At 40.3% G+C, this 144,179-nt stretch overlaps 2 protein-coding genes across 7 annotated transcripts; one reads left to right on the top strand and one right to left on the bottom strand.

Annotated features, from left to right (window-relative positions):
* Positions 1-37,468: 37,468 nt before the first annotated feature.
* FBXO25 (F-box protein 25) lies at positions 37,469-68,724 on the top strand. Of its 5 annotated transcripts, none has more exons than XM_059468944.1 (11): positions 37,469-37,567; positions 40,401-40,544; positions 47,137-47,246; positions 48,566-48,615; positions 52,130-52,222; positions 55,639-55,732; positions 56,463-56,647; positions 58,533-58,715; positions 60,872-61,015; positions 64,984-65,010; positions 67,538-68,724. In XM_059468944.1, exons 2-11 carry the CDS (start codon positions 40,408-40,410, stop codon positions 67,625-67,627), a joined length of 1,113 nt encoding a protein of 370 aa, XP_059324927.1. In that variant the 5' UTR covers positions 37,469-37,567; positions 40,401-40,407; the 3' UTR covers positions 67,628-68,724. The 5 variants fall into 5 exon arrangements, with proteins under 5 accessions (XP_059324927.1, XP_059324930.1, XP_059324929.1 ...); XM_059468947.1 differs by having other exon boundaries at positions 47,137-47,186; XM_059468945.1 differs by lacking the exon at positions 37,469-37,567 and adding an exon at positions 37,730-37,750.
* A 9,905-nt stretch (positions 68,725-78,629) lies between these two features.
* Positions 78,630-104,303, bottom strand: TDRP (testis development related protein). Of its 2 annotated transcripts, XM_059468787.1 has the most exons (4): positions 104,085-104,303; positions 91,840-91,899; positions 82,251-82,354; positions 78,630-79,972 (listed from the first exon to the last, which is right to left on the bottom strand). In XM_059468787.1, the coding sequence occupies exons 1-4, from the start codon at positions 104,190-104,192 to the stop codon at positions 79,627-79,629; spliced, it is 618 nt and encodes a 205-aa protein (XP_059324770.1). In that variant the 5' UTR covers positions 104,193-104,303; the 3' UTR covers positions 78,630-79,626. The 2 variants fall into 2 exon arrangements, with proteins under 2 accessions (XP_059324770.1, XP_059324771.1); XM_059468788.1 differs by lacking the exon at positions 91,840-91,899.
* Positions 104,304-144,179: the final 39,876 nt, after the last annotated feature.

Below are 144,179 nucleotides of genomic sequence, written 5' to 3' on the forward strand. Positions count from 1 at the left end.
TCCACAGGCTGATAGTGTTTGTACAGACTCACAGTTCAAGTTCAGGCTTTGCTGTTCAAGTGTTTTTGTGCTGAGAAGCATGTGTCCAAGAGTACTCTATCCATCAGTACCACCAGCCCACGACACCAAATGCTCTTACCCAGCAAAATCCAACACTCCAGTATCAATTTCTCATCAGAATGACCTGGGCCAACTCAGAACAGTGCCCAGGGGCTGCCAAGTGCTACTTGACATGGGTCAAGCCTCGCCAAAAAAATTCTAAGAATTTAACAACAGAGAGGATTATTACCTAGAGGTATACTCTAATATGGCTTAATTTATGAATATAGATGTAACAGGAGAGACTGCATTTATCCAAATATATCTGCCGGTCCAAGCTACAGGCAAACACTACACAAGGCAGGCCTTCCTTCATTCCTTCCATTGTCCCTATCTTCAATTTCCACAGAATAGCTCAAATCAAGAACAAATTACATTAAAACAAAAAAAACCTGAGAACATCTCTTTTTTCTGTACATGGAGAATTATCTACCCAGGACTTGGTATTTTCAACAGCAAAATTACATCATTTCTATTTAAAGCTAAATATTTGCTTGTACATTACAAAAATAGAGTACATGACAGCTTTCACAATAAAATATTTTTAATACACTGAGATATAAAAAGAACATCTTTAAGACTTGGAGGTTGCAAATCAAACTCTGATGGAATCTGTGGGAGGATTGCTACATATTTCAGTAAATGCAGGCACTGGCTCACAGTTACAGCAATGTTACATTTCCAGTAACTATTAGCTAAGTGGGAATTCCTCCAGAATTGCAGAAATGTGTCTAAGAGCCAAATTCAGTCCAAAATATTTTTTAAAATACTTTCATAATCATGATAAAATACTGGCATGACAAGGATCAAGATACAGGAATTCCTACTGTGATTATTGACATTTGTTTAAAATATTATATACTTTAAGATCAGTATACATTGTTCCTTGTTTGGACATATCCAATTTAGTCTTGATTTTCTGGATTATTTTATTATTAAAAATACACATTTTTTTGATTCAGTCCTTTGTATACATCATACTGTATAAACCAAGGGGAAAAATAAACATATAAAACACAGATTCTTCTTGATGCATTTAGAAATTGTGTGTAAAAAACATTGTAAGCTGAGAATGGATCCTGAAAGAGTAATTGGATCATCTGACACAGAGAGTAAAACGGTGAGAATTCACAAAATTAAGAGATAAAGTTGTATTGCTTAATGGCAGTATTGCAAAGGTCACTCCTCTAATTTACTGTAAAGCAGATTATAATATAATACAGACTGTTCTTTCAAACACTGTGTAATAACTAAGGGAGTGGCAATCAGTATTTCTCTTTCAAAATAAGAGGATCTATTGAGTAAAACTTTGAAGCAGATTTTCTCAGCTCTACCTCTCTTCAAGGGACAGAATATACTTCCTACATATGCAAACTACATAAAGTTGAAGAATTTTGTTACAGAACAGAGCAATAATCCAAAACCAATTTGACAAATGAGAGCAGTAGTCTCAAGATGTAAGTGCAAGTGCAGAATATTATTTTTCAGAGGTAATAATAATCTACCAGAATACAAGTATGGGGATAACTGAGTACATATTCTTTCAAAAAAATGTTTAGTATGGAAGCTAATACTCAGATGAAAAATCAGAAGTGCCATGCTAGTGGAGGAAAGCCATAGTGGCACTTGTGAAAAGAAATATGCCTCTAAAGACATGAGGAAGTAATACTTCCATTCTGCTCTGCTTTGGTAAGACTTCAGTTGAACAACTGTACCTAACTGGGATGGCAGCATTTCAGTAAAAACAAAATCATACAGCATAACAGCTACCCACTACAGTTTCTCCACTGGATGTATTTTTGTATATGATATTTAACTACTTTCATGAACTTAATTTCAGTGATGTTTGCATGGAAGATAATGAGGATGTGATGAACACACACTACACCAGTAATTTCTTCTGGCCCATGCATTTCATGAGCGAGATAAATTGCATGAACATATAAACATGTCTTAAACATGACTCCTCCCTGTCTTAAATACCCCTCCAGACTTCACTGAGTAGCCAATGTACTGCCTTCAATAGGATAAGGCTGGAGCTAAAAAGGAAGCAAACCTGAAAATTGCCTTTATTAGCCCAGACTACCCAAATCCTAAAAACACTCGTTAGAAAAGCCTGTATTGATAGGTTGTAAGCTGTTTTCCTCAGGTGAATTCCCAGCTCACCTTACTTTTTTCTCATTATTATTTATTTTTAAAAATAGTAATAAATTAATAGTAATAGTTCCTTCAAATCATGTTTCTGACATAAGACAGATTTATCATTCTGTTTGCCAAATTAACAGCTTTCTAATGTTGTTTTTTTTTTTTTTTTTTCTTGTTCAGGACTCTGAAGCACTCTAAATCCCTGGGGCAATGATAAGAAACTCCACATTTTTCCCTTTTGTGGAGCAGAGCTTTGGCAGCCTGCAGAGAGAGGCAGCTATAATAAGGAGCATGTGTCAGACCCTGAGCATCTCCTCTTTGCCCTGACTCAAACCAGGTGTCTCTGTTCTCCCTGCTGCAGTGAACCCACCTGCACCAGGGACAGAGCCACACTGTGCCCTTGTACAGGCACAATAGCTGTGCCTTCAAACCTCCAGAAATGTCATGAAGTTCACTCAACAGCAGCCAAGTACTTCAATAAAGGCCCGCTGAAGCACTGCAAAGGAACACACATCCACTTTCTGTTTGAGATGTAAATAGAGAAGTGTTAAGTTCTCTTCAGGTGAAGAGGAAGATTATTTCCCTTGGCTGCTGTCTGCCTCTTGGGAGTTTATGGATGCTTAGCATTTTTCAAGTTTTTGTCCAGTAATATCATGAAAACTGTAAATACAGTTCAGGCACACATTTTCACTGCTTTGCAGCTGAATATTGCATAGAGGGGAATTGCTGACCTCTGTAATGGCACACTCTAGCAGGATGAAATATATTTTTATGTGTGTTCATTTTCTCTTTATTTCTTAGTATTTAAATCAGCATACTAAAGAAACAGTTTTTTCCCTGCTCTGTAGTGCTTCTGCAAGTAGAGTCAGAATCACAAAATCAGTTGAGTTGGAAAAGATCTTTAAGATTATCGACTCCCACCTATGACCTAACAGCACCTTGTCAACCAGATCATTGCACTGAGTGCCCCATCTGCTCTTATCTAAACACCTCCAGGGCCAGTGGCTCCACCACCTCCCTGGGCAGCCCATTCCATGCCAAATCACTCCTTCTGTGAAGATCCTCTTGCTGATGCCCAGACTAAACCTCTCCTGCACTCGTTAGCAATCTGATTTTGTCTAGGCTTGTGATAATTTTATTCACAGTGGCTGGTATGGAGCTGTGGTTTGGACTGGTGCTGAAAACAGCACTGACAACAGTGGGATGTTCTCACTGTTGCTGAGCAGTGCTTTCACTGTGTCAAGGTATTTCTGCTCCTGATCCCAGAGGAGGGGGATGGAATTGCACAAGGAACTGGGAGGGGACCCGGCCAGGACAGCTGATCCCAACTGAGCCCAGCGATACCCCGCACCATATGACGTCTTGCTCAGTATATAAAGCTGGAAGAGGTGGATCACTTGGAAGGATGAGGTTTGTCTTCCCCAGTCACTGTTTGGTGTGATAGAGCCCTTCTTCCCTGGGGCTGAACACCTGCCAGCCCATGGGAAGTGGTGAATTAATTCCTTGTTTTCCTTTGCTTGTGGGTGCAGTTTATGCTTTACCTATAGGAGTGTCTTTATCTCAACCCAGGGTTTACCTCAGTTCTTTCTGACTCTCTCCCATCCCCCTGACAGGGGACTGAGCAAGCAGCTGTGTGGGGCTTGGTTGCCAGCTGGGGTTAGAACATGACACAGACACATTACAGTGATTATTTCATCTCCATACTTTTTTACAGGTAATCGTCTGCAGACAAATATATCCATAACAAAAACAAATTCTGCCTTAAAACTCTACAAACCATTCTAAACCATATGCCAAGTAGGAAGGCTAAAACTCTGGGATATTTTGGACCAAGTAGCTTTTCTGTTCATAAGATGCTAACATATTTGGCAGTGCAAGGACCTGAATATTTCTGTTTATATTGGCCAGCCCCTCACCACTGCCATATGTTGTATGAAACAGCAGCATCCATATGCAACAATATGTAAACTGCTCTCACTAGAGTCACAGGAAACTGTAAGTAAACCCTCGTTATAAAAAGCCCCAGCCAAGGGTAGGACTGTTCACAGCAAGATGATAATCCATGGAGCTTGCAAAGTCCATGGAATGGCCATCATTTGCACATTCTTCACAATGGCCAACATGAAGGCCAGAGTTTCAAAGTAATAAGCAGAAAGGATCACTTCTGTGCTCCCCATTTTCTGCATAAAAAGAAAAAAATAAGAAAAAATATAATTCAAACACAGCCATACATTGGACTGTACAAGCAAAAGCACAGTCAGCAGATCAAGGGAATTCTTGGTTATCCTCCTGTCCTCAGCACTTCTGTGGCTGCATCCTGAACACTGTGGTTTCACTTTTCACCCCCAGCACAACAGCTAAAAGAACAAACCAGAGCAAGCCCAGCAGCTGAGTACTGCAATGCTTAAAGATCTGGAGCAGGTGATGTGGAAAGAGATGCTGAAGAACTGCATTTGTTTAGCTATAAGAATAAAAGGCTTCAGGGGCACCTAGGATCAGTCTATCATTTCTGAAAGGGAGTTAATAGAGAAGATAGAGCAAGACTCTTCTCAAAGTGGAACAGTAAAAGGACAAGAGAGGATACAAGCTGCAAAAAGGGAAATTCCTGTCAAACATGAGGAGAAAATCCACAGTTAGGGTTAATAAAACAGACTGCCAGATAGATTGTCTGTTCTCCATCCTTGGAGACTCAGAATTCAGCTAAACATGGTCTTGAACAATCCACACCTGCCTTCAGAGACAGCTCTGCTTTGAGCAGACATCTGAACTAAACAACCTTCAAACATCCCTTCTAAACTGTTTTTCCATGATTCTCTGATTTAAAGTATTTGCCAGGAAAATAGGCACAGGTCTAACTGTTCTTTGATTATTTGCATCCAGTGGTACAGGATGAATGTCAATGCACACACAGATAAGACCCTTCCTGTGACTCAAGAAAAAAGAGTTAGGTCTTGATAGATACTAAAACTTGGTCATAATTGTAACCTAATGTTAACTGATCTACTACAAAAATTTTCTGATGTAAAAGCAGAAGCCCTTAAAGTTAATTAGTACAAGACTGAAGAAAAGAAAAACAAAACCAAACCAACAAGCTTTGCAGAGCACTCAGGTTTTACAGGCAGACAGCAGCAAGAGATGGGGCCATTCCCTAAGGGAAGGAGAGCTGGGGGCTGAGGGTGGCTGCTAAGGCAGCAGGGCCCTCACCACCCCGGGCACAGCCCCACAGCCCCTGTGCTGCAGACCTGGTACCACACAAGGGCAGCCCCTGGCACAGCGAGGACATCAATCAGGTCCTTGGTCCACCCAGGGACCATTAGGAAATTAAGGACAGAGACAGTGGAGAAATTCCTCAAATAGGCAATTAAAGACAGGACTGGAGAAAAAGCTGAATGAAAGGTCCAGGATCCATCCTGGAGGGAGGACCAGAACTGAGGCCCAGCCCTGAGCTGAAATGAAGCCCCCAACACAACAGTGGGGGGTGGGTGCTCCAGGAAATTCTGGTTAGGGCTATTAAAGCCTATTAGTGCTCTCAGGGCCCTGCCAAATTCAGGATTTAAAGGGATATCTTTTCTAAGGATGTAATTATCAAACTATGTGAAGAAAAAAAGCTTGGTGACTCTCAAGACCATTTTCCACAATGCAGCAAAAGGTGGGATACATTTTAGCAACAGAAAAATAAAAACAAAGTGTGATCCCATAAAATAAACTTTTATATTGCTTATTAATAAATCAAGCCATTATATCCAATTTTGACAAGATTTCTAAATTCCATACTATCATGCCTACTACTTTTAGAGTGGTATCTCACAGCTTAGACCTATTCACTATATTAGAAACTGATTGGAATCTTGACTTTTTTTCTCCATTCCAGCTTGCGCCTTGTGGTCTCACTTCAAGAGAAATTGAAAATGCTATCTGGGCCAGATTCATTTCAGTGAAGTACACAGAAAATAAATTTGACCAGCTGTCACAGATTTCTCAACTTATTTTAGAATAACTTCAACAATGTTAAATAAGCTTCCCCAGAGACTGGAAATGCTCCATCAGTCTCCACATTCAATACCAATAGATTAAATGCTGAGCACCAGCTCTGGCAATGATTAGAATGTGATTCTTATTGTATCTCCTACACTTATCTTAGCAGCACTATTCTTAGAGGAAGGAAGTTCCTCCTGCCCTTCATACTGTTTATAGATTTTCATGATAATCTGGTATGATATAATAATAAAAATAATTATATCTATTATATAATAATAACCTGAACATGATCTCACAACATGCAAAGCACCTTCACATTTTATTGACACCCCTGCAAATTTGTACATAATATGAATTTTCAAGAAACAACTCCAAACCCCTATTTTTAGAGATAGTTCCTATATATTATGAAATCAGTGAAAGTTGTGATCTCCCCAGATGCCCTGAAAAATGAATACTTGTTAGTTAGAGTCTAGGCACAACTCTTGCTGCGAAAATAAAGCAATGCTTCTCACAGTGAGTTAAAGTTATCACTGGGAAGGGTGAGCATATGGGCAATGAGCTAAGAACTGCTTTAAGTCTCTGTTGATAATTTAGGAATAGATTTTGTATCATTTTCTTTTAGCAAAGCTCAAAAACTGAACCCAGTCCTTTTTTTTTTTTTGGTGATAGGAAATTTATTGTGTCATTTCCCAGCTATTTAGAGCTCCACTTTCCCGATTACTGTTGTTGCTGCTGTTAGTGCCCCACAGAGCTGTATGGCATACAGCCACTCTTCATCTTAAGGGCAGATAAAGTATTGATCAGGGCAGCAGAGAGGTTTGCATTCACAGCACATGTCAGGGATCCCGATGAGCTCCTTCAGGTCCCACTGGGTCAAGCCCCCACCTGTCACAGCTGCCCAAGGCCATTCATCATCTGCCTGAGGTATTTTGCTTTCACATCAAGCAGGAGTCTGTTGACAACTTTCCAACTCCGCTGTGGATCGCAGCAGTCAGCTAAAACTGTGCCAGAAGTCCTCTCTCCACCAGGAACACTGCTGCTGCTGCTTTTCCTCCTGGGCTTTCAATCCATAAACATGAAAGTCATTCACTAAAAGAAAGTTTGCAGCAAGGCAATTAAAAGTTAGCTTTTCATTTTTAAGTTTCTTATCAACTTAAATCAAGATCTCTTGTACAAAGTAATTTCTCACTCATGCTTCCTCCAGGCCACTGTTTTTTCTCAGTGCAGCTTGTTACCATTCTGTGGTACTGGTGGGCTTGAATCTACATTTATTTGGAAGAGTGCTTGGAAGATTTTGGAAGATTTGAAAGATTTGCTTCTTAAGCAAATGGCCAGCAGCCAGTGTAAGGCTCATCCTGCACTCTAGCATCCTTGGATTCAACAAGTACCCCTCAAAGGGACACTTGCCCCTCTTCATGGGGATAGCTGCCACTTACTCCTGCAGCCAAAGGGTGGAACTGTTCTTCACTTCTTTCCCTACAAAAGAAATTATGTTACCTCAATGTCTGCCTCACCCAGCCTTCTGAGTTTCTCTCCTGGCTCCTTAGCAATGACTACATCAGATTTAAGGGTTTGCCAGCACTATGAAAAGCTCTGCTTAGCCCATTGGAGAATCTTGTGCTTTCAGCACCAAGAAGTGTCTGGAAAGTACAAGTTTCCAAAAATGAAGCAAGTCTCAGAGTCACAGCAACTACAGAAGACCTCTATTTCCTGTGTTTCAGCACTGTACAACAAAGCAGGAACATCTATACCTGGATTATTCGTGGTAGACATATCTGTAATCTGTTTTCAAAGTTCTTCAAAGACAGAGATGCCATGACCTTCCCTAGGCAGCTTTTCCATCCCTTTACTACTTGAACTGTTAAAAACCTTCTTTGGTGTCTAACCTGAATTTTCTGATGTAATGTAAGCCCTAGCATCCCATGGCATACATATGTTATAGACAAAGAGAACAAATTAATTCCTTGATCTTCACTGAAGAGCTTTACTTAACTGAAGTTTGACACTTCTTTCTCTCTCTTTTTCTCCTGATAATCCTTTCTTATTTCATCTAAATAACCCTTGTTTGTTCAGTCTTTACTTGTAGGTCATGTTATCCAGTCCTCCGGTCTTTTTTGCGGGTCTCTTCCTGAATTTCTCATTTTCTTCTCCCATGAACTGGAAGCCTCTGCTTCTGTAGAACTTTCATCAATGATTCTCTTCATCTGGACATTTTCATCTAAATGAGGGTGGGTAGCACGTGGGTATCATCTGTGTGTAAAAGAAGTAGAAGAATAATCAGTTGCTTCTGTTGGCTTTCTTTTATTAGATCTTCCTTAGCCTCAGGTTTTTCTAGCATTCCATCATTTGAATTATGAAAGAAAAGCACAAAGTAAAGCCCTGGACAAATTCCAGTAAAGGTGAGACAAATTGTAACACTAAGAGGGATGTGACTGTCAGAGGCTCTTTTAAAGCCAATACTGAAGTAATACAGAGAGATCTCTGTTAAAAAAACGCGTCTGTAACTGAATTTTTGGTTAAAAAATGTATGGAACTGGAGCTTAAAATGTGGCTGTTCTCTTTTGGCTATGTGAGAACTACCTGTAGGCAATTTTGCTCGGGGAGTACTAATCATAGAATCACAGACTGGGTTGGGTTGGAAGGGACCTTAAAGATCTTTTAGTTTCAATGCCTCTGCCATGAGCAGCAACCTTCCACTTAACCATGTGGCTCAAAGGCCCATCCAGCCTGGCCTTGAGCATCCCTGACCTTCCAGGGATGGGGCATCCACAGCTTCTCTGGGCAGCCTGTTCCAGTGCCTCACCACCCTCACAGTGAACAATTTCTTACTGAAATCAAATCTAAACCTAGGATCTCAGTTGGAAGCCATTCCCGCTTGTCCTGTCCCTACAGACCTGTGTAAAATGTCACTCTCCAGCTTTCTTTGTAGCCTGCCCTTAAAGCATTGGAAGACTGCTCTAAAGGTCTCCCTGGAGCCTTTCTTTCTCCAGGCTGAACAGCCCTAACTCATTCAGACTCTCTCTATAGGAGAGATGTTCCAGCCCTCTGATCTTCTTTGTGGTGCTCTATTGGATTTGCCCCAGCAGGTCCATGTCCTTCTGTGTCCTTGGCTGCTCCAGAGCTGGATGGAGCACTCCAGGTATGGTCTCAGGAAAGCAGAGTAGAGGGGTAGAATCATCTTCCTCAACAATCACTAAAAATCCAAATGAAATCTGATGGAATACAAACCTGGTTTAGGCCTTTTATTCCAGTTCATAACAAAGGGAGTTACCTGAACACATCATTCCCATGTCACTAGAAGCATAAACCCTTACTGTCTGGTAGACTGAAAGAAATATTGCCAAAGGGACTAAATAACTGACAGTAATGACAGAAATTTTGGCAGCAATCAAATACAATTTGCAAAATGAATGCTACAGAAAGGCATGCCTTCTATTATTTTTTGTCAATTTTTTTAATTAAAAGAGTGAGTCATACTTCATGTAAACGTGCTTCCCGATTTTACTAACTCCCTAGATTTAGGGAGCAGAAAAAGAAACATGATTCATGAAAAGGTCACAGACTTTCACATTCTAGTTTAAGGTCCATGGGCTAGACCTGTTAATAGAGGAATCTAAACTTTGGAATCTAAACTTTTGGTAGCAAGTTCTGAAAATGGGAATCCACATTTTTAGTCTGTAATTTCTGTGAAGAGAGGTAAATGTTTATAGAGAGTATTTAAAATTAAATACAGTTTCCTATAGCTCTTCAGTAGGACTCCATCAGGATAGATCTTTACAGAAGCATCCCTTTTTCTGGAGCTGGATCCTTGATTGGGGGCCACAAGGATGTAGTAGCAGAGATCAAAAGCACTTTCTCCTAAACACAAGCATAATTATTTTCCAAATACTGTGTAGGAGTCACTCTTTTCATTCCAAGTCAAAGTAGGAATGGTACAGAAAGCAGAAAACCTGAATTAATTTCTTCTCTGAGAGAGTGCTGAAGGAAGGAGACTGCACTACCTACTATTTGCTGTTGAAGTTGATCCATTTTTTAGCAAAGAGGATACTGTGGAAATTGCAGAATTTAAAACCAAAAACACTGGAAGTACAGCTCACTCATATTTATACACATGACTAGGCAGAGACATTAGCAGAAGATATAAAATCTTCTAAAATCTTCATAAAATGCATGCCATACATAAGGTAATATTCCTTGCAATGTATACAGCCTACTTACTGGCTGAAGTACTAAGGTCTAAAAAGCACCTCAGAATCCAATTTTTAAGAGAGCAGGCAGATTTCACTCAGTAATGTTCCTACATGCAGTAGAAAACCAGTGCTGGCATGAAGGACTGAAAAACAGGACTCACACTAACTCATTCCCAGTGCCTTAGCCACTGGATAAAGAATGTGGCCATGATTATATGGCTCAGAAAGCAATTTCCAACTCTAGGGACAAAGATACTCTGGTGGTATGGTAAAAAAATTTAAAAATACATATTTTTCATTAGTTTCACTCAGATGCATTAATTTAATGTGCGTTGAGTCTATGTTTCTCAAGACAAACCACCCTAAAAGTTAATTCAAGACATTTCCAGGTCATATTGAAACCTCATCAAAGGTGGAGGACATCTTTTTCCTGGGCTGGAGTAATGATGTATATAGCTACATTGTAGCTTTCTTCTCTTCCATGGTCCTTGCAGCTAATTGTCACCTGCATGTGTTATTAATTAAAGCATTCAGCACAGCAAACCTTAAAGAGAATTTTAGAACTTCCATCTGGGCCTAAAGCTGAGCATTGAGGAAAGTCCTATATTCTGCAATGCAGGAAAGAGGAACTGCTCTGTGAATGTCAGGAGTGAAAGGTGTCTTTGAAAAAATCCTCAGAATGCCCTTTGCAGATGGCATCTCTTTCATTGATCCACTGAAGCTTGATGACCATTTGATTATATTGTATCTGTCACTCAGTGTTAAATATCGATACTGAATATACCTTTTTGTAGAAGGATAAGAAGATATTTAGTTTCTCTTAAATTATTTAAACAGGAAAGCATAATATGATATACATCTGTTTGCCTCAGCATGCTTTAAAGGAAAATCTTATGTCAGCAAAATATAACGTCTCCATCACAGTATTGTTTTCCACTTTAATTTTAATTTTTTGTTATAAATTATTATAATTTTCAAGATTTTATGATTGAGAACTAAACTATAAGCTAAAGAGTAACAACCAGAAATATCAGTTACAACTTCAGTAACTGTCTAAAACACAGAAACTGTGAGAGAAAGGTACAGGTTAGAGGAATAAAAATTGTTTACAGGAAAGAATATTCATTGTGAAGGAACTGGCTTGAGACTCAAGAATTAAGAATTTTGAACATGCTTCAGTTACTATTTTGATGTGTCTTTAGACGAATCACTTTATATTTTCTAGTTATATTTTATTGGTGAAACAGAAATAATAGTATTTCCTTACTTTATAGGTGTATTAATAAGGATAAAAGACTACTATGGCATTGATTGATGACAAAAATTCTTCAATTAATTAAAAGAGAATTTGCATTTTTTTTCTTCTTTCAACTAATATTTAATAGCTCACTTGTCAGCAACAGAATACTCGTCAAGTGAGATAATGACCTAGAAACCAGAGACATAGAAGAACAGCCCAAAGTCCAGGTTCTGTCTCTGCATTCACACATTCAATATTTCACAGCAGCTTGGCCAAGAAGAAGTGACTGATACCATCAAAGGGAGAACTGGTTTAGTGAAGTTCTTTCCTGCCTCTGAGGAAAGCATTAGCTCTTCTCAACAATGAATTTGCAGAAAGCACTGACCTGACATGGAATTTACTTGCTTGAGTTAACCTGACAACGGGCAGGCAGCTGAGGGATGTTTCGCTTCCCCAGTGCCTGAGCTGCTGCTTGTGAGGCAAGTGTAACCCAGCTCTACCTGTCAAATGCCGTAAGAGAACAAGTTGCAGGCCAGGAAGGTGACATATACAGCCACCAACAAGAATCTGAAAAAGGTAACTCCACTGCTGCATCACTGAGGGACACTTAGCATCTAGAACTCAGTGACAACCTTTGGAAACAGAAAATACAGAGAGCATAAAGGCAAAGATGAGAGATGTCACAAAGATGCCTTTATCCTTTGCTAGGTCTGAACTCCTGTAACGAATGCAGTTCTTAACAGTCATCAGAGCATCCAAAGCATGGTGAAACTCATGATTTCCTACTTTCACAGCCTTCAATAAACATGGTAACAAGTAGCTGTGTACATTGTAAGAATGAGCTTTTTATTCCAGAAATAGCCTCTTCCCCTCTCCTCTAACCTGGCTGCCACCAGGTATAAAGTCCTGCATTGTGTATAACAATACATTGTGCATTGTTAGGGTTGCACAGGACCTCTGGAGATCATACAGTCCAACACCCCTGCCAAGCAGGGTCACCTAGGGCAGGTTACACAGGAACATTTCCAGGTGGGTTTGGAACATCTCCAGAGAGGAAGACTCCATGACCACCCTGGGCAGCCAGTTCCAGTGCTCTGCCACCCTCATGTTGAGGTGAAACTTCTTGTTTCTTATTTCATGGCCATTGCTCTTTGTTCTGTCTTTGGGCACCACTGAAAAGAGCCTGGCACCATCCTCTTGACACCCAGCTTAGAGGTATTTATATGGATCCCCTTTCTCTTCTCCCCTCTTTCTATAAAATCGTTTGGAAAAAAAGTTAGGAGGTATTTACCAGAACCAGTTTTTCAGTTCCTGAATTTTTGTACAGGCACATTCAGAAGGAATTAGTCTCTTGGATTTATTATTTTAGATTTCAAATTTCAGCAATTAAATGAGTGAAGCTTATTGGTTTGATGGGTAGTGGTGTAAAGTTCGGCTGATAACCTGCTTCACAACTAGATAAAATCGTTATATGGTATGAATTCAATTCTCATTTTCATCTACTACTTTCATACAAAAAACCCCTAAACAAACAAGGAAAATATGTAAATTGTCACTAATAACTCAACACTTGCGCTATGCTGTGTTCAGACATCTCAGATGATGGTGTAAAAATGCAGATCTTAACCCTCTCACTGATATACTAAGAAAATAAAAAGTTTATGTTAATTTGAAATTTAATTTATAAATCAAGAAAAGTCATCTGAGTTTATACAAGAAAATGGAATGAAGACTGTGGGACATTAAAAATTTAAGACTACTGATTGATATATACCAGAGTCAATGTTATTTAGTGTTGTCATTATAGTGCAAGAGTTCTATTATCAGTACATTGCAAGGGTTCCATGTTGCTAGAGTTTCACACCTCTTTGATGTTTCTTGCAGGCACCTCCTCCAGGCACTGATTCTTCCTTGTCCTCACAGGAGCAGCCAACTGACTCCAGTGCCCCTCAAGCAACCAATCCACTCTTTTATAACACTTCATATCGGCTACAGGTATGGCCTGCTAACATCAGGCCTGCTCTTAGTCCTCAATAATTGGCTCAGCCCCAATTCTTTAGGGGGCAAGATTACATTCTATACCACCTTCATTTACCCATACTGTATCCCTCTACAATTTAGGTTATCCTATTTTTTTCTACATTTGTTTTTAGGTTACAAACTGATGGATTTTCACTGTGATTTCTGTAAATCAAACTCACCAGAAACTTGGCTCCTGAATCATCACTTCTTCTAAGAAATACTGGATGATTTTTTTCTTTCCTTGTATTTATTTACAGTGATAAGAACCTTTTAGCAAACAGGTGGGTTTTGCAACCTGCTCCAAGGGAAATCTCACCATGTTGTGTGTAATCTCTTTTGGCTTCTCTGTTTGAACAAATCACAGGCAGATATAGAAAAATGCACTGAAAATACTCTCCTACATGCTGACAGTTACAGTAAGCAATAGTTCAGCACTACCAATAGCACCAAGTAAACAACATAGTCCCCTGTAAACACCAAAGTCCCTGTGTTTTTTGACATATCTGAGGCAATGAAAGGAGTACAGGTTCTTATAAAGGACATCCAAGATTTTTCTCAAATGGGAGAGAGTTTGGATGCATGAAGATCAAACCGTAGACTGAACACTGGAGGAATCCTGTTTATCAGAGTTGGACAATAAAATTCCTGCAATAATCGTATTATTTTATTTCTTGGACTCTCATGGAAAAGAGTGCAAGTCATAGCAAATATTGCCTAGAATAAGAAAAATGGCACCAACATCATGTGGAAAAGATTAAGCTCTCTTGTATGTCTGCTTTAGTACAATGTTTAATTACACACCACATACAGCTCTTTCCAACATGTCTAAGGATTAAAAAAATTAAGAAATTAAGGCAGAATACTGAAGAAGACTCTTATCTGTTGCAGTCTCTTTTCCTGAGGGAATGAGAAAGTCTCTAGTGAATAAGTGGAACAAAAAAAAGCTGATTTCAAGGTTCACAGCCTTCAATAGACATGATAACGTGTAGCTGTGTACATTGTAAGAATGAGCCTTTTATTCAAGAAATAGCTTCTTCCCCTCTCCTCTGCTCTAACCTGGCTGCCACCAGGTATAAAGTCCTGGCAATTGAATCTTTTGCTTATTCTTTTTGCTTCTAGCCTCCCAACAGTAGTTTCCTGGTTTTGGGAGGCTTTTTTCTGTGTGATACCAGCATGCCTCTTAGCTAAGTATTTTGCAGATTATCAGTATGTTATTGTTTTCTCTCTTAAGTGCTGGAGTCTTCACAAAAATGCTGCACCCCTTTGTCCCATCCCAAGCCAACCAGTTTGGTAGATCTGTCTCAAAGGCATGAGAACTTTATACCATTTAAGAAAAAACTATGGCTGTGTGTTCTGCCCTGAGAACTGTATTTTTCTTTCACTTCATTCTTAGTAAAAAATCAGGAGACTGCCATTCCACACTTGGGCTGTGACTGTGTTAGCAAATCAGACACTACAGACACAGTTCCGCAGCATGAGAGGCCAAGTGGCACAACACAATTTGCATCCATACCCCTAAATTATTTTCCCTCTCAAAACAGAAGGGCCAGAGCCTGGCTGTCTCCCTGGTCTGTGCTTACCAAACGATGCCAGTACCCAGGCTAACAATTAGCACAGCCAGTCACAGACTCTGAGTCTGTTTAGATTTATGGTGTAAGCCTAGCCCCCCAGGTTTCAGCTTGGATGGGTACAAGTGGTAACACTATGAACAACTGAGATGAGCAGGTACTGATGGTCCTTCCCTAAGCTACTTCTTCTCTGAGGCCTTTTTCAAATGGCATTTCCAAGCTCTTTTCATGAAGTCGCCATAGGAGTTTTATAACTTTTAATTGAAAGCACCCTATGATAAGGTCATTCATTATTTCTGTTCCATTATGTGTTTATTTGTTTTTTTATAAAGAAAACACATACATTAATTCATTTAAGTAAACTAGGTTGAAGTCTGCCTTCCTATGACAATGTTACCTGAACTTCTGTGCATCATTTACATTGATTGTGCATTTATAGTTCAATGCTACTATAATAAGAATGATTTATTCCATGAAATGACAGTAAAGCTGTATTTGTATAAATACTTGATTAAATCTCTTTCAGAAAATTTTGCTGTTTAGACACAATAACATCAAAGCAGATTCACCACTGTTTAAGCATTGTAATTTCTGTTTTGTTGTTATTGTTGCTGTTAACACACAAACTGTAGAGACCTGCCAAGATACAAACACCACACACCTAAACAGTGCTTTTCTCTGTGAAGGATGCCTAAACATTTTACAAACTATTCATCATTCTTCACTACTGATAAAAAGGTGTTCTAGAATTGCCTCTGGCATTTGATTAGTGGTAACAGTTCAAGTCACCCTGAGTCAGGAAATAATATCACACTACTCGAAAAGGGCAACAGTTTACATATCCAGGATAAAATTATCTGAATTAGACTTGTAATGGTTTTGTCTGGGGTAATTTTCTTCACAATGGTATGGGTCTACCTTCTAGATCTGTGCTGAAAACAATGTTGATAATAAGGGATGTTTTTGTTGTTACTGAGCAGCCCTTGCACAGCCCTTGCACCTTCTCTGCTTCCCATGGCGCCACCCTGGTGAGGGGCTGTCGGTGTGTGGGGAGTTGGGAGGAGACGCTGCAGGGACAGGTGACCCAAAGTGGCCAAAGGGGCACCCCAGACCATATGGGGACATGCTCAGTACATAACGAGCTGGGGGAGGAAGGAGGAAGAGAGGAACTTTAGGAGTGATCACATTTGTCTTCCAAGTCATGACTACATGCAGCTTTCCCAAGGCATGGCTGAGCACCTGCTCTGCCCATGGGAAGTGGTGAACTCATTTCTTGTTTTGCTTTGTAGGTATGTGTGACCTTTTTTTTTTTTTTTTAACCTGTTAATCTGCCTTTTTCTCAACCCATGAATTCTCTCTAGCTTTTACTCTTCCAATTCTCTCCCCCATCCCACTGGTGGGCAGTCAGTGAGTGGCTGAGTGTTGCTCAGTCGCTGATTGAGGTTACACCACAGCAAGGCTCCAAGCCACTGCCATGAAACAATATTTCTGCTCTTTCAGAAAAGGGTATGGATTATTTCACACATTTTTATCTGACATTCCGCTTTACTGGTACAATAACCTTCCACTCATTTTGGGGTTCTCATTCATTGTGAATTTCTAGGCTACAAAATCCCTTCTGCATTGGACAGTAGTCACACCTGAAAACTGCACAAATGGCTGCTGGAGCTGCGCTCTTGTCTGATCCTTCTGCATGCAGCAGGAACAGACTTGCACAATCACCAGCACTATCTGTAGTACTCTGGTTTCTTTACAGTCTACTGGTTAGATATAAAAAACTTGATTGCTGGAGCTTTTAACAAGTTTTAAGTGACTTGTAGCAGTCACAAAGCAAAGTTACTGAAAAAAGAAGTAATATTACTTTTGAGAAACCTTTTTTAATTAAAATTAATTTTTAATTAAAATTTTTAAATGACAATTCCTAAAGAGTATAAAATTCTTGATGCTTAAATGCTCTTATGCTAACCCATTTAGGGACAAATTTTATAATTCATATAGGATTCATTACTGAGAAGGGACAGATGAAAGTTATTCCAGAGAAAAAGCAGCTTTAAAGCAGATTACGTATACTAAATCAAGCTATGCAATGGTGGCCCACTGAAGTTTAAGCAACTTAGCCAAGGAAAATCAGTGAAATAACAGCTAAATTAAGAAGGAAATATGATGTTTTATACATAATAAATGTAAATAGTGATAGTTTCAAAGGGGCTAGTTATGCAGCTGGCTAAATACTACTAATTGATTAAGGTAAAACAGTTTTACATACCTCTGTCGTGAAAATAGACCTTGAATGCAGCATTTAACTTTAGTTATAAATCGGGCACTGTGTTTATGAACTAAAAAAAAAAAATCACAATTAATTAAAAGCTATTTTCTGAGGACATCAAGTTAACGAGTTATGCTATTTTAATGTAAACAAGTATGTACAGATTTTCTTGCTAAGTATCTGCATGAGCTCATGTCTGCAAGTCAAGTGAAAACCCACTAAAGCTCATTTTTGTTTCCAGATGAGAGAACATGGTGGGATGTTTGAGACATCAGACACCACAACAATTAATGGCATCATTTCAGAGCTCACTGATGATCTCTTTTAGATCCATTTTATGCTTAATGCCTGCTTCTGAGTGAGGCTGCGTGCAAGGTCATATTGTTTCTCTCCTCAATTTTAGTGCATTTATTTCACACTCAAGTGTGCAAATCTCACCCATAAAGCTTCAGGCCTTGCACCTTTTTAGCAATAATTCTCTTCATGACCCAGAGAGAATATCAAATCTCAGAGCCTTTTCTTTGCTAGGCCAGAGACTTGGATTTCTCCATGCCCTCTGATCTGTCTACTTTGACAGCTATGGAGATATGGATTACTTGGGGTTTGCCATCATGTCCCACACACATTGGAAAATTGCCTCCTAACCTGGAATTGCCAAGAAGCTTATTGTGCTCAGAGGGAGATAGACAACCAAGTAATTCAGTAATCAGGTAAGTAACTTTGACTGCCTAGGGAACCTCCCTCATGACATTTCACCCTTCATAGTGGCACCATTAAGTGGAGTTACTCCTGGTTTACTCCAATAAGCAACCAAAGGAAATGTGGCTTTTGGATCAAAATTCACCTGGTTTAGGGACTGTCCACCAAGGTGATCCAGCTGTTCTTAGCTCATGAGAAAGCAAGTGAAGCAAAAGGAATTTCACAGGTTGAGGGAGGGGATCCTCAGCCTCTACCTGACCCTAGTGAAGTCACATCTGGAGTGTTCAGTTCTGGTCTACACAGCTCAAGAAGGACAAGAAGGAGACCACAAAGATGATCAACAATCTGGACCATCTATCTCATGAGGAGAGACTGCAGGAGCTGCCCCTGTTTCTCAGTCTGGAGAAGACTGAGAGGAGATGTCATCAACACATACAAGTATCTCAAAGGCAGGTGCCAGACTCTTTCCAGTGGTTCCCAGTGACAAGGAGCAATGTCCATAAATTAAAACACAAAAGGTTCACCTCAACATGAGGAAGAACTTCTTTACACTGAGGATGTCAGGTCAGAGCACTGGAACTGCTGCCCAGGGAGGTTGTGGAACCTCCCTCTCTGGCGATATTCAAAACTCACCTGGACATGTTCCTGTGTATCCTGGTCTAGGTGACCCTGCCTTGGCAGTGGGCTTGGACTGAATGATATCCAAAGGTCTCTTCTAACTCTAACTATTCTGTGATTCTGTGATTCCAAATCCTTAGATCCCAAAATATATTCTGTAAGATATAAGCCTGTTATATCCTGCAAGGTTTGGCAACTGGAATATTCTCTGCAAGCTGTAGCACAACAACACTGTATTCAACACTTTATTCATAAGATAGGGACAATAAAATTGCTCGTATCTCAAACAGGACAGAAATAATAATAATCAGGTACCATCATTCAGAATCAAATGAAGATATGTCCTGAAATACAAAGGCTCACATTTGGATTTTTTTTCTCTGTGTGCACTGCTGCCACCAAGGAGCTTACAATATTTTATAAATACCTCTTAAGGAAGGAAAATAAAGGCATTATCAGGAAATGGATATGATTGCAGAGTCATTTTTACAGGCTTTGGGAGCTACATTTTGAAAAACAATAGTAATAATAATAGTAATAATAATAATATGATTTTTTAGTCCTGGGAAGGTAAGGTTGTTGGATTTAGACTGTGAATGGTTTGCATATTTATAAATGCTTGTAAGAGTGAGGAATGGTTATTGCTGCAACTTGATAAAGAATTGCCTTCTTCCTCAACAGAACTAATAGCATCTGCAGTGCTGAAACTCATAAAGCATTACTGTTGGCTTTTAAGATGATTCATAGGCCAATTTTAACACAGAGAGGTATCTTAGCATAGCATTGGGAGTCAGCAGTTCCTCCCTTCTGATCTGGGCTCTGATGCAAAATTTTCTTTATAGCCTTGAGCTGTTCACTTAATCTTTCTGCCTCATACTCCACATCTGTGAATGATGTAGTTACCATATTCACCTAGCAGTAAAGAAAGGTCATTGTTTCTCTTCTCCAAAAATATTTTCCTTAGGCCATGCCTCACCTCAAAGTCATGTGAGGACTGAAAGATATCCTGTGGATCCTGAACTTTTGAGACTGGGTTAAAAGTTTGTGCTTGATGCCACATAATTTCTCTCCACAGAAATATCTGCTGGCAAACTCAGGACCTGAATCCAGGATACATGGGCTATCTGACCATAGCACAGGCCTGAGTACAGACAGTGTGGATGCTTAGGCAGCTTCTGCTTGAAGGTGGAAGGAAGAGTCCACTTAAAATCCAGTATAGATGGAGCTCTTGAGGTTGGGAAGATAACTTGGTTGCCTGTGTTCCAAATATCTACTGCATGATTTTATACAAAAAGAAAAAAAAAAAGAAAAGGTACACAATTCTCTCTTCGAACCACAAAGGGATCTCTTTAAATTCTTTTATTGTGAAGCCATGAGTACTACTGTGGTTTCAGTCCTGCAGAAAACTCTGCAGCATGCTAATTCAGACAATGTCCAGTTTGCTTTACATCCCTAGCCTAGAAATATATTGTACAAAAGAAATAAGATTTTCTTTTTTTTCAAAACAGTAGCAATATTAAAATGATAGCTCCAGAGACCAGAAGAGTATTCTACCAAAAGGATGGATTTTTTCTTTCAAAATAGTAGCAATATTAAAAGTGTCTATTCATTAATAGTCTAGGAACTTTTCTCAGTGGTTTTTTAACCCTTAAATAGTCCATTCCATTCTTTGAAAGTCTAGTGTTCTCATTTACTGTAGAAGTTGTATTATGGTACCACAGAATATTAGCTCTAGGCTCTTCTTGTGGGATGTTAAACAACACCATTGGGAATCTGGCAATGAGAAAGATATATTAAGAAAAATTATCTAAACCAACAAACAGTTAGGACTGGGGATGTTTCCCTGAGCAGCTGGGAAGTCCTATTCAGGACTATCCATGCTGTCTCCCAAACATGGTAGGTGTCCAGTACATGAGGAAAAAAAATAATTGCCAGAAAGTCACATCCTTCTCTTCCTCTGCACTGACTAATGATACCAACCAAACCAAAAGATTTAGACCACTGTAAAAGGAGAAGTGTGGCTGTGATCTCTCCTCTAAAATTAACACCACAATTTAATCTTGCTGTAGTGTTTCAGTAATTTTTTTCTAATTAAATGAGTTATATAGCATGATGTCACTACTACTACTCAGTAGAAGAGCTGCAAATGAGAACTTGATTCTTATATTCTACAAATGTGTTTCATGTTAAAAGAAAGCTGCTCTCAAACTCTGTGCATACAACAATCTGTTGAGGAAGTTGAGGAGCAAAGGACAGGGCCTGTGACCATCAGACTTTCTGTAACCATCCAGTCAGTAAAAGCAACATAAAACCCTTGTTTAGATTGATGAACATCTAATAATGAAACATCTAATAATAAAACCCTTGTTTAGATTGATGAACATCTACCCTTCTTTCATAGAAGGGTAGATTCTAACTCAGAGTAAATACAAGCTTTTGTAATAGATTTAAATTAGGTTCTCCAGAGTTTATATCTTGATAGAAGAAACATGTGGTACTTTAAACATGCTTTATTTTGTTCTAATTTCATTCAAAATCTATTCTAAAAATAATTTCTGGGATTCTCCTTCGTTCAATTCCTTGAGTAAAGTTTACTTTTACTGGTTGACTATCCAGTATTTCTAATGTATACTGTTGCCATCTAGTGTCAAAAACCCAACGGTGTATCTAACATTCTATTTCCCATTTTTTAGGAGAATAAGCACATATTCATATGTCTCTACTAATCTTTAAAATTTGTTTTATTTTCTTTTCTCCTTATCAACCATTTTTGATAAACTCCTACAATGTCTTTTCTTAGGTCAACTTGCAAGGATCTGTGCTTTAACTTCAATTCTGTTGGGCCACCTAGGCATGAGACAGTACTCAGGAACAATGGTGGGAAAGGAAATTCTTCCCCAGAAGCTGCAAGGAATATGGGATGTCCTGCAGGAGGATGGAAGGTGGTGCCAGAGGAAATGAATCTCATCTAACCAGACATATTTACAATATATACATTTACCTTTAAAGTTCCCTCTGCAGTCATTGGAAAGACACTGGTACTTTCAGGGAGGAATTCATCTCATACTAGAGCAGAAGATGAAAACAGGTCAAATACTGATGTGCTTTAAAATTGCCTACTTCTCTCTGCTCCCCAGCTATATAGTCAGCATCAGGTAGCAAACTCAGGTGAACACATCTAAACTAGAGATGGCTAAAGGTGGATGAGACCAATCTTACTTCATCTCACTCTCATAAGGTCTGGAAGGAATTTACTAACTGTCCAAATCTAGACTCGAGCCTGTCTTTTAAATAGCCCTGTTTGAATATTCCTCACAAGTTGTAATGAGATTTTCAAGTTATGTGCTTGCTGTCACTGATGGCAGCTGGTATCCTTTAAATCTCTCCTAATCATTTTAAGAGAGGTCGACAGAACACTGGAGAAAGCAGGACAATTTGATTACACAATTGATTAAAGTGAAGATACAGCAAAGCTGCCAAGACAATCTCTTTAGACCTGGAAATCCAAAGCACAATTCAACCCAGTAATTCATCATAATGGCAAGTAACTAAAGAATGGGGATCCAGTTGTGCTATTTTCTTGTAATATTTAGAAAGACAGCAGGATGTTTTTTGGTTTTTGTTTTAAGGCAACAGTTTTAATAGAATTGAACCTACATTAAAAGAGAAATTTTGGCTTGTCCTAGTCTGCTGGAGTCTTGCCACTGATTTCATTGAGATCAGGACTGTATTCTCAGTATTGCTGCTGCCTACTCTATCAAGTAGCTAAGAGCTATGGAGCACAGCAACTCGTGAAGGAGCATATGAGGTGAAAGCTTAAGTCAAAAGAGAGTCTTGGAAAGAGTAAGATTCAAAAAATGTGCAACTTTTTCCTCTCTTTTCTGTCAAGTGTTCCTGTCTGACTACTAAATGTACGCTCCCAGAACTCATAACTCCTGTGACTCTCCCCACATGTGTTTAAATCTCTGTTAATGCAGTTAGCTCTGCTTCCATATGGCACAGCAGTGGCACTTGGTTGCTGTGATTAACTCTAAGCCTTGGCTGGGAAGGTAAATGAAAAGGCAGGCTTGCTGCTGAAGCAATTTGCCAGTGAAGTACTGCAAGCCATATGTTTCTCTATCTTCTTCCAAGTATTTGTGCTGATGTTGCTAGAAGGCGATGTCATCCAAGGAAAAGGAGATACATGATAGATCCTGCTGTGATAGATTACTGAAAGCATATAGCACTTGCCTAATGCATTTTTAGCCTCTAAATTCAGTGTTTTACAACCACTAATGCTGCTGGCACTAGAATTCATCAGATTATTCCTCCCACCAGCAGGACTGCTGCTTTGTGGGGTTCATTACTTTCTTGGTAGTGTTGGAAGCTGTGAAGGTTTTGCTCTTTATCTCCTGATGGACATAATGCTCAGAGCACGTACATGTTACATAAAATTGAAAAAACAATAATAAATCAGATCAGTGGTCAACACTGCATTAAATTAAATGCATATCCTCAAGCAAGGTTAAATAATTGCAAATTGGTTTTAATTTGGTAATTTTTCCGACATTAAAACAAAATTAATTCCCCAGACTGGCACAAACTTATCTGAGAAACAACAGCATCTTGGGGCCGGTCTTCACTCTGACAAATTCTGGCTGAAGTTACTGAGCCCAGTTCACCTCCCAGATACAATCTCTGCAGAACCACTTTATTACTACCATGGGATTAATAATCCCTAAACCAGGCAGCTTCCACAACAAGCATGGAAGAGACTACCAAAGGAAAAAGCATTCAAAGCAGTATTTACATACACATGAAACTTCATCTGTCACTATAATAACTTAACCTAGTCCAGCTTTAAGGGCTAAAAAATCACTTTTCCCTGATCCTCTTACCTCTACTATGCCAAAAACATTTTGTACAGATCCCAGTTCTGCAGCTGAAAGATCTAGCATCGAAGTTATAAATTACTCTCATTTTTTATTTAATTAAATGAATAAAAAGTAACCATGCTATAAAATAGAGACACAAAAATAGTACATGCTATGAATTTGTGTTTTGGAACTGTCAGCAAATTCAATCAGGAAATGATCTCCTCAAATAAATGAACACAGGAAAGCGATTAATTGTTTTTAATTTAGCAACAACAAATTGTAAGATCTTTCTGACAGGTAAATCAGAATTATGTCCTAACTTTAATAATCTATAGGCAGCTGCTCTGTCCTCCCAAAGTTGAAGAATTAATGTAAGGGTATAGGTTAACAGCAGCAACCATTAGTGCAATCATAAATATGTTCTTATATGCAGCGTGGACAGCGGCCTGAGAGTCGTTGACTCGGCTAGTGGAAGGGGCGGCCAACAGCCCCACGGCAGCGGGGGGTGTCAGCCCCGGTGGCAGGGCCCCAGGACTGACTGGCAGCTTCCGGCACCCCTCGGCGGTAGAAGCCTTGGGCTGTGCCTGCAGGACGAGGTCTCGGTATAAAGCTGCTGAATAGGGCGGAGCGAAATGAGAGCAGGACACTTCCTGGGGTCCAAACTGGTTTAATCTCCACGAAGGCGACCAGCAGGCAAGGTCAGAAAAAAGAGGTAGGGCATGAGATTATAAAGGGAGGTGGTAACTGGGGGAGGGAGTTACAGAAAACAAATCAGGGAGAGACAGGGGACGAGCTTAACATAATAGACTGTAAGGGAGAACCAATCGATACATTGCAAAGGAGGGGCCCCGGGACCTCAGCCAATCACTACTCCTACCGGGAGGAACATTCTGGAAGACTGGGAGTGGTGGGGAGTGATTGACTGGGCCCAGGGAGGAGAGAAAAACTGTACATATTTGGAGATATAGGGCGGGGAAATTACATAACGTGGGGGCAACCATGGCAACTAAATAATAGACAGAAACTAGGGCGGGGGAAACTGGGAGGACAGAACCATCGTAACAAAAGGGGGGAGAAACAGAACATACCAACACACCACAACACTTATAAGCATATTTATTCTAATGAAATAGATGCTATAGAACAGAACTCTACAGGGTGCAATCCTGCTGCCATTACCTAGACAAAACTCCCTTCAGCATCAGCACTTTTCACAACTGGTGACATCACAGAACTGGACATTTATAAAAATCATAGAATAGTTTTGAAGTGACTGAACTATCCTTAAACAAATTAGCTTCATCTTTAAACACACTGGCTACACTTTACCTGTGCTTTACAGGGTGGTCTAAATTCCAGTTTATCCCAAAGACCTACTGTTAGTCATTACTAGGAGTGACTGCTAACCTCCATTTCATGGCAGTGTGGATGCACTCATCAGGTTCCATTTTGTTTTCTCACAGGGCCTGCAGGATGATCCAGATGTTAAACACCATCGGAAAAGCTGAGAATGGCCACAGTGTGAGGAGACAGCACCAGTCCCTGGCACCCTTTCTGTCCAGTCAGAACTGTGAAGAACAGGAGCCTCCCCAGAAGCCATAGATAAAGTAACTGGAGGAGATGGGACCCCAGCTCCCTGAGGGAGCACAAGTCCTCTGGTTTTTGCCAAGGAGCAGTGTGGGATTCTACTCTCTGAGACCTACAGAGTCAAAGTAGAAAGAAGGAAGCAGAAGAAATAGAAGGGGGAAAGAGAGACACAATGAAATACGATTCCTGTTCTGTTCTCAGGGTTTTAAAGACATTTAGTCATCCTTTTGGTATGGACAGGCAATCATTGCTGCAGTAAATGTTATATTCATTTGACCAGGGTGCTTGCAGGAGAAAAACATCTAAGTGATTCTTGAATCTAGCTCATGGGATAACTGTATGCCTAGTTATGTAATATCAGCCTAAATAGCATTTTCAATGCTATCAGCGAGACAATTCCCATTGCTTATTGGTATTTGATAGCATAAATTTCCAACTTGAAGGGCATATTGATCCCTTTCTGCTGTTCCTCTAGTCTAACACATGTGTTAAGGAGGCAGTTTTATCTTAATAGGTTGCAAAAATGATTTAATTCTTTGCATATTGCTTGTGTTCAAATAATATATTAATTGAATCTATGTGTCTTCCAGGCCTATGAGCTTCTGAAAATGCCTGTTTAGTTTAATGGCAATCCTATTTGTTTCTATAAAATGCACTAGGAAAAATTTTTTTCCTATCTGCAAGGCCTTTGACTGTTTTGTAAAAGTTCCTATCTACATCCATAGATTTTATGGTTAAGATATCTATAAAATCATAATAAAAATTTCAAAACAGCATATGAAGAAATGTACACTCAGAATTAACAATTCTAACCTCTGAGAACTGTTTAGATGGACTGCCACTTTGTCATGCTGTGTGTAATAGAATGGTCCCAAGAACTATGCAAACATCTATATGTGAGTGAATAAAATGCTGCTTTTGTTTCTTCCTTATCAGGGAATAAACAAAACACCAAGAAAACAAGTCTGAAATTTGCTCAGCTTCTTTCATGACTGTTTTTTTTTTTTTTTTTTACGGGACTGGAACTGAATTTAACAATAAAGTTTAGAATTGTAGTTGTTTATTATGTAGTTGCTTTTCTTCCATATCAAAAAGCACGATTCATTTCCTGTGAAATAAAGGTCAAAATCCTCCCTGACTCCTTTGGGAATTGGGTGGCACTTCAGAGGGTCATATGAAGTGGTGCTCATAATGAGACAGTAAACAGAGATCAAATGCAGGAATTTCAACCCATAAAGCTCACTGGACAAACTCACCACCTCCCCCAGCCACCCCTCCCAAATGGATTCTTTAGTAGGAAATGTGAATTTAGGAGTTATAATTACATGGTGAGCAAGGCTATGAATAATAATCATTAAAGTATATTGTGCTCCTATTTCACAAAATATATGACTTTCTAAGGCTTCCTCTGTTTAGTGCATCCAAAGAGAACTCTTTACTATTGGAGATCACAGTGGATTACAAATCATGAGGACTACTAATGAGGAGGCATAAAATTACTGACCATGCACTAATCTCTGATAGACTTTTGAGTAGTTAAATTATTGTAAATATACAATATATGGAACATATATTATACAGTAACCTCTATGACAGTCAACCATCAGGTTTTTGTTTTGTTCATTAGAATCACCTGTAGTTGCATGTTTCCAAGAAAAGATAAATTTTTTCTGAACCCATCACTCCAATGCCCTACCAACTGAAGGTTTTGACAGCTTGCTTGCTGTTTCATCTCTGGGTCAGATTGACAGTCCATTGATGCCACTCTCATTCAGCAGTGCTGTAAATTACTCTATTGAAAACAAAGACAATTATGTTATTTATAACCAAAATTTATTTCTCAAAAGAAGTCTAATATGCAAGCTTACTGTCGCAGACATTTTTTCACAGAAATCCTTTCTTTCTGATTTCTGTGTCTTCTGGAAGGCAGAGGCCTCAGAAGAGAACATAAACAATTATTATCAGCTGCTGTGAAATGCAACAGGGGCACCTATTTTGATTGGTGATTGGTTCATGTTCCCATGTTTATAATTAAGGGCCAATCACAAGGAACAAGCTAGGGACAGAGTCCTTGGACACAACTTTGTTATAGATTTCTTTCTTTCTATTCTTAGCCTAGCTCAGCAGCAGCCTCTGCAAATCTCTCTCTTTATTCCTATTTAGTATAGTCACAATGTATTATATATGATATATCAATAAATCCAGCCTTCTGATCAAGAAACAAGATTCACCGTCCATCTCTCACCAGCAGCGACCCACTCGGGTCGCTGTAATAGCTTACATGTACACAAAGAGTAGATTAAAAGCACTAATTTCCAGTTGCTGGAGATGGTACATTTTAAATATGACAGTAGCTCCCTTTGGCCAAAGCCATGGACAGCCTGAGCTCAAGCTGAATGTCCAGGGGCTTTGAAAAGAAAACCATCCTAATTCAGAACCTCCTGGGAAGGGGGAGTGGAAATGTGAGGTTTCAAAGCCCCTGCAGGACACCTGCAAGGGATGACACCTTACAGTGCAAGCAGCCATCTGACTGCCACTATTGATGGCAGACATAACACCCCTCAAAGAAAGCAGCCATTAAAGCTCAGTCTAATATGCAAATGTCTACAAGGGCTCAAGGTCCCAAAGCTGCTAAAACATCACTTCTGGCCACAAAGCTGCACCATGAGGTGATAAACATAATGCATTGCACTTACATTTGTCATAAAAGATGAGCATGAGAGTAAAACCTGCATCCCACAGAAGTGAATACACCTGCCAGCAGAATTTACAATGCTCCAGAGCTCATCGTGTGATTATCCCAATCCCCTTATTCTACCACCTACCTCTACAGAAGTAATTGTTTATATTTCAGCATGTCTTCTTCCTCCTTGTGCCACTATCTCATTCTAGCCTTGTCCCCTCCTTTGGACTGTTGAAAATTGCTCAGATGAAAGACACAGGAACTGAAACTTACTAAAACCTCAATAAACTAAATGTTCAGTTCAACATGCACAAATCCAGAGAAAGGTTTCCAGTAAGAGTGGAAGAATGACCAGTTCTAAAAAAAACATAGGTATAGGTATAGTATAAAAACAGTTGAAATAAGAAATTGGTTAGTTTTATTTAGAAATTTCTGTGGAGTCTGCATTGCCAGTGGAAGGACACTTCGACTTTAGGGACTATAATCACAATTTTTATTGTACAAGACTTTTCTTTTTCCTTACTATGCATTTGCAGTTTGCTTCAAGAAACAAACCCGAAACAGGACATTTTGTTAGCCAGAACCACAGTTCTTTGATACCACTGAGCTAAAGCGCGGTAGCTGAGTGTAACTTGAATTACTAAAGTTAAGAACTTATGTCTGCTAGCTTCCATTAAAATGTTCATAAATCAGAAAGTGTGATTCTGTTCTACCATTTCCATAAACCACAACATAAATTGACTAACACAATTGTTATTTATAGGTGTTTCATTTGGTATAAGCAAAACCTAAGTAAGCTTCAGGGTTGGGATTTCTTTTGATTTCAGCATGCTTTCCTTTTTATTTCTTCACTGGTCAGCTTTATCAAAATAACATTGCTGTTATATCAGACACAGCTTCTGCTGCTGAGATAAAGACAGTTACTGATAGCATTAGTAATTATGTTTGGGTTTATGCTATTCCATTAAACCATGTATGCCATAGGCATAGCTAAATGGGAGTAAAGCACCCTATGGACAGAGGTTTAATTATGAGTAGATATACAAATGAAGGTCTGTAGGGAATTTCATTCTGTTTCAGACCATTTCTCCAAGGTAATTTTTAATTCCTAGCATGTCTTTCCACATTCTTAGAGATCTTGCCAATTTCCCACCATCTACCAATTTAACATGTATACGCTTAATTCGGTATTCCAGCTCACTATAGAAGTCATATTAGTATTGGATTTTTCCACTTGAAGTTAAAGTTAAATTTACAAATTTTAATTGATGTGATTTATTTTCATTTTTTTAGAACAGACACAGTATATGCTCTTTTGCAGATCTGTCACACTTTCTAATCCTCTATATGTTTTCTATATAAAGTCTAGCATCTTTGATTGCTTACTAGCTCTATAACTCGATTTTTCAGGTCCACTCAAACTAATAAACATATAATTTCTTTAAACATTCTAGCTGTCTTTCTCTTTCAAACCATATTTTTCTCTTTGTCTTTGAAAATTTACCCTTTTCAACTAGCAGTTCTGCTAGCCATCTCCTTCAGCTGAGCATTTTAGCAAACACCAGTGCATATCATTTTATAGAATAGCAGACTAATAGTTTACTTCTTTTCTTATCCTTCTAGGTACATTTACTAGTTTGCATTCAGTTCCCTTCAGTCAGATTCTATACCATATCTATATCATAACTATATCATATGACTGACTAAGCTTCTCTTCCTGTACTGATGAAACTTCTCTGTAAAATTAGATTTCTTTTTTTCAAATCTTCTTCTGAAAAAAGCCAACAGAAACAGGAGAGAGAAAAACCCTCTCTCCTTCAACAGATATCTTCTCATTTACACATTAATTGCATATCTATCTTAATTTTTACAACATTGTCCTCAGTTTTGATCCATTTTTTCCTTCAGTTCTATGTTCCCAGCTTTTGCTGCAGAAGTCACTTTCTCTTAGGAACATATTTGAAATCACTAATCCAAACCAATTTAAAGATTCTATGGATGCATACAAATATAATGAAAACACATGGTAACTTACCAATACAGAAAGTCTGCTTCTAAAAATTGATGGTTTTTTCTGATTAAAGGTTTCAAGGAGGTTAGAAACCTCTTGCCATCCTTCATTACCATAAAAGCAATAAACCTTATTTTGATGGGTAATTTCTTATCAATTTCTATAGCTTGGACTGCCATGAAATTCCACCTCCCACTGCAAATTCCTAAACGAATTAATTTTCTTTCTTTGTTATCTTTCTCTAAAATAGGCAAAGCACATATTTCTTGGAAAATGAACATTTCTTTTTCAAACCTTAGTTCTGACCTCACATTCTCCCCACCACAAATGAGTTAGTTGCAGTATCCAACCTGCCATTGATCAAATGGTGTAATTTCTGTTCATGTCCCAGGGCTTTCAATTAAAGATTTGTATCAAGATATGGTACATGCTCTTTTTCAGATTGCTTCTCTGGAGTTATCTAAAATCATGGTTTTTACTGCCACACTGAAAGTTCTTCAGTTTCTCCCTTAATGTTATTTCCCAGCAAAGTGTTACTAATTTTTTCTACAGAGTAATTATTAGCTTTCAAAATTCTTTTCCCTCTGCTATATAGTGTTTGTTCCAACCAAAGTAAATCTGATTTTTACATTCAACAGTGAATTATTATAAAATACATCTTCCATGTTAAATTTCTGCAACGAACATTGATTTGCAAATCTGCCGAAGACAGTTACTTTTCTGAGTGTAATCATTAACAACCTACTGTACATCTGTGAATCCTTTTTTCCCCACAAAGCTCTTACAAGATGTTTCTGTTCATCAATTCTCCCCATTCCCCATGCTCTTTGGGGAGCAGTTTGTCTGATGGTACCACATCCCTGTGGACCGGGGAGCTGAGAGGGGCACTGGGTGACAAGGCAGGAGCTTTGCAGCCACAGCCTCTCTGCACAAGGCAAGGGATGGTGGCCAGGTTCAAGCAGGAGCCCAGATCAAGGGGTAAGGCAGCTCCAGGCAGCCCCAAGGTCGAGCTGGGAAGCCAATGTGCAGGTCTAGGTAGGAACCCAGCCCAGCAGGCTACATGGCCAGGCCAGTCTGGTTCCCCTGGCACTGGCAGCAGCCTCTCTCCAGCATTCCCAGGAGGAAAGGACTGCCCTGGGATGCACCAGTGCTGATCTGCACCTGCTCCTCAGCAGCCAAGCCTTTGGGAAGGGAAGTGTTGTCTTGTGCATCTGCAGTTTCCCTAGTACACTAAAATTACCATAGAACTTTATAAGGAATATGTGAAATGGAATAGTGTCAATCAACATTAAATTAGTCAAGAACTGCTCAAGCTACTCCATGTTGATCAGAATAGTCTTAAAAGCTTACACATTCTATTAAGTTATTTATCCTCTCACACTGAGGGGAGTAATAAACCTAATGAAGGAAGAGAGGCAGCATTACCTCTTGTTTTGGCAGTGTCCATGATAAGTATTAAAGAAAAAAATGCAAGCCACAAAAGAAATTTCTCAAAAACTGTGTAATACACTGAAAAACACACATTAAGAAATATCTGGGATGATGAAGCTTTTCTCCAAGTTTTGGTATTTGTTTTTATAGGTTGGGAGATTTTTTCCTGAGAAATGAAACTATTAAGCAACTGACTCCTTGGAAAAAGACCAAGTGCTTGGATTATGTGTTCTTTTCAATTTTTGTTTTACTTATGAGTTTTGTCTTCATCATTGTCATGTGTTTCCTTCTGCTTTCTAATGATTTTATTGCTCCTGCATCACTTTCCTGTTTCTTTTTGTTGACATTAAATGTTGCTAAGTAACTCAATCGGGCTGTGGTATTATTGGTCAGAACTATTCTATTTTTTAAAATATGTATAGACATTACTCAGCAAAATGAAAACCACTCTCCCAAAGGAAAGAAGGCCATTTGCATCTACCACAACCCTCATTTTCAGGTGATTTCTAAGAAAAAATTGGAAGTGATTCCTATTAATATACTGTATGCAAACATAAACACATTTAAACATACCTGCAATGCATCATTTGAGACCAAACAGCTAAGAAAATATGAATCTTAATAACAAGATGCTTTATGTGAGGTTATCCTAAGGCACAACAAATAACATTCCTTTGGCTTTTAATAATGCGTCTCAGTTCTTACAAGCAATTGTAATTTTAAAGTAAAATAGCTTGGATTTCCTTCAGTGCAAGCTCATTTAAAGAATTCACCTTTGCTGTGGGTTATTAAAAAGAAATCATAATTTCAGTAATTTAATAGCAAAAAATGGGAAAGATGGAATTCACCATTTTATTCTCCTAATTTCATGCTAATGTAGCAATGATCTAGTGTCTCATCTACATGGACTTGCAATCAGCAGTAAGGGTAACTATCCCAATCACAAAACTCATCTGGGTTTAATGAAATTTTCACTTAAAAATCTCTCTGAAACAATCAAAAGCACTAACAGCCACACTGCAGATCAGTTTGTTCAATTTCCACTGGGAAGGTTTAAAATGCTTTAGTATTAAATAAAACATAATAGAAGGCTGTGACACCAGAATAAGAAAATTACCATAGAACCTTACAAGGAATATGTGAAATGGAATAGTGTCAATCAATATTAAATTATTCAAGAACTACTCAAGCTACTCCATGTTGATCAGAATAGTCTTAAAAGCTTCCACAGTCTATTAAGTTATTTTATATCTTGAAAACCCCCTTTCTTTTGCTTTCTTGATTTCTTTTGTATACTTTTAACACAGACATGCACTACACATAAAAAATATTTTTAAATAAATTTCTCAGTCTTCAATTAACTTTTACAGGTCAGAGCATGGGACTCTCAAGATAACAACCATTCTTATCATGGGAAGTATCTCTAAATTTTGTCATTTGAAAATTTATCATATTTTGTTACAAAAAAAGGCAGATGGAAAGGTATCAAAAGCATTAAATACTAGAATTACTTCACAAACACTATACAGCAAAATGGTTTTGAAGTATGGAGTTAGAAAATTTCACTAGCAAGAGAGGATGGTTAAGTAGTAACTCTGGGCAATAACCACTTTGCATCTGCTTGTTGAATAATCACAAGACTTTTAGACACTTGGAATGAAATCACATATACATAAAGTCTTGTAATAAGTGGCTCTCTACTCAAAATAAATTAAAAATAACATTCTTCCAGCTCCCTCTATTGTATAATTAATATAAATATGCTGAAGCCAGCAGGTGAAATATTATAATAGCTGGGCATGAGTAGCAGCAAATATGCAGGAAAGAGAGTTGTCACAGAAAACCCAATTACTTATGTACCTCAGCTATTAATAACTTTATTAAATTTGAAGCACAAGTCAAAGAGTGTGACCGCCTAAGCTGGAAGACACACTTGTCCTTGTCCTTCTAGGACCTATACGAGAAAAAAAAAAGAAAAAAACTAGAAACATATAGGAAGGAACAGTTTCTTCCCTCCCTATTGTATCCTCCCTAAAGTGTGAGGCATTCACCCAATGTAACATCCTCCAGCTGGGCTTGATGGCAGCAGGTATGGGCAGCAGGAGTGAGCAGCAGGTGTGAACAGCAGGTGAGAGCAGCAGGACTGAGCAGCAGGTGTGAGCAGCAGGGGTGACCAGCAGGAGCAGCAGGAGTGAGCAGGAGATGTGAGCATCAGGTGAGAGCAGCAGGTGAGAGCAGCAGGTGACAGCAGGAGATGTGAGCATCAGGTGAGAGCAGCAGGTGAGAGCAGCAGGTGACAGCAGGAGATGTGAGCATCAGGTGAGAGAGCAGGTGTGAGCAGCAGGTGACAGCAGGAGATGTGAGCATCAGGTGAGAGCAGCAGGGGTGAGCAGCAGGTGACAGCAGGAGATGTGAGCATCAGGTGAGAGCAGCAGGTGTGAGCAGCAGGTGAGAGCAGGAGATGTGAGCATCAGGTGAGAGCAGCAGGGGTGAGCAGCAGGTGAGAGCAGCAGGGGTGAGCAGCAGGACCAGCAGCAGGAGTGACCAGCTGGCTGAGGAGGGGACTCTGCCCCTCCTGGGGTGCTGCATCCAGCACTGGGGACAGAGAAGGGCCATGAAGATGCTCAGAGGGCTGGAGCACCTCGGCCACAAAGGCTGTCTGAGAGAGCTGGGGCTATTCAGAGGAGGCTCCAGGCAGACCTTCTACAGCTTCCAATAAATGAAAAAGGCCTACAAAAAACCCACAGAGAGGCTTTTTACAAGGGCATGTACTTATAAGAAAATGTTAAAAATGCATGTATTTTATGATTGGCTTTTCGCAAATATTAAAATGAATATTGTATGTGTTGTGTTAGAAGGTAATGCTGTATTGATTCTCTTAAGTACTGTGTTAAATATAGTTTTAGGTCATAAAAATTGTTAAAATAGAAACTATGCTATGTAAGATGCTTTGTTTAAAAGCAAGGGCTTGCAGCAAGATAGCAGCCACAGGACACCTAGATCTTTCAGAGAAAGGGAATTTATTGCTCTCTTATCAGAAGAAACGAACTTCTTCCCACCTCGAAGGCACTGTTAGGATTCAGAGGAAGAAGTTGATGAAGACCAGACAGAATCCTGTGTTTGAATGGAATTTATGCATCATGTATGAGGTGTATGACTACGCAACAGGCTATTGATTTAAGGGTTAATCCTCTGTTAACGGGTGTCCCTTTTCGGGCTTGTGCTGCCCAGAAAAAGGTACCTGGACGTCCGTAACTCTTTGTTTTTATTGTCTCATATTATCCTAATTCAAATTGTCCATATCATTATTACTCTGTGTTACTATTTTTATAACCATTTTATTACTATTAAACTTCGAAAATTTTAAAAACAAGTGATTGGCGTTTTTCGCAGAAAAGCAAGAAAAGCTTTAAACTGGGAGAGAGTATCTTTAGAGTAGATACCTGGGAGCCTTTCTGCCCTGTGAGGCTGGTGAGCCACTGCCACAGGCTGCCCAGGGAAGCTGAGGACCCTCCACCCCTGGAAGTGTTCAAGGCCAGGCTGGATGGAGCTTTAGGGTGCATCTAGGGGAAGGTGTCCCTGCCCATGGCAGGGGGCTTGGAAATAGGTGACCTTCAAAGATCCTTTCCAACCCAAACCATTCCATGATATTAGGAGGTGTGGTGCCCACCTCTCTGCTCTCTCACTCCTCCTCTTCAGTAGGACAGGGGAAAAAAAAATAATGAAAAAGCTTCTGGGTCCAGATAACGACAGTGAGCCAATTAACATCCACCAATAACCATAACCCACCAACTACCATCGTAGGTAAACCAGAATCAACTTGGGGAAGATTAATTTAATGTGCTGTGAATTAAAAAATGGGTATTTTAAAAATAGCACTGTAAGAAACAGAACAAAAAACAGAAGCACCTTTTTGTCAACTCCCTTTTTTCCCAGCCTCAACTCCACTCTTTGTTCTTGACTTTTCTGCCACCTCCTCTCTTCCACAGGTGTCCCAGGGAGATGGGAAACTGCAGTTGGGGTCCGTTCACAACACTTTGTCTGTGCCACCCCTTCCTTCTCATGCTGCTCCCTGCTCTGGAATTCTCACTGGACAGAGTTCCTCCACAAACTGTTCCAGTGTGAGTCCCTCCCAAAATGCTGCACTTTTCAAGAAGTAACCTCCTACTTACTGTCTTTCACGGTTTTAATGCTGCTTACTCCTCAGGTAAACGCAAGAGAACCACAGCATATTTTCTGAAGTGCATCACTTTTTGATTAGATGTTTCACTCATGAAGCTCTGCTAGTTAAATCCAGCCTGCCCTAAAGGAACAACCCCACCAGAGCAATGAGCTGAGTACTCATTTTATGCCCACACACCCCAGGACTCCTCAAAGAAAATGTGGAAGGATCCTAGAGACAAAAAGATTTGTGGCACATTATGAAGGAATTTTGTAGACCCAGGTGCCAAAGAACAGAAAAAAAACCAAAACCCTTTCATGGGCTGGAAAAGGAGATTGACATGTTTCTGGCAGAGTAGTGGTGTACAGTTTTTAATATTGACTCACATCATTTTCCAGTGCGGGGCTGGGAATGTTTTCAGTGAGGCAGAGAGAGTGAGCGGCCTACAGGCCCTGGCTGTGCAAAGGCAGCACCTTTGCCATGGCTGTATCTGTGTCAGGATATTGGGCTCTTGAAAAATATTGGAGTATTCAACTTTTTTTTTTTTTTCTGTCTTCAAGAAAAGAAAGGAATCCTATCTCTAGTTTAATTATTAATAGTAACATATTGAGAACACAATGAATCCTAGACCAAATAAAATTACTCATGTGAGTTTTTCAAGACCAAAGACAGAAAAGAAGCCCTTCCAGGTCTTTGCTGAATTCTGTTCTGTTATAACACTGAAATTATTTTATAAGCTCATAAACTCCATTTTCTTATGGGAAAGACTAGCAAAAAGATTAAGGGTTGCTTCCAGGTAGGGACAAGTTGCAGTGATTGTAGTGTAGTCAATCCCAAGCATTCAAATAATTAAAATAATAAAGCCTTTTTGTACAGCACAAAATTTAGGACCAATTACAATGTTTGAAAACACTACTTTAATTTTACTATTAATGCCTTGACTTTTTTAAAATAGTTTTCTCCACAATTAATTTTAAGTGAAAATAACTGATTTGAAGTCAGAAATGTTTATACAATCATATATTAATGATTTGAGATTTTAACAAACAAGGCCCTCCATAAACTCGCTTTTCCAGGCACGCTGGCACACCCGGGGCGCAGAGGGGCTCGCTGGGGCACACAGAGGGAGACCCCACCAGGGTTCTCCGGGCACACCGGGGACACAGGGTCACAGCGGGGACGGGGAGAGTCGTACCAGGCACACCGCTCCTGCCGGGGAGTCACGCTGGGCATGGAAGAGAGGGGTCACAGCGGTGACAGGGAGGGGGCACACCGGGCGGGTCATACTGCTCACACCAGGAGGTTCTCTAGGGGATCACACCGGGGGGGTTCCCTATGGGGTCACACCGGGTGTTACACCGGGGGATTCCCCAGGGGCTCACAATGGGGGTTTCCCTAGGCTGGGGGCCCTCACACCGGGGGGGGGTTCCCTATGGGGTCACACCGGAGTCACACCGGGGGCGTTCCCTATGGGATCACACCGGAGTCACACCGAGGGGGTTCCCTATGGGGTCACACCGGAGTCACACCGAGGGGGTTCCCTATGGGGTCACACCGGAGTCACACCGAGGGGGTTCCCTATGGGGTCACACCGGAGTCACACCGAGGGGGTTCCCTATGGGGTCACACCGGAGTCACACCGGGGGGGTTCCCCAGGAGGCCCCGCCCCGCCCCGGAGGCCCCGGCCCGCCTCGCCCCGCCCCGCGCGCGCCAACGCCCCGCCCCGCGCGCGCCAACGCCCCGCCCCCGCCGACCAAAACATTGGCACGTGCGGCCCGCGGGCGCCCGTCACGTGACGCGGCCGGCTCGCGCCGGGGCGGAGACTGCCCCGCCCCGCTGCGCCAATGGCGGCGCGCGCTGCCGGGTAGCAACAAGCGCGGCGGGCGGCGGCCAATCAGCGCGGGGCGGGGGCGTGGCCAGCGCGGCCCATGGTACTTCCGGCAACAGCTCCGGGCCCGGGCCGAGCGCCGGGCGGGGAGCGGCGGCGTCGGTGCGAGCGGTGCCGGGAGGTGAGCGCGGCCCTGCCCTGCCCTGCCCTGCAGCGGGGTCGGGATGGCGCCTGTGGGGCCGTGCGTGGAAGCCCCGTCGGCCCGCGGGGTTGGGGCTGAGCGTGGGCGGTCGTGGCTTGAGGGGTTTGGGGCCGCCTCTTAGGGGCGTGCGGAGCTGCAGGAGTGTGGGACAGGGTGTTAAAGGTCAGGGTGGGGCCATGGGGCCGGGGCCGGGGGGGACAGGCAGCACTGAGGGGGCTGGAGGGGGGTGCGGGGAGCTGCCTGGACCAGTGGGGTGTTGGGGTGTGAGGGTGGGAGCCAGCGTGGTGTCACCAGGGGCACACCCTGCCTCGCAGGTCTGGTGGCCTTCTACGGTGGGATTTCGGTGTTGGTGGATGAGGCCATCCAGGGTCACACTGTGACTGGTGTGGTTTGCCTGAACTTGTGAAAAGCATTTGATGCTGTCTCACACAAATTCCTTGTCTCTGAACTGGACAGACATGAATTTGACATATGAACCACTGGGTCAATAAGGAGCTGGCAGCATGGTCGTCCCCAAAGAGTTACAGTCAACAGCTCTGTGTCCAAGTGGAGATGAGTGGCAAGTGACATCCTTGAGGGGTTGGGATTGGGACTGGGCCTGTTTAACATCTTTGTTAGGGACATGGACAGTGGGATTGAGTGTATCTTCTGCGAGTTTTTGGAAAGTACCAAATTGTGTAGTGCAGTCAACAAGCTGGAGAGTAGGGATGCCATCCAGAGGCACCTTGGCAGGACAGAAAGGAGTGTGTGCAGACAGCCTGAAATTCAGCAAGGCTGAGTGCTAGGTCCTGCAGCTGGGTCATGGCAGTGCCCAGCACAGGTACAGGATGGGTGGAGCATGGACTGAAAGCAGCTTTGAGGAAAGGACTCAGAGCTGTTGATTGACAGGGAGCTCAGTATGAGTCAGCAATGTGCACTGGCAGCCCAGAAAGCTGGAGGTGTTCTGGGGTACACCAAAATAAGTGTGCAAGGGAGGTGATTCTGCCCCTCTGCTCTGCTCTCCTTGTACACCACCTGCAGCATTGCATCCAGCTCTGGGATTCTCACCATAGGAAGGCTGTGACTGTGCTGGAGAGGGTCCAGAGGAGGGATAGAGCACCTATGATCACTGGCTGAGAGAATTGGGATTGTATAGCCAGGTGAAGAGAAGGCTTTGGGGAGACCATTAGAGCAGTCTTCCAGTCCTTTAAAGGAGGGCTACGAGAGAACTGGGGAAGGACTTTCTACAAGTGACTGTAGTGGCAGAACAAGGCAGAATGGCATCAGCCTGAGAGAAGGTAGGCTTAGGTTAGGTCTTGGGGAAAAGTTCTTTACTGTGAGAGTGATGAGGCACTGGCACAGGTTGCCCAGGGGAATGTTGGGTGTCCTGTCCTTTTTAACATTCAAGGTCAGATTGGATGGGGCTCTGAGCAGCCTGGTTTAGTGGAAGATGTCACCCAGATTGGAACTGGGTGATCTTTAAGGTCCTTCCAACCCAAACCCTTCTGTGATAGAGACACCAGTATGAGGGGAGTACTTCTGGTGGTTCATGTTGTTCCTAGGAAGCAGTAAAAGGATTGGAAAAGCAGGTAGGCATGAATAAAGTTTGTTGCAACTGGGGGAATGGATGATGTCAATTTTGGAAAAGGTTCTTGTTAGGAGCAGAGGAAAGCTGAGTTCTTAGTAGGAAGGGGACTTCAGTCAATCCTGAGGCCTAGGCAATGCACTTTGTTTTGCATACTGTGCAGATTTTTAAATAAAGAAAAACCCAGCTGGCTCACTTAGCCTGTATTTCTTCTGGCTTTTTATCCTCTTCTGACAAATATGTTGGGCAAATGCTGGTCAAGAGTGCAAAGTTTTAAATAACTTCCTAGTGATGTTTACTGATGGGGTCTAATATTTTTTCAAGTAGTAAAACTATTAGAAAATGCATGTTTGTGAGGATCAAAGCTGTTGCTGCTGTATATTAACATGTGTTTTGAATATCATAACGCTCTCTTCCCTCTATAGCTTGCATGGGAAATCTCTTGTTAAACCAAGGAGCAATATGTGTGTGTGATGAATGGGAAGAAGAGAGCAAAAGCTGGCAAAGTTATGGTCTTCAAAGTGTAGGAAACTGCCTTGTTCAAATTCTTAATGTGTCAGAAGTGAATCTCACTTTTGAGAAATGGTAGCAGAACATTGTTTGAGTGATATAGCTGTGATGACCTGTGTCTATTTGTAGGAATTTCTGGAGATGTGTCACAATGGACTTTGTTGCAGTCTCCTTTTGTCCTTATCTGCTTAATAGGATGGCATGGGAGGTGGCCTCAAAAACAACAAAAAGATTTTTGGGAATGTTAAAATTCCTATCCCAAAGCATCATTACACATTGTACCATAAACTCAGTATTTGTAAGGATTAGAAAAAACAAAAGGAGCAACACTGATTTTGTGAGCTGTCAATCTCTTTAAAACAATTTATTAGTCACATATGAAAATCAGTAATCTGTTTGATCATGACAGAGCAGATTACACATGATGTAATTGTTATCATTTTCTTTTTTTGGTATCATTCCATTAATGGACTACCAGGATATTTTCCCTTGTTCTCCAAAGAACAAGGAATTCTAATGGCCTTGGTCTAATAAAATGCTGAAAGACAAGAAGAATATCATTAGAGAATAAAAATTATACGTAAACTGCTGAATCTGTTTCTTTAAAGGCTGCTCTACAGAGAACTTTTCTCAAGGTATTTTCTTTTTAAGGCTAAAGAGAAAACTGAAATAATGACAGGAAGTTTTGAAACTCTTAAAATAAATAATAGACAAAGAATCTCTTCTTGCTGCTTGTAGAGAAACCATGCCGTTTTTGGGCCAGGACTGGAGATCCCCTGGATGGAGATGGGTTAAAACAGAAGATGGATGGAAGAGATGTGAAACCTTTAGTCATGCACTTGAGGATGGGAATAATCAGCTGAATGATATCAGCCACACTGTGTAAGTTTAAAAAAAAAAAAAGGTGATTCTGCATGAATTAATAGCAGGTGGGAAGGCAAAATTGACTTAATTTCCATTCAGATTGCAACTGTTTGTGGTAGCTGATGTCATCTGTATACAAATGCAATCATGTGTTTAGTTAGTTAGGCAGACAGGAGACCCCTGTGGAGAATGTCTGTCTTTTGTCACTGCTTTGTGAGTTGCTTATTTGAGGCAGCCAGACCCCTTCTTAGCCAGATGTCGTTCAAAATAATAAAACAATAAATACTTTAAAAAAATCCAACAAAACCCCTGCCCTCTGACGCCTGTTGAGTGCTATTTAAAGGTAAAAGTGACACTTGTAAATTGCAATTGAACCTGGAAGTGAATGCAGGCTTTCTGCTGAGTGGGTGTTGGGTTAGTTTGTGGCAGCCATAAAATGCCTTTGCTCCAAATATACAGTCAGTGGTAGCTTAATGCTCATTCTCTAACACAACAGATGACTGTATGTGCTCCTGTAGGACAGGTGAGAGAAAGATCAGGTAAATAAAGTGATACTTGTTGCAAATGGCCACAGGCTGCTGTGATATAAATCATTCTGTCAAGACAAACTTCTCCACAAAGAAGCAATTCTTAGGGGTAGGATTCTTGGTCATAAATTCCAGCATAATGTGTTCATAATGAGGAAAGGGAACATTTGGTGTTTTGTTGTTAGTCCAGTAAAAGATATCTCATCTGGTTTAGAGAGGGATTTACTGGGAAGCTAGGATTTGCTGTAGTCACACACCTGTGTTTTCTACATTTGTAAAACAATCCTCAAGGGAGTTATCAAGCAGTGAAGCATTATTATTATTAAGCTTAACCTACTGTTTCCTTCATGCCTTTTTTCCTTTTGTGTTAATCTGTCACTGATCTCATTTGGGCTTCTTTATCCACACAGTCTAGCCACTGTGGATACAAAACTTTGTCTGGAAGAATGTTCAGTAAGCCTCCAACATAAAAATTGCCTTAAATACCTTTGAAAAAAGGTATTTAGTAAAGTAAGGGAAATCTAGAGTATTTAGCAACTGTGCAAATTGCTTCAAAAATAACTATCGTGTCGGTTGCTTAACTAATACTGTTTGATAAGTATGAAAGGAATTATCAGTCTTTGTGAATACCATTAAGACTTCTGCTCATAATTGTGTGTGTGTATAAATGTATAATGTATCTTTTTCTCCAAAGAGCAAGGTGAGGTACTTTTATGGCTTCTTTGAGCAAAAATACTGGATTTTCTTTTTCTTTTATTTTTGCCTTAGTCTTGGAAGACCCTAGAATTGAGCTCTTCTGGGGCCAAAAACTGTACTTCTGTCTATTCAATTAAAAATGTATGTTGTTCAAACTCAGACTAGAGAATTCAAGTTGGTATGTCTTGGCATTGTAGCACTACTTAGGAATAATTTCACTACACTTTTAAATTTGGATCTCTGATTATAACTTGAACTTTTTATATGCCAGTTAAGTTTTGCCACTAAACTGCAATTAATGTCTATTTGCACAACATTATGGAACAATTTAGAGTGGAAATGACCTCTGAGCATCATCTGGTTGAAACACATGCTTAAAGCAAGGCCAGCTGAGGTTGGGTTCTGCAGGGCCTTGCCCAGTTCAGCTTTGTGCTTTTCCAATAATGGAAGCTCTTTTCTGGATTCCTGTTCTAAGTCCTGTTACTGTCAATGTTGTTTTGTTGTTGTTGTGCTGTCCTATGTTGTATCATTTCTCCCTGCCCTCCTCATTTCAGTAAGAATTTCTCTTATCACAGGTTGTGTCCATTACCACTTAACTTACTACTTACTACCTCCTCCAGCCTTACAGTGTTGCTCCATCTTATATGTATCCTCATTTTAAAAGCTGACAGCAATTAGATTTCCCTCCACCACCAGCTCTAGAACTGAGCAAGGTCATTTCTCTACCCCTGTGCACCACATACTCCAGTGGCTTGGGGACTCCCCACTGGAGTTGTTCCAGTATGACAAAGTTTTCACTCTTTTGGGGGGCCCCAGACTAGACACAGTGTTCCAGATGAGTATTCCTGCCAAATAAAGATGGATGTTTGCTTCTGTCAGTGTGCAGGATACACTTTCCTTAGCTCAATCCAGGGTGCAGTTGGCCTAACACAACACAAGGGCACACTGCTGACCTGTTTTCAGCTACTTATCCTCCAGCCTCCTGGCTCCTTTCCTGCAAAACTGCTTCCTATCCAGTCTGTCCCAGCATATACCCAGGCTTGGGCTTCTTCTGTGTCATGATGGCTTCACATGGTGGCACAGCAGTGTAAGATGTGCTGCTGGCTGGATCTCTGTACCATCTTATGCTATTTGGAAATAATTATGGTGTACATTGAAGATAACTCAGTTTAGGAGGTTTGTTAACATGATGTAGCGCTAAAGAAAAATGAGACTTGATAAAGTGCTTCCTTGTAGAAGAAACATGTGGTAAACAGTACAAAAATACCTATTTGTCTCTTTTTAAGCTGCCCTGTGGATAGGGATGATGGTATATGCCAATCTGACAGTTCTAGCAGGGTTTTGTTCATTTATATCCATTGTAAGGAATAATCTTTTTCACTACAATATTCTCTAAGAATCTCTTCTGAAGTTAGTACTTTAGTGTTGTATTTAAGGGAGCGGTTATAGAAGTTTTCCATTATACAGAAATAAATTCAAGCTCTATAGTTAAATGAAACCCTTTTTAGTTTTGCTTCTATTCTCTTCTGTGGAAGTATAGATAGAGTTGCTTGCCAAACATTGTCCTTTACCCATTGCAAATACCTTCTCTTCAGAAATTATGAATAATCACAAATAGATTCAGAAATAGACCTTAAAGACACATAAGTTACTTAAATTGAATAATGTATTCTATTTAATAAGAACTTCAAACTTTGCTTGATTAGTCATCCAATGCTTTGGTGAATCCAGCTGCTGATTTAGTAAAATTGGTGGACCTTATGATAACCATGCTTGAACAAATATAATCACTTGTGCAGGAACAGTTTTAATTATTTGGCATAATGCTTGAATAATTGCACTTTAGATCTTTTCTGGAAACTAAGATTGAAAAAAAATGAGACCATCACTTCAGTAGGTCTTAGTTATTTGCATGAGAGTGCCTTGTGTTCAGTTCACAAGTAGCTGGAAATGTGGCTTGGGCTGTGTGCATTCCAGCTCTGTGCTGTGGATGCTGGCCATGAGTGCCTGTGAATTGAAGCAAAGACACTTCCAGTGCTGTGGCACTGTGTCCTTGAAGTGTTGTGATGGAGAGAGGCTTGGTGGGGGTGGAGCTGCCTTACAGAACTGTATGCAAGTATCTTTCATTAGCCTGCAACTTAGGATTAAAGCTGTCTTATGTGTTCCTTTTGAGGTAAAAGGAAGAGAATTAGACTAATAATATTTTCACGATGGTGATATTTACTTTGTGTTAGATTCATATGAACAACTTGGGCTAGCAAAGTAGTCACTTCAGTCTGCAGTGTCTCTTGTCTAATTCTGTGAGACACAGTGTTCACAAGAGTGATATTGCCACTGGATAGAAGTCCTTTGGTTTGAATCTGTTAACAGATAACATTACAATATATTTGTCAAATGACAAAATCATTTGGTGTGTGCACTTAGCTCAGGATTTTCCATGGTCAAGCTGTTAGAGTCACTTCTAAAATAATGTCTCTGTAAATAATTGCATGAGTTGAGGGCCACATGAAAAGAAGCAAGGGGATGAGGGAAAATAGTTGGAGCTCATATAGCGCTTTCACATTTTCCATAATTTTAAGTGTCATACCCAAGAGGTTATTTAAATACTGCTATGAAATTACTATTTTTGGAAAAAACTGAAATTGTTGCATGATCTATCTAAGATACTGTAGTTCTAGGGACACCAGGTACTTTGCTTTTAAAAGCTTTAGAATAATTTTTTATGAAGTGTGTCATCAAGACAAGAGAGTAAGAATAGCTGTAAATTGGCAGTATTGTGTATGTATTTAAATCCTGCCAGGTGCACTCAAATGTCACGTGCAGCATTATAATAAAAACACTAAATTAAGGCTTCTGTTTCACCATATGGCACGTGCAGCACTTGATTTGATTTCTTGTATCTTAGCTTGGTGTTTGAGGGGGCAGGGATTGCTTTTGGAACAGTAGAGAAGGTTTATTACTTGTCAAGCAGCTCTGCAGATTTCTGGAAGGAATGCCAGCAGTCACTGGCTAACTCTGCGTCTGTCCCATTCTTCTGATGTCTGTGAGACCCTCACTTTCATTCATTGCTCTCAGACTAAAGGTTTGTCAAGAAGAGTGGTGGTGTTTGCAGATCAGTAGGGAAAGACTCTCTGTGTGAAGTGGGACAGAACATGAGGAAATAAAACCTCATATCAGAAGATCCTCAGAGGTAACAGTACAATTTGTCTTTTCTCTAAAGAGACTTGAGGAATTCCAGGAATGTCACAGGCAAATTTGAATGCCAGATAAAGGTGTTTGAAATAAGTCATCATGTTCACAATTCCTTATGTTTATTGACTCCTAAAGCTGCCTCAGTTGTTTATGTGGTGCTTGGGAAGTGTATCTTATGGGGTGTCAGGAGTGGGATTCAAATCACTTCAGGTATGTTACTGGCCTGAATTACTTTGTAGGGACACTGGGATCCAGGATCAAAAGAAGGAATGTTTCCATATTAACCTTCCTCTTCTAAGCAGGCCTTCAGGAATGTGGCCTCCCACCCTCTGCCCTTGCTTGCCCTGGGTCAAGGGCCATGAGAGAGTTTCTGTGCTGCTTGGGTTGTGGTGCAGAGTATCAGGACCTGTCTCCCTGGTCTTGTATCTGTTGTTAGGATGACAGAACTCGGGGAGCTTTGGGCTCAATTTGTGGTTCTGTAGCAACTCTTCAGATTCTGTCATAGCTTCTCACATGACATGGTGATGCAGTCAATATGCTAAATCATAATTAAAATCATTTTAGTGAGTTTAGAGGTTTCCTGTATGATAGCTTTGGGGGAAAAAACCCACAAAAACAAACTGCTGGATTGGAATGTTACATAATAAAATAACTTGTGTTGATGTTTTGGTTTTGTCTCTTGCTGGTTTCTTCTCTCTGAACTCCTGCTGTTTGACCAGATGTGATATTTGGCACTGTTCTATAGAATATTTAAGGTGTTGAGTCTTTATCCTCTGCTTTAAAAATATTAAAGACTGAACTAATGTCATCACATGGTATTGAGCACTATCTGAATGCAGATGTTAGGTTTAAATCCTGAAAAAAAAAAGCTAAGATGAAACCAACTTTCTTTTTCTAAATCTTCTCAACCTGTGTATCCTTAAGCTAAGCTAGCATGTACTGATTAGAACAATTCAGAAGCCAAAAAATTTTTATGGTGTTGTTTAGCAGATGGTTCAAACCTGAAAATTTTAACTCTGAAAGCTAGTAGCAATAGACTAAAATAATTTGATTTTTGTCACTTTAATGCCCAGATACAGGTTACTTTTGAAAAAACTTCTGTCCTTCAGTTTACAGTATTCAGTTCTGAAGTTCAAACTGGCAGTGATAAAAAGCAATTCAGCTTAAAAATAGTAACAGATGTGAGGATTTGCAACTTTGTTACCAAAGAGCAGTAATGTAGAAACAAATAAGTCCCCTAGATGAACTTCATTACCATGTATCCTTCATTATTTTTCTTATCTGTGCAAGACCGTGGCCTTCATATGAGGTATCTTCCTTATCAGTGCTAGTACAGAGAACACCCATTCTTATCTTTGGTGGTGGTCCTTATAGTTATCTGCAAAAATGGAATGAAAATTTCATGAGCTGTGTAGATTTCCTGTAGCACAGACAGTTTTAAATGCATTTACATTTTAGAAGTGTTAGCTTATTTTCAATGATTTATATGTGTATTTTTTTAATATTCACACTTTGTGTTGAATATACATGAGCATTTGGTGTAGTTCTCAGTGTTGGGTTCCATAGTTAACTGTCAGAAGTGACATAGTTGAGTCTCTCTGGCAGTGAAAGACCTCTTGGCTCTTGATGCTGTACAAATCTTTGGTGAAACAGTGCCATGACACCTGTAGTATGTGCAGAGTTGTGAATCACAAGTGTCTGAAAAGAAGGACTTTCTTTGCCCCAAAGGTGACAGTAGTAAGAGAGATGTTGTTCATTGCTGGCTTTCTGCCTGTGCAAGGATATGCAATAATTCTTCACAGACTTTTTACCTGTGTGCAGTTAAGGCTTGGTCCACATAAAAAAGATTTTTGTACACCAGAACTTTGCAGAGTTGTCCAGCTAGTACTATCTCCTTAGCAGTCAGACATTCATTCCTGAATGTCAATAATGGTTTTCAAGGTACTTCTTAGGAAGATACTTTCATGTATTAATCACTTTGGCATAAAATTCAACCCCTCTGGGAAGAAGAGAAGACAGCTTCTCTCCAGATACATGGTGCTATAGACAATGAGGTAGAGGATCTTAATTAAGAACATGATCTCTTTTTTTTTTTTTTTTTTTTTTAACTGGTAGACTTTAATGCAGAAAATTGTAAGATGTATGCATCTTAAATATTTGATTACTGCTATTCTAATTAGATGTTTTTATTTCAGTATCATAACTGGAGATGAGGAGAATGAAGAAGTGTACAATACTGAAGACTGTGAGTTTGCAGCAAAGAAAAGGAAAAAAGATCATTTTAGGAATAACACAGATTCTCAGTGTAAGGCTGGGGTTTTTCATTTATTTGAGAAGACTCATGTAGATTCAGAGAAATGTTGTAATAGTCATACTTACCTATGGAGTAGCCTTCAAAATTATGCCTATTTCTGTATTGGCAACAAATTCTGGTGTCAAAAGTGATATGTCTTAACTGAAACTTTGTTATTGCTCATTTATTGTGTTGGATTTCTTTTTTCAAAGACCCAGAGGTAATGCATTTAAGAATAGTAATTGCTGAGTATTAGGTGTCTTCTGATACTAACCACTGTTATATGTTGTGGACTAGTTTTAGATTAAATTCTTCTGGATGCATATGGAAGCTTCTGCTTCCCAAAGCAGATGGTTTATTTTGTTTATTTCAAGTTCTAATTAATCAACTAATTCCAGAATCAGTTCATAAATGAACATATTTTGTCATAATAATCATATCTCTTGATAAAGATTTTATCAGTCCTGAATTTCTTGGAGACAAGTCTCTTTTAAAAAATTAAGATATGAAAGAAGCCATTTTATCAGTTCTCATTTGTAAAAGATTGCTTGTACTTTGGACTGGAGGTGTGTATGGCAGCAAGTATATTATTGAAGCAGAGAGTTTGGTAGAGTAGGTAAAAAAAAGGTAAGTTGGTTAGCAGCAAATTGGCAATTTCTAATGCTTTGATCTTGAAATGATCTGTTACTTGTATATCCCCAAAACTGTTAGAGAGATGGTGTTGCAGAAAGCTGCAAGCTTCTCCAGGCTTGTCAGAGTTTCAGGTATTTCAGAAGATTCAAGGGGCTCTATGTCTCATTTGACAACACGCAAGACTTGTAAAAGCTGAAGGTCAGCCTGATTGCATTTATTAGTCTTGAATCCTTGCCTTCCCTGCAGTCCTCTGCAGTTAGTTGATACCAAGTCAATGTAGAACAGGCACCTGTACAGAAGAAAATGCATTAGAGGGGTGGAGTGGTCAGGAACAAAAGTGTTGTCTATATCTGCTCTACTTTCAAATGCTAAGGAGCATTTGTATAAAAAAAAAAGTCAGGAGTTATGTAGGACCACTGTTATGTCACTGGTTGGTCACAGCTGGCAAAAGTTGTCATTCATCTGCCAATTGTGTGCCAGCTCATGGGGTTTTAAAAAAGCATTTATATAACTTTTCTATTATTTTCATGAAGTCCTTATCTTGTGACAATTTTTAGTTATCTTTTCCATCATTTATAAACTTCTTTCATTAAAACTGTTCTGCTATCTTATGAAGTGTTTTATTGAAAGTTGTATGTTCTGAAAGGCATTAACTAATGTGGAAGCCTAAAATGATTGTATTTTGATTTTTATTTTAGGTTTTTATCGTGAAAAGTGGATTTATGTTCATAAAGAAAGCACCAAGGAAGTAAGTCTGCATGGTGTGGGTCAATTGCTATAAACTTTGTGATTCTTAATTGATAGACAGTATATTGAAAAAAGTATTTTTGCCAGATGGTCTTAGGGGCTATACTTAACTCTCTTCATTGGCAGCACTGGACACCTGCTCATGGTGAGGCAAAGGCATCTGGCAGAGTGACTTCTCAGTAGGTCTTTGTGGCAGAGATGTGGGAATTTGCAAGGATAGAAATACAGTTCTTCACTGCTTATCCAAGCCCATCTATCTTTGTACTGTCTCTGAACTAAAATTGAAAGAATTTGCAAAACCAGAGAAATATCTCGAAAGAAGTTGCTTGCAGGCAGCCACCTGATATTTTGGGATCATGGTGTAAATTTGAATAGAAGTAAGTAAAACATCAGTTTCAAATTTTACAAAGAGGATGATTATTTTCAACAAAGTCAACATGTTTTCAGTTTGGCATATAAACTATATCATGAAACTGCAAAGGGAATATGAAAGCTCTTGGAGTGACCTCTTGGAAGGTTAAAATACATCCATTGTATGTAGAGATTAAACTGTCTTGAAGTGTGAGTTCCATCCCTGTGCTGGTTGCCATGGCTGTCTGAGATGTGTGGAACTGGAACACCAGTAAGGAGGTTTTACATCCACATGGTCATGCCAGCCAGGAGAGGGGGAAGGAGGTGAGGCTGATGCCTGTAGTCATGCAGGCAGAAGTAGCTTTGCATTTTAGAGCTGAGAGTGACAATGCAGAGCTTTTTACTCAGGAAGGGCATGCTGTGGAGGAGAGCTTCCATAAAAGGACATACTGCAAGGCTTTGCAGCCCTTATAGACCAGTGACCCAGAGACTGCCTGTCTACATCTGAAGGGTGCTTTAAAGCCTTTCACCAGATTCACAGCCCTCTTTCTGCTTTATCTTCTAGATTAGGTTACTTGGATTGGTCTGCAAAAGTCTCAAGCATGCTTTTTGCCTTTGTGCTCTCTTAAATTAGAGTGAGAAAGAGCAGGGGGGCAACAATCTGTCACCAGTTATTGTGGTGCTTTGAATGATGAGGTTAAGCTGATGTTTCAAAAGTACATTGAGGCCAAAATACAAATAGCCTAAAATCATGCATTGGTCTCATTCATAATCCATATATAAAGGGATTATTTTTCCCCTACTTGTGCAGAAGTTGGTGCACTTGTGTCATGTAAGTATTTGCTTCTGTTCCTTTTCCATTCAGAGAGCAGACAAAATATTTTGGTTACCTTCTCATATTTGCCCATTCATCTTTCAGGTTTATTTGGGTTTTTAATATAAAAAAAACAAGCCAAGGATAGTTAGAATTAAGCACTTATCTTTCAAGTAATTATTTGTATAAATTTAAAAGCTTAGAGTAGTAGGTCGAAAAAGTAGCAAGAAATAAGAATACATGAACCAAAAAATCCAGAGCAGCAATTTAAGCTAATCTAAAACATAATTTCTAGGTTCTAGTTTTTGTTACAGGTTATAATCTTTCTTTATTTTGAAATAATGGTCTCACAACTAGGAAGCATTTTTTCCCAAGCTGGATACTGTTTTTTAGGGCAAAATGACAAGATAGGGAGGTATTGATAAGAAACATGTGAAACATACTATGGGAGAGCATTGAAATGAAAGAAAACAAAAACAAGTATTGTTGAAATGAAATTGGAGATGTTTTTTGAAAAATTTTGTCATGATGGTACACTGGGAAAGATGGATCTGTAGTTTCATAGCAGTCTGTTCAGGGAAATGTCTCTTATGTTAATGTTTTAAGCATGACCTAATGATAACTGTTTAGCCAGAGAACAGCCACAAATATTTCAACAATTTCAAAAATTTCAACAGAAGCTTTGTTGACTGTATTGCTGTTAGCTAAGCAAGGTGTGCATATTGAGAAGTGCACAGCATGCTTGGGTCTGAGGTGCATCAGCTGAATGAGCAAGCAGTGCAATCCTGAATTTGGTCATTAACCAACAGGCAGTAATTATCACCACTCTGCAGTGAATTCTTAACTGACCCACCCTGCTGGGGTACATGCATGGTATGTGTTCACTGAGTCCCAAAAAGGTACATTATTTGTACTTCAAAACTTGTCAACATCCCATAATTTACCAAGGAAGTCTGTCTAGGAATGAACTTTAAGTAATTATTTATCCTCCTCCTTCTCTGGGCTAATAAAACCATAATAGCACACTTCTCTGTGGGACTCTTTTTACCGGTCAGAGATTTTCCTAGCCTCAGTATATTTGGTCCTGGGCTCCAGTGTGGCTTTGTGGCTCTAAATGTACTGAGTTTACATAATCCCATGTCAGTTTGGGCTGCTTCTACCACCTTAAGTTGTTCTCAACAGCCTCTGAAACTTCCATTTTCACATTAGGATGTGGAGAAGTACCAAAGGAAAATGTACTTGCTTTTGCTCTTGGTGCTTAAAAAAAAAAGTGCCTAAGCTTCTAGCACCTGGAAAACAAATTGTAGATGTTGAGACCATTTTTTCTTCTGATCCCAGAAGCAATGTGTAAGTTTTCGGTGCTGTTTAGGTGGCCTGGAAAGGCCCAGGGATGGCCTTGAAGAGCCCGGCGCTTCAAAGGACGAGGAGAGACTTCTGATCTCGTCTCGGTCTTGGTGTTTATTAATTGTTTATCTAAAAGATTTTCTTTCAGCCCGACAGAGGTCTGCACAGCAAGTCAGCCATGGGCACACTCCAAGCCCCTGGGCGGTCACTTATCTTTATACCCGAAGTTACGTGTACAATATTTATCATTTTTCCCCAATACCTTCTACCCTTATTAACCGGTGCACTTTTAGTAATAACCAATCCCAAAGTGCCACCATCACCACAGAAGATGGAGGCCAAGAAGAAGAAGAAGAAGGACAGGACACGCCCCAATTCCTCCATCTTACTTCTTTAGACCCCCCTGTACCAAAATCCTAAATCCTGTGTTTCACACTCTAATCCCAGTCCTCATACAGGTCTCATCTCCTGTGTAGGATCAAAATCCTGCCACCAGACACTTCTGGCAACATTCCAGGACTCCCGAGCCCCCCAAGGGTGTTCTCAGCCACTCTGCACCTCCATCCTGAGGTGCTGAGATCCCACAGCAATGTGCTATGTTCTCACCCTCAAGTGTGAATCCAATAATTCTCATAATTGTAGGCTCAGACAGCTGTAGAAGCAAGCCCTTCCTTGGGCAGGGTAAATGGGAACTGTGCTAGCTATGAGGGAGTGCCAGCATTGTGAGTGTGGAGTAGATTCCCAGGGAAATCAAATACCAGTGATGCCAGATTGCACATTTAGTATGAATTGGAAGGCCTTGCCTACATACCTGATAGTTACAAATAGCGTATCTTGTTTCATTTAATTTCTTGTAGAACAAATAACTCTTCAGTCCAGAGGCGCTGTATTTCCAGGGAGCATGGTATCCATTAGCATCAGCTGCATGTCAGAGTGCTTTTCTGAATGCTTTGCTCAATTTTGTCTTTGTTTCCTTCCATTTAAAGTGTGTTTTTTCCTTTCTCAGAGACATGGCTATTGCACCTTGGGAGAAGCCTTTAACCGCTTGGACTTTTCGAGTGCGATTCAGGACATCAGGAGGTTCAATTACGTGGTCAAAGTAAGCTCTTTATTTTATATGTATATTAGAAAAATTGAGTAAATTTTCTCTGGAGAAAGCTCATTATATGGCTGTCTGAAAGCCTGTAGCTTTGAGGAGGATGGTGATGGCCAGTGTGCTGTGTTATTTAAAAGGGAAACGTCAATGGTAGTTTCAGTTGTTCATCAGTCTGGGTAAAGAACTCTCTTTAAAAGTAAAATAATTTCTATACAACCAAAAATAGTAAAGTGTTATCAATCTTAAATATACATTGCTGCATCTCAAATATGTTTCAAATAACAATTTCCAGAAGAATACTTGATGTATAAGTATTCTGCTATGAGCTGTATCTTCTGTAACTTCTTACCAGTCCTCTGATTCATTGCAGTTTTTTTTAAATCCAGGACAAGATATCTATGCATTTATCTTTGTTAATATTCCTTATAACTTGAGGCTGGAGCCTTAATTACCTCAATGTCTCACCAGCTGCCCACTTGGAAATGCCTGTTGTGGGGATACTGATCTTGTTCTAGGCCCAGGTTTGTTTTATTATCTAACATGAGGTAGTAAAGTGCTTGTCGCAGCTCCTAGAGAAGCTCAAAATCTGAGTCATATCAGGACTAGAGTGGACTGTTCAGTGATGGGGCTGTTCACAAATATTGTATTTCTTGGAATGCATCCTGAACTTGAAAAGACACAAATCAAAATTAAACAAACATACCAGGAGAACAGCCTTACCACTAGCCTGCGGATTATTTGTAGAGAAAACACATTCTACCCATTGCTGTGAAGATGAGGCAATGTATTGTACTTTCAGAAAAACAAGAGATGTAGAAATAAAAAGGATTTGCTTCCAGGCTAGTGGTTAGGGTACTTGCCTGGCTTGTTCCCCTTGCAGGGTTTGGGGGTTTTTGGTATATGTATGTGTTGTGGTTTAGAACATTACTTTCTAATGCTGTTTTGGGAGCAGAATCAAGAGCCTTGATCCTTTCCAAGACTTTTCAGCCTTGAACACAGTAGGAAGAGGAAAAACCAAACCACTTAAAAAAGGTGACTTGGTATAAATGGTGTCAACCTTGGGTGTCTCACTTGAATAGCAAGCAGGTAAAAGGGATGCAGATCTAGAATTTTGCATTTGTTTTAGATGCTGCAGTGCCTAAACTGGGTTGCTCAAAACAGTTGATCAAGACAAGGTGCAAAGTCCAGCACAAGCATGTTGACCAGTTTTTCTTCTGTTGACCAAGAAATATAAAAAGCTGGTTTAGTCAACCAGGCTTAAGATCATTGAGGAAGGAGCAGTACTTTAAAATTCAGAAATTTAGCTTTGCAATCCAAACCATTATTCTGCTAATAGCAGACCCTAAGAAATCTGAGTGAATTTAAAATAGTAGATAGACTTCTAAAGTCCTTTAAATGTTTTAGAATTTATTTGGAATGTTTAAAATTTAGAATTGTTTTGCAAATACAAAACTTTGATCATGTTTTTGCACCAGTTCCTCTGAGGTGGTTGCTGTTTGTTGATAGCAAGGTGTAACTCAAGAACTATTTTTACTATTTTTAAAGACCAATCCCTACCCTAGCTCTTCTTTGATGCCAGACCATCAAGATGATTCTCCAACTAACTAAAAATATGTCATTCGTTATTAAAAGTTAATATTGCTGTCTGTCCAGGACTCAGGATAGGCAGTGAGGGGGGAAAGGTAGGATCAATTAGTTTTTTGTATTTGTTGGTGCTGTAGTGTATTGATAACTTTGCAGCTGTTCAGTTCGGATACACTGAATTTGATGTGGGTGGGTTTTGTCCCAATGTTTCTGAGCAAACAGAGATCATTCGAAGTTACAATCTCTAGTAGACAACATAAGCCATGGCTCTGCATGTATCAGTGTGTGATCCTAGTGCTCTGCTACTTTGCTTTTGCTACAATTGTCTTAATCCTTGCATATTAACTTTCACTGAAATTGGAATCTTCATTCCAATTAATCAGGTGGAATTTGTTTCTTTAATTTCCTCTTTAGACTGAGCAACATAACTGATTTTTTTTTTAATTAATCAAGAGAAATGTACCTACTTGCTTGAACTGGCAGGCTGCCAGGGACCTCTAGGTATGTTCTCAATTATTAATCAAGCTAATAGACTTTGAAAAATCCAACAAAGAGATCCTGGTACCTATTTATACAGTTTTTGAGACTAGATTGCTTGTATTTAAATACGTCAGGACAATTCTTTCTTTCATAGCACATAATATTTTGTCAGAGATGGTGCAGAGGAGCCAGAAGTAACATTATTAAATCAGGGACAGAACAGGTGTATTCTTTCTCCCTCCCGAGGAAAATTATTGTTGAGTGAAGTGTCAAATTGGTGTTTGAGAAATGAAGATACAATATAATTTTTGGCAAGCTTAGTCTTTTTCATTTGCTGTGCCAACACTTGGTGCTACCTTGTACCAGAACACTCTGTAGGGAGTGCTGTTTTCTGCTCCATGCTTTCCCTTTCCAGTGTTGAGAACACTTGTTCTGAACTCATTGTTATGAAGTGCAAATTGCAAAGCTCAGTGCCACACCTCCAAACATTGCAATGGTGTCACAACATCAAAGTCTCTCATAATAAGAGAACATTTTTTTGTTGAAGAGCTAATGAATCTGAAATGTAAAAGCAAATGTGCCAGAATGGAGCTAGTAGCTATAGCTTAGCATTCATGTGAGGCAAGAACTTAAGCTGTTGTGATTATTTTGCCCTAAACCATTGCCACCATTCTTGTCACTTTTTTTGCTTACACTGGTTTCAGACAGACTTCTGGACAGCTAGGAGATTCTTACTATAATACTTAAGAGAAAGTTACTGATATGGTTTGTACACTGCTCATTATTAGATTGCTGTGGTGTATTCTACCAGGGACCTGAATGTAGGTCTAATACAGAAGTTGGTTTTGCCTAGTTTAGGCAAAATAGGGTATTTCCTCTCCATGAGTAGAAAGTAGTGCACTAAATCCATCATACTTCAGTTTGATCAGTATGATACTTTCACTCAGAAGCTGTAATTCTGGTAGCTGGTATCAGTTCAGCGTGATGTTCCTGGCCACCAGATCTGTCAGGGACTTTAGGACCCAGCCACATGCAAGTTCACATTTGTATTTGTGAGCCCTCAAAACAGACTTTCTCTGTCGTTTCACTGCAGCTCATAAAGTATGTCATGTGCTTTGCCAGAGATAAGCATTTGTACAGTATTTTGAAAGTGTGCATCCTTCAGAAATTGCTCATAGGATGCCAGTAGGAATGCTTAAACCTTTCCCCGTGACTTACTTTCTCTTATGAAATCTGTAGTTGTATTTTTACAAAATGCCAGTTCAGGCTGTTGTAGGTGAGTGTATGCACTAAATGTGCATTTAAAACCATCCTTTACTTCTGTCATTCTTCTGACTTTAAATTTTTTGTCATAGCTTTTGCAGTTAATTGCAAAATCCCAGTTAACTTCACTGAGTGGTGCAGCCCAGAAGAACTACTTTAACATTTTGGACAAAATTGTGCAGAAGGGTAAGACCTAAAGATTTTTAATCTAACAGTTCAGATTTAATTGGTGTAACTAAGCTATCAACTGATTTTTTTGTTGTTGTTAGTCTTATTACCATTTTTGCATTGTAAGACATAGTAATGGCATTCTTAATTATGCCAGGTTTCATACTTCCCATCCTGTGAATGCAATAAGCTATTTTCTCTTATTGAATAAAGTCTATTGAAACAGGTTGGTGAAATTATGTGACATTTAGATTCTATTCAAAAACTATTGGTTACTGTTAAATCATACTCTTCACAAAATGCAGAAGCTTTTAGGCTAATAAAATTTTTGGGTTTCAGTTTTCATGATGTACTGTGACTCAAAAAACATACATTTTGATTATTTTAGGAAAAAGCCATTACATTATATTGATTTTTTTTCTTTTTTGTGGTAACCACATTAATGAAGATGTTATACTGTGTGCTTTGAACTGAAGAAATTGGATTTATACCTACCTGTTTAGCATTAAGCTTATTAAATGCATAGCATGAATTTTTGCATCAAATTTGCCTGTGAAATTGTTCATTATTGATCTTGCATCTGAGGAACAGCACCAATGAATGTCATGGTGGGAATTAGGGCAGTTATTTGTACACAAACAATTGAGTTGTAATTAATTCATCTGAAAAAGGAGTGTTGATTAGCTTGAGCTATTAGCTTGATTAACTCTGTCAACCAAAATTGTGTTTGGTTTGTTTTGTTTTCCAGTAATGGAAGACCAATATAATCCACGATTGATCAAGGATCTTCTGCAGGATCTGAGTTCTACTCTCTGTATACTGATTAGGGGAGTAGGAAAGTCTGTGTTGGTAGGCAACATCAATATTTGGATTTGCCGATTAGAAACTATCCTTCTGTGGCAACAACAATTAAAAAATCTTCAGATGAACAAGGTACATTATTAAATCATGTTAATTAATATTTGGGGGAGTAGAATTATGTTGAATATTGCATGAGGATTTGTAAGTGAACCAAGTTTCAAATACATTTTAAACAGTTTTACTTGTTTTGTTTTATGAAGAAGTAATGTGAAATTAACTCACTGGCATCAACCTAATTTTCTAATGATTTAGTAGCTTTTCTCTGGTGAAAACTGCTACAGTGTCTGTACTGCTGCTTTGTAGTAGAGATTTATAGATAGGTTTTCCCACTCAGGTTTTAAAAAATTGTCTCTGGTTTGTCAGATAGATATGGGGAAAAAGCCCAAATTTTTAGTTCTAAATTAAATTTTCTACAACTGAAGAAATAAAAATCTAAAAGACATTTTGGAGGTGTATCAACTCAAGTAGCAATTTTACAGATTTATTCATTAGCACAGTTGCTTTTGTTAAAAAAAAAAAAAAAAGATAATGACTTCAGCATCTGGATTCTCCTCATGTGACTGTGTTCAAAGCATGTGGTATGCACTGTTCCAAGGTTTTATGGTGGAAACTTCTGATGATAGGCAGACAACTTTTTTAATCTGACTGGGTTACTCCTGGAAGAAATCCTGTAAGATATTGCTCTCTATAAAGTCATACAGGTGTTTTATCTATTGACTTCCAGCTATGAAATTTTGAAGTTGTCCTTTCTGTGTGGGCTGGTTATCTGAATAAACCAGCTACTTTTGGAATAGAAAGGAGAACTGAGAAACCTGGTCTCAGCAGTTTCCATGCACCAGGCAACCACAGCACAGACACTTCTGAGACAGTGCAGTTACTGCTGCACTTGTTCCCTTCCAGTGTGACTCTTCCCTTGGAGCTGTTTTACACTGGCTGAAGATTCCATGAGGAATCTTGCATCTGTAGTGCTCACACAGTCATTCCTCAGAGGAGGAATGCTGCTGCACCAGCAGTGCTTGGACCAGATGACTCCATGGAAATTCTGGTCTCTAAGCAAGGTGAATGGCTGGGAAGGAAGCAACAGAAATGTGAGCCCATGGGTGCAGGGCTGCTGTGCTGCCACCACCTTGTGACAGGGCAGCTCTGCTCCCTGGGGCTGGCAGCTGCCCCTGCTCCCTCCGTGCCAGCTGGGACACGGCCTCCAGCCTGCTGGGCCTCTGCCACCTGCCACTGTGGGCTCCAGCTATAGTCCTGTCACAGCTGTGCTGCTGCTTACCCACTGCAGCTCACAGAGGTGTATAATCCTAATGAAAATGTTCTCAGTGCTCTCCTCTGCCACCTCTGCACATCTCATTTATAAATAAGGGAGAACTTTCTCTAAGCTTCAGAAAATATCCCACTCTCTTCTGCCTCTAACTTCCAAAATGCTTTCATTTTGTATCTCTGGTCTTCAATCCTGTATTCTATATTCTATTCTGTACTTGAGTTGGCTTAAGGCAAGTTGATATGTGTTTTGTGTGTTAATAAAAATTGAGACACTATAGTGATTCAACAAGTTTGAAATAATCAGTTCATGCCTTTCTTATAGTCAAGGCTTTAGCACACTATCAATGGAATTGACTACATTATAGTTTTCAAGACTGCATAATATTATTTTGAGAAAACAGAATTGTTTCAAAAATTATTTGAAATTCAAATAATGGATTAATGATATGTTTATTTTAACAGTAGGAAAGCTATGAATTATAAAGCTTACAGTTTGTTGCTTTTTCTGTGCATTAATGTAAATTTTCAACAGCAGTTAGAGAATAATTGTAGGCAAGCATTAACCATAGATTTTACTCAATGATTTGAAAAAAGTAAACAAAGACCTAAGATACCTCTAAAGTAAAGAATGTTATTTATACTTTATACTGTCATGTTTTTGTAGCTAAAAGTCTTCAACTCTTATTTCCAGCAAGTCAACAATGGACTTACACTTAGCGATCTCCCTCTCCATATGCTGAATAACATCTTGTACAGGTTCTCTGATGGCTGGGACATTATTACTCTGGGTCAAGTGACCCCAACTTTGTACATGCTTAGTGAAGACAGGCAGTTGTGGAAAAAACTCTGCCAGTACCATTTTGCAGAAAAGCAGGTAATAAACTCTGTTATTTATACAAATGTAGCTTTTTTGATATCATATAGTAATAATGGAGCATGAACTTGCCCTTTTTGAGATATAAGTGTATCATTGTGCCATAATCATGAGTACTCTGTATGTGGGGCTTGATTCCTCCTAAGTGTTCAATTCAGTATGTCTGTGAGTTTAGGGTAACTACTGGGCTGTTTCCTTGCATTATTTTTGAAAGTGAATGCATTGTTTTTGAAAGTGAATGCAAGGAAACAGCTCAGTAGTTATCTTAAACTTGCAGACATACTGAATGCAATATTTAGGAGGAATCAAGCCCCAGATACAGAGAATATTCAGGATTACTGCACAATGATGGCAGGGTGGGCTTTTTAGAAAACTGCCTGGCCAGGGTTGTAGAGGAAACCTCTAAACCCTTCTTCTGAAATAGAGCTTGCTTTACCAACTAAGGTAGGCAGACAGGTTCCTCCAACTTTTAAGCTATGAAAATTCTGGAGAAGCCAACTTGAATCTTTGCTAAGGAGATAAGAACAAAAGTTTTGAAATTAATAAAAGAGAGAGAAGCAGTAGTTTCCTGTCACTTCCTCATAAAGAGCATTAATCTCGGAATGACTCCAGAACTGTCTTCATTTTCTGATGGTAATAAATGCTGGAGAAAAATCAAACTAGGTGAAAATAAGCCTAAGAAAGTGGAAGGTACCTCACCAGAGCTGGAGGAAGAACTTCTGAAATCTAGTACCTTCTGTACTGGAGGAAGCCAAAGTGTCCCTTCTTAAATCTGGCAGGTTGAAGTTGCTTGGTGACTACCAGATTAAGTATTATTGTAATGGAGAAGACAGAACTGAAGCTTGATTAACTCATGCACCATTGACCCAAATAAGATTTTTTTTTGGTGTGAGATGAAAGGTTTTAGAATTAACTGTGGAAAAAAACAGAAGCAAACTGAAAACCCATCTTCAGAAGCAGCCTAGAAGAATTCAAGGTGAAGTTACAAGGATAACAAATTTAAGCTTGTGTAGCAGTTGAGTGGATTTTGAGGGTAGATGAGGTGAGCTCTATTGAACAGTGACAAAACTGGTTAGAGAGGAACTTCTTATACTAGGGTAATGCAGGGAGAAGGATGCTGAAGGGTTTCAGTGTAATTAGCTGTCCCTGTGCCCCATGAAGTAGTGTTTCCAGTATGTTCCTGAATGTTCACATTCAATTTCTTACTAAGTTATTATTTAATGATATTCCCTTATCAAATTCAGCTTCTCCTTAAAATTGTACTGCTTAATAAGCCACAGAATCACATGAGGTTGGTGTTTTCTGTCCCCTGCAGTGTGTTTGTTGAGCCATTGAAACAACCATTAAAACATAATTGATATCTGAAGAGCATTTTTGGAAGAAAAATGAGAGCCATTATGAAACAAAATAAAGTGTATCTGAAATCAGAAAGACATTTCTATTCTCTCCCCATTCAGGAATTGTCTTCTGAATGAGGAAAGCCTTCAATGTATTAGCATTAATCCACACTGAGTGGAACAGAAGTCTTTTGTAATACATACTTAATAAACCTTGTCTGTCTCTCAAGCTGGGGAGGAATAGCTGTAGTGCAGCAGCTAATCTTTACATGCAGATTAAGTCCTCAAGAAGTACATCAATCACTAATTGTTGCTATTCTTTTAGAAAGATCACAACCAAATGTGAAAAATAAACATGTATATGCTTTTAGAATTAAAGAAAGAGCTTTATTTAAATTCATAATGGTTTTTTAACAGAAAACCACCCTCTGAAATGCACAATCATGTTTTTAAATCTCATTTCTGAGTGGTTTGGGTTTTTTAAAAGAATAAAATTAATTGCTTACAGCTCTAAATACTGTTTTGTTAAATGCTTCTTGACTATAATTAGAATAATTTTGAGACAGTAGAATTAGATCAGCTGTGTATGGCCTAGTTTTTCTTGGCAAATATGCACTCTCCTATTTTTAGTCTTTGCCTTCCATCTTTTTTGTGGCCAGATCTCTGTTACTGCTTTGCAGAGATGTATGATGTCATAATATTGACTTCAAAGAATTCTAGTTACAAAACTTCAGTTACCCACCTTCCCCCCACCTTCCCATGTCCTTTGCCTGAATTGACTACAACAATTTTAAAGGAAGATATTAATTTTATGTCTAGTTTTGTAGGCATTTGATTCCATCAGAGAAAGGTCACATTGACTGGAAGCTGATGTACTTTGCACTTCAGAAATATTACCCAATAAAGGAACAGTACGGGGACACCTTGCATTTCTGTCGACACTGTAGTATTCTGTTTTGGAAGGTAAGAGCTTTGGAACAGGTAATCAGAAATAAGTTCAAACAGCTACTGGTAATCATCTGTAAGGAAAAATATTATGGTCATCTTATCAGTGTGAAAGGTGATTGGATAATATCTAACTTCAAAATAATATATATAACTTCCATATAAAATCTCTGTTAAATTCTAAAGTTGTTCTTAAGCTTGCCTTCTTATTTCTTGGTATCTGATAACCTCAATACTTAGAATTGCAATGAAAAGTGCCATGTGGAAAGAGTTACTCTATTTTTATTAATTTGATCTTAAAGAAAATTGTGAGGGACTAGTCTGAAGTTAGTGTTTTTAATGATGCCATGGTAATCAATTTATGTCTAATGAGAAGTAATTACTACATATTTTCCTACACATTGGTGTAGAGCTCTGTACTTTTGTATTTTTGCTTCTGTCCCATATGAAGCTTGGAGGAATGTTTAAAACTTGATCCAGAGCGTGTTTTACCCTGGCTTTGAGATTTGCCATGAAGCATATGTTGTCTTACAGGATGGTTTTAATTTCAGTAGGGCATTCTCTTCTTTAATGTGTGTTATTACCTAATCCTGCTTTTTTCTGTGTTGCACTGTAACAGAGGCTTCCTTAATTTTACAGCTGAAAGATCAGATAAGGGTAGTGTCAAGTGGACAGCAAAGAGCAAGAAATGTTTGAGAAATCTTGGAAAATACTCATATTACTCATATTCTAATCAACATAAGTTAGTTGCTCTTGTGTCATCTTTCTGTGATTTTTATGAGAAGTTGTATGTTAGTGTGAGGCTTTTAAATTTTCCTTCAAAAAACCTAGGCTGTTTAACAGGATAAGCTAAATCCCGCTAGAAATAGCGTGTTCCTTAATGATGTGATCTTGAAGTTGAGTATTTTTGATATCATGGGAGTCCTTCCAGGTAGTAATGCTTTGCAAAGTTAATAATAGGAAAGCAGGTAGCCCAAATTGGCTTCTACTGTGAAAAGCCTGGGCATCTTCTGAAGGATCTGTGTCAAGAATGACTAAGAGCTTTCATTGCAGTGGAATAAGTCTTTAGCATGTAGCTCAATATGTAGGATAAATCTTCTCTCTGAAAGGGGAAATTTCAAAGGTAAGTACACAGGTGCATTTAGGTGGGTATTTGTGGTAGCAGATTTCTCTGGATTGCCTGCCATCACTGTGTAGAGTTAATGCTTTCCACACTAAATTTCTCTCATTTTGATCTTAATATAATAGAAAAGTACAAGTCTCTAATATTAGGAATTACTTTGAATGTGTTTGGAATGAAGTGTTTAACTTTGGAGATGGTGGGACAGTAGGAGGCAGTGAACCTGTGCAGGTTGCAGTAGTATTCCAGTAGTAGGTTATAGCAGTCAAGGTGACAGGAATGTTCCAATGTACTGCTGGAATAATAGGGTTCATTTTGGACTTCTAAATCCTTTGAGATACAGCACAGGAAGATCTAAAGGTACTTTGGACTGATGAGCAGTACCTCCTAGATCACCATTCCAGTGCTGCCTCATCCTGGCAATTCGGGCTGCTCTTGTAGTGGCAGTGCAGTTATAGATTGGCTGTGTCCTTCTGCACAAAAATATTGGAGCAGGTGTTTGGGATCAGCTGTTTCAACAAGAGCACAGTCAGCAGGTTGAGGAAAGCCATTATCCCTTTTCATGCAGCACTCATTAGACCATCTGGGATGCTGCAGCCATGAGGCCGCCAGCAGAAGGGAGATACTGATAAGCTGGGTGAAGTTCAGGTGAGGGTCATACAATCAGGGAGCTGGAGGACTGGCCATGTGAGGAGTGGTGGAGAAGACTGCTTCAGGGGACATAAGAGCCTGCCCTGAGGACAGCCAAGCAAGGGAACAGTTTGACCACAGAGCTGATGCAGTTTCCATCCTTGGATGTGTTCAGGAACTCACTGGATGAAGCTCAGAGCAGCCTGGTCTGGCCTTTGAGCAGGAGGCTGGGCTGGAGACCTCCTGAGTGCCTCCCAGCCTGATCATTCTGTGAGCCTATATTACAGTATTCCTTCTCTAGTCTTGGCATCTCAGCCTTGTCTCTGTCTTAAAATAAATGATGATCAGGCTGAAGTGGATTGTTAAATGAATTGATTTATGCATAATTGGCACAAGTGAATTGTTCATCTGAAATACTGTCCCTCTTTTTACAGGGCAGTGTGGGGGGGTCAAGTAGTGCTGGTCACTCAGTTATATGGGAAAAAAGTAGTGCTGCCTTTTTTTTTCAGACACTTGTGTCTGTATCCTTCCCCAAGCTTGCTAAAGAGAGGTGAGAAATAAAGCAGGGATGAGGGGCAAAGGGACAGGAGCTACTTTATTAATTCTAAGTAAATCCTGTTCTAGGTGAAAATACTCCTTAATCAGAACTTTTGTCAGGCTTTAAAAATTTATTCAAGCTTCAGTATCATCCTTGATTAGAAAGATTGTTAAACTAAATATGAGTATATGAGTGCTTGATATACAATTATATCTCTAATGCATGGCCAGAAAAATCCAAAATAAACAAAGCAAAAAACAACAAAAACACTACCACCAAATCCAAATTTTAAAAGAGAAATCACAATTACTGCAGAGGAAGAGTAACAAGTGTTTGAATCTTGAAACAAATGGAAGCCTGTATTCCTGAGATAGCTAATAATATGTAAAAATTTTGTTTCCTCATTTAATGGTATAATTGAGAAGTCAGGCAACTTTTGTTTCCAAGGTTATTCAGAAGAACTTCAGGCAGAGCTGAACTTTTCTTCATAAGGGATCTATTTTTATTTTTCTTCCTTCATTAAAGAGCAAAGTGAAATGTTGGAATAGTTGCAGAGAAAAAAGTGCTAAAGCAATCAGGGCATGAAGTCTAGGAATGATTAATTTCTCTTAACTCAGTTGTGCTAACAAGGAACGTGACTGCTCTCCATAAATTGTTTTTGGGGACAGAAGTGGTGCATAAGCATGAGACTGCTTAGGGGAATTATTTACACTAAGGGCCATCCTTGATGCAAGTAAATTGTGCTGGGAGGTAGGAGTTTCTATTTGAGACAAGGGTCTCAAACAGCCCAAAAACACAGGCCTAGCTAGTGATGAGAAGAATTTTCAGCAATTTATGAAATGGATAATATAATGTAATTGCTGACAATGTGCAAGGGCTACTCCCAGGAAATTCTTGGAGCCCTCTGTTTGGTGTTCTTTTCAAAGAAGGCCTTGCAAAAGAAGGGACTGATGGCTGCTGAATTGAATTACCTATTGAACTGATGAAGTAGGGAAATTACTTTTTCACTTTTTCAGTATACATATAATGATCATAGTGGGTTTTTTACAAGTCTTGAGGAGTTTTTCAGGAAGAGGCATGTGTATTCCTTTACTTGTCTAAAATCTGTAACCCAAGTCAATGTATATATAGCATGTAGAAGTCTCCCAAGTTCTTTGTTGGAAGTACAGTGGCTTTTGTACTCTGTGTTAGGAGGGGGTCATAGGAAAATTTTCATATTGAACATCTGTTTTCAAAATTACTTCTTGCTAAAGGATTTGTCCGTGATGAAACTGAAAAAACCCACATAATTTCAATATTGCAAAAATAATGACTAATTATTGTGTGATACCTCTGAGTGCTTTCATTTATACTATTTCCTCTATTCCACTAGGCACCATTGCAATTGTGGCAGGTTCTTTTATTTTCCTGAGCTTACTTAGTAATACTTTTCAATTATCTCAGATGTGGCCACAGAAGCTGAAATATCTTTTCTTCTTTCAGTTTCCAGGGCTTTATGAAAACAGTGTAATCACTTTGCATAACACTTAGTTTTTGTTGTCTTGCAGCTTGTGCTGATTTTGGTTTCCACAAAGCTGCTTGTGGTTTGCCACAAGAATAAAAGACTTTTTCTAAATGGCTTATCAACCTTTGCTTAAATAAACCTTAACTCTGCTTCTTTTACTTTATGGCTCTCCTTCCTTCTTCACGATTTCAAAGGACTACCACCTTGCTTTGTTACTCCAGGTATTTCTTGTGTCTCATCTGTTTTCATTGCTGACTGTTCCATAATGTCAAAGTGAATAATGTGTTCCTTTCTAATTGTCTCTTGCTCTTTGTTTTGATTTTTCTTTCTGCACATCAGTTCAGCAGCAGGAATAGTTTGTTTCTTGTTCCCTTTTAGATAAAGGTAGTGATGACTTCTCATCTCAGCTTTTCATCATTTTGTCTTTTATTATTGCCATATTCCCTCCTAATGCCTTTTAAACTAGAGCCATAATTCAATTTCTAATGAGCATAGGTGTCAGTGGGATCAGACAGATTTTGCTAAGAAATAGGTTTCTCTGCATTCAGTGTTATTATAAACTCTTTCCTGCATTCCCTGATGTATTTAATTCAGTACTTAAATCTGAAGAGTAACATGCACCTCAGATAACTTTCATACCAAGGTACTAAAATTGATTTTATTGCACTTGGAATCCTATAGTCATATTTACTTTTATGGAGAATTTCTCTGAAAAGAAATTCCCCAAAACAAGCTGCATGTGACTGAGATAGTCAAGGGAAGCAATTATATTGTTGCCTTCTGAAAGAATAAATGGTGAAAATACTTTTACAGAGCTTCTTAATGTCTAGCTATGGTAGATTTTGAGGAAAACAACTACATTTGCCAGTAAACACTCCTCCTGGGGAATTCTCTTCTTACTTTGAAATAAGTCTGCTTTAGCTTTGAAACTGTGAAATCAAATGATTTTAACACTTTATTGAGTGTTTTTATTATTTAGTTTATTATTCCCATGAAAATGTATTTCTCTTGAAATGATGAGTACTCATAATTACAAGAAAGTTGTGATTCTTTTTTTCAGTCCTCATCACTTTTTTCACTGTAAAACTTATTTAGTTTTCAATAACTAAAACCACCAGTAACTGTTCTCTGAGATTTTTGTTGCACCTGTATTTCCCAGCTGGGTAGAACTTTCAAAAATGCTTTTATAATTATGTGCAGAGAAAGCAGCATGTTACAAACTCAGTTTAAAATATTCAGGAGTACAGATAAGAAAGAGGATAATCCCTACCTTGTTTCCCAGAATTATTATTCTGATGGTGTTTTTTTCTGGAAACTAGGAAAGTAATGACATGACATTGACATGGCAATGGGTAGAGAAGATAATAGTCCATTAGCAGCTACCTTTAAGAGTGTTTTCAGGAGTGGTGCAGCTCTTCCTTGCAGATGTCATCTCAACATGAAAGTGTTAAGTTTAACACTTCTGATTTTGGTCTTGGTCATCTGTTCTTTCTCATCTGCAGATTCCCCCAGTAGGCAGTTCTACCTGGGTCTCTTTTTTAGGTGTATGTTTGTCTTTCCCTCTGTCATGAATCTGTTTCTCAGGTGATGTTAAAGCAATTATTTAAAAGGGTGGGAGGATGAGGAGGTGATAGCACCTGGTGTATTCTTGTAGTCCTCCATAGACTTACTGGAAAAACACAGATAATAAATCTATTGAGTAACAATTTTCACTGGCAAAGCTGAGCAGTATTTAGAATGTATTTCACCTGGTGCACTTTGGTGCTGCAAAGACTTTGGGTGGGAATGTGGCAGTGAGAAAAATAATGACTTAGAGATTCTTTCCTTCTATTAACAGAATGGCATGTAATTTCTTTTCCTATGGAAACAAAAGCAATGAGGACCATGGTAGTCTGTGATCTGTTTGTCATGTATTTATCTAGTTTTCTTGCCTCACATGGTGCATTCACCAGCATTGGTGGAAAAGAGACAGAAACTTCTTAAAGCCTGATGAGGACACTTCTGAGCCTTACAACAACACTGACAAGTTTTTTTAACTTCTCCATTGAACTGTCTGGGAACTTCTTCTCATTACACCTCTGCATTTCCCTCATTTAGGGGTTTTAATAAGATGCAAACTACAACTTTTTGTCCAAAGAAGAATTTGAATCTTAAAAAATCAGACAGGTCTGCTGAGGTCAAATTTCTGTAAGAGGAAAGAAAGCCCTGCAGGCTTAGTGAATTTGTAATGGCAAAGCCTTTCCACCCTGTCTTACTTCTCTATTCCTACCTTGCCTAGGTGCCAACTTCAGTTTTAAGGCAGTGCTTTCATTTCACTTGGGGAAAAGATGGGCATGAAAGATGAAAGGAGGCTTAGGAGGGAAATGTAGCAAGGTAGGAAAGTTTTTAAGACTGAGAATTCAAACACACTGGTCATGTTTTTTGAGGAAATATCTGCTGCCCATAATTTTCAAAGCAAGGGACTCATTTTCCCCCAGAGCAATAGATGACTTCAGGTTTTGATTAAATAGATAATTTAGGCTCAGTAAAGCTGGTGCCTTTTGCCTTTTTGTTATGCTTACCTAAAAATAATGAATAAGGAAGATAATAGTTTTTCAAGGGCTCCAGCTCAGGTTCTGGTACAAGGAGAGAATTGTTTTGGGTTTGTGCTTTTTTTATTGTTTTGTTGGGGTTTTTTTCCTAAATTGGGGGTGAAAGGAGACTGAATATGCAAAGAGAATTTGCTTATTTTTCTCGTTCATTTTTCAGGATACAGGACACCCCTGCACAGCCAGTGATCCAAACACCTGTCTCATGCCAGTATCTCCTCAGCATTTTATTGATCTCTTCAAATTTTGAGATGTTCAGTAGCTGTTCTCCTGTGTTTGTGGCCATTTTTGTGAAGAGTTGGGCAGGATATGTTATGCTTTTTGTGCAATATATTTAAGTGTCATGTTTTATTGTAGTTTAAATAAATATATGGGAGAGATTATCAGAGAGGTTCATTAGGCATATTGCTTTTGTGCAGAATAGCAAGGAGGAAAGGAGAAACATTAAGAAAATTTCGTTGTCAGGAAATCTCCAGTGGACTTTTTTTCAAGTCCAAGAAAGACCACTTTAATCTCAACTTTACATCTATGCTTTTGACGCCTTAATAGTTGGTTAAAATTATGTAGGGGAGTTTTGAAAATTTCATGGAAGAATTAAACTACTCTTGCAGGGACCAAAGGAGGGGGGTTTTTGTTAATCCTTCTTTCTATAAGCCATGGTTTTCAAAACACCTCCATATAATTTGCACTATTATAAAGAATAGGCCAATATTCTCTTAGGCTCTTACTACATCATTACAAAGGTGGCATTCATTTTTAGGAGTTAGTGAGTGAAATATAACTGTGGTTATATCTGCTGTTGAACCTATATGAATGAAGGAAATCAACCAATTTTTGTACATACATTATGCAAAAATATTTATTTTTCTTAAGGACTTTATTAAACATTTAACCTGTCTTAGCACATCTCGCAGAACTCATGAGACCAATCTGGGGCTACTGGAAATCTTTCTGATGGTAGCTGCAGCCTTCATTTATACTGTTTGGAATGTCTACAAGTGCAACTGTACTAATTTCATCTTCTAAGAAGAAGACATTATTGAAATTTAATGAGGATGGAGTTGCTTGTTCCTAGAGTGGTACAGTGGCAGAACACTATGCTCCCAACTGAGGTTCTAACCTGACAAGCTATGGGAAATACTGAAAGTCAGTCTGAGCTGGAGCACCTTCTGCCAAGTTAATCAGATGATAAATTCTTCAGGAAGCTATTTTTTTTCTATCCTGTAGAACAAAATTAATTGCTTGGCTTAAGCAGGTAAAGGAAAAATTGTGAAAGTTTTGGATTTGTCAATGAAATTTAACAATATGTAACATACAGAAAAAATAAATCATGTACCACATTCTGCACTTGCTTGTTCTCAATCCAGTTTTGTACAGAGTAATAAATCATGTTTTTATCTGTTATTCCTAGAAGCCTCTGGTGCATAGAGATGAATCCATTTGAATTGTGTAAGATCTTTCTGTAACCTGTTGTCTGTAGTAATTGGTAATGGAATGAGAAGCATACAAGCAGTCCTAGTGCTATTGCTTTACAGTAGTTTGTTGTATTAACCCTTTTTGTAATAGGAGAGCTGGGCTGTTAATAGGCTGCACAAGAAGAGGAGAATATTTCTCCTCAAATAGTTTTATGTTAATTTAATCTTTGTGATTGAATTGAATGGCCGATTTTTTTGTGGATTTTTCAGTACAGGGTTTTGTGGATTTTTTTTTTTTTCTTTCCATGCAGGTGTTGGCTGTGGCAAAAGTAATGGCCAGGTGTGGATCCAAGGACCTCCATTCTTATTCCTGTTCATTCATTCATTCAGAGCATTGGTGCAAGCCTTGCTTTCCCAGCCAAGCACTGCTGCAGCCACTGCATTTGTTAAGGACCCAGTAGCCCTTCTTTAACAACAGTTTGTACCTCATTTATTTAATTCCTGTAAGAGCTCAGATGCTTTCCTGTCTCTGTGACCTCAGTAACCCTGACAGTGGCTGGTGCTGGCTGACATCCACTAATCACTCCTTTATCAGGGTTAGTTTTGTTACCCTATATAAAACTTCCTGTGAATATATGGATGCTTTCTCTGAGGGCTTGAAGGAAATGTTTTAAAGTCAGCATGTGGTTTGATGCTGCTTGAGCTCTTCCCCCTTGTGCTGAGGGACTGTGCAGAGCCACCTCTCCTGCAGACAGAGGGCAAAGCTCTTACACTGTCACCTGAGAGATGCCCAGCACTCAAAAGACAAATAAGGTGACAGCTGGGCAAAGGTATTAAGACACCTGAAAGAAAACCTCTCTCCTAGCCACTGAATTGAGGACAGAGAGAAATGATTTTAAGGTCTTAAAAGCCATTTAAAGACAGGTTTGGAAAAACTCAGTATCTGTAAGAATTTTCTTCATGTTCAACTTGGTGCCCACCAGGACTCCAAGGCCCCAAAGGCAGTAAAGTGGCTTTTTAAACATTTCTTCAGCACCGATGTGCTGAGAAGTATTTCAGTTCATGACTATTTAAGAAATCTTAAACAGTGAGTGTGGAATCACATTGTCATGAGCAGTAATGCAGGCTTTTAACATTGGCCAAACTGTTTTGAGAACAGTTCCACAGATTTGTTAAATAGTGAATACATTGCTTAGACTTAGGAAAATAAGAGCTTGATTAAGAGTGACTATGTGATGGGAGGTCACTGCATGCATAAGAAGGTAACTTTCAGTTGTGTTACTTAGGCAAAAAAGCTAGGGCAGTTATTTTGTAATAGGGTTGGTGGTGGTTGAGTTTTTGTGTCGGTCTGTTGAGTTTTTTAATTTAAATCACATAAAGAATGGGGAAAGGATTTCACCTTTAGGATAGCAATCTTTAATACCTCACCTGAAGCACAGAACATATTTTGACTGCCTGAATTTATCTTCCTTTACTCCAGCACTCTCTTGTGTAACCTAAAGCACTGTAACCATGAGAAGGGTTATGCCTTAACATGAAACCTCTGCTCTGTGGCCTCCTGTGTGCTGCTGTCCAAGGAGGAAGGGCAGGCCTTCTCCCCTTCAGCAGAAAGGGTGCCTAGAAATGTGTCCTAAATCTCTAAAGCAGAGGTTTCTTTTTCTTTGGGGACAGCTTTTGTCCCCAAACCTAGATCTCTTTATAGACAGATTTGGCAGTGGTGGGAAATAGTGTTTCAACTGTGGCCCCTCCATGATCACTTCCCAATCCTGATTTGGCTTTAATGAATTCTAGTCCTGAGAACAGCAGTTCAAAGGCAATCAGGATATTCACTGCCATAGTCCACAAGGAGCTTGAAATTACAATTTTGAAAAACAAGGTCTTCCTTCCCACTCCCCAGTCACTGCCTCCCAAACCTGTCTCTGAGAGACTCCTTGCCTTTTTTATTACATTCTCTCCCAACAGTTTTGTTCACCTATTTCTGGGAAGAGACATTCTGCCATGGACCTTCTCTAAGAGCACTGTGTGAGCCTTTTTCCTTGGAGTCTGACAGGACTGAGGCTCTTCCCTGGAGAAAACAGAGCAGTGGGACCTTGCTCTTTCTTTCCCCCTGCTCCCCATCCCTAAAGGGTTACATTAAGTTGCTTTAGGAGAAGGAAGCAGCTGAACTTCAGGAAAACACCAAGCTCAAACCTAAGAGTTCTCTGCAAGGACTAGCATTAAAACACTAGTGGCCTTTTGCTGTCTAGAAGGCAGAAGCAGTGAGGGCTAGCAGGGAGGAGGGGGTAGGATGGGGAACAGTAGCACAATGTTTTGGATTTCATGGTGCACAAATTAGCTTCCTTACAGCTCCATCACTGGCAAAGAACTAAAAGGAAGGCCAGACACTTAACATCCAACTAAAGTTGCTTGAATTGGCAGATAAGTACCTGCATTAAATAAATCAATATCAAATGTTTGGAGACAGTTGTTTAATAAATTAGAGTTCAGAATATAGAAACATTAGCTAATTATGCTCTTTGTTTGCAGTGTTTTTGTACTTTCATCTGCAAGGTTCAGGTCCAAACCCGCAAAGACACTGGAACACAATTCCCAGCAAAAATTCCTACAAAGTTCAGTAGGATGAGGGTTACCTTTAATGCTTAACATGTCTCTGTTGAAGGACGTGACAGATAAGTGGATCAGGACATGAGAGGTGAGAGTAAGGTTGGGTTTCTTTCTTTTAATTCCCATGGGCCATCCTCTGTGCCACACACAGACCTGTCCCTCTACCTGTCAGGCATGCTGGTAATGCTTATTTCCTGCAGGTTTATGTGTACGTTCTTCTACAAATATGAATAAAACATCTTCAGTTTTATATCTCTTGCACATTATAGTCATTGTGCCTTCAGCTGAAAGTTTTTCTAACAATTTTCAGGGTCTACATGAACAGCAACCACTTAATTCTAAAATTTACTTGATTTTTATATGCTCTTCCCACTTGAATGCTATTTTCCTGTAGTATTTATAGCAGAACAATAATGGAAAGAATAATTTGTTTGCTGGGGTCAGTTATCATTCCCACATAATGCTCAGCTATAGAACAAAGTTCTGAATGCTGAGAGCACCTCTTCCCAATGTTTTGGTCCCCGTTATTCTATCAGGAACAGCCATTATTTTTAGCCCTATTCCTACAGGAAACTTTTAAAGCTGCAGACCTGCACTCCCCTTCTGAACTCACTGGTTTCCCTTTAGAACTTGGTGAATTTATAAAAGCAATACTTTGGCACCATTTTCACTAGAACCAGAAATGCTTGACCATGATGCAGCAGCTCCTGCAGTTGTGTGTCCCAGGCTGCACCTCTGCTGTTGTTCCTTACACAGCTCCCCAGTGCAGAGCCTGCTCCTGTGCCCTCTGTGCCCTTCCCCTGAGCCTGCCCATGTTTCAGCAGCCACTGGGCAGGAGTGAGAGCCCCCCTAACCGGGATGGGTGCTGCTCCATGGCCTAGTTCCGCCCCCTCCCTGCAGCAGGGTAATCCTACCACCCCTTCAGCTCTTGCTGCAAGCTGCCCATAGGCCTCTGCTGATCCTGTTTCTTCTGCTGCCTGCACTCACCTTCTACATTTTCCCTCAACTAAGTCTAATTTATAGGCATAGTTTTATGGAATAGATCTGGAGAAGTGTTTGCTGCAAGTTGAAGGCACAATGCTACAAACAAACTGAACTTGCCCTTTGTACCTGTCCACAGGGGATGGTTTTTTCAGTTGCTCATCAAAAGCCAGAAGTCCTGGTCTTGAACTGGAACACCAGGAAAAAAGACCTGTGTTAGTTCTGATTCTCTAAGACCAAAACCCTGGCCTAAGAATAAATATTGGTACTAAAGCTGTAGGAACATTCCCAGACGTTCTGCACTTCTTACTTCTCTTTCCAGTGTGCCTCATTGCTCGATGCCAGAGCATCAGCTCCTTCCCTGGTGCTGCAGCCCCTCCCCCTGTGCCCAGTGCATCCAGTCCTCAGTGCACAGCCCAGAACCCCAGACCCTGCACCGTGGCCTCAGCTGCTGCTCACCCTGGCCTCGATGGTTTGCTCAGGTCACAGCTGCTCTCAGGCACGGAGCTCTGAGGCAGCCATGCTGTGCAGATGGGTTACTGCACTTCAGGGTTAGTTTAGAAAATAAAAAAAAAGAGCATATATCTTTTTCATTAAGTGTCTAAAATAACCCTATACACAGATTTACTCTATCTGTAGTATGACTTCTGGGAATCTTGTGCTTCATCCCATCAAACAATGGTTTACTTCCTAATGGGAAGTGATGCTTGTTTTCCTTTTTTTGTCCTGTCAAATGTTGGTTGCCAAGTTTCTGTCCAAATGTTCAGAAGATAAACTGTTTAAGGCACTACCTAAACTGAAGGCATTTCAGCCTAAAAGGGGTGTGTTGGTCATGAGAGAAACACCAAAAAGTTGCTCTTCATGCAATCAGGATGTCTTTGCATCTGTGACACCCCTCCTAAAAAGCTAACAGAGAAGTACAAAAAATAAAACCAATCAAAATAAAAATTAATATTCATCATCTTGCATATTAGAAAACTTTAGCAGAAAAAAATAATATACCAAGTGCAATACTTGGTGTCAGGATACATTTGCCTCCCATCCTTTCTCTAGAACAAACACTTTTTCCAGCATTTCCTCCACCCCTCAAATACCAGAGGAATTTGGCAGTGTAACCTTGCAGGGAATCCAAGACTCCTGGACAAACAAGATGGTCAAGACCACAGCATTTGGGGGTTTCAAGGAAAAAGGTGCAAGATAAAAATGGCTAAAAGACATTGCAAATTTACAGGAATATTTCTATATAAAATCTGATATATTTTACTGTACAATCTCAAATAATGAATCCAGCCAATTGTCTGAAAAATTACTTAAACTCAACTGTTCAGTCTCCTCAGTACAAGCGGCTGGAGCAACTAGAAAGCAAAATATCACATGATTACTTTCAGAAGTGGACAAACCTATCTCAGAAAACACAGCTGTGCACTTTTCTATGCAAAGAATAATCCTTTTTCTTTTCCAATAGCAAACTCACAGTTCAAAATATGTCATAAAGCTTCTAGTAGTGCTATTTTGGTCTCAAGAGCATAAAAACTTTAATGCCAGCCAAGCTTTTACCAGATTGTTATGGCCTTGAAAAGAATATTCTCACTTTCTTGCATCTTTTAGTAATTGCTGGACACAGAATAGGAAAATTTCTTCCCAAGTGCAGAGTAGGTATCTCTTTTTTCATTACCAGTGATAACAGTCAGTAGATACCATGTGGAAAACCATTATGTCCCTACACCTTGTTTACTATTATATATTTAATATAAATTCCTATTATTTATATTCCTATTTTTATTGTTTTCATACTCTTTATTTCTTTGTAACTACAGAAGCAGCATTACTTTCTATGCTATGATGTGTAGCATTACAGCCTCCTCAGAACAGGAAGGCTCCACAATGATGCTGACGGCACTTAAATGTAATTCTCTCCCTTTGATTTCTAAACTGGCTTTTTTTTTGCCTGTATGGTTGATTGCCTGTCTTATATGGTACAAACCAGTCATGCCACAAGAAATTTTTGAGACTGACAGTACCTACTGATACACACCTTTGCCAACTGTTGCTGGTGATAAGCCTTCTAGGAAATTACTTTTCCTCTTCACAGTACTGATTTTATTTCCCAGATACCTCAAACAAAGTAGCAGGCACTCAGAGGAAAGGATCAAACAAACCCCTGCAAAATTAGCACAAACAGTTGTGCTACATTGGATGTGCATGAAACAGCTATATAACATGCACATTCATGCTTTCAGATTGCACACAACCTACAGTTTCATCATGCAATAACAAGCATTTTAATAAGTTTCAGAAATTGAGACAGATGCCAGGCTATAGGAACATCTATGCTCAAAATTTGACAGGGTTCTTGTCTGCTCAGCTCTGGAAATGCAGGTTCTTCCACTTCCTTCCAGCTGCCTAGCTGTGCACCTGCCCCACCTGTGTCTAGTCCGGGGTGTGTCAATGCAGTCTTTTTGCTCCCCAGTAAGAGTAAAATTTGTATGAATGAGATTTTCTGGTTTAGTTACTTCACACATTATGGCAAGAAACATTTTGCCTAAATTTTCCCTGCTCAGTCTGTGTAGACAACCACAGCGCCAGCAGACTGGAGTAGAAGAATGGGACACTGACAATAAACTTCCCTCTGCAGGTGCTGCACTGGAAGCAGAGGCTGCTCCTCACGTGTCACAGGCCAGGCCGTGCCGGTGTCTCCTTGTTGGGGGCCAGTGTGGGCAAAAGCATTTCAGGTCCTCCACTCTGCATGTAGCTGGGAAATCTTCAGGGAAAGAATGCTGCTCTGCCCAAGCTTTCACAACGGCCAATAAGTTAAAAAAAAACCCAAAACCAAAAACCAACAAAACCCACAGTATTTTAAACCAAAAAAAACCCCAAAATATTTTTAGTTTGTTGAAACCAATGAATTCTTGCCACTGTAAAAGCAGTGTGTGATGCTTTAAATCTAGGATGCTGCAAGTTATGATATTCACAGAGTTTGGGCAAACATTGCTATCACCTCCTTGGCCATACTCTACAATGGTGGAAGTAACATCACAGAATCACAGAATCAGCTGAGTTGGAAGGGACCCACAAGGATCTGAGTCCAACTCCTGGCCCTGCACAGAATCATCCCCAAGAGTCACACCAGTGTCCAAGGGCAGTGTCTAAACCCATCTTGAGCTCTGTCAGGCTTGGTGCTGTGACCACTTCCCTGGGGAGCTGTTCCAGTGCCCAAACAGCCTCTGGGTGAAGAACCTTTTCCTGATATCCAACCTAAACCTCCCCTGACACAGCTTTAGGCCATTCCCTTGGGTCCTGTCATTGTCACCACAGGGAAAAGATCAGGGTCTGTCCCTCCTCTTCCCCTCACAGGCAGCCGTAACTGCAGTGAGGTTTCCCTCAGTCTCCTCCAGGCTGAACAGACCAAGTGACCTCAGCTGCTCCTCACACAGCTTCCCCTCAAGGCTCTTCCCCATCTTTGTTGCCCTCCTTTGGACACTCTCTAATAGTTTAATTATCTTTCTTATGTTGTGGTGGCCAAACCTATCCAAGCAAATGTAAACATATTCACATGACAAATTCAACTGGGAAAAAAATAGTCAAAGAATAAGGTGTTTCAGTTCAAACTAAATCTTTATTCATATGGAAAATACTACTTTTCTTTTTGCAAATGATGCTAATAAATAAAAATACTCAGAAAGGACTTTGCTCAGAGCTAAGTGACTAGTAACAGCCACACAAAGCTTTTAATTCCCGTTAAAACCACGCCAACAATCATGCAGATTGGCTACGAGAAAGCAATATAAACTATTTTATTTTGTGCAATCTTATCATACCATCTTAATGCTACCTTCTTCTAAAACATTTCACACAGATTGAAATGCAATTTCAAAACAAATATTAAGGACATATTCTACACTTATTCCACATATGGAGCTGTGTATAGCTTAAGCTCATAACATTTAATGTAGTTAAGCATCTAACAAATGCTAAAAGATGAAAGGACCCCATTCTAAAAATTCAGACACATTTATAAACATGAGAGAAGGAAAGCTCACACCAGTGAGTTCTCAACAGACAAATACATTATTAAAGCATAACAATAAATTATATTAAATTTAATAATGTTGATCCTTAAAATGGTTATTTCTGAGGAAATATCACTTAAAAAGCACACCAAAACTTTCATCACTAGGAATGAAATTGGAATTTTACATATCTCAATTTCCCACTTTTCTTTTATAATAGGCTTCATATTTGTGAGCATATTCTTTATCATATATCTAAAAACAAATTGAAAAAGGTTGCAGTTAAGCTGTGCATCAAACACATCATCAAGGTGAGAAACAGGCACTTGACAGTATAATGTGCAAGGCAAAACCCTTACTAGTCACAGTATAAATAGTTTCTTCAGGAGTGAAATTAAAAGTTCTCAGTCCATCTTTGAGAATATTAAGGGCTGCTAACAAATCTTTTTCTGTTCTTTCAGATCAGCACTAACAACCAAATTAAATACTAGCTCATCCCTTAGAGGGTATTCCATAAACTATAAAATGCAGCATACTATACCCAAGAATACTAATTCTTTCCTATAATTAACCTCAGCATACATATTTGCCCAAGGCAAAAATAGAGTTTACTCATAGACTAAACAATGCAATATAAATGCTAACCTTTTCTCCCCTATGAATACTTTTTAATATCTAATGCAAATTTTACAAGTATATTTGCCAGTTTTAAGATTCTGTTTTGTAGCACAAAACATCACCGTTCTTTTTGGTAAACCTCAGAACAATGTCTTTTAGCATCCTATCAGTATTAGGAAAAAAAACCCCCAAACTACTAAAACCATTTTGCTACAGTTTCCCTCCAGGCACATCTCAGCAGGAATCTCCAAAAAATAGCTATGCAGGAACTGCAAGCCAGAAAACTACACATGAATTGGAGGAGAAGAAAGAGAGCTAAGGGAGGAGTAATGTGGCAGTAACAGAAACAAGCTTAGAAAAAAATTGCATGCATCCCTTTTCATCAGCACAAGCTTCTTGCAAAAATATGTTTACAAGACATCTGTTATATAAAGGTCTATACTTTCTTGTAAAAATGCTGATTTTCTCTGACATGCTAGCTTCATCTTCCGATTGCACTGGCCATTTTGCTAGACAGTCAAGTTTCAATTCTGTTACACCAGTTTAACAATCAGGAGAGAAAATTCCTACTCTTAATTTCTTATGAAACTTTTGGTTTGATTTTTATTCATGAATGTTAAAATAATCTTTGTGTGGGTCATATAAACAAAACAGAAATTTACTTTGGATCTGACATCAGCTGCACCACTAGTGAGAGACAATATGCTAAAAAGAGGCACTTTTATTAGTCATATATACATTTCAAATCTCAAGTTTAACATTTCACTTTCTTTTACCAAAAACTCAAAGTATCAGTAGCTAATAAGATGGAACTTTTCAACAAAAATGTTGTGTGCATGCACATACTTGCAATGGCTCAGTTACTCAGCTACCCTGAAAATGTTGGAGTATAATTTGATCATTGCTTATGGAGTGGGAGGGAAGGAAGGAAGGAAGGAAGGAAGGAAGGAAGGAAGGAAGGAAGGAAGGAAGGAAGGAAGGAAGGAAGGAAGGAAGGAAGGAAGGAAGGAAGGAAGGAAGGAAGGAAGGAAGGAAGGAAGGAAGGAAGGAAGGAAGGAAGGAAGGAAGGAAGGAAGGAAGGAAGGAAGGAAGGAAGGAAGGAAGGAAGGAAGGAAGGAAGGAAGGAAGGAAGGAAGGAAGGAAGGAAGGAAGGAAGGAAGGAAGGAAGGAAGGAAGGAAGGAAGGAAGGAAGGAAGGAAGGAAGGAAGGAAGGAAGGAAGGAAGGAAGGAAGGAAGGAAGGAAGGAAGGAAGGAAGGAAGGAAGGAAGGAAGGAAGGAAGGAAGGAAGGAAGGAAGGAAGGAAGGAAGGAAGGAAGGAAGGAAGGAAGGAAGGAAGGAAGGAAGGAAGGAAGGAAGGAAGGAAGTGTCGGAAGGAAGGAAGTGTCGGAAGGAAGGAAGGAAGTGTCGGAAGGAAGGAAGGAAGTGTCGGAAGGAAGGAAGGAAGTGTCGGAAGGAAGGAAGTGTCGGAAGGAAGGAAGTGTCGGAAGGAAGGAAGGAAGGAAGGAAGGAAGGAAGGAAGGAAGGAAGGAAGGAAGGAAGGAAGGAAGGAAGGAAGGAAGGAAGGAAGGAAGGAAGGAAGGAAGGAAGGAAGGAAGGAAGGAAGGAAGGAAGGAAGGAAGGAAGGAAGGAAGGAAGGAAGGAAGGAAGGAAGGAAGGACAAAGCCAAAACCAAAAAGGTTGTTTGTAAAACAAGGATCAGCTATTGTAAAAAAATGCAAACATATGCCTTTCCATAAGAAGCAACTTATTCCTACATCCAGATTCAATATTCCTCCAGAATGCTGACATCATCTTACAGTTTACTCAATCCTGTTTTCCAAATTTTCAGTAACTTCTATTTTTGGCATAACACGCATCTTACAAACTGAGAAACTTAGCTTTGTCAAAAGAAGTTCAATATTAAAAAAAAAGCAACCAACCAAAAAAAAAAAAAAACCAAAACAAAAAACAACAACCAAAAAAGCAGGGAAAAAGTCGAAAACACAAAAAACACCCCAACTCTGGAAGACCCTGACTGTTGGTGACAATCCTGTAATGGAAGGAATTACATCAGAACAGTATTTTCCCATGTCACACAGAGTACAGCACAATGTGACACTAAGCATCTTGTATGCACAAGCTGAAGCATAAGCTGAGGCTGAAGATTTGGAAAACAGTACTAAGTACAAGCCCTCTCCCTGCAAGCCACAGATTGGTATTCTTAGTTTAAAAGGGACAGCATCAAAACTAAAATTTTGAATGGCCCTCAAATACCAGAAGCAGGACCTCAAGCTAGTGGCAGTTCCTTCATAAGGCAGTCAAATTTACAACCAGTGTATACATTCACTAAGGAATTACATTTTTTTGGTAAAACCAACAATCTGACACACTGCAAAGTCTGAATGTGAAATATAGGCACAAAATAGATTCTCTACTTTTTTTCAGTGTGGAAAACATAGCTATTAACAATGCAATAAGAAAATTTACTATCAGGTGAGCAAAAAATTTGTAACAATCTGAATAAAACAAATTACTGTATAAAGGTGCAATATTGAGCAGATTTGATTTTGGTTTAAACATGTGAATAAATCATGGAACTGTTCTCTTCTTGTGTATAAAGTATTTCACCAGTATTACCAGTATCATTCTAGTTCTTCCCAGTTGTCAGTAAGGTTACCTTTGCTTTGACGTCTAATACTAACCAGCTTTCCAGCTGATTTGATACTCCACCTGGAGCTGTTTCCTGAGCTGGCCAGGTTTGTGTATTTTGTGGAGCCTTTGGTTTCATCTTCCCAGCCTGACCAGGCTGAATAGTCACTTAAAGGAGTTGCTGCATCACTGGTAGAGTCAGAAGTGGTAATCTGTGGTGGTTCCCATCCCTCAATTTCATCTGGTTTCCTGGATGGAACATTCTGCTTTATCACCAAACTGTCCCAAAAACCTGGCTTCTTTTCAGACTTCATCTCTTCCTTTAGTTTTAGGTTTGTTCTAGAAAATAACAATGATGTCGTGATTAATTAAAAAAATACATTTAAGAATGTATGTAGTAGTTATTAATAAACATTCAATTAAATTATGTTTTACAGTAAGGAGTGCTAATAATTGTCAGCCTGTGGCAGCACATCCATAGCTGTCAGCTTCAGGTAAAACACCCTCACATACACATAAACCTAAACACAGCTGAATCCTGCAGTGATAAATCAGAAGAGGACTGAGTATGGTCATTTTCTATTACAAGAGAATTGACACACCACCATCTCCCCCCCATTCCTGTGGGGTGAACTCCACAGAGCTGCCTTTGGAAATGTATGAAAGATTTTAGGATGCATTTGAACAATTTAGGACTTTAACAAAAAAACAACAAAAAACAAAACCAAATTTTAAAGAACCTAGGACTACAATAGTAGAAAGAATTTGAAAATGTTCTAACACCAGCTTTAACACTCACCATGTTACTCAGTTTCATATACCTGCTATCACCTTACCAGGTAAACCTTATACCTCAAAATAGTTGATGTACACAGTATTAGGCCTTGAAAGATACCAAGCTTTTTTATTAATACTTTCATAAAAATCCACACAATAATGTGATAACAGCTGTTTTGTATTTCTGGTAAGATCTCTCAAAACGCCCCTCCCAAACCCAAAAAATAACTGGAACTTCTCTCTCAGACATTGGAAAGGCTAGTCATATTATTACTTTTCTTATCCCCTTAAGAATCTTCAACCTGAGTAATTCTGCAGTGTGAAATATTTGAATTACAGAACGTCAAATATTTATGCATAACTTTATATGCAGGATTATGTATATAATCAAATAATGGGCCACAAGGAAAGACTGAACACCAGGGATGAAAGACAACCTTAACGGTTCAATGAGCTAAAAAGCAAATTGAAAACATTATCTGTAGTAGCATGTCAATTCCTTAGCCACAACTAAACTCACCATTGAATCTCTTTTAAACATTTCTATTAAAAAAGCTTTGTTCCATTAATGAAAGCTTAGTTCTATCATATTTAAACAGAAGCAACTTAACCAATACCTTTAAAAATCACTTTTCCTTTACTGGATTTTGAATTTATGATTCCTCAGAAATTTCATTTTGCTAAAACCAGCCACAGACTCCAAACACTCCTGTATTTTGTAAACAGCACACTTGAAAGTTGCATGTGTCTTTAAAAGTGGAGTAAAAATCATGGTGTATAATTAAAGAATAATATCCTGAACTTAAAAAACAGGCAGTAATACCAAAATAGCTTTCTACATTGGTGGTAACTCTGTTATCATACTCCTGCTGTCTTCACCGTATTACTTGGTTCTTACATTCAGCATCAATTGCAAAGCATTATTACAGTAGCCTAACATCTTAATAACACCCATAAGATGGCTCATGGATTAGTGGCTGGCAACTTTTGGGAAGTTTTATGGAAGAGGCTCAAATGGAAATAAAATTTATGGATTTATATTCTAAATTGTTTGTTTATACACATACACTCCCTATATGTGGATATGTGGTGTTGCATCCTGAAACACATTTATTTCAAAGTTAACTCGAGACAAAGCCTACTACACCGAATCAGCCATTTTGATACAAGCTTATCAAAGCTAATATTTGGCAGGAACAGATCTACTGCTATGTGGTATATTTGGTTTGTAACCAAGGCTGTGAGGCAGCCCGTGCACGGGAAGCCTACACACACTTGTAACAGGAAGATGGTCTGTCCTGGAAATGTGTTCTGTCCAGGGAGCTGCCCTCACCACACCAGCACACAACTGTGCCAAAACACAGCTCAGTGCCAACAGGTAAGACTTCCAGATCCTAGTACAGCTACTCCACTTAACCTTTCTAGGTGGAGTAAGACATCAAAAGAGAGAGTAAGGCATGTAAAAAAGGGAATTCATAAACTCAACCATAATTAATCCCTAAGAGGATAGTGAAAGTGTGAGAATGACCCTTTACTACTTTTCTACAGTAAGAAAATTATTATGCAGCTAAATTCCTTTTTCTTCCCTGACAAGCCTAAAAATGTTTAAAATATCATCTGTCCTTTCCTAATACAGCGTGCCTTATTCATTGTAAGCTCAATGTATATATAGCTTTGCCCAAAAAACTTCCTGTGTCAATTTGACTTCCAGCAGTTGGGCACTGCTGTTCCTCAGCATCCAGCTCCATTAATTTGCACAGCTATTTTCTGTGTTTTAATAGTATTTCAATACCAGATAGACTATTTCAATAGCAGATAGACTGTAAATGGCTTTACTCACCCTTTGGATTTTGGAGACTTGCATCCTGCTAGCAATTGCTGTTCGTCGTCTTTATTGAACATAGAGGTCACCTCCTTCCAGCCCCGGAAACTTGCACCTTGAACCTACAGAGAGCAGCAAATCCCCATCAGTGTGGGTGAGAGACTGGCAGGCACAGAGAGGGCTGTGGCTGTGGCCCCTGCACGTGGGGTCACTGGAGCTGCAGGGGATGGCCATGCCTGGGAACAGAGCTGGTCTGGTGACTGCAGCAAGAGCTCTCCCTTGCTGAGCAAACAATACCAATCCTCTGTGGTTTTGGGATGCCATCAAGTACAGCTGGGCTCCATTTAAATGTATCACAGTAAGAGGAGAATCTAGGCAGGTTTAAAGACAGTCTAAAGGGCTCCAGTAGACAAGAAATGAAACAGTCAGGTCTAGAAAGAGTTGACAGACAGGACAGCCTCATACATTATGAAACTCTTTGGATTTAACCTGCTTTACACACATTGTCCCTCTCTGTGATCTTCAAACTACAACTCCCTGCCCTGCAAGCAAGAAGGGTAAGAGCATTGGCTCACCAGTGCCATGTGCACTACAGTGTGTTCTCTAAATTTACTGTGACCATTGAGCATACAGCATAAATTGCTTTTAAAACTTTATTAAAAGTTTGATTCTCCCTCCATCAAGGTGAATAACTAGGTATGGATTATTTTTACTTTGATAGCACGCTCACAAAAACACACACTGAGTGCCAAGCACAGAATATGAAAGTTGCTGCTCTTCTTCACAGGATCCAGTAAGAACAGCAGAGACAGTCTGTCAGTGTTACTTGACTATATTAAAAAATATGATACCTTATGAAGTATAATAATCAAAACAAAACCACAGTTGTCAATACAAGCAGTAGGTTTTAGCAAGTAGTAATAGAACAAGGGGAAATGGCCTTAAGATGAGGGAGGGTAGGTTTAGATTAAACATTAGGAAGAAATTCTTTACTTTGAGGGTGGTGAGGCACTGGAACAGGTTGCCCAGAGAAGCTGTGGATGCCTCATCCCTGTAATTGTCAAGGCCAGGTTGGATGGGGCTTTGAGCAATCATGTCTAGTGGAAAGTGTCCCTGCCCATGGCCAGAGGTTTGGAACTAGATGATCTTTAAGGTCTCACCCAACCCAAACCATTCCATGACTCCATCATCTGTTATCTTACTAAAATTCTATTACTTCAGGCCTTTTGGGGAAGGAACCTTTGCCACCAAAGGCAAAAACACAGCTACAAGCTGCACTTAAAAACTCTTTTCCCCTTTAAACTGGATGATGCAATTCATAGATAAGCTGCCTTCTTTCAAAAATGATGCTGCATCAAGTGATTTCCATCTAATAAATTTCCTGATTATGAAAAAATAGAACCTTGTTACTAGTTTTCAGATAGCAATTTAGGACACAGAAGAGGCTTCATTTAAATTATATGTACTTTTAAAGAACAACACTGATTAAATGCTTGGAGACAAGCATTTATATACATTTATATCCAATGTAAAAAGGAAATACCTGTACATACACCTTCTTTAATCTAGAACATCGTACATACTTTGCCAATGCAATCCCAACCTTTGCTGCACTGTCTGGATACCCAAGCAATCCCCCTCCAAAAAAAAAAAAAAAACAAAAACAAAAATGAAAACCCCCAAACAAAAATACCCCGGAAGCTTTCTACACTTTTTAACTTTAGAATTTTTTAAAATTTAATTTCATTTTTCTAATTCTGACATATATCTTTAAGAACAATAATGAGAAAATTTCTATGCATAGATCTTTGGATAAACTTTTACAAGCTCTGCACTCCTCCTATCTGTATGTAAATCTTTGTCTATGTACACATTGTACCATTCCTTCCATATTTTCATGTCCATGGTAGTTGGTAGGTACATACAAGGCCAATACCCAGACTGTCACTGATTTATTCCTTCTCTCAACTGGTCCTTAGGAGAAATGCACACTAAACATTTAAGATACACCTCCACTACTTATTTGGGGTTTCCAAAGGAAACACTCTCAGGATAATCTGCTTAAGAACACCTATGTCCAAGTAAACCACATTTTGCCAATATGTGATACAACTCACTACACAAAGCCTACTACATATCAAACAGACTAAGCTGAAAGAAACCAGGAATTGCCAAGAGTGAAACCAGACCCTCTGCCTACCATGCCTGAGCCTCCTCTTCTGCACCTGCCTGCACCAGCACCGACCTGCTGCAGCACCTTTGCACTGCACGGACCAGGAGCGAACAGCTCACTCCTGACTGTCAGTGGCAGCACACTCCTGAACGGAAACCTTAGTGGAGGCGGTGGTCAAATACAAATTTCACACTTCCAGAAGCTTTTTTGTAACTACTGAACTGTTTTTAAGGCAACAATCTTGTTTTTTGACTCCTGCTGTCATATAGCTGACACATAATAACAAAATTCCTCAGAACAGCCTGCTGCATTTCCATGTTTCTTTTCAGAGCTCTTTAAACACTTTTAACCAACTGACGACTGCAGCTGGAACAGTTACAACTCTGTCAGCTGGTGGGTACAGCTCCTCAGGAAGGAGATCTTGGAGTCACCCCTTCCCTCTAACCATCAGTTTGACATGCAGCAGCCATATAGCAAAAAAGGGCAGGGAACCATCACAATAAAAATTAGACCAATTCAGACAGGAGATCCATATATGAATACCCCCTGTTTAAAGGGGTGCAGCCTCTAATACCTCAAGACAATGATCTTGGTGTTAGGGGAAGAGGCCCTGCACACCAGCCATGTTATGCTCTCCCTGAACACCATCTCCTTTTGCTGCAGTCACAGATTGCCAGAACGTAAATCAGTTGGGAATCACTTACAACCTCACAGAGCCCCTGGAGAAAGACCCATATCCCAGGACAATTTAGCTTCCCTGCAATGGATGTCCAAGGAAGGTCAGTAAGTAAAGACAACACTTCAGTAAGCTGACTCCTCACCACACTGGAGACTTGTTTTATGTAAAACTATTAAAGTTATGCAAAGTATGAAAACACAGGACTGAGATGGGCTTAAAGCATCAATCCATTGGCAGAAGCTCAGTACTTAATTTTTATGATGTAACTCTCTACACAAAAGTACTACTCCTAAAATTTCCTAGGAGGTTTATAAATGTAACTGACCTGATTATATTCTCAAATCTTTAAACTACTTTTCCATTGGAAAACAAAATAACTCAACATTCAGAATTCACAGAAATTCCATCCTTTACAGCTGGAAAGGACCTCTGGAGACCATCTAGTCCTACCCCACTGCTCAAAGCAGGGTCACCCTCAGCAGTCTGCTGAGGATCATGGACAGCCAGGTGTTGAGTATCTCCACAGCTGGAGAATCCACAACCTCCCCAGAAACCTGTTCCTTGGCTTGAACATCCTCATGGTGAAAACATTTTTTCTTATTTTTATATTATATTTTTTCTATTTCAGTTTGTGCCCATTGCCTCTTGCCCATTCACTGAGCACCCTGAGAACAGCCAGGCTCCATCCTCTTCACACTCTCTGCTGCTGGTGTACAAGCACAAAAACCTTTCTTGTTGCTCACCAGATTAAATCCCCTCTAGTGGGTTTAATCCTTCCTGACCCCATCCCTGCATACTCAAAGAGGGTATCTATATTCCCCTCAAGTCACTTGACCTTGCTTCCACCCCTAGAATGCCTCCTTTAATGTTTGAGGTTTTTCAGGGATATCACATTCATGCCTCCTGCCACCTTTGCTTCTTTCTCTGCCTGATGGGTTGGGTTTGAACTTTGAGTAGGTGATCTTTGAAAATCAAAGCTGACTGATAGAACCAGGCATACAATCTAAGTTTAAAAAAATCAGTGAAATGGTCATGGGGCAGCCAAAAAAATAGGGGACCTTTATTAAGGAAGAGAGCATTATTGCTGATTACAACTGAACTTGAACATCAGATGTTAGAATTAGAGGACCATGTTGGATGCTGCAGTCTACTATTTGTCAAAAATATCAATGAGAAACAAAGCAGGAACTTCTCAAGAAGCCATTTCAGTATTCCCTGAAGTAGAAATACAGGTTGGTCTCATAGCAGTTTGACTATGACAGCAATTAATAAATTAATAAATTTTCTCCTGTATCTTCCACTTTAGGCTGGGAAAACCTGTGCAACAATGTCCTGTTCAATCACCTAAAAGAATCAGTAAAAAGTGAAATTAAACATACATATTAGTCCATCAACTGGCAAACTATTGAAAAGCCATCATGGTTTGTTCCAACTGGTATCTCAAGAGCTCAAGACCAGAGCACAGATTCTTTTCCTTTAACTCCTTCTAGCTTATGAAGCACTTTTTTTTCCACCATGAGAGAGCTGCCATCTAATTAGTGTATCTTCTGAAAGTGGGAGTACAAGCAGTCCCTCGTAGAACATCATGCAAAGGATGTGGTCTATGTCCCTGGTCAAGCTGTCTGCTGTTTCTCCTGCTCCCTCCTCTTCCCTCTGCTTTGCCAGTGCCTCAGGATCAGTGCCCATCTGTCAGACAGATCCCCAGAGAGAGGGGATCACAGAGGCAGACCTGCTTTATCAGATCTGATTTATCTGATAAAGGGCCAGCCCAGGCCATTGCCTGCTCCCTGATATTGCTTTCCTTATGCTATGGTTTTGTACCTGTGTGATGCTGTGGAAAACTGCTTCAATTGCTTAAGCCAGCAGAAATTTAACTCCCTCATTTATTGCATTCTTTTAGTTTAGTGCTATGAATTAATTAATTAAAGATAAAGCACATGGAATTTAGGGGCAACAGCACCTTTTTTGTACCAGCAACTATTGTAACATCTGAAGCACTCTCTGAAAATTGCAGTCATCTATCAGCTTTCTTCCATAATCACAGCTTTGTACATACATTATAGTTCTCCCCAAACCCCTAAGCTCCACTCTAATCTCAGCCTTCATAGTAAGACTTCAGCTGTTACCTGTATTGATTCAAGTGAATTAACTTTATACAAATTGCATACATTGACTGCACTTTTTCTTTAGATAAAACAGGGAACAAATGTCTACTGATAGTTAACTTTATAAAATGCCCCACAATGAGTCAGGACCCCTTAAATTGATAGGTCTCCTACAAAATTGATAGCTAATATTACCAAAAATTACTTTAAGGACACCATTTTTCACCACATCAACAAACTCTGATGTTTACATGACAATCTTCCCATGATAGATAAACAGGCAAAGACAATAGGTAATAATAGGTAAACAGGAAAATGAATAATCAAAGAGTCTACTGAGAAACAGTAAAGCATCACTAGGAAGATTTTCAGTTAATTTTACTGTCAAAAGTGAACAGTTGATAATTAGAGCTCTGCTAGAGGGCAAGAAGGTTCATGAAATATTAGGGTAAAAGGCAACAAATGAGGAATACTAACAGCTGGGTATAAACTAAAGTAGTTCAGTATAAAAAGCAAATTTCAAAAGTTTATTGCATCCAAAAAAAGTATGCAGATAGAGTTGGATGTATGCTAAACAGGAAGATTATGTAAATTTAACTGAAAACAGGTAAACTTGTGCATCAGATCAATATGGTTAATACAGGCAAACTTCTTATAATGGGAGAGATAAAAAAGCATAGAACTCAATCAAGTCAAAGAATAATAATGAGCTGTGGATCACAGAGTTAGAGGTACAAGACAAGCAGTTCACAAAGCAAGAGATTCAACTATGATTGAATTTACCCTGACTGCATTAGGAGTGGGTACTGGTACTTTCAGAATATTCCTGTTAGACTCTTCTACTTCCAGACTGCCAGGCCAGCAGGGCTCTGGAGCACAGAAATCACTCTCTGAGGGCTAGAGCAAGCCACATGACAGAGTCTTAGTAAGCAAAATTAGCAATTACAGGGCATTCTTGCTGTACACCTGCAGTGAGAACCAGCACTTTCAATACCATTGTGTAGTTAAGCAGCTAATCCCTTAAAAGGCACTGCTCAGCATGTATGAAATGAGATTTCCAGAAATTTGTATTTGGACCATGTTTCAGCAGACCTTCACAAGTATTTTCACAGAGGATTGACAACTGGTGAATCAAAATTCTCCAGTTAAGTAAGAGGCACTTCACAAAACACTTGCAGAATTTTTTAATAAATATAAACAAAATTAATGGATTTTCCTCTTGACCTTGACTGAGAAGAAATAATTGTTTGTTCCACAGTTTCCCTCACTCCTCCCCTAAAAAAAATAAAGCTAAAATAAAAAGCTAGAGATATAATTTTCTATATAAGTATCCTACAGATCAATAAAGTTACAACTAAGTGTTAAACAATTATAAAAACACCAATCAGCTTTAACTAAAGAAGCATTGTTCCCACATGACAGGAAACCTCTTCAAAACTAGCAAGAAGACAGATAACCAAAATTTAAAAACTCCCCTCCATATTTGTTTTACAGATATATTAAAGCATTGGTGGTGATGGGGATTTTCTCAAGTCAGCCAGCTTCTGACGTGCAGACCAAAGGTTCTTGCTGTGTACCAGCACCCTTGAATCCTTCTCAGCAAGGCTGTTCTCAGTCCATTCCCCACCCATCCTGTACTTGTGTTTGGGACTGCCACGACCCAGCTGCAGGATCAGTCACTTTGCCTTGTTGAACTTTATGAAGTTCACACAGGCCCACATCTGTCCAGCCAAGGTCCCTCTGGATGGCATCCCTTCTCTCCAGCTTGCTGACAGCATCACACGATTTGGTGCCATCCACCAGCTTGCAGAGGGTGCACTCAATGCCACTGTCCCTGTCCCCAGCAATGATGGTGCCAGGTCTTGTCCCAACCTCGATCCCTCAGGAATGTCACTTGTCACTGGCTTCCACTTGGACATCAATCCACTGGCCGTAATTCTTTGCATGTGACCATACAGCCAATTTCTTATCTACTGGATGATCCATCTGTCAAATCCATGTCTCTCCAGTTTAAAGATAATGAGATTGTGCAAATTCTTTGCACAAGTCCACACAGATGACATCAGTCACTCCTCCCTCGTTCACCAGTGCTGTAACACTGTTGTAGAAGGTCATCAAATTTAAAGGCATGATTTGCCCTTCATGAAGCCATGTTGGCTGTCACCAATTCCCTCCTTATTTTTCATTAGCCTTAGTAGAGTTTCCAAGAGGATTGGCTTCATGACCATGCCTGGCACAGAGATGAAACTGAATGGTCTGCAGTTCCCTGGTCCTCTTTTCCTTTTTTGGAAATGGAGGTCATGTTTTCCATTTTCCAGTCAGTGGGAACTCCATCAGATTGCCATACCTTGTCAAGTATGCTGGATAGTGGCTCAGCCACTTCTCCACCAGCTCCCTCAGGACCTACAAATGTATCTCATCAGGTTCCATGGCTTTGCGTGAATTAAGGTTCTTGATCTATTTCATTTCTCAAAACATTGTCTCTTCAAAATCTGGCCTAAAAACAACTGCAGATGAAGTTTCTACTATACTTTTAATTCAGAAGCTGAGCACGGCAGTGAGACCCCCAAAGATTGAGTTTCTCAGAGGCCAAATCATAGAATCATTTAGGTTGGAAAAGACTTCTGAGATCATCAAGTCCAACCTGTGAGTGAACATCAGGTGGTCAACCAGACCGTGGCACTGAGTGCCACATCCAGTCATTCCTCAAACACCTCCAGGAGTGGTGACTCCACGACCTCTCTCTCCCATTTCAATGCTAACCATGCATCCAGTGAAGAAATTCCTCTTGATGTGCAACCCTCCCCTCCCCAATGCAGCTTGAGGCCATTTCCTCCTGTCCTGTTGCTGGCTAATTGGGGGAAGATGCTGACTCCCACCTGCCCACAACTTCCACTCAAGTAGTTGTAAAGGTCTCCCCTGAGCCTCCTTTTGTCCAAGCTAAACACTCCCAGCTCCCTCAGTTACTCCTCAGAGGACTTACTCTCTAATTCACATGTCCAGGCAGAGTGTGAACACAGGTTCCAGATTTCTGCATTTTGCAGAGCACCACTGGAGCCCTCATGGTTCCTCACTTTGAGATGTCACAAGGTTTTTTAACCACCTGTACCTGCCTTTCAAGAGAGCTGTGATGCGAGAACTAGAAAAGTTCAGCACTGCAATCAGCCTGTCCTCAGTGCTCAGTGGGCAGCTTCCTGCAAGAGCAGGATCTAAGAACATTTTCCAAGCTCCACCTGCAGCCTTTAGGACTAGCTCCCAATTTTAGACCTCCAAACCTAGGTCAAAGGCTTTGCTCTGCAAATGGGCATCAACACTCTTAAAACTCAGGCTTTAAGAGACCAGTAAGGCTGTTTCCCCAAGGAGCACACACTATTCATCCACTACCTTCTTCTTCAAGAATTCTGCTGCTCATCACCACATTGTTTCAATGTGGAGACTACTTTATTCATGGCATGTGTATACTGGAGAGGTCACACATGCAATTCATCAGCCTTTTATTAACATATTAAAATTTAGAACTTCTGGAATATCACTGTACTGACACTGGTCTAAGACAACAGAACAACCAAATAAAATAGAAAATTGCTTTTACAAAGAGGAGATGGGAAGGATAAGAAGCTTTCTTGAGAATACATTTTTAAGACAAGAGAGTTTTCCTTTAAAAGACAAAAATACTGCAGTGGTTTATCGAGTGACATTTCTGGTTTTTTAAGTCAGAACACACACCCAGTAAGTCTTCCTGAATGACTAAGAAAGGGGCAAAAAAGTTTCAATAGAAAATAGATTCTTTTTAAGATTCTCTCCCTAAACATTTATCATTTGGTATAAAATATATGGTAATTTATGTTTTCATAAAAAAGAATATACTTCTTCAAAAGATTAGAAAAAGGTGTAGTACAATCTGACTTCTATTTTCAAGGAAAATCATGCTGCATCTGAAGCAGAACAAAAAGAAGCAACAGACACAGATGTTCAGTTTATACATATTAATGTAAAGTATCCTCTTACACTAATGAAATGTATTTTAAAACACTTTTCTTTATACCTATGGAATTTCAAAACAAGCTCTAGCTTATCATAATAACTTCCACATCTTTCATCTTCTACTAATGTATTTTAAGAACATTAAAGAAGATTCTTGGACACATATCAAGGTAAAAAAATTTAACTTGCATGCCTACTTTTCTTTCCTGAAAGAGATAAAAAGTAAAATCCTTAACCTCTTGTGGTCAGAGAGCCAGTGGACATATAATGGAATAAACAACCCCAAACTCTTCTACTCTTCATGTTTTTATTGCCAGTTGCAGCTAGAATTTAGAGCTTCTTTAGACTTCAGTAATTCCTGTGGCTTCTTATTTTCATCTTGTGTTTTAATAGCCATTGGGAGGAAAAAACAAACCAGGATGCCTTCCCCTCCCCACTAATGAAAGCAAATAAGGGACCTTTCCAACTAATCCTGCACCACTAGTATTACTTCAGTGACAACACCATGACCAAGGATCATACATAATTATAAAATCATCAATGGACTTTATAAATTCCTTAATCAGCTATCCATGAAATTCTGGCAACTTTCTAACATACATGGACTGAAATATATATATATATATATGATATTAAATGTTACATTTTCAAAGAACAGGTATTTACCTTTGTTGCAAGATGTGACACTGAAGATGAAACTTCATCTTGAAGAAACTGGTCTTTATTCTCAAAAGAAGGATAAAGATAAAAAAGGCCCGTAGTCAGTTTTGGTTTGACAATTAGAACTGACACATTTTAGACTATCCACAAATGCTTTTATTCTATTTGGCACATCATAAAAGAAAATTGACAAAAGATGATTACAACACAAAACTAAGTGAACACCACTACTAAAATATAAATCTACACTCAGAATTATGAACAATCAAACCTTACAGAATCAAAACCCCATACGACAAAGGGAGAAACACCCTTGCATCATAAAAAATTTAGTCCAATTAGTTTGATTTTTATCTTAATGGTAGTATCTTACTCTTTCAGATCTGCACTGAGTTTCTAAATACTGTACTAGATGATGGTTTATGCATTTTCTGTGGGCTGGGGGGAGAAAAATGTCCCAGGATTTTTTCCTTCTTCATATTAAAAAGCCCTATATTTCCTTAACTCAAAGAAACGCTTTCCTTCACATTTCTTTCCCCTCCATGTAGAACTGTAGATTTCAGAAGAAAACTAGAGTGCTAAATGCCTGTGAAGGCTATTCAGTAGGGAAGCATTTCTGTCCATTTCTGAATTAAACTGCTATGTTAATATTGTCAGGCCCTCCTGTCACTATCAGTGCTCTCTTCAAGACATGGCAAGTAAAGTCAGTGCTGGGAGTACTTTAGAGGTCAAAGATAAAGAAAGTGGGACATAGAATTCAGGAAATCTGCAATTTTCAATTTCTTCACTCTGTACTTCAATGAGAAAATTATTACTTTTTTTTTTTTTTCCTCTACATATGACTACAAATACAAACAGTCCCAAGCACAAAGCCAGAACAGCTACATATGACCAAAAATATTTAACCCCAGTTTCAGGAAAAAACAAGAATTAAAACAGAAAAGTGCAAAGTGTCTTTGAAGCAGCAGTTACCCAAAATCTCCAGTATTCACTGTGGTCCATATATTGATTATGTCAGCCACTTACTGTTTTAAAAATCAAATTTATCAACTCCTTCCTTTTCTCCTAAAGTAAATGCAAAGGAGTTGATATGCACTCCACATGCACACATCCCAAGACATCTAAGACACTCATTATCCTGGCTCCTATGCATTGTCAAAGGCCTCCTTCACTTTGCTAACAGCATCAAAAATAGGTGAGAAAATCAGCACAAAAGTGTTATGTTATTTCTAGTCGTGGGGACCCAGATGTATCAGCTTCATTTTGACAGACCAGCTTCAAATCCCATGCTTTTATATATATATATACATATATATATATATATATATATATATATATATATATATATATATATATATATATTTACTTATTTACATCTCTTTATATATATTTATTTACATACCAATGTTTCCACCTACATTTCAGGTAATGTTTTATAGTATTTGTATGTTGGAATAGAGTGAGCTGTAGATAGCCAGATTTACTTGCTGGGGTAGAGCACAAAGTCAGGAACTCATATTATCATTCAAAACGAGACTATTGCTTCCTGTGGATTGCAACAAGTTATTTAACTTCCGAATTCAGTTAGCTGCCTGACACAGGAGGATTGCAGATAGGATACCAAAACTGTTAAGATTTGTGTAGCTCTCTCAAATTCAATCACTTCAACTGCTTCAACTGCTTTTTTATACCTCTACTTTTAAAAGAAACATTGACCATGTTTTAAATGGAAACAGCTCACACATACTATTCAGAAGTCTCCCTCTTTCCCCTTAACACTCTCAGCTCTCCAACTTTTGGATGAGGTTGCCAACTTAACACAATGGAGTCTCTGCTAGGACAGAGAATACATCACCTGTTCTATCCGAATTTTTCCCAAGAACAAAAAGAAATCAATAAGAACTAGGAAAGCTCCAAGGGGAAATATGGTAAGAGGAGAAATTCTCAGACATCCAGAGCAGGCAGAACTATTAGTTTCAACAACCAACAATACTACCTCCAGAACAAGCAAGACACTGTTAGTACCTTTGAAAGAAATAACACCTCTCACTTTAATTCTTCTGGCTCTTCAAGTATCTTAGGAAGGAAAATAAAATTATGAAAGCGCATAGAGATATCATGTTCCAGAAGAGAGAAAAGACAGAGTGTGAAGTCATAGAGTCTCTAGCAAGGCTGAGCACAAGGAAGCAAGAGTGCAAGGCATTTTCACAGTGAAAGCTTTTAGGGGGAAAACCAGGAGATGCAAAGAGCACCCTATAGGGCTAGGGAGTCAGCATAATAGAATGTGAATACCACTGTCAACAAAAGACATGATTAACAGCAAATAGTACCAAAAAGGGGTACTTATTTGCACCTTTGAAAAAGGGATAACTAAGACTGTGTTTCTGTATTAACATGTTACTACTCATGGTAGTGGTACTCATACAAAGTGCTACCACTTAAGGAATGAGACACATGGTTGCAGCAACAATACTCATGCAACCCTGATGCATGATGAGGCTGATGGCAAGTGGGCAACACAAAGTTTAAAGAGATGAAATACAAAGATTGAAATACATTAAACCCTCAAGAAAAACTGGTGAGACTCCAATCCCTAAAATACATTTTTTGGGGCAGAAGACCAATAAAGTATTCACAGTATCCTTCAAATGCACTGCTGAAGAAAAAGGAGACTTGTATAACGGCAGAGTGCTTCTGATGTCCATCCCATGCTTTGCTCAAAAACAGCCTGTAGGTTTGAATTCAGTCATCTCCAACAGACTAGATGTGAAAATGTTTTGTGAAAAATCCATCCTTAGGGAAAGCAGAGAAGCAGACTAATGCCACACAGCAAGAAGAGAGTGGGAGAGGAGCAGGTATAAAGGTTCAGAGCCTGCCATGGCCCACATGGCAGGGAGGGACCTGTGCACCCTGCAGGAGGGACGGGCTTTGTATCAAAAAAAAAATACAGAGGAAAAGAGCAGAGGGAGGGAGGGGACCTGTGCCACCACTGAGAAGAACCCAGGAGGAAAGATGAGACATCACTACAACCCATCTTCCCTTGTTACCCACAGAATAATTTGTGTTTTTAAGTGATGCTCATTACTACACCCTTCTCCTGATACAAATTCCCTGCTTTGTTGCCATTCTGAGATGAGGAAGCCTATGATTTGGTTGATCAATTTTCTTTAGAGGACAATCTACTGTACAGCTATGTGTCAAAAAAGCTCATCTTCACTCTTTATCATGCTGCATAACACATAGTGATGCGGAACACTTAGAAATTATTTCAGTATGTTTTAGTCTGGTTGGTTTACAGGTATGACAATTCATAGTTTTACTTCAATGTAAAAGAAAAACCTGGACTACATTACAGTATTTAGATATTTCTAGGTGAAAATGCCAGCACTAGTGGGAAATGCTGATCAGCAGCTTGAATAGCCCTCCAGTTCTGGCAGGGGAAGGTTGGTATGCACAGAGTGTTTTCACAAGGAAACAAGTGCCCTTTTGTTGGACATACTGCAAACCATAAGGTACTCAAGGGACTAATTCAACTAGCACACAAACCTTTTTGTACAGAGATCAAAATTGTAATCTGCTTCCCTCAGCTTCCTTTGTGGTAAAGTAATTAATTAGTCTCTTCAGATCATTCACTTTCATAATTCAGGCCAAGATGAAGACTGCTGAACATCAAAGAGTTAAGGGAAATAATAGCATTATTTCGTCCTGCATGCCCTTCCTGTGCTCTAGTAAGTGAAATTATATATTATTGATTTTCTCTGCCCAGTTGGGGGAGTTTCCTATCATGCACACATACACACACATTAGCTGTCCAAACATAAGAGTAAACAAGCTATTGTTAAAAGAGTAGGTCCTTTTGGATCCAGTTCTCATCCTTCCACTGACTTATTGCATCCCCTCTGCCTATCATCGCATCTCATCAAGGACTGGGTGTAGTATAAAGCCTAGGTAGTCATGCCTGTAAATGCAAAAGGGATTATGTACCACAAAGGTACCATTTAAGTAGGAAAAAAAAATCCCAAAACAAACAGCACCTGAAGAGATACACTCCAGGGAAGAATTTAACATAATTTCCAGTACTCCACAAACCCTGCTAAATAGTTCAGTGATAAGAGAGGAGAAGGGTTAAAAAAAAATTTAAAAATCATTCAGGAAATCACAAACCTGAAAGTCAACCTCTGAAGTTGGAAAGATTCCCAAAACACTGATTACAAACCAAACAGTAGAACAACTACATATACACAGCCTGACCAGAAACAACACAGATTGGGAAGAGATCACATAGCCAAATCACCATCTTAAAATACAGCCAACAAAAGAAAGTATTTCCTTGGGTTTGAGAAGGATTTTAATATAATGTGAAATGAAATAAACAAAACTAAAGCTGATTATTAATGCAAAAGCCACTCTGCTTTTTAGAACTGAATCAAAACCAATGCAAAATACACTTAAACATTGAGTAAGAAGAAAGTTATCAGTAGAAGATCAATGGCATTTGGCCTCATTTTGTTTGCTGCGCCTATAACACACACCTGGAAAAATTCAATGCATAGATATATGCTTTCTGAGTTAGGAAATTGATGCAACAGTGATCAAATGTAAATAGGCATTGAAACAACTCTACTAGTTTCAATGTTCCTTTAACACAGCTGAAAAACAAAGCTGAACTGTACCTGAACACCCACACAAAAGTGAACATGCCTTTAAGGAAAAACAAGGCTTTCAATTTTAACAAATAAAGGCTGCATTACTCAGTCACACATCACTTTCTTCTTGGACATGAGGCTATGTGCTCAGCAGAACAACTCCAGTGCTGAACTGTGAACTGCCTCTGCTCCTTTCTGGCAGAGAAATCCTAGACTGACATGAAGATAATGTGATCAGCCCCGTCCATATTTCATCTCCTGCTAGATCTCAATCTTCCATTTGTATGTCCCTAAAGCAATGAGTGAATCAAACCAGCCATCTGGGCAGATGGTGTAAATTGAAAATTTCCTTTTAATGTCACCAATGAAAAGTAATAACCTAGGCATTTCTAAAGTCTTGCTTAAGAGTGATTTGGTATTTTAAACTAATTTATTCTCTTTTATAAACAATACTTTTCCACACCAGATTGCTCCCTACACTTAGAAAAACATCTTTATTATGCTAATAAACTATCTAAATAGTGACAGTGACTCCTATGCTGCAAGTTTCCTCTGCCAGTCTTCAGCAAACCTCAAAATACTTCTGTTGATAAAAAAAAAAAGAAAATGTAAAATATAAGTGTGTTAAAGAATATACTTTAATTTTGGCATGTAGTTTGTAGACAACACTAATTTGTCTACAACTAATTTGGAAACATGCTTTTAAGATGTAATTCTTCAGATCATTTCCAAAAGAACTTATTTCACTCCACTAACTTTAAAAAGTCTGGGTGACCACTTCAGGTACAGAAGAAAACCCATCCAACATATTTAAAAATTCTTCCATCTTCTAGGCTCCAGTCTCTCATAACTGCCTACTATTCACCAGATTGTTTCCATAGGGAAACCAGTTTTCATCTTTCAAATAATTTTAATTTATTCAGTATTCATAATAAAGATGATGCTCTTTTCTTTAGCATCCACAGCTGTTAAGAACTTGCTTAGCATTTTCAAACTCTGTTTCATTCAACCACTTCAGTTATTGTTTCACATTCCATTCCATTTTAAAACAGAATATCTAAATTATTTCCATATTTTTACTGTCAATTGATATAAATGGCCAAGTGTACCAGAGAAGATTAATTTCAGAATGTAAGTATTTTCACAAGAATACTTCTGTAGTTCTGAATTTTATTGGCATTACAAAGAGAAACATTGGAACACCAGGTTCCTATGCTCTGTTTTTACATCAATATACAAGGGTACTCTATTAAGTGTTCACATTACTGTGTATGTCTGTAGGAAGAGGTTAGAATACATCTTACTCAGACTTTGCTTCTCTGAAATATTTTTGGAAGAATATTAAAGATTAATCACCTTAAAATTTTAAAAGTTCATATTTTAAAAGTTCATATGTCATTAAGAATTTAGTTTCACCTAATTTATAATATTTTAAATATCCTTCATGAAATGGAAACAGCTGTATTAAGATCAAAAAACCATCAGTGTCAAAGCTGAAGCAAATAAGGTCAGATGATAAATTTTAATTCAATTTCTATAACAATTTAACTATTCCAGTGAAGTTTTCAATTTTGATGAAATTTCCAGCTGAAAATCTGTCAGTTATTTTTAACAACTTAGCCATAGCAGAAATTGATATTTGCTGTTCCCTTATCCGGAAAACAAACCAATAGATGCTAATTCAAAAGACAGTAGCTGACATACAATTCTTATTCAGTCTTGGAATTTGCCATTAAACTACATGTCTCCAATAAAGGTCTTGGATGAGTAATGACCATATTTTCCTAGCACAGTTTCTGCAAAATGGGCTGAATGCATCATTTTCTGTTACAGTGTTCAGCAGCACACGTACAGCTTCCTTTTGATGTGTGCTTTTATCACATGTGCAGTGTGATATTTTCCTGGAGCTCCTCACAGAGAACCAGCAGCAAAACTTGCTGGAAATGTACCTTTGATGATGACAGAGCTGAAAAAAAGTCTACCTAGTAAAGTGTTCAGCAACTTCTAGTAACTCTACTTATGTTATGGATGTCCTCACACAGTCTGGCAAACAGTTGCTATAAAAGCAAGGAAAACATTATAAACCTACTTTAACAGTAAAGGATTAATATGATTCATTCGTTCTCAAGACCATTTACATTTTACTTTGTATATTTATGGTAGGAAGCCCAGCAGCAGCAGGCGAGTATGGCTCCAGAAACCTCCCAAAACCCCAAGAAGACACAGCAAATAACTTAGGGAAAGCAGATGTCAGCAAAGCTGTGGAGGAGGAGATGCTGGTGGGTGTGTGGGTCCGTGGGAGTGGTAATTCTGTGTGGGGCTGGAGGGAGAGGGCAGACACGGCTGCTGCTGCTGGCAAAGCCAGGCAATCAGAGCCAGTAAAGCAGAACAGGCTCAGGAGAGATACAAGTGATAAAAGTGATAAATGGGGGAGAGCAAGGGGATGCACCAAGAAAGACCTTGAAAGTAAGGACAGAGATTTAAATGCAAATTTCCTGAAACAAAGGGAGGCCAGCTGAAGAAATGGAATCTGAAGGATGAGGAAGACAAACTTTATGCCATAAGCAACAACACAATATCAGCAATGGAATTTACAGGAACTAAGGGATGGGAAACCACAACATAGGTATTAGAAGCTGCAGAGGAAGTAATCACCATCAGTATGGGAAGTGAGGGCCTGCACAAGAATTTCAACTGTCTAGACAGCAAGAAAAAATAATAATTGAAAAAAGAGAGAGAGAGAGAGAGAGAGAGAAAGCAGACTTGACCTGGAATTCATGGAGGAAACAACAGTAAAGTCTAGGACACAAATTCTCTTTCACACAATAGATAAAAACCACCGACAACTTGCAGGTTAGAAGCTTGGCTGAAAGAAAAAAAATATATAGTGATGGTGTCTGTAACAGGAGACCAATCAGACAATATGTGCTTTGTGGACTTCTAAGAGTCAGAATAAGCCAACAGAAAAACAGATCTGATCCCAGTCAACTGTGTAAAAAATGACAGTATAAATTAAAAAGCAAAGCACCTCAAAAATGAAAAAAAAAACTTAGAAAGCCAAAAGCCCCAAAAGACACTGCCAGCTCTGCAGAGCTCCAGAAAGACTGTGAGAAAGAAACAGGACCCGCTCAAGAAGCTGCTGAAAGATTGTATGTGACAGGAAGGAGGAAAAGCAAGAAAGGCAGGCCAAGGAAGGCTCGGGAAAGTCTTCACTGACAGTACCACAATCTATTGTTCAAGGATGATGACAGAATACAGGTGATGGATTTTAGCCAGGAAAATGCCACTGAAATGTCACAAGAACCACTCCAATGAAGAGGAAAAAAACCAGGCTAGCAGAGAGGAGAAGGTATGATGGGATTTTTAGAGTACTGAAGGCAAAGCCTGAGACACACAGAAATGGCTAGAAAGTGAAGGAAAGGCGTTAGCTGGATTAACATTTTCTACTTTATTTTTTTTAATTAAAAAATACCCTTATTCAACATATTAGTAAAACATAAGAAAAGCTGCTCAGCTCCCACCCATTTCTGCAGGGCTTGTCTGAGTTCAACTCATTCCAAGATGAAAGCCAGTATTAAAATTGTACCAGGCACTTAAATATCTTCATTAAAACAGATAACTAAAATTCTGTATAGCCAACCTTCAAACATCCTGAGCAAGTCTAAACAAAATTCAGCATAAAACATGTTTTTGCACATATTCTCTTTGAACATAACAAAAAATACAACTGGGGAGAACAGATCAAGGCTAGGGTTCTGAAATATTTTTACATGAAAGACAGAGCTTCATTAGATAATATAGGTCAGCCTGACACCCATCCCCTCCCCTAATATATAGATGTATTTTAACATGGATCCATTTTACGTCAGAGTTACACATGATATTGACACAGCATTGACATCTCTGAGAACTGATGGTAGGATTGCATCAAGAAGAACTTAGCACAACTGCCACAACAATGCCTTCCAGAAACCAAAACCCAGCAGTTTTCCCTTTCCAAAAAAACAACTACAGTTTGAAACATAATGACTATATTCCAAACTGAATGCAAGTTTGGCATGCACCACTGTACATTTCTAGCATATTTTTAGAGAGAGACACACAAAACACATTAATTTCATCTCATGTGTGTGTACTATTTATGCATGTCAAGTTACCTTCCATGTATAAATTATAACTTCAGTGAACAAAGCACCTTCATTGCGTAAATTAGAAATACTTATGCTTCAAAGCATAAATGAAAATTAACTTCTAAGATACAGTCTAAAACTGTCTGGTCTAAAAAAACCTCACAATAATCCACACATTTATTTACACAAGTACTGTTTCAAAATTTACTTGTCCTTCTTATCTCAGGAAACACCTTACTATTTTAAATAAGTGTTAACAATTCAAAGTACTTGAATGTATGTAGAAACTTTTGCTAAAAAATGGCCAGAGGCTGACAGTTCCCTCCCTTGCAATTTTCATGTTCTAAAATTTGTTTTTGTTCTCCCCTGGAACAAAATCAAACCATTCTGTATAACACAAAACCAGAACTGTCAAAACTTTTTTTTAGGTCAAACTAGGCCTTTCTATTTAAAAACTATGAACGTCCACAATTTCAAATGTCTGCTTAAGCCCAAATCAGGCTTCCATATCTAAATAGGATGATTAAAATTTCTCTGGAGTAACAAAGGGGTTTTTTGTGTTGGGCTTCTCTTTAACTTATAGTAGACTAATTCTTTGTTGCTGTCTGCTACTGCAATGTCCTAATTATTAGGTTGCACAGTGAGAACTCCTTCACTCTTTCTCAGCTTTGAAGAAACAATATACAGCACCAACATTTCATTATACTGGAATACTTCCAACGTGGTTTGGTTTAATGACATAGATGTGACTACCAATTTCTTGCCTTTGAAGTAAAAAAATTCAGCCTTATTTATAGCATGAATGGTAAAAGTTTAAGGATTTTCTTCCCAATTGCTTATTAAAAATGAAAATAAAGACAAAATATGGTTGTTGGGAAAACAACATATCATAAATCAAAGTCAAAACACAATGAGTCTGGTTCATCTCCTCTTTTACCAAATGATGTGTCAGAAAAGGAAATTAAATCTAACAGTCAGCTTCTGCCTCAGATCTAAAGCTGGGCTTCCTAATTTACTAAAAAGCACTCACACTAATTATCTAGATTTTGGCTCCAACAATAAAAAATCAGGGACGTCCTGGATTCTTCTCATCTCAATGAGGTAATCCTTCATTCACAGCAGGCTGTACCATAACACACACTGAGGCATCCCCTGCACAGCTGAGGTGCACAAGAATGCCCCCATAACTCCTCCAAGCTCTCGTGGTGCTGCTGCCCTCCAAAGCCAGAGGGCTGGCTGACACAGCTCAGGGTGCAGCAGCAGAGAGTGCAGATCATTACCAAATCCCTCTACACATTACTGGATTTCACTCCCTTACAATCATATTATTGGGAGAAAAAACCAGGATCTGATGAAACATGAAGAATTTCAAATACTAAAAGCAAGGAACATGAACCAGGTCAGCTACAACAAGCTGAACAAGTGCATTTGGTTCCCTTGACACCTGTCCCAGCCACGGTTTAGATACATTGTACCTATGGCTGACCTAAAAGCTGCCCTGATCAAGAGAATTACTATATCAATCAAGTGGTCAGAGCTTTCTGTACAGTCTGCTCTTCCTTGAAGTGTACATAAACTCTAAAATGACTACTGCTAAATATTTTGGCCAGGGCGTTTCATTCCTTTCAAAATATTTTGATTTTAATGGGCAAAATAACTAATAGCTTATAATCTTGACTCCAGCCTCTGTGCCAAGCTACACTACAGTTGTGCTAACCTTACTAAATCCTTTACCTTCAAGAATATTTCATTTAGTGACTTAGAATAATTTTTTTTTTTCCTGCCACCCCACAACACTAAAATCAGCATCCCAGTTCCACTGGGAGTTGAAAAGGAATTTTCTTAAAATTCATGAAAATGCAAGCCTTTTGCACAAGAAACCATTGTCATCACCATTAGAACTTGAGACTTCAACTAATGGAACAGAGGCTCAGGACAGTAAGAGACAATTGGACTGGACAAAATGAAATAAACAAACTCCAGCCTCTGCTGCTAAAGTAGAGGGCTCGGAGAATTGTCTGGACAGAAGTCTGAAGTATCCTCTCCTGACTGGGAGGCTACAGTCAGGAGCCTCAAAGGGGGCTTGGACCATTAGTGGTAGAGAAGAGGAGCAGTGAAGAGTCAGTGGGATCTACTGGAGGCTTTTGGTGACCTTTGGTGTTCGAGGAGGGTTTCAGGAGGTGAGCAGGTCTACGAGGGCTATGATGGTACAAGCCAGTAGCTTAGCAGAAACTGTGGGAGCTTACAAGCACCTGAGGATAGTAACTGCAGGAGGCAGAGGTTAGATGTTGTATGAGGGGCTGGGGGAGATACTTCTGGTCACCTCAAACCCCACAATCCCCCTTACTCCGCTGAAGGGGGTCTCCAAAATGAATGTCCATTCTTCTGCAGGAGGAGATCCTAGCTATCTGTATGACTCCCCACAGCTGTTGCCAAAGAAGTAGCAAGGCTATGGCTCTACTGTTCAGTGTGCAGGGGCAAGGGCAAGGCAAGGCTGAACTGGTGGCTGTGGCTGCAGGAAGATGGAGAGAATAAGTGCTGTGACTGGGAGAGGCTGCTCTTCAGCACTTGCCACACATGTTGACAACTCACAGCGCCTGTCAACCAGAAACTCAAGGTGAGGATAATTTATCCAGACACACTCCAGCTCTTTCAGAAAGATAGGCAAGATAAATATGGGGTAGAAAGCTGGGAAGGCTTTTGTACCTTCTTTTGAAAAGAAACCTCACTGTTTTGCAACCCTGGGCAACTGCTCACTTCAGAACCACTCATTCAATATCTAAAGTAACTCTGTGGCAACAGAAGATCAGCACTAAGCTGTAGTGGGCAGCACAACAGGCTTCTGAGCCGGATGGATACCTAATTGCTACCAAGTTTTTGAAAGCAAGTCAACAAACATTTTTTTTAGTTGTTTTCCCCGATACTCAACTGATACCCTTCCCTTCAGGTTATTTATTGAGAAAGTCACTGTTGGTATTTAATTTAACACTTAACAACAAAAGCCTTCAAACAAGATTGCAGTGACTTAAAGACAGTGAACTACCTTTAGTGAAACCAAAGAAAAAAGCAATCCTGCCAAAACATCAGGGTTCTACACAAACGCGCAAATAAAGTTATGTTCTTAAACATCCTTGTTTAATGTATTGTGCTTAACAGATGGGTTGCGGTGCCTCTGCCTAGGGCTGGGAGAGAAAGTACCCTGCGCTAGGAAGCCACTGGAATGAAGGGCAGCAAGTCCCAGAACCGCCGGAGGCCGGCTGCTGGAAGGAAACAGGGTTGGATAGGCCGGTCAGCACCCCAAAAGCCGGGTGACAGTCGCACGATCCACTCAAACACTCCCAGCTCCGACCAGGGCCAGCCTACCGGCACACCAGGGTGGCAAAAGTGATTACTCATGCCACCGGAGAGCGGGGCAGCGGGAGCGGGGCCGAGCCTCACGACCCCTCCGAACCGGGACCGGGCTCCGCGCTCCTACCTGGGGGGCCGCGAAGGCGGCGGCGGGCGGCGGCCCGCGGGGCCGCGTCTCCTCCTCCTCGGGCGAGTCGTCCAGCAGAACTTTGCTGCTCTTGTTGAGCTTCCACATGGCGGGCGCGGGGCGGCCCCGCTGCGAGCCGGCTGCGAGCGGGCCGAGGCGGGAGCGGGCGCTGCTCCGCAGCCCCGGCCGGGGCGGCTGCGCTCGGCAGGGCTGTCACCCCGCCGGGGGCTCCCGGCCGGCAGCGAGGAAGGGAGGGAGGGAGGAGCTGCCTGGCGGCGCCGGGAGCCCGCCCCCCGCCGCCGCCTCGCCCACCGGCCTGCGGATGGAGCCGGGCTGCGGACGGGCGGCCCGCGGCGATGGGGCGGGCCGGGCTGGGCCGGGCAGGGCCGGGGCCGCCGCCCCCGCCGCTCCTCACCTGCTGCCGCTCCCCGCCCGCGGCCGTCGCCGCCCGCTGCCGCCGCCCGCTGCCGCCGCTGCCATGTTTGCGGGGCGGGGGCACCGGCAGGGGGGCGGCCCGGCAGCGCCGCGGCAACAGCACCGGGCCCGCCGGCAGCACCCCCGGCTCGCCCCGCAGTCCTCCGCTGGCTCGGGACGGGGTCCCGAGGATAAGGGGCCGATGCTGCGGAGGGCGCGGATGGCGCTGCCCAGCCGGAGGCGGCAGCAGGATGGCTGTGAGGGTAACGCGGGCACTCGGAGGTGAAGCTGGACCCGTCCGGGCAGCGGGAGTAGCGGCACCCGCAGAGTGCCACAGATGGCCCGATAACTCTGCAAATGGTCCTGGCGCAACGCCGTGTACCCTGCCCGGGTGCCTGCCAGTTTATCCACCCGTGTGCCTGCCACTGTACCCACCTGTGTATCCCCCCGTGTGCCTGCCACTGTACTCACCACCATACCCACCCGTGTGCCTGCCAGTGCACCCAGCCGTGCACCCCCGCGGGTCACTGGGTGTCTGTGACGAAGGACAGGCTGCACAGCCAGCCTGCAGCCTGGACCCCAGGCCTGCTCCCCGTGACCCACAGAGCCCTACAGCCAGGGCGGAAAAGCCTAGTGCATCCAGCTGGAGTCCAGTGAGTGCCAGGAGCTCCCAGTTTGACGGCTGAATGATCCAGATTAAATGCCCTGTGAACCAGCTGGTATTTTCATTGATTCTTAGTTTTCAGACAGATTTGCTAGGATATTTTTCCATTGAAATCCCCACATAAGCACTCCTTTATCCATTATTTTGATCTGCGAATTAGGGTCAGATGTCCAAAGAACTGGGAAACCACACTAAACCAACCATTTTTGGTTGTTCTCTTGCTTAATGCTTCTATGATTTCAGCAGTGAAAGGCCGTAACACTCAAGGATCCCTCCCGACAGACTTGCAGGCCTTGCTGTGACTGCCTGATCTCTCGGGGCCCAGCAGCAGCAGTCAGGGAGCAGCAGCAGCAGTCAGGGAGCAGCAGCCCCAGTCGGGGAGCAGCAGCAGCAGTCAGGGAGCAGCAGCAGCAGTCGGGGAGCAGCAGCAATCAGGGAGCAGCAGCAGCAGTCAGGGAGCAGCAGCAATCAGGGAGCAGCAGCCCCAGTCAGGGAGCAGCAGCCCCAGTCAGGGAGCAGCAGCAGCAATCAGGGAGCAGCAGCAGCAATCAGGGAGCAGCAGCAGTCAGGGAGCAGCCCCAGTCAGGGAGCAGCAGCAGCAGTCGGGGAGCAGCAGCAGTCAGGGAGCAGCCCCAGTCAGGGAGCAGCAGCCCCAGTCAGGGAGCAGCAGCAGTCAGGGAGCAGCAGGCTTTGCCGAGGGTTTTTGGCTGCGATGTGCTTCTACCTGCTTAACTGGAAAAGGGCTCACCCCGGGCAGGAACAGCCGCTCCTGCAGGGCTGCCTGCTGCCTCCAGCTCCCATCAGTGGCAGAAGGACACCCACCGACTCGAGATTTGCAAGTCAATGAGAAAAGGACTTTTTCTGTCATAAAATATCCTGTGGAAGCTAACCTCAGAGGCATCATAGTTTTAACTATAAATTCTCTTTTGTAGAGATTCAGGACCTCTGTAATGACTTAGGAATGCTGTGTAGCTAACTATAGTTTGTAGCTGACTCCACAAAAGATACATTCACTTTCACTTGGACCTGTAACCACAGCATTTACACCAGTGCAGTGTTAACTCTCTGTCTTGAAAATGAACTTCACAAAACTATATCAATGAGCATAAACCAAGTGAACAAGTGTTTGAAGGACTCTAAAGGCCTTTAGTTTTGCAATAAGTTTTCAAACAAAGTCTTCTTTATCTCATTTTCAATCCCCTCTCTTGTGAGACTAAAAGCTACTAAAAAGTGAAGCACAGAATTTCCTTTCACATCTTGCTTGCATTAATATTAAGTGAATCTCAAGAGGGTAGGAGACAAAACACATTCTCCATTATTAAAGACAGATCAGGTTTAGCATGGATTTCCTCCAGAAGGCCAAGTCAATTTATAACTAGTTCTTTAACCTCTCCTTCAAATTTATAAACAAAACTATTTCTAAGTTATATCGGCAAATGTTTGTGTTACTCTAAGTAGAAAACAACCATTTTATTTTATTTGAATTTTGTATTTAGACCTTGAAAAGATCAAGTAAGTTGTCACCATGTGACCATACTATTTTAATCCAATGCCTTCCTTATGCTATTTTTCTTATTGCTGCTTGAAACACCAGCTCTACCATTAGGCTTAAATCATGGAAATACTTATGATTCTGCTCAGTTTTAGTCTCACTAAGAAATTCACACAGAATTCCCAATACACAGAAAATTAACTACATGCCTTTGGTCTTCATTTTTTATTAATTTTAACTTTTTTCCCCCTTAGGTTTTCTCCTAAGATCTTGAACTTCAGTGTGAAAACTTGGCTTTACTTTGGTCACTGAAAATCAATCCAGTTGACTTTAGAGAGTTGAGAATTTCAGTTCACATTTTCTATTTATCTTCAAGACCCCAGGGCATGGCTGAGTGTTATCTCATATTCTTCTGAGAAGAATATTATTTATTATTTTCTGCTGATCTGTTCTACAGATTTGGGCTTATAAATTTATTATTTCCTTTTTAAATTAATTATATACAACTAATAAAATTTGTTTTTCCAGATTAAGAAATTGACGTCTGCCAACTGGGTGTGGCTATGGTAAAAAAGAATACAAAACACTTAAATACAAAGTTTCTTCCTCTAAGAAACTATATTATCATGTGTCCCTAAGTTGTATTCAGGGGAAAGCTGTGAAATCCTGTGTTAGAAACTTCTTACATGGTGTTTAAAATGCCATGAACATCTTTATAAATATCATAAGAAAAAATTGATGATTTGTCTTCTGAACTCTGATCCTGTCTCCCTTAAGATTTGAGGGAGAAAAGTGAGAGAAGTAACAGAAAATGCAGCCTTTGTCTCTGACTCCCAAGGAGTACTGAGCTGTTTTGAAAGCAAAGCCAGACAACATGGTTTTAGCAGCCACTTCATGACCTGGCAAAACATTATGCTGCTGAAAAATCTGTTTCTCCTTTCCTCTTTTACTCCAGGCTCTGACCCAGGAGAGAAAAGGATGGAGTTCTTTTGCTGGCCTAAACCAGGCTCTCAGGAGACAGAGACCAAAGATGAGAAAAGTGAAGAGCAGTAAGGAGGTGATCCCCTGTATCATACCACGTAACTCCATGGCACTTTGTGGCTTTAGCATTCTTCAGTGACTCCAGGCTGCAGGACCTTTGCCAGCCTTGCTGTGGCTGCCTGAACACGGCTGCAGTGCTGCTGCTCCACAAAAGATACAAGAACAGACCCATGTTGTGCTAGAGATGACACATCCAGCACTGCTGCCACCCCTGCCAACCTTCTCAGCTGCACTGGGGCTCAGACCTAGGCCGGGCTGTTGGAAACCATGCTAGCAGGATGAGAGCTGCCACTTCACAGCAGTGTTAGGCACACACCACAAGCATTAGGGAGACATCCCTCTCCCCCTGCAGGGACCCATTGTTAGCCATTTCATGGTAAAAACTGTCTTTATAGCACTGTGCCAGAATACAGCACAGGCACTGGGGTATCTGTATATCCACTCCTAGATTCCGACCCCTACGCGTTTCCCACCTTCTGGACACTGATAGTGCCAGAGTACCAGTCTGGAATTTATTTAATGAAAGTTTAAATGTCTAGATGTCATATCTCAGTTATTCTCCCTTTCTAACTTGTGGATAGCAACACTGTGCTCTTTTGCCTTTTTCATCTTGGTTTTCTAGAGTGTTTACTCTGGACATCTACCTACATCTATATCAAAGTTCACAAAAATAAGCAATACCAGAGCTATCTATATCTTTTGAGCTGCAGAAAGGGAGGAAGGTTCAGCAACTACTAATACCAGAGTTCAGGGCAAAACTTTCTTCTTCCTGTTTTCCCTCATGCTTCCTACCAGTTCCCTAGCCATCTTCAAGCTAAAACATATGTGTTATATATCAGAAAATACATATTGTGTGATGCAATACACAGTTTTTAGGAATATGATCTCTGGATGACTACAGTACATGAGTTCTGCAAGTCATCACAAAGTCCAAGCTCATTCAAATACAATACTTACATTTCATTTATGTATGCATAGGTGTGTGAGTCACATTTATTACGTAAAAGCTGTTCTAGACAATTTGAAAAATGTTGCATTCTACTCTTTTGGGATTTTGGTATAATTCTCATTTAAAACAAAACATAAGTATAGCTGGTTTAGGAGCCAGAAAACACCCCAAGATGGTCTAACCTTCCTTTCTGAACTCTCAAGACTTACCAATAGAAAGGTGAGGTCCAACCCTACAAGGGAAAGGAAATACTCTGTCTCTAGCCAAACTCCATTCTCATTGATAAGAAACCCACTTTGATTTGAAATACTGACATGTATAGCAAAGCTGTTTGTGGTTTGGCATGTAAGTTAGTGAATGTAGGTCTTTGTCCAAAGAAAATGTGTAAGAGAGAAAAGCAAAATACTTTTGGAAAATAGAGTTATTTTAAAAATTGACAGCTGGTTGAATCAACTGTAAGTCAGTTCAAGAAATACCAAGAGTCCTGGAGGCAGCAGATTATTGTGTGCAAATGCATGCTAAATTAATTTATACTTTGTCATTACGATTTATTATTGAGATTTTATGTCCCCAGGGATGACATAGCAAAATAGAAGAAGGCCAGAACTGGTGACAAAGACACTCATACATGGAAAAATACTGTTATGAAGATAGATGAACACTGTGCTTTAAACCAGAAGGAAGTGGAAAAAATGTACAGAGAAAAAGACTGGAAAGGTAGATAGAACTAATAGAATTGCTTCTTCTCAGGAGATATAAACAAGGAAGCATCCATTTAGACAAAAGATAATGCATTTATAACTGGAAAAGGAAATAGATGTTTTTCAACAGTGTAATTGCACATTGTGCAAATTCATTTCTGAAGAATACCATTGAAGTTGTATTCAAGAAACAGGAAATTCATGAGGGTAGCAAGAGCATCAGGTAGCACAAGTAAGCCCAAAAAAGCTAATAGGATTAGGCTCAGATTCCAAGTGTTATGCTAATTTTCAGTAGAATTTAATAAAATGAAAATATATTCCATTATTTTCCACTGCTGGATTTCTTGCTGCAATATACACCAAATTGGCAGTGACCTCTATGGGAAATAGAATATTATATAAAGCACACCACTACCTAACCTCTCTGAGATTACATCCTTTTTCATTTTTACAAGTCTTTTCAAAAATTTTTCCTAGACAAAGAAAAGTTAAAATAAAATGACCTGAAACAGTGCTGTTCTATGCAATATCTACACTGGATAGAAGTGCACTCAAAAGATTTCAAGTACTAAGATTTCATTGTCTGCAGGAAAAAAATCCAAAATGGGTGAAATTCTCTGTTCTTTGAGGGGTACTGTACTTTATATTATGCTGATCACAAACTTTTTCAAGAAATCTAGTGCAGGTGAAACTTTTAATTACCAAAATCTAATGAAAATGAACAATTGTGAGATTAACATTTGAATATTTAAGCCACAGTATGTAGTTCAGCTCATGAGAATACTCTGATGAGTCTGCCCAGACTGACTTGAGAAGAATAAATGTAATCAAACATGCTCCATCTTCTAGACTACTCAATGATTGGTTTTGCTGGGAGTTAAACCTAATGAAACCTCCCCAGCATTTTGTTTAAGTCAACAGTAAAACTTTGATTGCAGATTCAGGCCTTCTCTGCCTGGTGAACTGGCAATCTCAGCCTGAGATATTTTCATGGATACACCAGCACTGCAAACAGGCAAAGGTCTCCAAGCAGGGCCTTTGTTTTGTAGTTCCACAATTTTCTGAAGGAAACAAGATGTGCTGGGGGGAAAAGGGGGTCTGTTTCTCCCCCACACAGCTATCTACCAGGGCAGCAGCTCTGACCCTGAGTGACATGACTGGACTGCAGGAGTCTGCCAGGCTGTAGCAGACATGGCCTCAGTTTTCTTTGGACATCCAACTCTTACCTGTACTTTTGATCCAAATTTACAGCACAAGGACACTGAAGAGCTCAAGGCTTACTTCCGAGTTCTCTTCTTGCTCAGAGCATTGTGAGGCCAATATTCACCAAGAAAATCTCCAAAAGGATGGACAGCAAAAAGATATTGGCAAAGAAAAATATGGTAGAAACATTCCATTTCAGTGCTTATTCTGCTGGTTAACATCAGCAGTGGGAAGATAACAAAGGAAACTACTCAGTGTGAAGGGGGAATCTCAAGGCACTGGCATATGACTCTCCTCAGACCAATTATTCCTCAAGTATTTCTCAGTGATGCAGTGAGCACATAAGCTCTCACTAGACCCTGCAGAAAGGAGCAAAATTTTTAAAATTAAGTCCTGTTTAAACCATGTTAGCTGTCTTTCTCCCTCTTAGAGCCAGGTGCTAGCCCAACTGTAACCAACCCTTCAAGCCCTTTGAGCAGAAGGGGCTGGAGGAAAAAAAGAAATATGAGAATGAGAAATGATTCCAGAGGACAAAAAAAACATTAAAAGGAAAATGTGTGAGTGTGTCAGACTCAAAAGTGGATTGATGGGCACTGGAGGAGGGCAGCCCCCAACAACATCAGTCACTCCTGGAATGTGTCCAGGGAAGCCATGGTTGCTGCCCACCAGTGCTCTCTCTGTCAGCATGAGAAGATGAGGGACTGGAAGCGGATGATGCAGTTGGCAGGGTACCCTCATTGAGTTTGTGTCATGGTGGTGTGAAAGGCCACTTTGGCTGTAACCAGGAGCAGACTGATGAATAGGTCTTGTGTTTACTGCCCATTGTGTTATAAACATCTCAAGTGGTCATTAATGAAAATGTGTTGGAAGAATAAATACTCTTTAATCTAGGCAAAAATGAAATACTGTTCTGCAGTAAGCAAGCCTGCTTTTTTATATGTCATGTATGATTTAAGACAGAATTTTGTTTATTTGTAACTTCCATTCTTCCCTGACATTTAAAATGTTCTTTATTTGTTGTACTAATAATGGGCTTCAGATGTGAGAAAACAAATTACATACTTCTTTTATAGTGCAACTTCAGTGCAATGATCTGAAAGTACTCACTTACATATTAGTGAATTAATCCTGACAACATATTAGTAAAAAAAAAATCTTCATAGCTGAAAACTCCAGCTTATCTTCTTTTTGCCTCTTTTTCGAAGTTTGCTGTTACTGGAATAAAGCAACAAATCATGATTAATAATAAAGCACTATGTATGCTTGAAGCCAAAATACACAGATTTTCTAACAAGCACTGTCAGATCCTTTACTAAACAAGCAGCAACATCCTGACTTCACGTTCTTGCTGTTTATCCACTAGCCCACTTTCTTTGCCAATTCCACATCTACACTAACAAGAACTGTTGCAGAGCTGTCACCAAGTAGTCCTGGACTGTGTATCTACAAATACATTTTTTTAAGTGATCAAAACCTCAAAATAGTCTCATCCGAGTGATACAACCTTCCCAAAGCCACAGAAACTTTTATCAAGCATACAGAAGAATAGGAACATAGATGTTGCCTCATTTCTATATTTCTTAACAATTTTCCAGTTCCACAATGCCCTGTTCCCTCAAAGCACTTGTCCCACTGTGGGTTTTGTTTTCTATTGCTTTGCATTGATCAATGTAATATGAAAACTTCACATCTGAGAAAGGCTTTTTATTTTCTCCACTGCTAGCACAAATCACAGGCAGGCAGTCATTGCCTTACATACTTTGGGAAGACACCTAAATGCCATGCTTCTCTCTGCAGAGAAAAAGTGCAAATATCCTCATGCTGGAGAGAAGGGAAAGTGTAAGGCTGTTTATGTAGCAATAGCCAGGTTTGTGAGGAATACAGAAGAGATGCAAACCAGGGAATGAGAAGCAATATTGCTAAAAGACAAACACCCTTCTGAAACAGTAAAGGGATATTTGTTTCAGTATGGCTGAATCAGGCCACAAGCCCATTTGCTCCAGCATCCTGTCTCTAACAATGATGTTTAAGAAAAGAAACAAGGCATGGAGCAAGTCCAGTGTGGTGCTTCCCATGGCATGTCCTGCCAGCATCAGCTTCCTGTTCTAGAGACTGTGTCAGCATCTTCGGTTTTAAAAAGTCTGATGGACTTCTATTCCACAAGTTTTCACTATGGATTCAACTTCTCTCCATAAAATGTATTTCCTTTTCTTTTTTTTTTTTAATGTAATGAGAAAGAAAACCACACAGAAAACTTTACTTTTATGCAGGAGAAGTTAGGAATGGTAATAGCATGATGGGAAATGTTATGTGGATCACCTGGTCATATTCCTATCAGTGGAACAGTGCCATCCTCTGCAAAAGGTCCCCCTCTGTGTCACTGCAGGACAGCTCTGTGCCCATCTGAGCAGCCCCTGAGTTTCCATCCATCTCTGCCCACAGCCAGGGTGCCCAGCACTCAGGTGTGTGCTTTTGCTCAAGCACAGACCTTCAGGGGATGATGGAATTTACAGTAATTTAACTTTCTCTTGCTGGCAAGGGATAAAGGTCAAGTCCAAACAGCCCATTAAGAATCTCAAGTGTTATTGTTATTATATGATACAGACACATAATCTCCTGCCCTTTTTAATGTTTGGCAATCTATAATCTGTGACTGTGAGAATGTCAGTGGAGTCCAGAGTGTGAGAAATGTACTTGGTTTCTATTATAAGGAAATATACAATTATATATAGTATACTATGGATAATGCAGTCAAAGGCACTGAGAAAATTAAAAGGTGGAATGGCATTGGAAAAAGTATAAATACTAGCTAAACAACAAAACTGTCCCAAATGCCTAACAGATGGAGTTAGAGTTATGGCTCATGAAATTATGAGCATGTATTTTCTATAGAATACTGTAGAAAAAAAAATTGTTATTCATGAAATTTGAAAATTTAAAATAATATAAATGAAAGGTATTTTCATCTCAACAGAACTGCACATGAATCTCTTATTCAGAACAAAAAAAAATTTCAGTTAAGAATTTTGCTTACTGTACTTTGGAAGTCTTTAAAATATGGATTAAATTATATTTACTCCTTACATATATGGTTTTACTGTTGATTTGACCTTGATTTCAGTTTGTTTATTTTGCTTCTGGTATATGCAAAATTAAAGTAATGATGCTTTAATTCTGAAGCTGTGTCCATATAGGATTAAAGGCAGTTTTGCTAACACACTTCCAAGTCACACCTGTAGGTGGTTCAGATCATTTTCCTGAATGCTTCTGTATAATCAAGGCTGGTGTGACATGCTAATATGGGAGACTGCTGTACTCCTGGATAATGAGAGTCAGGAAGAGAGCTATAAATATTTCTACAAAAGTTATTATTCAGTTTTGATTATTAATTAGTTTTCTAATAAAATATGCAGGAGTCAGTGGCATTTGCCTAAATTTCCCTGGAGTATTTGCCATTCCTATTAATTTTCTTTAGCATGAAATAAAAGAGTTCCCATGGACTGGCTAATGATGCAAGATGGAGTTGTGTTTCTCTTTCTATGCTTAGACCAAGTGGCTGAAACCTTGACCTCATTGATGTCATTGATAAAGTTTTCCCTGAATTTAGCAGAGGTGTATTTTAATTCAAAATAACTTCATACAGAAGGGAGAGGAAAAAAACCTGTGTATGTGCTGTGTAGAAATATCAACGTAATCTAAAGAGGTGTTTTATCAGATTAGTTCTTGGTTTCTTGTTTATGCCTTTGAGATCAGTATTAAAAAGAGATTTTGTTATCCAGTTAAATCTCACAAGAGAAGGATTCACCTCAGTTGGTTCAAAACCTAGTTCAAGGAGTGATTTTTTTTCATGTCTCTTTCCTCTTGATCATAGCAGTACCTAACTTGAAAGGAGACCATGAGCTAGACCCATTTCTTCTGACAGAGATTTATCTAAAATGTTACTGAACAATTATTTGAAATTAAGGGCATAAAAAAAAATCTAGTGGATGTTGGAGCAGGTCTTAAATTCTGTTTTGGTATTATTTATCTGATTGTGTAGATGATTTAAGTTTAGACAACCTGTTTACAGAAATTTAGATAACAGCCTGCATGGCTGAGTCTTTTCAGTTTTCATAGAACTGTGGAATCATTAAGGGTTTCTTGTCTCTAATGTCAGCTTCAATGACAATAGTTTTCTTAGCATTTGGCTATTCCAGAAGCAAGGTACTAGCATGTAAAGCCAGTGTGAATCCCCCAAGAAACTGGCAGCTTGCTACTTTACAATTTCCTTCATGTATCCCCAGTGAGATGTAATTCTACAATAATCTAGATCTTCCACCTTTTTTACAGCACCTAAAATTTTAGATCCAAATAAATTTTTCCCCAGGTGTTCACTAATAACACACTCAGTTTTACTTAACAGAAAGGTCTATGTAGAGCAAATACAGGTGAGAGTTACTTTCTGAAAGTTTACATTGCTTTTTGTGTGTTAGGCTTAGTGTAGGCCAGGTACCAGAGACTATGTCCCTTATGTTGGGCAGTAAGGGAATATAAAGTTTGCTTTAGCCACAAGGGGCTTATGCCAATATAGGAATTCAGTTTAAGCTAAAGATGGAGAGATTTATACTGGCTGAGAATTTGCTTATGCTTTAAGAAGCTTACTTTTATTTGGAGAGTTCAGAGATTTTAGGAAAGGCTTCAATTAGAAGAGTTTACATTTTGTAGATATATTTGCATACAAGTACTTATTTTTAATAAGAATTTTGTAACTTAAATTTGCATAGTTTTTATTCAGATTTAAAAGAATGATTTTAATTTTTTTTTTCCATAGCTTTCCCTGCCTTTATTTCATCCACTGTTGATGAGTTTGCATGTTCACCTATCACAGCTATACTGTAAAATCACTAACTTTTTTGAAATTCCACTGTATTTTCCTCCTGACTTTAGGAGGCTCAATACATACTTTACATAAATCTTTTTTCTTTTAATACCATAATAGTTTTCTATAAAGTTGTCCATTTGGCCAGGAATTTATATTTATTGCAAACCACAAAAGAAAAAAAAAAACATAAGTTGCTTGGGACCAAGAAATTCATATGCTTCAGGAAAGGTGAAGATTGATATCAAAATGAATACACTTACATTTCCTATGAGGGGAAATGTTTAGATTCAGGAATAGCATTGCCTGCTGTGTCTTGTATTGTGTCTGTTGTGCTGTGGTATAGTGCTGTAATCTCATCATTCTGCTTCTGCAAAACTGTTTTCAAAACTTCATATTTGATTTGGCAATTCCCCATTAACCTCAATGTTGATTGTGAAGGTAAGCAGCCATTATGTGTGCCTACAGTAATCCTGCATTTTGCTTAAAGAACTACATAGGAAGGAGAATTCCCTTTGAATTGCAGAGCAAATAACCTTGGTTTAGCTGTCCTGTGCAAAGTTTCTGGATGAGCTCAGTAGCATAGGAGCCTGCAGTTGATCAGTTTGCCACTGCCTTCAAAGGCAAGTATTGAACTGTTTCAGATGGGACATGATAGCTCAGCCACCAAATTAATCTATTTTTACATGATAAATGGTAATGACCCTCTTGTGTTCTTTGCAAAGAAAGGCTTGGCATCTTGATGTAATATTGCACCACATCTTTTTTGTGTGAGCTGATGAAAACCAGTGAGGCAATTTCAGAGGGAAGGCAGCACATCCCATTAACCTGTGCTGGGACTGAGTACCTGGTGTTCTGCTAAATCCCAGTTTGCAATCCAGAAAGATTAAACTTTCATCACAGTTTAAGCTAAATCACCAGCTCCTAACCACAGGGGCTGCAGGTTCCCTGCTCTGCAGCATCCCTGGGTGTCACGGTGCCTTGTTGCTGGGAGATGGGAAGCTGCCACTTACCCCCTCATCAGCCCAGTATTAAGAAGAAAACAATCATTTTGCTAGTCTCCTTCAAAGAGATTTTGGTTGCCAGGCCCTCAGTAAGTCTTTTCAGCCTGTGCAGAGGCAGCAAGGGTGATGTGCTCTGATGGGTGACTAAGCACAGGGACCCAAGGGTGGCACATCAATTCCCAGTTTTTTCAGTGGCCAGTGTGTCCATCTTACAAGTATTCATCATGCTACTGAGAAGATTTCCATAACAGGCAGGACCTGAGCCCACAAAAATGAGGAATTCCTTTCATAATGCTTCTATAAACATCTGGTTTCTGCCTAGCAGAGGTCATGTGCCTCTTCACTATCACTGCAAGAAAGACTGAGAATTTTTTTAGGTAGCAGGTACTTGAATGTATACCATTTTACATATTTTTTTTCTTTAATTACTTGATTCTTGTGTTTTTTAGAGACCTGGAGGCATAATTTTACTGTGTAATTTTTAAAGATTTGGACATTACAATATCTCTGACAATAAGCATAACAACAGCTAGGCAAAAAGAAAATTCTTAACCTAATTAAAAAATGTCCAAACAAATTCTGCAAGTCATACATATATGCATATTTTTCCATTAAACAAGCCTTCAGGGAAATTCCTGAGTAAAGTTGTGAATTACACTAACATAAGAATCAATAGATTTACCCAATAAAAATACCCATCCTAGTGCTGACCCCCTCCTGTTAAAAAAGCCATTTCTCCTGAGGGTCTGTGAAACATTAATGTCTAGGGGGGTTTTTTCTTTCTTTTTTTTCTTTTTTTTTTCTTTCTTTTTTTTTTCTTTCTATCCCAAGCAGGTGTTTTGATGCATATGAGTCAGGGAATAGCTTACAGAAACCTCATCCCAAAAGAGATTTGAGGTTTTTTATTTATTTATGGAGGTTTTAATTGCTTTCTGAAAGCAGGAGAAGTTAATAATGGTGCATAATCTTAGATGAGAAGCACCATGTCTAAATTGTATAAACACAGCTGGAGGGTGACTTAGATGGTGACTACTCCTTATCCACCCATGTTGGTGGAGCAGCTGCACTTCCCACGGGTAATTCCTGGGTATGCTTACTAGGAAGATGCAGATTATGATCAACTGCCCTCCAGAAATCCAGCACAGCCCAACTGAATATGGGTTTGTAGTTCCGCAGCCCACGTTTTTGTATGGAGGAGTTTGTCACAATTCCTGTAGAACTACTTCTTTGCAGGTATACTGGCTTTCCTCTGCAGGCAGACATTGCTCACAAAGTTAGGTCAGCAACAGAAAATATCTTGATTGCAAAGTGGTCATTCTTACCAGTTTAGCTGGTAAAAAGCAGTGACTTTGGCAGTGAATTTGCTTACCTTGACAAAGTGACACATGGCAGGGTAGTCCAGTGCAGTGGTTAACAGCATGACTCCACCTCTAGCACCAGTGGCAGGACCAGGGCAAGACAATTCAGTTTCACTTCCTAAGCCAACTCTGCAACTGCAGGATAATGAAGGAGATCCATGATTGCAGTGATCTGTAATTTCAACCACAGAATAAACAAAACTACTGTCCGACAAAAAAGAAAATAAGTGGCATATTCTATTTAATGGAACATTTATTACTTTTTTTATGCATTTGCCAAAATGACTGTTAGTGTGATATTGTGCTATAAATCTGTATGCTATTAAGTTTAAAACAATCTGTAATAAATTTGTCATGCTTCTTACTATCACCGTTTTTGTTATCTGGTATTTTATATTTCCCATCTGTGAATAACCAAGATATCTATGAATAAGCAATGTTATAAAATGCATAAATATTCAAAGAAAATAGTTTTGTACTGTCTTATGGTAATATTTGTCTGCTAGAAAGTGCAGTTTTTAACTTTGATATGGAAGAATGATTTACAGTGCCTGAAAAAATGCACTTTGTAACAGAACTAAGATGTTCTTCATTTCAGAAAAACACTGGTATTCAAAACTTCCTTGCTGACTCCCTCAGCCATGTCTCGTAAGACAGTTCATTGGAAGCTATTGAACAGAAATCTAAAGCTCATGACTTAGCACTGCCAGTACCTATGCTTGTGTCACCAGGCTGCTGCAACATACCATTTGTTTCCTTTAGAGAGGTTTGCAAGAGGTGGCTTGAAGATATTACATTGTGGAAGAAAACTGAATTGAAGCTTAGTGAGCTCTTATTGAACTGGCATTGCTGAAAAGATTGTGGAATTTAACCTATGGCACAGTAAAACAAAAGAATTGTATTACTAAGGTGTATGACCCGTAGAGAGCTAAAAAAGTGAGAAGTTAAATTTTATATTTAGTCCAAAGTCGCTGTCTGTGGTGTAAAATGTGACATCCAAAGTGGCCATCTTTACTCAATGAGCTAAAAATTTTGTTATATCTAAATGCAGTGTAACAGAACAATGTGGAAATGTTAAATTGTAGATCCTAGAGCTTTGTGTGGCCCCATTTTTCCTTAAATGTTGATCTGTGTGTGGAATGGCACAGGATTATATGGAGGAAAAAAAACTCATTGAAAAACCACACATGGATGAGGCATTCTTCTGTATATATTTTTTCTGTAGAATCACTCAATTAGTAAAAATACATTTTTCCTGGTGATACAAGCTACTTCATTAATCTTTTTATTTGTTTACTTGTTTGGTTGGCTTTTCATCCTTGTAAATACTAGGACAGGGAATCTGGTTTTTTTTAAAGGTCTGCTGGTCTAGGTCTGCAAAGCAGAGCTCCTGACCTCCAAGATTCTGTAGTGGACCTGGGCTGCTCACTGCAGAGCTGTGCACTGGACACGCCTTCCCTGCACCTCAGTTTGCACAGAAAGCACCCCAGTCCTGCAGCCTGCGAGACACTCACAGCAGGGCCCAGCAGAATTCCCCACCTTGTACCCCCCAGCATGGGTGCACCTGGCAGCACAGGGACACACAGCCTTCCAGAGGCACAGCACAAGTGCAAGACAAGGGAGAAGAGTTAAAAAGAAGCTGGAAAAAAAATGGGCAATTAAAACCAAGGCTGGAGAAAAGCAGTGCAATCAGATCCTCAGTATTACAAAGCACCTCATTTTCCTTCCTTACAAAGCTGGAACAAGAGAGAGATCTAAATCTAATCAAACCTAGAAGAATGCTTGCCTTAGTCCTGCAAAGAAAGCAAACCAAATAAACAAACACCACAGATTGAAAATTTCAGATGACAAAAAGAAAATAAAAGTGTTTATTTATTTATTACTGCAGTAATTTATCTCCAGTTTAAATTTTGGTTTTGTTACATGACTCTTACCAAACCTCAGTTCACTCACTTGCAAAACTGGTATGCTACTTACCTAGCAGGAGCCTTCCAAATATGAATAGGTGTGTTGCATTCTTTACTTGGCTAAATGTTTCAGAAATTCTTTCTGAGATTCCTGAGTAACAGGCACAAACTATAAAGTGTTGCTACTATTACTCTGAGCTTTGTATTAGGGGCCTGACTCAATGAAAATAACAGTGACCCACTTCAATCAAGTTCTGTATTTCTTCTGAAAACTTGCTGGGTTTATCCATAAACGTGAGCATGAGGGAGAACTGTTTCAGCACATTTAAGGAAGGAAAAAAATGTGATACTATTTTTTTTTTAATCCATGTTTAGACACATAAAGGGGATGGAATTAAAAGCTGCTGAAAATTTCAGATGTCAGCATCTTGAAAGAGTGCTGGGAAGGCTTCTGTCCCTGAGCACCAGGAAGCAACTGGCCTGATTCTTAACTGTGGATTCAAGTAATGCCAGATCTTCAGTTTTGAAGATGCTGTCTGAAACCTCTGGATATTTGAAACACCCAAATCCTCTATTAGTAGCGGTTAACCTTTTCTATGCCTTGGAAAATCTGTGGGACAGCTTTCAGTAAATAGTAGTAAAATCATGTTCTCTTTTTTTGTGTGTGTGGAGAAATAACTCCCTGAATCTCATTCTTTTGGATCAACTGTAGGCAATGCTCTGGCACAAATACTGACTGCCAATGTAAAAATGTTGAGCTGCAGTCAGCAGACTCATCACACTCTAAATATTGTAGCTTGTGGAAAGAAATGCAGTGTGGGAGTAACCTTTTACTCCCTTCTACATACTTGTGGAGGCTTTCTGTCCTTTTGCACAGTTGTAAGTGATTGAACGTAAAGCAAAGCCCTGCTGGGGGCTGTGGAGCACTGCTGGAGGCAGACCAGAGCAAGTGACTCCATTTGCCTTCCTGCCAAGTAGTTTAAAGGGTACCTTTAGCCCCAGTGTGTGTGTGGGGGTATTAAATGAGGTCTCTGTTTGCCCTGCCCAGGGTATGGCTGAGTGAGGATGCTCAGTTATTAATGATGAGGATTTTCTGCCCTCAAGAACGCCCATAGCACCCTTTAACTGCAGCTGGAACCACCTGGGCTCGGGCACACATCCCTGCTGGGTCAGGCAGAGGTGCTCAAATTAGCTTTCAGAAAATCACGTGTATGGGAGGCCAGTGCAAACATCAGAACAGACACTCCCTGGGATTTATATACCAATAACCAGAAAATACTCTCCTGCTCACAGGCATGCCTGAGGTTTGGTCCTTCCCTTCAAGGCTTAATAGTCTCTGGAGAACAAAAAAGCCAGTCAAGTGCTTACTACTTTCCATCTAGTGCCTGATAGCTGGTGACTGAAGAGGATGACACCACCTAAGTGAGCCCACTGTGCCTCCATTTACAGACTGAACTGACAGCAGTAATTATACCTCACATACATCCATTTCCTGCCTACTCAGTGAGGAAATCATGTGCATTTGTTGTAAGTTAAAATACCACAGCGAGCCAAGCTAGGGGATCACCAAATTATCCCAAACACCAATACAATATTTCCTCCTTGTCCTGTCAGCTCCCCTTGGGCTTAGCCTTTCCATTTTGGGGGCATTTGTTGGTAGAGCTTAATATAATTAAACTATGAAAAGGTGAAAAAAAGGATCATGTTTTTTGTCAGTATATTTTGTTAATATAACTGTGTTAAGTTATCAAAACAGCACTCCCAGCTAATATTACCAGAGCAGTGTTTTCTAGCCTCAGATTTAGCCTATTTTTAAGCAATTGAAAAACAACAGCAGTTTTGGTCACCTTGGCATTTCTGCTGCTTCATATTGGGTGTTTCTGCAGGAATAGGACATCCATCCTCTTGCATTGCCAGCCAACTGAGCCATTCTGGTGTCTCTGAACATATGTCAAGAGAGGACTGAAACATCTCAATTGAGTAAGTTTGGTGACACAAACCAACAAGGCAGGTTACTTCTTTGCATGAAGCTAGTACGTTTCAGTGGAGGTGTAGAAGTACTTTGTTGATATAATCTAGAATAAAAAAAAAATATTATAAAATTTGTATTGGGTTTGCATGGCCTGGTTTTGGTAGTGGAGGGGCTACAGGGGTGGCTTCTGAGAGCAGCTGCCAGAAGCTTCTCCATGTCCAGCAGAACCAATGCCAGACAGCTCCAGGATGGATGTGCTGGGCTAATGAGACACGGTGACACCTATGGGATAACACAGCTGAGAAGGGAAAAGTCACTGCACAGTTTTAACTGCAGCCAGAGAAGAGCAGGGTGAGAACATGAGAGGAGCAGCCCTGCAGACAGCAAGCAGGGTCAGTGCAGAAGGAGGGGCAGGAGGTGCTCCAGGCTCCAGAGCTGAGATTCCCCTGCAGCCCCTGGTGCAGCCCATGGTGAGGCAGCTGTGCCCCTGCAGCCCATGGGGATGCACAGGGATGCAGAGATCCACCTGCAGCCCATGCAGGAGACCCACACTGGAGCAGGGGGTGCCTGAGAGGAGGCTGTGACCCCGTGGGAGGCCCGTGCTGGAGCAGGGTCCTGGCAGGGGCCTGCAGGGCTGTGGAGAGAGGAGCCCACCCTGGAGCAGGTTTGCTGGTGGCACTTGTGACCCTGTGGGGGACCCAGGCTGGAGCAGCCTGTGCCTGAGGGACTGCTCTCTGTGCAAGTGATCCACCCTGCAGCAGTTTGGGGGGAATTGGTGCCTGTGGGATGGACTCACACTGGAGAAGCTCATAGAGAACTATTTCCAGTGGGGAGAACCCCATGTCAGAGTAGGGGAAGGACTCCTCTCCCTGAGCAGCAGCAACAACCTGGGATTGACTGACCATAACCCCCATTCCCATCTCCCTGCACAGCTGGGGGAGGAGGAAGAGGTGGGAAGGAGGAGTAGGGAGAAGATGTTTTTAAGATCTTATTTTATTTCTCATTATCCTGCACTGATTTTTTTAGTACTAAATTCAATTAATATCCCCAGTTTGAGTCTGTTTTGCCTGTGCGTGATCTGTGTCCTGAAATCAACCCATGAACTTTTTGGTACATTTTTCTGTCTCCTTTGCAGCAGCAGAAGAAAAAATGGATTTGGTGGGTACCTGGCTTCCACCCAGGGTCAGCCTACTATAAACAAAAAGCTCATTTTTGTTTTGGGTTATGCAAATACACTTCATGTTGCATTCATAGGTATGAGGAACATAAAGTTACTTACATATATACCTACTTGCTGACATTTGTCTGTAATAATAAGAAAATAATAGGGACAGTTAGAACAAAGCATGGCTGTTAACTCACTAGCAAAAAGGAAGACTATGATTGTATATGTAAACTGCAATGTATATGTTGTATATGTATATGATTGTATATGTAGGCTGCAATGCAATAGACAGGGGAAATTGTATTTCCATAAAAGACACTAGGAAAAAGAATATGCACATATTTTATAGTCTCATATATATACATTCCTTACATGGTAAATAAAACTCTTGGTTAAAAAAATTATCTCACTGTTCAGCATAAGAAAACTTGTTTCACATGAAAGTTTTATTTCAGTTTTTTTGAATAGTGAGGAGAAGTATCTAAACTGAATTTTTGCCTTCATAAAAGGGATACAGAAGAGCTCTTTATATGTAAGACATTGTAGGGAAAATGTGAAAAAGAAATTGAAATACATATTTTCAGAATGTATTTGGGCTAACTCTATAAAAATAACTGCAGGTCTGCCAAAACACAAGAGAGAGAAACAGAGAGAGACAGAGAGAAAGGAGGTCAAGCTGAAGTGTCCTGGCAGGACTGCTGGACATAGGCCTGTTTGGCATCATGTGTACTCACATCTGTGAGCTGGGGCTGTGTGTTCAAGGACAGGATCTGTTTCTCTGCAAGAAACCCTGTGCACCAAACTTCTCCAGGAGCTCCACAAAGGGCTGGTAGTGGCAGCTTTCCCTGCTCCACCCAAGATTTCACAGCAGTCCAAACTTGGCCACCCTGGTGCTGCTGGAAGACCTCAGACTGCCTGCCCTCAGGGCTCCTCAGTGCTTGGAAAGTTTCTGAAATAGCTATTCCAGAGCATAATTTGGGCGTACATCTTCTCTGGATGCTCCTATTTCAGAGTAGAAATGCTTTTTTTGGTCTGACTCTAATTCTTATTCAGAGCTAATTCAGAAACTGGGTGGCTGCATAGAAAATAGGTATTAAAAATTTATTCTGGAATAATAGTCACAGCTCTCATTTCTGCATCAGATATAGGGGAGTGCCTCTTCCAGTGCATTTCCACATGGAGGTGAGCCCTGAGTGTTCTACCACCTGTTTTTTTCCCCATCAGATAAAGAGAAATCCATATGCCACAGTCCTGAGAAATAAATGAAAACCCTTTGAAATTAAATGCTGCTTTAAACTGAAGTTATTTTGACAATAGATCAATCAAAGGTATCACGCTTTACTCATGGTGCCTGGAGAGTTGAATTCTGAGCTGTGGTTTCTGTTGCATCACTGAGTTACTCATTGTCTTAAACTTAACTAAGGATGATTCATGGGCAATTAAAAATGGCAAGGAGGAGAAATGCCACCCTGGTGGGATCCAACAGGTAGGTGTTGTCAGGTGCAGAAACTCAAGCAGCAGGGAGGTGTTGTCCCAAACCCAGTCTCACCAGCAAAGCAGCATGGATGCAACCAGTTTAAACCATGCCTGGGAACAATGTACCAAATTTCTGTACCAGTCTCCAGGCAGTGCAAAGCAGATAGAGTCAGCTCTGCACCCCTGTGCCTGAAGGACCCTGCCCAGGAGCCCTTTATAGCCTTTGTTTGCCATGTTTGCCTCACACAGCTCCACAGTGAGGTGCCAACTGGAACAGAAATGCTGCTGGACTGAAGGAGCTAACCAGTTTTTGTGGTATATATTACAGCAAGAACCACTATCAATTTCATATCTTTTCTACTAACAAAACAGGTTTAGATTGGACATTAGGAGGAATTTCTTCACTGAAAGGGTGGTCGAACATTGGAAGAGGGTTCCTAGGGAAGTAGTGGAGTCACCATCCCTAGAAGTGTTCAAAAAACATGTAGATGCAGTGCTTAGGGACATGTTTTTGTCGTGGGCTTGGCAGTGTAAGGTTAGTGGTTGGACTCAATGACCTTAGAGGCCTTTCCCAACCTTAGTCATTCAATGATTCCAGGTGTCCAAAAGCATGGAAGGAAAGGCAGAGGTGCTGTGAACTTGGGCAACTACCCTTGGTCCACAGTCAGCAGTCTCTTGAAGGACAAGTGAGATCAAGATCTGAGCTGAGGTGGTCTGAAGTTCTTCCTAGAAGAGACTTCCTCTCCACTGCCCTCACAGGGAGACCCCACTGGCTCTCAAACAGGTGCTCTTACAGCAGGTGATGTTAGCAGCTCCAGGAACACTCAGGTCTGTAGTAAAATGATAGCACAGAGCAACAATGGGAAGGCTGAGCTTTCCCTAAATCTGAGCTCAAGATGAAAAAGACAAGATCTACACCTGTCAAAAGACAGATATCAGGCTGTTGGGACTCTCACAGTTACTGGTAGAAGGCCAACAAGTAATAAATAATCACAAAGACAGTCTATTAATTTCTTCACGAGAGCTGGCCAAAAATAGGCCACTGCTATTTGTAGCTGAGAGAGAAACCATGGATGGCTACAGAGAAATAAATTGTTGTTATGAATTATAAGTTAATGGGCATTGAAAATGCTAAATTATAGATATTAAGTATTTATGCAAATTATATTCCTTCATCTAATCATTTATTTACAGGAAGCACTTATATAGTACTTTAACAGAGTGACTGCAGTGGCAGAAACAGTCCTATTGATGCATAACCTGAAGTATTAGAAGTAAACAAACTCCTGTTATAAATGGTATTGTCTTCTTTTCAGGAACCTCAAAGCTTTTCATAATGTTAACAATGTCTTAAGGTGGTCCTCAGAAATATAGGGATGGGCAACCTGAGGCACAAAACTGCTAAGGGAAGTAAGAGCCAGGTTTTTCATCTTAAGTTTCACGTACCAGTTTCACTGCAGGTGGCAATGCTTGGCTTAACATGTTGCCATGCCCATCACCCAAGCCTAGGCTACCCACTGCCCCAGCCTGGCTGTGCTCCTCAGGTATATCTGCATGATTACTCACTGGACGACTTCCATACAGCAGATTATCCCATTTTTTAAAAAATAAGAGCTTTAAATAGTGTTTTTAAAAAGTGGTTTATTTTTTAAATTACACAGTTGCCTTGGCAGGAATAGATGGTGGCAGGATCAAGCTGCAGCAGTAGTGGAGCTGGGGACAATGTCAGCCCCCAGGTGGGGCAGGGAATCTGTGCTCTCCACCCAGGAGACTCATCAAGCCTCCCCTTTACCCTGTGAAGATGGCAGTTCTCCTCTTCATGCACTGCTGAAGCATTGTTTTGCAGGAGGTTGGGTGAAGTCCAGCAAATACATCTTTGTTTTTCAATCTGGTCACATAAAATTCTCTCTGGGTTTTATGGTTGTGCTGGCTGCTCTCTCTTCAGATTAAATGAGCAAACAATTAAGTGTCCCACTGCTCAGCCAGACCTAAAGCAATGGTGGTGACTGCCAAGGACTAGACTGACTACAAACACTAACACTGGGAATTAATTAATTCAGTGTTTATATGTGTCTGCGACTTATAGAACAGGCAGAATTTCAGCAGAAAGCCGTGCAGACAGGAAAATTCATGTTTGTAAGTCAGAAAGAAAACCAGAAAACCACTTTTTGGACAGAATGCTAGCTGAACACCAGGATTGAAATATGAAAAGGGAAATTGGCTCTGTATGATTTTCGTGCTTAGGAGAACATTATTTGCCAATAAACATAGTCATATCCAAGAAATAGCTGACTGTCATCATTTTCTCCTATGGAGTAGGGTGCACAGATCATTGCACACAAGGCAAATTCTTAAGATGAAAAGAATGAAAACATGAGATCTGATCTGATGCATTTGAGGCCTCTACTTGGGTATTTCAAAGTTGCCCATTAATTTGAAATCAGAAAACTTTGTCATCCAAAGCAAGCTCTGCTGAAACTGCCTGTAGCTCTGCCAAAGCCTGGCAGTGGTGACACAGCCCTCAATGCAGCCCAGGCCAAGGCACAGACTTACTCATCATGTGTCCAGCAGAAATCCTAAACTCTTCCTTTGCTGGGAGATGCAGCATGAAGAGTCTGTGGCCACTACATGAGATTTTTATTTCTTGCTTGTTGAAATGAAACCATAGTTCATACCAAAAGCTTTCATTAAAAACTGGGATGAGACAACTTGAAAATAGGATGATTTCACTGTCTTACCACATTTCCTGCCAACCCCTGTGTGGGACTGGCCATGCACTAGCCATGTAAAAGTTAATGGGAATGGAGGTGTAGGTGATGTAGGGCTTTACCAGCTGTGAGGGACAGGAGCACTCCCCACAACCTGAAGGACAAATGAAGAACCAGCTACCCAGATCCTATCACATCACCAGATACCCAACTCTTGGCTTTTTTGATCCATTTAAAATCTTAAAAGTAGTAAATATGAAGTAAATCATTTAGCAATCCCTGGAAGAAGTATTGGTATGCAGAGGCGTTTTTGTTTCCCAAATCTAATTATTTTTCCTCCCCTCTTTTTCCCAATTCCTGCTCTATTTCCTCTCTATCATTCTCACTCCTGTTTAAAACTTTCTTCTTCTTTGCACTGCTCCTTTCAATAAAGGGGAAAGAAATAATGTGGTCCTTCATTTTACTGCCCCTTTGTAGCAAAATCCGAAGGAGAAAATACAGCAGAGAAGGGAGGAGAAGCACATTTACATTTCTTCTAACTACTGCTGCTGCTGACATTTATACTTATTTGATTTACACACATTCTAATTAATACAAGTAGTAAAGGGGGGAGCTCAGCAGTGAAGCTACAAAAGTTTACAAGTTGCTTTCACATGTTTATTGCTTTGCTAAATCCCAGATCCCTAATCAGTTTAACAGATTATTCCCTGCATTCATAATGCTCCACTGACAATGAAATGTAAACAACCTGCTGCAATGGGAGAGGTAAGATCTATAGAGAAGATCTCAGCATTAACTTATGTCTCTGTTCCTGGTGTCAGAAAAAAAACCACACAGTAATTCAAGGCTCAAGTGAGAAGCTTTTCTGCAAGTGAAAACAATCTCACTGATCAAAAAAAATTGTAGGAGTACATATCCAAGGAACATGTTATCCCACAATTATTAATTGGTGAATACAGTAGCCAGCACTCCAGTGAACAGAAACAATTTCTCCAAAAAGAGAAAAAGAGAATTTGCATAGCCACAAAAAAACTGACCAAAACCAAACATTGTAGCTTGAGGAAAAGATAAATATCAAAGCATTAAAAAGTATAAATTTATATTAGCATAAGGAGGAAGGGTCCAGAAGAGCTCTCTACTGCCCCTTGTATAGCCTGGGAGCTTTTAGGGAGATACACTCAAAAGGAAGAAGGAACTTCATGATATGACATTTCCTTTCTGTGATTAAGAAATGGGTATTCTTTTTGCTTTTACTCTAAAAACAGTGGGATTCAGAAAAGCTGACCATTTTTGCAGCTTTTAATCTAAATTACTTTTTTCCCCCTATATGCTACTCATGACAAGGTCACAGTATTTTTGTGTCCCTGCATAACACACTATATCTTCAAAGAGTGCTGAGCACCACAGGGAAGATGATCCTGCTTTTACCTGGACAGTGTGCAGGTTAAAGGTAGATCCTACCTCAAATTTCATCCTGTACTCCTGTGAGTGGGCCCCACTATGAGCTGGCTTTGAGTGGTATTCACTGTAGAAACTTGATTTTCCAGCCTAGAGCTGACCTCTCTTCAGTCAGCATCTGTAGGAATCAAACCAAACCCGTCAGATAGAGTGCAGGGCTTCCAAGCAAAGGAGCACACACCAGCTGGCCAGGCTGCACCTACGTGTGTTCAGCTGTGTATTCAATTAAAAATGCAAAAAGAACTTACACATTTTGTCAGTTCCCTGCAATCATTAGGCATTTCTCTGCCTTTACCAGTTCATACCCCAATCACAAACTTTTAAATAAGTAGGCACTCCTCAATGACTTCTAGCTGTAAGAAATGGGTCTCAGAAGGACAGAATCATTTATTCTGAGTTCTTGAGCCCTGAGCAACAAGTTCAATTTGTTACACATCATATTAGACTGCAAAGCAGTCCAGGTTGCTATAGGGAATTCCATAACAAAAAAAATTGATACTAATTCAAATAAAAACATCTTTAGTCTGCTCTGCAGTCAAGGAAGGCAAAGCCTATTCATAGTCTCCTGATACTAGTTCAAAAAAGCATCACTTTACAGACAGAAACATATAGCCTGTTTTCTCATTACCACCCATCAACAGCAACGACAGCCTGACTGACAGACAATTTCAGTGTTCCCCTAAGCCCTCCATCCTCAAACCAATATTTCACAGCTTCAGCATATCTATTACAGCAGGAAATGTTCCGTTTATTCACAGGCATTTACAATGCTGACCATTTTGTTCAAAAATCAGTCCCAGCACTGGATGCTTTGCTGCAGCTTTCCCATCATGTGGGACCAGTAGCTGAAGCCTGCAGCTTTTCACTGACATCTTCCCAAAGGTGTGTGAGCAATCAGAGAGATGCAGCCCAGCTGATCTCTGCAGCTCCTTGTCAGAGGAGGTGACAGTGGTTAACACAGCTCTTCCAGGGGTGTAACCTAACCTGTGACTAGATTCAATTGATCTATTGTGATTGGTAAGATTAGATCACTCCTGCACTTTCAAGGAACTCTGCTGCAGGAGTGGAGCCAAAGAGTTCATCTGGATCTGATGATCTTCCAGTAGACAGCACAATGCTGGCTCAGGGAAGCACTCCTACAGGAATTTTACCCAAAAAGACATCTATTACAAGGTGGGAATTGTGACTTAGTGCTCCAACTGGAAGAGAATTTCAGCCTTGGCCACTCAGTGGAAGGTTTCATGTGCCAAATATCCTGTATGATGTTCTGATCTTAGAATTTTCTTGGAGTGTATGTAGGACTATAGCTGCAGAAATTTTCTGAAATTATCCTCCAGTGTGACACTTCTTTATGGAGTACAACAACTAAATAGCAGAGTGTAGGCCAAACCACTGGGCCACATAGGAAGGCTTAAGCAGGAATTAATTTAAAGTACTATTTGGACCTAATCCCAAATGCAGGAGTTCAGGTATTTAATTGCAGTGCAGCTGTTCATACCACTGTGCCAGAAGAAAAAAAGCATCAAGGAGGCTGGGAGAGCAAGGCAGTATGGCCTCATGGGGTAGCACAAGGAAGAGAGGGGTGTATTTGGAAACCATTTGTATAGTCCTTCTGTAATCTGAAAAATAAGAGTTTGTAGTGGTCAGTCCTGTGCTAAATCACGTTTTCCTTCGTCACTGCAAAAGTCAAGGAAAGGGACTCCTCCTGCAGATAGTGAACATCCCTCCCCTTGTGCCTGCTTGCTGGAAACAAGGACAGCACTGAAGCAGCTCCCAGTTCACATCCTGGCAACAGCAAGTCTTGCCTGAATACTTCAGCCCAAGGCAGCACGACAGGATGCTTTAAGGCAGCAAGGTACAAGTGCTTCTCTTCAGAACAGACCGTGCTGCTGAGCTGGAGCACACCCACCATCCTCAGGGGGACCAGCCCTGAATCACACAATGTAACTGAGCACACCAACAGCCCAGGGACAGACAAGCTACTTCCATTCAACTGCATGGCCCCAGCTGCCCAAATACACATCTCTTACCAGTGGGAAACACACAGGAGCTCCTGATGTGCTGCTGCTCTCTGCTGAGAGTTGGACAGTTTCATATTTCCCATAGAGTAAAACTTTTCAGGTCATCTGTTCCTGGGCTGTAGCTATCACATAACTTCAGAGGATATTGTGCCTACAGGTCCATAATCCTGAGAGCAGCATCAAGCTCAAAGGTCTGAGAAAACAATAGGAATAACTTATTCAAAAATTAATTATAATTAGTATTCCAAGGTGAATGGACAAAGGAAATATACAACTAACAATTTTATCCTAAACAATCAGGATAATTACATTTGTATTTGTTTAGAAGACCTCTGCAGCTGTGTCAGGTTAGCATGTTTTCCTGCAGGAACTCATTAATTTAAGAAAAGCCATACCTTGAAATAATTTTTTACCAGATAGATGGAGAAAAGGCTGATGGATGCAGATGGCTCTGTGATGCAACTGTTTTCCTGCTGAAAGCAGGAGTAACAGACAAGACAGCAAAGGTTCCCAGCTTCCTTCCCTGCTGGGCTATGCCTGAAAGCTTCTTTTATTTCTTCCTTCCTCTCAAGTGTTACTCTAGTTCCTGTTTTGACTTCAGTTTCTCTAGGCTCTGTGTGCTGGTGTTTTTTCCTGTTTCCCTTTGGAAAGGAGCAGTTCACTGACTCCCACCCCAAGTGACAGCCTTGCCTGTGCCTTGGGGTTGTGGGATCCGCCGAGTGTGCTCTCATTTCTGCCACACCAGCCCATAAAATACTCTTGCTCTGTCTTACAACTACTTTAAGCACAAGGGAGCTGCAGTTCTAGCACAACTGTCCTCTTCTGCCACTCTAGCACCACTGTCCTATTCTGCTGCGCCTTGGTGGAAACACGTAAATAGACAGTGGTAACAACATAACAACTATAGTAAATGTGGGTAAATTGTTCTGTGTTTGTAAGTCATATAAATACATTGGTAATATAAAACACAGAATCACATCTGATAAATACACAAACACATTTTTTAATTATATGAAGCATAAATATATATATTTTATAATGTAAATAATACTTCATATAATAACAGCTATGTAATGACATATTCATATATAAAGAATAGTATATAGTATACAGTATATATGTAATGTAAGTTTGTATAAGTAACATATGTAGTATTTTTATATATGTCATATAACAGACATAAATTGTTATATTTTATATTTATACATTTTACATAATAACATGCATGTAATATACACTATATGCATTATATGCATTGTAACTGCATAATACAATTTGTTAGACATAATGCTATATGTGTACATAAACCTCTCAGCTGACGTACATGAGTGGATCTGTCAGATTTGGCTTGTGCCTTGCAGTGCCAAGCAGTTTTGTTACTATCTGGAAAGATTGCAGTGCAATTCCTGAAGAGGAGGCACAAGGAGAGCAGAGGTGCCCTAATGTGCCTTTTTTAAAACTTCAAAAAGAAAATTAACATTGTGGTGACCAGCTCTTGCATCTTTTCATTTTAGTACTAGTTTTCCATAAATTGCTTTTTTAACCTAAATATATAGGTGGCAACGACAGTGTTATGTAGAGCTCTTTTAATGTTACCCACTGCTGCAGGACATCCCTGCCTGACATATTTGCCCAGATGTTTGTTATTTTCTTTCTATGGATTGTGTTTAGTTCCCAGGAAATAATTCAGACAAAAATGAAATATTGAGTAAAGGTTCTCTGGATATGGCTCCTTCCCTGAGAGTGCTGGCTGGTAGGCGACTTCCCAGAGAGTGGTGAGATTTATGTCCTGGGATAAGGAGGATGCACATCATCTTCAGAGCTGTGAGGCTGCCTCCACACAAACATCTGAAAAGCTGATTATCTGAAGTGCTTGGAAAGTGTTTCTTGCACAAATGTGCTCTTTCAGACTTTCAAGATAGCACCTATCACTGCCGTTGCCTCTTGCAGAAAGACATTATTGAGAATTCTCTAGAAAAAAGACAGTGATAGTTATTATGCAAAGGATGGTGTAGGGGTGGCAGAGGTTTCAGATGGGAATTTGAGTTATAGCTTTGGGCAACTGGGCACAGGCAGAAATGTGTAGAGACAGCCAAGAGCAGTGATTGATTTCCCAGTCTCCAGCCGCACCAACATTCATCTGATCGCACTGATCTTTTTTTATTATGATTTATTTATTTATTTAGGGTGTGTATTTTCCTCTGTGCTGTTCCACAGAACTGCTTTTAGGTGAATTTATGACAGGACTTTCATTTAAATTGGCAGAAGTCTTTCTTTTTCTTTCTTTCTTTCTTTCTTGTTCATACTCTTAGAAGGATCAGGAAGTAATTGCACATAAAATGTGGATTGCTAAATAACATTTAGTCCAATTTTTTCATTATTGATATTCAGAAACAACTATACAACATAAGGAAAAAATCCATCTGGAGAATTCAAGAGTTAAACACAAAATTATGGGGTTTGTAATGTTGATTTGATGGCAGATTTGCATGAATTTAGACCCTGATCCAAATGAAATAAGGTCAACACCAGGACAGTTATGGTCAGCAGACCTTGTCTGCTGCCTGTGGAGTGCTGAGGTGCAAGTGATGAAAAATTTTATATCAGGTTTGATGCTGAAGGTTTGCCTTGTCCAATCATTCCCTCTGGTACCTCTGCAGGATGCTGACAAATTCAGTGGGGTTGAATCAGTGTGAGTAGCATTTGAATATTTCAAAACTGATAGAGCAATGCTGGAGCTATTTAAGTTTGGACTATTTTGGGATGCTTTGTAGAGTTCATCCCACAAACTGCACTGCCTCCTGCTTTGTATTCTGTGACGTCAGTCAGCTGTTCCTTTGAAGGGATCCTATTAACAGACTCCCCACCCCCAAATTGTGATGTCTCATAGAGTCACACTTCATTTTAGTGTTTCTCTCTGACAATCTGCCACTAAAGAGAGAGTTATCATCTGCTTATAGATTAATTACAGTCTATCCCCATATATTCCCATGCCCTACCCTGAAGGGTATACCACTAAGTGTAAAAAAAAGCCCTTTCTGAATGGGTCATATATAGCGTTATATACTTACTGTAACACTTCATGTATAGAAAAAATTGCTGATGGGTTTTTGTCACCTTGAATCCTTCCTATAATAACCACCCATCCATATGTTGCCAGTAGGTTTGACAGTGTGGGGATGTGTTTGTTATATGGGGGGGGGATCTTGGCTCACAGTTGTAGGGGGATAGAACATAAGTAAATAAAGGTAGTATAGAATGTAATCGTATCCCCTAAAGAGTTGCAGCTGAGCCCATTACTAAGGATTAGGAGCAGGCCTGATGTTAACAGGCCACAGCTGTAGCCAATCAGAAGAGTGTTATAAAAGAGTGGATTGGTGGGAACTGGCATTAGTTGGCTGCTCTGAGGACAAGGAAGAGTCGGTGCCTGGAGGAGTTGCCTACAAGAAACATCAAGGAGGTGTGAAACTCTAGCAATATGGAACCTTTGTAATATAATGATGATAGAGCTCTTGCACTATAATGACAACACACAGTGCTGCTCTGGGACCACCTCAGAGGGTTGTTGTTACAGCTGTGGGGTAGTGGTCGGTGCCATACTGGCTCTTCTTCCTAAACACACCCCAAAACCTCCCAGTGATGTTGGAGCACCAGGACCAGCTGAAGTGACCACCCCGTGGTGGGGCTGCAGCATCCAGGACACACGGGCAGAGTAGGTGTGCATTTCCAGGCAATCCCAACCATCATACAGCAGGAAACATCTTTCCCCTGGGGTTTTAACAGCGTGAGTTTGGCACACATTGGTGTGTGGGCACCACCATTCTTATGGATGGTGCACAGTGAGGTTCTGACAAAAGAAGGCTCCATGTAGGGAAAACTGTACTGGAGATATGGTGTCTCACTGCAGGACCTGAGATTTTTGTGTTATCGCAGCTAATCTCTCTTTAGTTCATGGGTTGTTTCAACACAGAGGAATTTCATAAGATTTGTGCTTGCATGAGGGATGTTGCAGAGGAAGATAGCTGAACAGTTAGAAATGTTAAAGCAGTTAAAGAAATGTATTGGTGACATAAGGATATGCACTTAAATCAGAACTTAGCTAGATATACTAAATCTAAATGTCCAAAATTGGAATCAAGGCCCAGAGTGAAGCAATAAACTAACACACACCCTCTCCTTTTGTACACAGAAGTCCTTCAACCATAGAAATCCCCTGTCCTTCCCACTCTATGGAGCAGGCTTTAGTCTATGGCACTTGTATATGGATGGGATTTGCAAAGCTGCTCCCCACACCTCTAGTCTTGGTGCAATTTCTGATTCTGTTTATGGTAAAGGAGCAAACTGGGGCACCACAGAAAGCCTGGCCCTCACATTTGACCCCCAGCATTTCCTGGGGCTGCAGAACTCCACGTGTTCCTCCGTACACTCTCCACAGGCACGTTAGCCAGCAGGATGTGTTATGTGCAGAGTTGGAGTGAGAGACCACAGCAGTCCAGAAGGAGCCTCAGCCAGGAGCTTTTGCATCAATTTGATAGCCTCTGACTTCTTTAAATATATTTAGAGTTGTTTTAAAGTGGCAAATGTTACCTTGTTCCCCATAAGTTATTCCACAGATAAGGCAGTTATTTGGCATTGATACAAAGATGATTTACGTGTCTAAACCGCTCACCCTCGTTGTGTGCTCAGCTGGTACATGGGAGTCATACCCAGGCAGGCTCCCAAAGAAGAATATACCTCATCCCTTGTCAAAAGAAGGAAAAGTTAAATTTGCCAACACTACAGTTTTCATAGGACTTAAAAGGAAAAGCAGCTGGGGCTAAAAGGTGATCTATCTGTATTTGCAGGACTGCTCTCTTCCACTTCTTTGTTTCTCTTATAAGCACAGATACAAGGGGTTGAACAAATCCTCACTTGTTCCTGCCCTGAGAAATTTTCTTGATTTGGCAAAAATAATCGTGCATTTAAAAAAAAAAAAAAAAGTTCTTTAAATGCGGGAATCTGCGCAAGTGGGTTTGTGAACACATGCGTGTAACAGCAGGGATGGTTTAGGCCCTTGTCTGGAAATCTACCCTCAAATACCTTTCAGTGATAGATATTCAGATTGAGGTGTTTCAAAGAACAAGGTTATGAGGCACCAGAGATTACTTAAAATGAACCGTTAACATAATTTTTCAGAAGAACCTCACTGGAGCAACATGGAAAAATTATGTACAGGCAATCAAAATAGATCCTAAGGACATGCTGAGTTCCAGACCTGGTTTTGTTTTTTTTTCCCCTAGTATGCTGCTGGCTGCAGAGTGGCTGTGCTCACTCAGAGAGATAATTTATACTGACTTTATGTTTCAGTGAAGGCTTGCACAGTGGAAATTACATTCACCAGGGTAAGGGCATTGACTGGATTTTGCAGGTAGGATAAAATTATGCCAGTTCTGACAGCAACTGCTCAAATCTCTCACCATGTCCAACTGCACAAGCTCACCAATATTCCTAAATGCTGTCAAAAATAGTTTTGGTCTGATGTTTGCCCAATCCATTGAGTTCTTCTAGAGCTGGTCAAAAGAAGAGCTATATTTCAACAGGAGATAAACAGAAAAATTGAACTTTTCACTAAGTATTCTTATCCCTTTTTTTACTTGCATGTAAATTTGTGAAAGAAATAGAGTTTCTCTTCTATATTCATCTTTATGCTTCCCCCACACTGGTGCTATAGGAACAGTTCAGAGGAAACCTGCATTAACATTTTGTCTCTTGATGATCAATATGATATGAAATAAAAGCTCCACTCCTAAAAAGAAACCTGGGGTTTATGCTATTTAATTATCTTTACTTTAGGCACATAAAATATTATTTGGGTTGCATTATATTGAATGGTTGATAGAGATAAATAAATCAGGCTGCTGAATTGGACCGTGTGCAACAATGAGAATAACAAAAGAAATCACATGTATTTCTAATCAAACACCAGAACTGGGCACAAGATGGACAAGGTGGCAAAAGTGAAAAATCCAGAATGGGAAGAAAAACAGTACTGAAAAGCACAGATATTTGCATAAAATTATTATGCTTTTACCTTAAAAATAACGGGGTGCACAATTTATGAAATTTCAGGGCACAGTGGTTATGCTGTGGATCAGAGACAGCTTTCCTCCTCCCAGGTGGTGTGTTAAATGTCAGAAGTATGAATATCCTGTGTACCCAAAGCTGGGTTCCTGCCCCAAGATTGGGCCATCTTCACCTTCTGGTCAGCAGGCTAGGCAGGGCTCATGCCATGGAGATTTACCTGGGGTGCCTCAGGGGAGGGCTTGCTGTGGGTGTGCAGCTGTGACCTCTGAGACAGATGTCCAATGCTAAAGGCTTGTCATGGCTCCAGCAGGCCATGTGTGGGACAGGGAGGGGAGCGTAGCCATGAGACCTGTGCCTCCATCCACCCGTGTGTGATGGCAGCCTCGCCAAGCCGAGCAATCCTGCTGTGTGGGGCTTGCTTGGGATGGGCCAGGGGATGGCACTGGAGATAAAGGAGGTTGTTTACCACCAATGGGAAGGAGAATTGATGACATTTGATACAATATTTATGCTAAAGTTCACTCAGTCTGTTCTCAGTCTGTGGTTAATTACATTTGGCTGGGGAGCCACAGAGAGAGCAGGGAGGTCTGTGGTTTAAAGCTTTTGTCCTTTCCCATGCTAGCTGTTCACCACAGCCATGCTCCTGCCCCCTCGGTGTTCTTGCCCCCAGCTGTCCCACAGCAGGACCTGCCTCATCCCCAGGCCTGCTTGGGGACACCTGCCTCATCCCCAGGCCTGCTTCTGGGGACACCTCTTGGGGCTGGGAGGTGTCCAGGCCTGGGGTTACAGCACTCCTGGTGATGAATTTGGTGCCACATCCAAGAAACACAGCTGAGACAGGTGCTTTGACTGCTGGACTCTTGGGGATGAATGGCATCATCTGCTCCCCTCCAGCTGTGCATCCAGAGGCACCAGCTGTCGAAGGATGAATGTGCTGGGAAGAGGTTTCCACTGCCTTGTGGATCCTGATTGACCAGGGCTGTCCAAGTGCTGATGGAAGCTCAGATATTTTGGAGTAGCTGCCTCAGCTGGAGGTAGTATCTTGCAAACCCACTGGGCTCTCTGCAGTCTCTTTTCTTCCCCCCTGGTGCTGTGGGGAACAGAGGTTACTCTCCTGGCAGGGAACAGCTCAGTTCCATGAGGTCAGGCTTTGTGGTACCTGAAGAAAAGCACCTCAAGTAGAAAGTGATGGCTTTGGCCTCAGTGCCTTGTAAGCCAAGCTTTCTCTTCCACCCCCACCCCCCCAATATTATGGACCCTCTCCCACCCAGAGAGGGCAGAGCAGCAAGAGATCAACTTTGCTGGAACATCTTTTACTGAATAAAACTGAAAACAAAATACCCATTTTCAGACAACCCTTGAAAGCACTTGGCAGTGCATCCATGCACATCTATGTTCCTGGATGCCAGCCTGTGGCATCCAGGAAAACTTCTGGAGTGGCTCATCCCTACTTGCATGCCTGGTGGCATGCTCCCTCTGGTGCTCCTGCAGTGTCAAGTGCTGGTTGCTATTTTGGTAGATTCCAGGATAACAGAACACCCCTGAGTTTCCTATCCAAACCAGCTGTCTCCAGCATAATTTTGTGGCACTGAGTGTGTATTATGTATCCACAAAGGCATTGCCAAGCAGGGTGGCCTTGGCTTTGCAAAGTGCTGTGACACAGAATGTTACAAGGCCAGCAAGAAAGAGCACCTGCTTTTTGTGGGTCAGCAGAAGTGCCTTCTGCAGGCACAGCGTCCACTGTCAGGGCTGCTGGGGAGATGGCCAGGTCTGGGGCATGTAGCAGTCTTCCCCTTTCCAAGCTACCAGTTTATTCATTTTTTCTGTGCTTCTGGCTTTTGTAACTTTCTTCTGAGTTCTCTTCACTTGAAGAGAAGAGAGCTGCACATGTTCCTTGAAGGGTGGTTCAGAATGAGAAACAGCAGTTTTGATGGGCCTTCACCAGCCCTGGACAAAGCAAGAAGACTCCTTCACATCCCTTCCAGCCTGCACCCCCTCTCCTGACATCCCCAGGGGGCTGCTTCCCACCCCTGTGTTGTATTTACAGGGCATGGCAGGAAGGAATGATGAATCTGACTCCATGTTCTTAGAAGGCTAATTTATTATTTTATTATATGATATATGATATTATATTATAATGAACTATACTAAAGAATACAGAAAGGATACTTACAGAAGGCTAACAAGATAATAATGAAAATTCATGACTCTTTTCAGAGCCCTGACACAGCTTAACTGTGATTGTTCATTAAGTCAAAACAATTCACATGAAACCAATGAAACAATCACCTGTTGGTAAACAATGTCCAAACACATTCCAAAGCAGCAAAACACAGGAGAAGCAAATCAGATAATTATTGTTTCCCTTTTCCTCTGAGGCTTCTCAACTTCCCAGGAACAAAATCCTGAGCAAGGGGATTTTTCCAGAAAACATGACAGTGACACCCCTGCAAGCATTTGACACTGCTGCCTGGTGCTGTGATTTGCTCCATCACTCTTGCCTTGCTCCTCACCCTGTGTTCACACAGCTGATGCTTCTGCCAAAACATCGAGTTTTTGTGCTTGTCCCTCCTGAATCCCACTGCTGATCTTAGAGCACTTGGCAGATTTTAGATCATTCTGAATTCTGCTCCTGTCTTTTGGCACCCAGAGACCTTCTGAGGTTGATGTTTTATGCATTCCCACTCACATACCATGAGTCATTAGCAAAAATATCAGGCAGCCCCCGTTCACAGCAGTGTGCAGAAGTCCATTCTATAATTTTTTCCCAGACACTCAAAGAATGCTCTTCATTCTTTGTAGGTTTTTGAAAAAGCCCTGTAATCTCATTACTGAGGTTCATTTAATGGTGTTTTCCCCCAGCTTGCATGTGAGAATGATATTTGCCACCTACATTATGATGCTTGCTCACCTTGCAGTGTTGTCTGACAAGGAAACTGGGTTGGTTGCACACGATTTATTCCTGATAAACACGTTTGCTGCTTTTTATCCTCTTATTTTCTTGTGGGTTTGCAGATAGCTCTGATTATTTTTTGAGTACTGCTGAGTGGTTTTTGAGAACTACTAAGCAGTGATCCTAGGCTTTGCCATTTGAAAGATTTTTGCCCTATTTTCAGTCTTCTGGGACCTCCCCCATTCTTCAAGAACTCCAGCCATAACCACTAATGACTCTGTGACTCTTTCAGGCAGATCCTAAAGTACTCCTAAGGCAATTTCCTTGGCCAGCAGAGAGGCTGTGGTCCATCAGAGAACACATTGCCTGCATGGAGATGCTGCCTGCATGGCAAGGGCAGCCACCAGCCACCCCTCCTGCTGCCTCGGGCAGGGCAGGAAAGTGAGAAAAAGGAAATATCGTTACCTGCCTGCTGCAGGTGAGGAACTGAAACAACTGCTGGAGTCCCTAATTGGACTCTGATACAAAACTTGAGCCCTATTATCCATAAATCCTCTCCTTTTCTCACCCTCTCACAGTGAAGTGGATGATTTCAAGTCCTTGGCACCAGTTTAGATCCAAGAGTGCAAAGCACATACAGTACTTTATTTACAGTGCAACAGAGATCTGCAGATAATTCAGCCTCAGTGATAGTACACAATTACTTATAGATGCCTGTGTTGAAAAGAAATTAAAATTATTATTTATTGAGAACTCCTCAGCAGTCCCTGGGATTAAAGAATATAATAACATCCTATGTTAAACATTTTGTTAGGGGAAATAATACTTTAGTACAGGTATTGGCAAAAGAATGTTTCATTTAAAGGGCTGTTAGACTGCAATAAATACAGCAAGTCCAACTTTAAAAGAACCATAGTGACTGAGGTGCAGTACAACTGACTTTTTAATCAAATAGCAGGGATGACAGTGAAGCTCCAGCTCTGAGGGTCCCTTCCCACCCAAACCATTCTGTGATTCTGTGGTGTTGTTCATGACTGTGGCTTTGTTGCTTGGGAAAAGCAAGTGTTAAGAGCCATGGATTTCATTTGCTGTAAGAGCGAGTTGTTTGACCTTTGGCAGTGGGAGATTTGACACTCAAGTGCATGGATTTTGGCTCGGGTTCATCCTAGCTAGCTATGGAAACATAAATGAGATGCCTGAATTGGGAGCACAGACACAGTGGGCTCCCTCCATGATCACTGGAAAGAAATGTGTGCCTCTGGAGGGTGGACTGTCTCACCCAAGAGCTGAGTAGCATTTATTTCTCTCCAGTGTCAGTGGGAAGAACCTAAAGTAATTGCAATCCTACTTTAAATACTTCAGATATTTTATGTTATGTCAGTTGATATACAAGTTGCTCAGGTAGCAAAATAATGATGAACTAAATAAGACTCAAAACAGTATTTGAAGCTTATTTTACACAGAGCTGCACCGTTTTGAAATGAACCTTCCTTTTTGTTTGTTTGTTTGTTTGTTTGAGATTTGTTGTTTTTTTTTGTTTGCAGTTCTCCAGTTCTCATCCAGAAATGATTAATTTTCTGCTGTTCCCTCCTAGCCTACATAACAGACCAGGAAACCTGTTAAATTGCATTTGTACACCAGCTGAAATTAATTGCGGCCTCTATGGGATTGCTGCAGCGCATGAGCACCTCCTGATTTGTCCCAGGGCCAGCAGATGGCTCTGGTGGCCCCAGGCTTCCCCCTGGCCCTCAGTCCACCTCAGCCTGCAGGCAGTGCCATCCCTTTGCTTCAGGGGGGCAGAAAGTGAGCCATGTCTCATGAACTCATTGCAGATGAGGGTCATTCCCCTAAAAGGCCCACCAAGACAGGGGGTTCTGGAAGGGACAAGAGTGACCAGACTGGGGTGCCTGTTCCTGTAACAGGGAGATGGGAGCAGGAGCTGGTGGGGTTGTGAATGGGCCTTGTGGTGGATCCTTCAGTGCAGTTTTCTGGGTGCCTGCAAGCTGTTCTCTTGCAGAAGGCATCCTGCCATTTTAAGGAGGATGGTCAGTATATACATGCCAAACTCCTGTCTAGCAGCTCTGCTGATGCTTAATGACAGCGCACACTTGGTGCCAAGGGCTTCGTCTCCAAAGGAAATGTGGAATGCCCTTTGTGACCTTTCACTTCCCATGAGGATGCTCTGACATGGCATCTTCACTGCTCCTTTCATAAATGCTGGTCAGCCCTGGCACCTCCAGTACATCCCCTCTCCAGGGCAAGCTTGCTCCTACTCAGCGCTGCTTCAGCCCTCTGAGGCTTCCCAGTGCCTCCATTTGAGAGGTGAGCCACGGGGCTGCTCTGTTCCCAGGCTCTGCTTCCCTTTCCTGGTCCCAGAAACAGCATCCTGCAGCTCAGTAACTCCCTCTGAAAGATGGAGCCTGGAAACTGTGCCTGTGAATTCCCTGTCTGTCTCAGTGTCTGACTTCAAAGGGAAACTGCTATCATTGGAACAGAGTGTTTTGTAGAGATAGGGATGATTTGTCTCCTCTGCCTTGAGCTTTCTGACACTGAGTGGTGCAGTCCATTGTCAGTACAGAGAGAAGCACTCATTAAATGGGAAGTTGTCCCACCTCTTCTAGACACCTCCTGAATGGGATGATTTTTTTCTGGAGCTGTTAATTTTTTTCATGCACTGTGGACAGAACCTATGGAAATAACTCAGGCTGAATGTTTAATATGTACTTGCTAAAATTTAGTGAAATAAAGGTGCAGGATCATACTCCAGTGTTGATATCCTACAGCAAACTCTGGGCTTTTTAGTGCCCTGCTCAGCAAGGAACTAATTGATGTGGGAGAGAAATTATGAAGTGGAATTCAAACTGTATGATTTAAAAAGAAACAGCCAAAAAGTCTGCTAGTGGCCCACTGACAGTGGGTTTCTTTACACACATCCTCCTGTCACTTTGACACAAACCTGAGCTGAGTTGCACAGCTGAACCACAGCTCCCCAGAGCCAGGGTGAGTTGCCAGGTTTGCTCCATGACTGTGGGAGCACTGGCTCTGTGTGGTCCCAGGCTCAGTGCACAGATGAGATTTACAGCCCCTCTCACCCCGTGGGAGGGATGCTGCTTCTGCTTCCCTTGTTCTTTGCTGAGTGATCCATCCCATCCCATCCCATCCCATCCCATCCCATCCCATCCCATCCCATCCCATCCATGCTGTTCTGCAAGATGGGGTCAGCTGAGGCCTCAGGCCCTTTTTGCTTGGCAAGGAAAAGCAGGAAGATGCAGGGACACACATGCAACAGCAGAACTGTTATGGAAAAATTGAAAATAAGGTGGAAAGTGGCAAAAACCATTGCAGATACCTTCTCGGGGCAAACACTCACAGTGTTTATTTAGTTTCTCCTCTTCATTCTATGCTATCAAATAAACAGCTGAATTCAGCTGGGGATGGAGCATGACAAATAATCCCTCAGGTGAGCTCTGGGGCTAATGAACAGGGTGTAGCTGGCAAGTGATTGAAAAGGGGACTGGGAGTTACCTGATGTAGGAGCTCTTTGCCAGTGCTGTGCTGCAGATGAAGGCCAAGGCCCAGTGGGAGGCTGCAGGTTTCTCAGGATGGAGGCAGCAATTTGCACAAAACTGCTGCAGCGTTCACCACCTGCACCTGAGCACAAGAGCCTGCTCCTGCCCCCTCTCCCTTATGTGCACAGACAGACAGACAGACAGACAGACAGACACACTGGGTTGGTCACAGCTCCACAGCTGCAGAGGGGCCACAAAGCAGCTCTGGAGCAGGAGACAGCAGCTGGGACAGAGATGTGGCCCCTCACTGAAGGCTCAGCCATGCTCTGGTTGTCTTGGCCCAAGGCAGCAGCCAAGGGGCTCCTCTGCCATTGGAGGGTCACAGTGAAGCCAAGTTTTGGATTCCATTCCTCTGCCTTTCCTCCCCTCAGGAATCCATCACAGTGCAGCTGAATAACACCTGGTGGAGCAGAGTACAGCCTTGTGTGCTTCATTTTCCCTTGAGGCAGAGCTCACTTTTTAAAAGGGACTATGGCTCAGCTCTGACAGGGAAGGCCCATGGTGTTTGAGCTATTCCTAGCCAGTGATGATTCTGTTCAAGCTTTCAGCAAGTTTGGATTTACGTGCCCCCGTTCCTTTGGGCCAAGAGTTCCAAGTTCCTGTAATCCATTCTTGAAGAACAGAGAGTAAAGGACAAACCAATTTGTCATTTGCTTTTTTTAAAAAGATTAAAAATCTTTCTCAGCAGCGGGGTAACTCTGCCTTGGTATTTCTTCCTTACTCTGGTTTAAATAACAGCAATGAGATACAGTCCCTTCTCCTAGTCAGGAAAATTACAGAAAAACTGGAGAACCCTCAGACACTAAGTACTTTGACATGCAAGAAAATCATTCCCATTCCTTCAGCTCATCACAAAATACCTTCAGGCTGCCCAGGACCTGTCTCTGCTCTCTGCATTGAGAGCTAAGGGTGTGGGCAGATTTGGCCAAACTTTCCATTGCTCGTGTCAGCTGAGCTGGATCTCACCTGTTGTCTCTCAATGGAAAGACATGGAAGCACCCCTAAGAGCTAATTCAAGCTCTCACCCTGCTTGGCATCGACACCTCCTGGGACTACTCTGACTCTAGTGCTCCCTTGCAGTGGCATCTGTGGGTTACTCATCAGTGGCATGCTGTGGGTTACTTGAGGTTCCTAAAACCTTTTTAAAAGGTGTGGATTAATGATTCTTATGCTCTTAGA

The sequence above is a fragment of the Ammospiza nelsoni genome, chromosome 3 (genome assembly GCF_027579445.1).
Source record: "Ammospiza nelsoni isolate bAmmNel1 chromosome 3, bAmmNel1.pri, whole genome shotgun sequence".
Classification (NCBI taxonomy): Eukaryota; Metazoa; Chordata; class Aves; order Passeriformes; family Passerellidae; genus Ammospiza; species Ammospiza nelsoni.

Excerpts from the sequence above, each read along its gene's own strand:
- TDRP (XM_059468787.1), bottom strand. The coding sequence starts at position 104,192 with ATGTGGAAGCTCAACAAGAGCAGCAAAGTTCTGCTGGACGACTCGCCC. Across the intron at positions 82,355-91,839 it reads TGTCACATCTTGCAACAAAG|GTTCAAGGTGCAAGTTTCCG; the intron begins GTAAATACCTGT and ends TGCTCTCTGTAG. Across the intron at positions 79,973-82,250 it reads AAGTCTCCAAAATCCAAAGG|AACAAACCTAAAACTAAAGG; the intron begins GTGAGTAAAGCC and ends GTTATTTTCTAG.
- FBXO25 (XM_059468944.1), top strand. The coding sequence starts at position 40,408 with ATGCCGTTTTTGGGCCAGGACTGGAGATCCCCTGGATGGAGATGGGTT. Across the intron at positions 48,616-52,129 it reads ATAAAGAAAGCACCAAGGAA|AGACATGGCTATTGCACCTT; the intron begins GTAAGTCTGCAT and ends TTCCTTTCTCAG. Across the intron at positions 56,648-58,532 it reads AAAATCTTCAGATGAACAAG|CAAGTCAACAATGGACTTAC; the intron begins GTACATTATTAA and ends TCTTATTTCCAG.